Genomic DNA, 144,179 nt, shown 5'->3' with positions numbered 1-144,179 from the left:
CATACAAGAGGAAAAAATTGGTCGAGAAAGATCAATCGTCAAAATATTGGTTAGAAACCATATCCCTTGTGGCCATGCCACGTCTATTTGTGTTTTCTCTGAAAATTTCTTCTGGAAAGTCATTAAAAGGCATGGCAATATCGTCATCAATGGGGCATCCTCTTTTGGTGGCAATATTATGCAAGACACAGCAAACTATTTTTTCTGTAGAATACTGCATTGCACCGCCAGATCTGTCCAGACATCGGAACCTCATTTTCAACAATCCTAAAGTCCTTTCAATGACACCCCTTGTGCTCTTGTGTGCTTCATTAAAACGAATATGTTTCCGGAGTTGGGGGTTATTATAGGGTGTCAGAAGCCATTCATAGCAAGGGTAACCGGCATCCCCTGTAATTAAAAAAAAAAATATTGATGTAAGTCATTCCAAAAAGACAAAATAATTTTTATTAGTTATTGAGGCTAGCGTCAAATTAGTATAAATTTATAGTAACAAATAAAAAATTTAATTATATAATGTGTTTTTTTTAAATTTATTTATATATCCTTTGTTGAAAAAATAGCAATGCACATGTGTGAGCCAATCACACAAGGCCTCTAGGTGCAGCAACCAATCGGCAGCTACTGAGCATATATCTAGATATGATTTTCAGCAAGTGATATAAAAAGAATAAAAAGTCAATTTGAAAGTCGTTTAAAATTACATGCTCTTTAAAAATCCTTAAATTTTTTTTTTTTAGTTCAATTCAAGCTTACCTAATAACCATCCCTCTGGCATTTCCCCATTCTCCAATTTTTGGTACAGTCCAGTCTGCCGCAGGATATAAGCGTCATGGCAGGAGCCAGGGTAATTTGATCTCACGCTGATTATTCTCATTTTGAGGTCACAAACCATCTGTACATTCAAGGAATGGCAGGACTTTCGGTTGCGGTAAATCTCCTCCCGTAACCGTGGCAGTCGAACTGCAATATGGGTACAGTCTATTGCCCCAAGAACATTTGGCATTCCAGCCACACTGTAGAATTGCGACTTTATCGATTGCCACTCTTCTGTGGTAGATGGTAGACAAACATATTCGGGGAATATATGCATGAGTGCATCGATAACTTTGGAAAGATGATGAGAAAAGGCAGGCTGACTGAAACCAATGATGACGCTGGACACTGCCTGAAATGATCCGGTGGCAAAAAAGTGCAAGGCAGCAAGAAACTTGAGTATTCCGGGAATGGCCCTTGAACGAGCCGTCACAGGCTCTAGAAAATGTGCTATTTGAGCATATAAAGACAATATTGAATGTCGATCCAGACGGAACCTTTGAATAACCTCTCGATCGGAAAGGGCATCTAAAGGAACCCGAGGAAGGAATACCCGCTGTACTCGTAATCGCCTTCTTCGAACCGGATTTGGGGCATCAGGTTGACGAATTTGCCTTCTACCCCTCATTTGCATCAGACGAATAATATAAAGTTAAAGAAGTGTCTCCATAATGGCTAACAGGATCAAAAGTGAGTAACCATTCAATTGTACACCTCTTTTAAATCAGTTGTAGGCGTTGATCTGATAGACCCTATTGTTTATTATGGTGCTCGCCACCTATTAGCTGGCGAGGGATTTTTAACGAGGTAGGTGCGGATAAATTCACGAGCGTATAAATAGACAGTTTAGTAATTACTGTTTTGTGCGAGATTTATGTTGAGCGAGTATTTTCTAGCTACAAAAAAGACAAGAATTCAAGATTTGCGGGCAAGTTCGCTCGACGTTTGTTAATATAAGGTTTTCAATGGATTCGTGGGATAGTACATACGTTTATTGATCCGCACGCAGAAATTTAGACGGAAATAGTGACGAAGACCTCGCAGACAGCTTAGTACGTGGAGCCCCTAGATAGGAAATCTTGGGTGTTAGAAAAAAAAAGCTACCAAAGTAAATTAGCATAGAGATACATACAGATGCATTGCTAAAGATGTATTTGTATGTATATAGATATGTTTAACTATGTATTTACTGTAAATATTTCACATTCCAATGTTCAGCACATAGCAGAATATGTTCTGTGTATTTTTAAATAGATATTACTATATATATATCTGTATATATCTATACCTATATATAATCATCTATATCTATAGGTATACATATATATTTGTTTTAAAAAAAAAATCAGCTATATGTAGAAATATTTAATTATGAATAAATAGAACATATTCCTGTTATGTTAAAAACATTAGAATGTCAAAAAGGCTATAGTGTTTGCGTGATAGAGTGGGTGTTTTTTTCCACTTTTTTTCCCATTGACTTCTATGGGGGAATGCGAAAACAGGATTGCAATTTTTAAATTTCGACTTTAAGCAAGATTTTGGTTACCACTGGCAAAAACACGGTTTAATTTAAAAGAAAAACAAGATAATTAAGCAGCGCTACATTACATTCAGAGAGTCCTTTCCAACACAATGTAATCCTTCAAATAGTCGATGAAAAGACTGAATCGAGCCAAATGGTTGCAGCTGAACAATAGTTTGTGAGTTCCTCCTCCACGAACGGGTAAACGGAAAACTATAGAAAGAGAAGAAAAGAGAGCACAATCTCGATTCAAGGTAGACTTTATTAAAAACACAACAGCATGCTAGTAGTAATACACTTACTAGACGTAGGATAAAAACAAGTCCATAACATAAGTCCCAGGATATTCAGAGAGGGTCCCTATCTGGACGGTCAGCGACCGTGCTCTAAGCCTGCCGAACTGTTCCATATGAAACTCCTGGCTTTCGGCACATCTGTACACACTGACGTCATGCCATATTCCTTTCTTTAAAAATCAGTCCTGGGACAAAATCAGGAGTACCCAGGATTGGTAAATACTGTGAGACCCGAAAATTATAACTAATTGTGGAGCAAAATTTCTGCCAGGCTGCTATTATGTTAGAAAAGGTAGACAGACTGCAGATATTACTTGGTAGACTCACAAAAGGGCAGTGTAAAAAATCCTTCTAATGAAATGGATTTATTAAAACTTCCTCTAAATCAAAAAGCCAGTCAATACCCAATTTAACCATTGCAATCCAATTGTAATACCTAATACTAGGCAGGGAAAACCTACCATATTTCTTCAGCTGTATAAGCCTATCTAAATTGATACGTGACTACTTCTTGACCCATGGGAAAGAAGAAAATGTTTTATTAAATCTATCAATATCCCTTTTTAAGATAAACAGAGGTAAATTTTGTAGCAAAAACAACAGTCGTGGGAAAAAAAAATATTTAGAAGATAGGGATAGAAAAAATAAAGACAATCTACAGTGGGGCAAAAAAGTATTTAGTCAGCCACCAATTGTGCAAGTTCTCCCACTTAAGAAGATGAGAGAGTCCTGTAATTTTCATCATAGGTATACCTTAACTATGAGAGACAAAATGTGGAAACAAATCCAGACAATCACATTGTCTGATTTGGAAATAATTTATTTGCATATTATGGTGGAAAATAAGTATTTGGTCACCTTGAAACAAGCAAGATTTCTGGCTTCTTTAAGAGGCTTCTTTAAGAGGCTCCTCTGTTCTCCACTCATTACCTGTATTAATGGCACCTGTTTGAACTTGTTATCAGTATAAAAGACACCTGTCCACAACCTTAAACAGTCACACTCCAAACTCTACTATGGTGAAGATCAAAGAGCTGTCGAAGGACCCCAGAAACAAAATTGTAGACCTGCATCAGGCTGGGAAGACTGAATCTGCAATAGGCAAACAGCTTGCTGTGAAGAAATCAACTGTGGGAGCAATAATTAGACAATGGAAGACATACAAGACCACTGATAATCTCCCTCGATCTGGGGTTCCACACAAGATCTCACCCCGTGGGGTCAAAATGATCACAAGAACGGTGAGCAAACATCCCAGAACCACACAAGGGGACCTAGTGAATGACCTGCAGAGAGCTGGGACCAACGTAACAAAGGCTACCATAAGTATCACACTACGCCGTCAGGGACTCAGATTCTGCAGTGCCAGGCGTGTCCCTCTGCTTAAGACAGTACATGTCCAGGCCCATCTGAAGTACGCTAGAGAGCATTTGGATGATCCAGAAGCAGATTGGGAGAATGTCATATGGTCAGATGAAACCATAGTAGAACTGTTTGGTAGAAACACAACTCGTCGTGTTTGGAGGAGAGAGAATGCAACCAAAGAACACCATACCTACTGTGAAGCATGGGGGTGGCAACATCATGCTTTGGGGCGGTTAATCTGCAAAGGGCCATAAACAAACACACAAGCAGTGCGCTCTATCATGTCCTCACCGCATATGGACAGCACTTCCGGTATTCGGCACACAGGAGAGTGGGGATGACATCACAGTCATATGAACCAGTAGGGAACAAAAGCGTATCCGTCCTATACGCTAGACAAGTAGAGAATCCAATGCAAAAAATAGTAGTTCCAATGCCGGTTAAAAGTAGAAAGTTCCTTTATTGTAATGCACATTAAAAACACCAACGAGCACAGTACAGTTTAACTGAAGCACAGCACAAACTGACCAGGACTCAGATAAAATACTGTACTGTGCTCGTTGGTGTTTTTAATCTGCAAAGGGAACAGGACGACTGATCCGTGTACATGAAAGAATGAATGGGGAAATGTATCGTGAGATTTTGAGTGCAAACCTCCTTCCATCAGCAAGGGCATTGAAGATGAAACGTGGCTGGGTCTTTCAGCATGACAATGATCCCAAACACATAACCCGGGCAACGAAGGAGTGGCTTCGTAAGAAGCATTTCAAGGTCCTGGAGTGGGCTAGCCAGTCTCCAGATCTCAACCCCATAGAAAACCTTTGGAGGGAGTTGACAGTCTGTGTTGCCCAGTGACAGCCCCAAAACATCACTTCTCTAGAGGAGATCTGCATGCAGGAATGGGCCAACATACCAGCAACAGTGTGTTACAACCTTGTGAAGACTTACAGAAAACGTTTGACCTCTGTCATTGCCAACAAAGAATATATAATATTGAGATGAACTTTTGATATTGACCAAATACTTATTTTCCACCATAATTTGCAAATAAATTCTTTCCATATCAGACAATGTGACTATCTGGATTTGTTTCCACATTTTGTCTCTCATAGTTGAGGTATACCTATGATGAAATTTACAGGCCTCTCTCATCTTCTTAAGTGGGAGAACTTGCACAATTGGTGGCTGACTAAATACATGTTTGCCCCACTGTATTTAGCTCATTAGGAAATTTAGCAAAAAATTCCTCATAACTAAGTTTAAACCAATCTCTGGGATTCCTACCAATCTTAATTCCCAAATATTTAATGTAGTTACCTACCTTAAATGGATGTAAAGAATAATGGGCTGAATTATCAAGCTCCGAATGAAGCTTGATGCACCTGTTTCCGCGTGAGCCTTCAGGCTCCCCGGAAACAGAAGTTTTAAAGCAGTGGTCTAAAGACCGCTGCTCAATAACTTGTCTGCCTTCTCTGAGGCAGCAGACATAAAACAACCAGATTGAATACGATCTGGGTGATTGACACCTCTTGCTAGCGGCCGATTGGCCACAAATCTGTAGGGGGCGGTATTGCACAAGCAGTTCACAAGAACTGCTTGTGCAATGATAAATGCAGACAGTCCATTATCACAGCGCCCTCCCACACAACTCTGTTAGAAGTTCCTGACTGGATAATAGTTGCAAGCAGAAAGTAAATGCTCAGCGTTTTGGAGTGACTTAAAAATTGACTATTTCTGCTTAAAAAGGCAAGAAAATATGATGTTTATTACATGTTTGTTAAAAAATGATTTTACTTTTCAAAACAGTGGAGAATAAAGAATATTTAGCCAACAGAACCAGGCTATTTTATTAGTGCCCTTTAATATAATGAGATCATTTTCCATTAACCAGTAGTTGTAATCTGGGTTTATTATATACTAATTTAATAAAATTAACCAGATTACCAGAAAAGCCAACATTTTACAGGGAAGAGAGCAAATGGTCTCAGATAATTGAATAAAACTCTTTCTCAGCATCTATCGTCTGTGAATGCTTATCTTGATTTTGTATTTTTTTGTAATAGTAATCCACTGTGAAATGTACTTTTCTCATATGCACACTGGGTTTCTTCCGGGCATAAATCCCGCCTGGTCCTATGTAATAATACCCCTATCATTTGTTTAAGTCTTTACGCAATGACAGACATAAGAATTTTATAGTCATAATTCTCTCGTGATATTGGCCTGTATGAACCCGATTCTTCTGGATTTTTCTCTTTTTTATAAATTAAAGTTACAATTTATTCTGTAATAGAAGGGCACTGCATTTTATTCTCTTTAAAATAATAGTAAAATAGTTTAGCTAAGGTAGGCATTGTCTCAACTTGTAGCATTTTATAGAATTCTGCCAATAGACCTTCGGCCCATAAGCCTTATTATTTTTCATTCATTTTATGACACACTCAATTTCTTCCCCTGTAATTTCATGATTAATTTGTTGTCAGATCTCATTAAAAAATGTAGGGAGATTTATTTTCTGACAGAATCTATATTTCTGTTGCTTATTAATTGGCTCATTGGAATATATCTTTTGATATTAGAATCTCTTAGGACATTGTATATATTTTTAATTTTTTTTATTTGTCATTTTCTAGGTGTGATGGGTTTCTTTTTTTTTTATAAAAGAGGTTTATAATATTTAAAATCAAATACAATATTGAAAAACAAAAATTCAAGGAGACAATCAGTACTACAAAATCAAAACATTTGTACTAAATACAATACTCTGTTTGACAGTATACAATATAAACTTGAATTAGGAGAGAGTAGGCACACTGCAATGGTTCGTGATGAAACAAGAATAATCCAACAAATGGTAATTATCTTCATCAGGACCTATTAATGCACATAAACGCTATCCTTGCTCCCCCCTACCTCAACGTAGAAATACGGAAGAATACCTTCAAGGCTGATCTGTGTAGATGCGAAGAGGACACCAAGGCTCTTAAATTTCTCTGCCCGACTATGTCTGTATCCTCCGCCGGCCGAGATCCACTAGGCAGCTGATTCAGCTTGTCCCCGGCACACGCACTCCACATGCGTCTCCGAAATCCAGAAGTGAGGCTCCACTGACGTCCGCAATGACGTATGTGCGGGGGGGGGGAGACCAAAAAAGGAAGCAAGGTACCTGGGCTGACTGGAAAAGGCCCGACCAGGCGGGCACAGCGGTTCCGGAGCTGGTAGCAGCACAAGAAAAAGAGGAGATGTGGAGCCGCTGTTGAGTAAAACCAATTCTTTATTTAGAAATATTTAAAATTTGGGAGGCATCCCAAAGCATGTGTAGGCAACGCACAGCTGCTGTGTGTTGCCTACACATGCTTTGGGATGCCTCCCAAATTTTAAATATTTCTAAATAAAGAATTGGTTTTACTCAACATCGGCCCCACATCTTCTCTTTTCCCAGTATACAATATAAAACATAAAATATATTAGTACATATCTCTTGGGTTACAGCATGAAATAAACCTCAATTTTTCATTTTACCACAAAAAATAAAGACAAAAAAAGAAAGGAAGAGGGGGGTTTCCTCTAACCGATCTCCTATTTAGAACATGCCTTACCCTCACCATCCACTTCTATCTGTTTAGCTTAAATTATATTCTCCTCTGAGGATAGCGTCTTGTAGGTAAACTGTATTTATAAAAGGAGAGCTTATTTGATTCTGAATAACTGGTAGGTGGATTTTTATATAATCTTCCCATTTTTTGAAGAACTTAGGGATCTCTGTATTTAAATTACTTTGGGTATCATATTGTTCTGTTATCATTTTGCTCTTAACTGTTTCTATGAATTTCTTAAAACTTGGAGGTTTCACAAACTTCCAGCTGGAGAAAATAACATTATCTCCACATAAAAGGATAAAGTTAAGGAATTTTATATTTGGTAACTCTTTACTTTTTTCTTTTAAGAAAATTATATCTGGTATATCAATCAGAACATTATGTTTCAAGATTTTTGCGAGCCAATGCTTGACCATTCCCCAGAATTTCTTGACTTTCTGGCATGTTCCTATACAATGTACAATATTAGCGTCTGGGAAATTACATCTATAACATGCAACCGATCTTGCCTGATTCCATTTTGTGAGTTTATCTGGGGTAATATATACAAAATTAATTAATTTCAAATGTGACTCTCTTCATGAGGATAATAATGTAGCTTTATGTACTCTTTGACAACTCTTATTAAGGAAATCATTCTCCACTGATTGGACAACTTTTTTCCATTTTTTGATATTGTCAATTCCTTCTATATTTAATAATAATTTGTACCAATATGAGATAGAAAAGTTACCAGCTTTAAAAAGATTTAACCCTGTTTCAATATCTTTCCACTGTTCTGGAAGAGATTTTGATCTAATAGAGGCACAGTAGTGTCTACCCGACAAATAAGCAAAGCAAACTCTTGTTATCAATATTAAATTCTTGTTTAATTTGTTCAAAGGTTTTAGTTAAATCCCAGTTGTTCCCAAATAATTGTGCTGCATATTCTAGCCTATTTCCTTTCCAGTGCCTGAAAACATATGATTTTACCCTTTCTGGAAAATCTGGATTGCTACTTAATGGAAGAAATTTAGAGCAGTAAGGAGAAAACTTCTAAAGATTTACAAACCCTTTGCCAGGCAATGATGGGATTTTTATATACTATAATTTTTTGAATATAGTCTTGAAGTTTATTTGGTTGTATATGGATTAATGCTTTTATTGCAAACGTGGACAAAATACATTCTTCTATTCTCTTCAGGGTAAAATGATCCATCTCTACTATACAGTCATAAAAATAGTAGCAGTCCACAGCACTAGATTAAAAGTATCCTTTATTTGCACATAAATGTAACAAGTTAGTGATGTGTCAGGGCCTCCCCCTTAATCATACATGTTAAACAAACATTTCTCACTGCCTTTTATGGGTAAATAGGCGCCAAAATCATCATTTTACAAGCTTCATCCGCCATCTATTGGTCAATATATGTAACTACAGCCCTTTTTATGTTACACAGTTTAGTAGTCAAGTAGCAGCTACCTAGGTAGCTATAATAGCTATAGGTGTTTTAATATAATTTTTTATAAATCTTTGGTCTATTATCTAGCAGTTTCTTAGTTACCCCTACACTTAAAAACAACATTAAATATATACATAATATCATGTTCAGATAAATACAGATTTAAATAAGTAAACATCATTTTCGTCATTATACATCATTTTCGTCATTATCAATACAGCATTTTGTTAGAAAAATACAAATAAATCATAATCTTAATTTATCCCCTTGGGTCTAAGGGTTTCCAATTTATGTATCCATTTCATCTCCTTTTGTTGCAGCAATTTTTCCCTGTCCATACCATTTATCTGTGGTCCTACATGATCTATTTCTTGCCACCTTAATTGGCTGATTTGGTGTTCCTTTTCTATAAAGTGTGTTGAAAGTGGGGCTTCTAGATTATTACATTTTATGTTAGACAAATGTTGACTTAATCTGTCCTTTATTTTTCGAGTATTTTCCACTAAATAGATTAGTGAATAATCCCTGTTAATAATTTATAGTCTGTATTGAGCAATGACATAGGGTGATATGGTCCCAAAATTTCAGAATTTTTATTCTTTTTACAGATTAGTGTAATATATGATTTTGTATATTCCTGCAATATTTTTTCACTTTTGATATAGGAATTAAACAATTCAAGCAATGGAATGCTAATTTGATCCATCAAAATGTTGTAATATTCTGCTGGCAGGCCATCTGGGCCAGCTGCTTTGTTAAGAATAGCTTTTTTATTGCTTTATTCACTTCGTCTAATTCGATTGGTTTATTTTGATTTTTCAACTTATCTGGATCTACTTGAGTTAGGGGACATTTATCCCAGAATATTTTTTTATTTTGTACATCTTTAAATATATTTTGGTAATAATCTACAAATTATGCTGCAATTTGTGCATTTTTTGTATGCCTTACTCCCTTATTTACAATTGCCTCTATTATATAGGAACCCCGTGCCTGTTTAACCATATTTGCTAGATGTTTACCTATTTTACTTACAAATCTATGGAATTTAACACTAGCCCTGAGCGCATCTTGAGTCACTGACATACATATATTTCCCAGATTTCTTTCAAAGGTTATAATAGGTATGAATTATGCGCATTTCGGAGTTGGTTAGCTAATTGTGTATTTTGTACATTAGTCTTTTTTTCCATTTGATTAAAAAAGCTTTGATTTCCCCTCTTAGCACTGCCTTCAATGCTTCCCAATATATTCCAGGATCCATGATTACATTTTCATTGAAGGTTTTATATTGTTGCTAAGCATTAATTAAACAATTTTTAAATTTAATATTTGCCACAAGATATTTCAGGAAAAAAAGGAAGTGAATTGAACCGTTGTCTGTCTTAGAGGGATGCCCAAAGTTATTGGAGCGTGATCTAATATTATAATTAGGTTGATTCCAGTTTTTAGGTCTAGACCAAGCATTCTCTAATTTACCAGAAACATGTAAATCCTAGAGAAAGTCTTATATGTTTTTGATTCACAGGTGTATTCTCGTACATCTGGATTATGAATTCTCCAAATATCTTTTAAATTCAGACATAAACTGATTTTTCCTTAAGATTTTAATACCCCTATAATGATTTCCATGCATCTTTTTATTCTTATCCAATCTATCTATTGGCAGTTGTGCTATTAAGTTAAAATCTCCACAGACTATTAATTGGCTATCTGTATGCTATCAGTCCAGTTTTTATTATGCTAGAACATATGCCTGTTATTTCTTTACACAAAGAATTGAGTCGTATGAGAAGTCTTAAAATATAAGGATACGTATTCATCAAACTAAATATATCTTATATATCTTATATTTTTTCTGTATTAGGTTAGAATGTCTATCTTGTCTTGATAGTTTAGAAGTTTTACTATTACTGGTCTATTTTGGTTTGCTGCTGCAACATTATGTATCTGTCCGATTCTGTGGGCTCTTTCCTACACTATTGTGTGATTGTTTTTTGGCATGACTAGTATCATAAGTAGCTTTTCTGATATGAAGTTGCAGAGGTTTGAGGATTCAATGGATTCAGGGATACAGGTATTCCCTGCTCATACAGAGGGTTAGGGACTGGAGCCCTGCTGTAAAGTGAAAACCACCTTATTATTTAAATAATAGAAACCTATCAGCCAATTGGAATTCGAGGGACGCCATCTTGGATGACGTCACTTAAAGGAACCTTCATTCGTCGGGTAGTCGTCGGTGAAGAAGGATGTTCCACGCTGGAGGTCTTGAAGATAGAGCCGCTCCTCGTCGGATGGATGAAGATAGAAGATGCCGCTTGGATGAAGATGTCTGCCGGTCCGGATGTCCTCTTCTGCCCGGATAGGATGAAGACTTCTGCCGGTCTGGATGTCATCTTCTGCCCCATTGGATGAAGACTTCGTCCCGGCTGGGTGAAGATGACTCAAGGTAGGGAGATCTTCAGGGGGGTAGTGTTAGGTTTATTTAAGGGGGGTTTGGGTGGGTTAGAGTAGGGGTATGTGGGTGGTGGGTTTTAATGTTGTGGGGTGGGGTTGTATTTTTTTTTACAGGCAAAAGAGCTGATTACTTTGGGGCATGCCCCGCAAAAAGCCCTTTTAAGGGTTGGTAAAAGAGCTGATTACTTTGTAATGTAGAATAGGGTAGGGACTTTTATTATTTTTTTTTATTTATTTTATTAGGGGGCTTAGATTAGATATAATTATTTTAAAATTCTTGTAATATTTTTTTATTTTCTGTAATTTAGTGTTTGTTTTTTGTAATTTAGCTTAGTTTATTTAATTGTATTTATTTGTAGTTATTGGCTAGTAATTTATTTAATTAATTTAATAATAGTGTAGTGTTAGGTTTAATTGTAACTTAGGTTAGGATTTATTTTACAGGTAATTGTGTATTTCTTTTAGCTAGGTAGTTATTAAATAGTTAATAACTATTTAATAACTATTGTACTTAGTTAAAATAAATACAAAGTTGCCTGTAAAATAAATATAAATCCTAAAATAGCTACAATGTAATTATTAATTTATTTACAGTTAAGTATTTCGTTTTAAATTGGAATAATTTATTTAATGATAGTGTAGTGTTAGGTTTATTTGTAACTTAGGTTAGTTTTTATTTTACAGGTAAATTTGTCTTTATGTTATCTAGGTAGCTATTAAATAGTTAATAACTATTTAATAGCTATTGTACCTAGTTAAAATACATTTAAATTTGCCTGTAAAATAAAAATAAATCCTAAAATAGCTACAATATAATTATTAGTTATATTGTAGCTATATTAGGGTTTATTTTATAGTTAAGTATTTAGTTTTAAATAGGATTAATTTAGTTAATAAGAGTAATTTTTATTTAAATTTATTAAAATAATATTTAAGTTAGGGGGGTGTTAGGGTTAGTGTTAGACTTAGGTTTAGGGGTTAATTAGTTTAATATAGATGGCGGCGGTATAGGGGGCAGGATAGGGGTTAATAAATTTATTATAGGTGGCGACGGTGTAGTGGGGGCAGATTAGGAATTAATAAGTTTAATATAGGTGGCGGCGGGTCTGGGAGTGGCGGTTTAGGGGTTAACATATTTATTATAGTTGCGGCGGGGTCCAGGAGTGGTGGTTTAGGGGTTAATAAGTTTATTAGAGTGGCGGTGGGCTCCGGGAGCAGTGGTTTAGGGATTAATAAATTTATTAGAGTGGCGGTGGGCTCAGGGAGCGGCGGTTTAGGGGTTAACATGTTTAATATAGGTGGCGGCGGTGTAGGGGGGGCAGATTACGGGTTAATAGGTATAATGTAGGTGGCGGCGGGGTCCAGGAGCGGCGGTTTAGAGGTTAATATATTTATTATAGTTGCGGCGGGGTCCGGGAGCGGCGGTTTAGGGGGTAATAACTTTATTTAGGTGGCGGCGGTGTAGGGGGGGCAGATTAGGGGTGTTTAGACTCGGGGTACATGTTAGGGTGTTAGGTGCAGACATCTCCCATAGGAATCAATGGGATATCGGGCAGCAGCAAACATGAAATTTCGCTATGGTCAGACTCCCATTGATTCCTAGGGGATCCGCCACCTCCAGGGTGGCAGATTGAAAACCAGGTACGCTGGGCCGGAAAAGTGCTGAGCGTACCTGCTAGTCATTTGATAACTTCCAAAAGTAGTCAGATTGTGCCGAACTTGCGTTCAGAACATCTGGAGTGACGTAAGAATCGATCTGTGTCGGACTGAGTCCGGCAGATTGTAGTTTACGTCACAAAATTCTACTTTTGCCGGTGTGTAGGGATGATAACTTAGGCGAATCAGCCTCACCACAAATACGCTGCAGAATTCCAGTGTATTTGAGGTTGATGGCTTGATAACTAGAGGCCATTAAGTTGTTGTTTTTTTTCCATATACTGTCCACACAAGAGTATAGGGACTCTATTCTATAAAAAACATATCAATTATTATAAACACAAAGAGAGGAAAAATGAACAGCAAGCAATTATTTGGTTAATCACTAATTCAGAGCAGTTCATATTTCCAAGGACTCTCAGCACCTTAATATAGCTATCAATCTACACCTATCTAGGTAGATAATGCAATTCTTTCTTCTTTTCTTTTTCTTTCCCCTTCCCTCTCTTCCCTCTTTTCTTTTTTTATTTATCTAATGAAAAAATAGCTAAAATGCATATACATGAGACTTATTAAGGTGCAGAAATCCCCACTGCTTCTCAAGAGGCACAGTTGATATGTCCCAACTATAATAGCAGAAAAGGGTAAGACTGTCTTCACTGGGTTGTGAAAAAAAATTCAGAAGAGACTTGGCTTGAAACAACAACTCTTTTTCCCCCCTTCTTTTCTTTTTTATATAGGTTATGCCTGTTTTATGGATTATCTTCACCCCCCTTCCATACAACCCAGATTGCCTTAGCCCTTGTCCATTCTTAAATTAAGATGTATATACGTGTCTTCTTCACTACGGTGTTAAATAGCGCAGACTATACTTATGGAATTTTCTTCCCTGTAGAGAAGTGAAGCAGGCTATGGCAGGGACTTACACTATGTGACCTCGGAGTGCTGATTGACGCTGGACTAGCTTTTAAACAGCAGATTTCATCCATAATAAAATCTGCCTACTTTCATCTGAAAAACATAGCCAGGATACAACACCTAATGCCACCGGTTGATATGCCAACATTAATCCATGCATTTGTATCCTCTATGCTAGATTACTGCAATGCACTTTACCTGGGCCTCCCAAAAAAAGAACTCCATCACCTTCAGACAGTACAAAACTCAGCAGCCAGACTATTGACCAATCAAACTCACTGCTGCCACATAACACTTGTTCTCCACTCCCTGCATTGGCTTCCAATTAAATGGCGAACATATTTTAAAATTGGCCTACTGACCTTCAAAGCCTTAAACAAACAAGGCCCACAGTACCTGAAAGAGCCCCTGACACCCTACATCCCATCCCATTCACTTAGGTCAGCCAACACATCCCTCCTCTCAGTGCCAAGAATAAGGACATACCCATGCTACAGAGCATTCGGCCATGCTGCCCCTACTTTCTGGAACTCTTTAGCCTGTGCAATCAGAGAGGCACCGTCCTTACAAACTTTTTAAAAAAAGCTAAAGACCCACCTCTTCCATCAGGCATTCAGTCCGCTTATCTGACCCTCAGAAACTCCTAACTTTTATGTCTTATGTTGGTATATTTGTAAAGTGCTTTGAGTCTCACAGGGAGAAAAGCGCTATATAAATCGCAAATTATTATTATTATATATATTATTAATCTGACCAGAAAACTTTGTAGATAAGGCAAAGTCCTTCACATTTCTTTTTACATTTGGAGTGTAATATGACAGACTGGGGCAGGAACTTCTCATTCCATCATTTAGACAAGGCAGTTTATATTTATAAGAAGTTTCTTCACTGGGGCATGATGGAGCAGACTAGGGCAGGAAGTTGCACTATGTGATTAGTCCAGTCACAAAATCTTGTAAATATAGGCAAATTCTATCAAATGTCTTCACCCCCCTTAGCCAAGCATCTTATCATTTATACAATGTAGATTGTATCTTTAAAATTTTCTTCACTGCAGTATAATAAGACAAGCTGGGGCTGGGCTCACTTTAAACTTTATATACAGACAAATAGTCCATTACATTCTTCACCCCCCTCAGCCAATCAGTCTGTTATTTAGACAGTGCAGTTTATACTTGTAAGAATTTTCTTCACTGGGGCATAATGAAGCAGACTGGGGCAGGGACTTACACTATGTGATTAGTCCAGTCACAGAGACTTGAAAATATAGGCAGAGTCTATCACATTTCTTCCCCTTCCCCCCCCCCCCCTTAGCCAAGCATCCTATTATTTAAACAGCGCAGATTGTGTTTGCAAGATTTTCTTCACATTGACATGGTGAAAAAAATTGGGGCCGGGACTGTGTATTTAACCTTGTATATAGACACAGAATCCATCAATTTTTTTCCCATCCCCCCTCAGCTGTGTGTAGTACAAATGATACTTGTAAGATTTTCTTCATTGAGGCATACTTAGACAGGCTGGGGTAGGGACTTACACTGTGGGTTAAACAGGTCACAAAACCTTGTATATATAGTCAACGTCCATCACACTTCTTCACCCACCCCCCCTCAGCCCGGCATCCCAGTCTTGCCCACTTTGAAACTGAGCTGTTTATCTAGCTATTACCCTTCTAACTGCTTTACATGGCAACAGTCTATATTATACATAGGCCAGACCCAGCAGTGTGCAAAGATAGCAAATAAAAAAAAAAAAATTCAAAGTAAAAAAGAAAAAAAATGTTTGTGGCCAATAGACAAAAAAGGCCTGATGCAGATTTACCGGTCAGGCTGTGTAAACGGTCTGTAAAAATACCTCAGTCCTGATGAGGGCAATCTTCGGTCCTAATCTTCGGTCCTCAGATAGAGACAACTTGCCCCTACCGAGAGGTAGTGGCGTTGATGCACAGTAGCATGCATATTTAATATTTTCCACATTAACAGACAATATCAAATTGTTATTTTTTCTAATATTAATAATACGAGCTAGATGCCTAGATGACGTCCCCTGAAAACCCTGAAAAAAAGGCCTATATTTAAAGTCTTCTGTCGACCATTTTTGTTTCATAAAGGATTCCCTTTCAAATTTAGCATTACTGTATTTGATCCAATTTACTGAACATTTATTCTGAACATATTTTGGACTTGCCAACTGAATTTCTCTAGCTTTATTTGTCTTTTGGATCTTAATTAGATTAGTTTTTATCTTTCCCCTAAGAACCACTTTTGCTGCTTGCCAGAACATTTTAATCTTATATACATAATAAATATTAAGGTTATAATAATATTTCCATCTCTCCACTAACCACTTATTAAACAGTGCATTGTTAATCATCTAGTAAAGTAGAAAGTGTTATATTCCTGTCTGTAATATATTTTTCTCTGCCCCTTTAACTTCCACTATTCCTCTGCCCATTTAACCTGGATTCATCTTACCTTTTGCTCACCACTTTTCCGATCAATAAATAGCAGCTACACCATTTCACATTGCTTGGTTATTGACTAGCTTTCTGACACACCTTCCGGATCTCTCTGAGTCTCTGTGATTGTGGATCCTTTCTGCAAGCTTTGGATGCCCCTCCATGCTGGAAGTATCTCAGTGCAAGTACTACTTGTTCTCTAACATGTTTGTGCAACGCTAAAGGTAATATGGTTACTTGTTTTACTCCAGATTGTGTCTTTCTCATTTGCCTCTGCTCACAGCTAATCAGCTGTTTGTCTCCTGTATGCGCTCAATGTGTACACCTACTTAAACCACTGGTACAATTTACAGAAGTTCTATTAAAAAAGAATTAATTGCTGACTGTTTGCAACCATAACCTATACTTGCTATATTATAATACAACCTTTGTAACCTCTCTGCTGTGCAGCTGCTATAAAAATAAGTATTCACCTGTCTCCTAGCAAGCTGTTACTCGATCCTGCAATATTACTATTCACCACCTGGGGCATTAATCCTACTCTGTCAATACTTAACCTTTCCTCTTTGGTGTATATATATATATATATATATATATATATATATATATATATATATATATATATATATATATATATATATATATATATATAGACTGTATATATTCTAATTCATTTTGTGCATAACATGTTAAGTTGTTTTTGCTTTATTTCACCTTTGATGTATCCTAATTCAGCGAAGGTTTATATAGAAGGTATTTACAACTATATATTCCTTTCTCTAAATTTCCGCTTACAAAAACCACATATATACATAAATACATGTTATATGAAAAGAATCTCAGCAGTTGTGTTCCATAACCCTAATTTGAAGTTAAAGAATGACAGTTTTAACTTAAAGATATTTATCCCATTATCTGATAATAAGATCTCTGAGATATATGAATCAACATCTAGCTCTTGATTAACATGAAAAGCTACGCAAATCAGGATGTTGGATACGATATGTATCCTTAAGTCTTAAAGTTTTAAAGAACTCTCTGAATTTTTTAAAGAAAAGACAAACCCTTTTTATTAATCTCTACTTGCAAATATCAAAAATGATTTGATGGATCCAATTCCTGCTTAATTATATTATATACAAGTTTTTTAGTTTGGAGGGGGTGGCAATAACTTCCGCGAGCCAACCAGCCTCCAATTTATGAATTTCTTGTTCTTTCAAATGAAGCTCTCTCTCTCTCTCTCTCTTTCTCTCCCTCTCTCTCTCCCTCTCTCTCTCCCTCTCTCTCTCTCTCTCTCTCTCCTTGCCCAGTCCTCGCGCTGCTGTACCTGCAGGGATGCGCGTCTGATCAGCTGTGCTCTTTCACTTGCCCGGTCCTCGCGCTGCTGCTTTCACTTGCAGGGGTGCGCGTGCGATCAGCGGTGCTCTTTCACTTGCCCGGTCCTCGCGCTGCTGTTTTCACTTGCAGGGGTGCGCGTGCGAGGTCGGGTGGGTGCGCGTGCGATCAGCTGTGCGCTTTCTAAGGCCAAGTGTTTGTCTGTACTGCGCATGACGGCTTCAGACAAACACTTGCCTTTTATAATATAGGATGTAAAAAGGAACTAAGGGGTAATAGTTAATTAAAGTATGCACCTTTGCGTAGTCATGTAGTAATGACAAAAAAAGGTAATTAATAAGAGTTAATTAGACATCACAGCAAGTAGGGGGACCAGATGAAAGGGTGCAATTAATAATATAGCCCATATAGCCCTTGACAAAGTTAGATACAGACTTTCATCAATAGTATATAAAAAAAAAATGTAAAAATGCTAAGTCGTGGGTAAGGCGAGATATTCAAAAACATAACATTTGTAAGGTCATGTAGCAGATAACAACAGAGAAGTCCAGAAGTAGAGCACCTAGGACTCAAAAAAGGAAGGCTACGATTCTGTGTATAAGGGCATGTCGTAGCATCTAACTAGTGTAGCGTCAATAAATACTAACTCCCTCAATCTGTCAAGCGTAAAGATATGTGTTAAAGTGAGGAAGTTATGTGTTAAAGTGTCGTCTAGATCATTAAATTTACTCAAACATAAGAAGAATACTCTTTAGGGGCCATCATATGTGGGGACATATATATATTAACAGTTAAATAACAAATATATTGAAAAGCTTTGATGATATGAGGCTATAATATTCAAACAGAATAAGAGCTGAAATAACATAGCATAACATAAAGCCTGCGGGTAGCTATTTGTAGTTACTGTATAAAAACTCATTATGAACAGCTCTACTGGTAGGTGAAGGGGTATAATATCTAAGGTAGAATGGGAGTCTAGGAGGAACACACAAGGAATACAAATTTCACATTTAGTATGAGCTCTATATCCTTGAAAAACCCAGCAAACCAGTAGGCACGTGAGGAACTGTGGAATGTATGGGCTAGTTAAACCATTGATTATATTCTGATCTATATGACAAACTGTAATGTTTGAACTAAGTGGGGACTGAATACTTTCAGCTGACTCTGAATCATCAGCAAATGCTCCGCCTCTCCATACAACTCTCGGATCAAGCTTATGGCCATCATTAACAGCATACTAGTAGGAGGGGGCATCATGAGGGGCTTAGTAGAAGTAAGCACAAAATGCATGGAAAGCTAAAATTCAAAAGTAAGTGGAGAAGACATCGGTAGGCTGTAGGTATCACCTAGCTTAGTCTAAGTGTTATAGTCTTCCGATCTCAGTGCCCAGAGGAGTCTTAGGTTCAGTCAATTGAAGGGTGGCTTAGGGATCACTTTCTACTACTTCTACTCTGTGATGCAAGTTAGGAGAAGTAGCGGTATGGAGAAGGAGTAAGCACTTCCACCCAGGGAGGAGATATTCAAGCTGGTGGGTGCTGAGTGGTTTAATAACTGAGGGAGTCAGTAGGAGTGTAGGCACAGACCAGAGGGTTGTATGGTATGTAGTAGTTACACAGTCAGCTGTACATGCAGACAAACAATAACACTCGCCTCCCGGATCAAATGAGCCATTCAACTGTCCCGTAAAAGCTTGTAAGGTATCTTGTCTGGGAGACCCATGTTTCTTATAGTGCTGCATATAATATGCGCCAAAGTCATTGTGGGCTATCATGGGTACAGGGTTTGACAATGGATCCTGCAAAATGACTTCCAATAGTTGTCCAGTAGTGATGTCACAAACCTAAAATTTTGGGTTCGCGAACGGTGAACGCGAACCTCCGCAAAAGTTCGCGAACCGGGCGAACCGCCATAGACTTCAATAGGCAGGCGAATTTTAAAACCCACAGGGACTCTTTCTGGCCACAATAGTGATGGAAAAGTTGTTTCAAGGGGACTAACACCTGGACTGTGGCATGCCGCAGGGGGATCCATGGCAAAACTGTAATTAAGAAACACCTCAATAATCTAAAAATGAAAAACCTGATCAAATCCCAGCAATGATGTTGAAGCTCAGTGCGCCGGCAATTGCTAAGCCTGTCACAACCCTTATTAACGAATCCTTGGTGTCTGGATACATACCCAAACTCTGGAAAACTGCAAGAGCAGTGCCTATTCATAAAAGTGGGGAGTTAACCTTGAGTTTTAACTATCGCCCTATATCATTGCTCCCAGTATTGTCAAAAATCTTAGAAAGATGCGTCCATACGCAATTATGCAAGTATTATCAACTTTCTAACTATCTGACCCCTGATCAATCAGGTTTTAGACCGAATCACTCCACTACAACTGCCCTCCTAAAAGTTTGCAACGACATCCAAACTGGCATGGAACAAGGAGACCTAACTGGAGCTATTTTCCTTGATTTTGCTAAGGCTTTTGACACAGTGGACTATGACATACTACTTCTCAAACTAAAAAACTCTGGTATTGCTGATCAACCGTTAACCTGGTTTAAATCATATGTATCGGATCGATCACAATATGTCTCTGTTTCTAACAGTGACTCCCTCCCTCTCCCAGTCCTGTGTGGTGTTCCCCAAGGTTCCATTCTCGGCCCCCTACTATTCACATTATTTATAAATGATTTGCCTAATGTTTGCAAATCCTCAACTGTACACATGTACGCAGATGACACGGTAATCTATGCAAACAAATCTGATCTGCCGCAGCTTGAAGCAGTGCTCCATGACCAGTTCACAGAGGTCGAAAAGTGGATCTTGAAAAACAAACTCTTCCTAAACACTGACAAAACTGTCACAATGATCTTTGGAATGGGACCTAAATTACAAAAATTACAAAATTCCCATCTTCGCATCAAAACAAAATCCAATTGCACGCTGACCGCAGTCCACTCTTTTAAATACTTAGGTATGTTGTTAGACCCCAATCTATCTTTTGGACTCCACATAGAAAAACTTGCCTCTAAACTTTATCCAAAACTAGGTTCCCTGTACAGAAACAAATCCTGCCTCAGCCCTACAGTAAAGGAAAAGATTGTACAGCAAATGCTGATACCTATCTTGGATTATGGGGACATAGTATATGCACCTGCTCCGCAAACTCACCTTAATAAACTAAATACATTGTATAACTCGTTCTACCACTTTGTGCTGCAATGTAACTACAGGACCCACCATTGTGACATGCTAAAAGAACTAAACCTGCTGTCGCTGGAATCCAGACGCACCCTCCATCTTTCCTGCCTTGTCTTTAAGAGCCTTTCTGGGAAGCTCCCACCCTACCTGAGCAGAATGCTCTCCGCTGCTATTCTCACCTCCTATAACCTCCGATCCAATAACAGCACATTATTTAGCTTGCCTCAATACAAAAAGAAAGCAGCTCGATCCTCCTTTTCCTACAGAGCGCCACAATTATGGAATGACCTCCCTCACACTTTAAAAACTTCCCCAAACCTGGGGGGCGTGTCGAAGCAGTGACCAAGATGGCTGCTTCTTTTTAAAGGCTGACAACAGGAGCAGATAAAACCGCTATTTACTGCTCTAAAAACGTACAATTTGAGGAACTTTTCAAAATATTTTACAGCTCAAGATTGACTGAACAGGAAAAGCTACCTTTCTATACAGATTTCAGCCCGGAAGATCTAAATTGATGTGGTGCGTAGCGGAGGCTTGCTTGCGGCCTGAGCCCTCATCTAGCCCTCCCCATTATCCTGCAGATACAGGACGAACAGCTGTATAGGCTGCATACTTCCCAACCCCAATAACCAATACGTGTTATTTTCCCTTCCCTGTGATGTACAAAATGCAACTTGCAGAAAAATCCCTGGTGATTACTTTGGACAAGTGGCTGTCGGATCGTCTTGACCTCATGGTGACACAACTGAAATTAGCATGGGGAAATACAGATACAACTGAGGAGTGTGACTGCCTACAGAGAAACCCTATGCAGCCTCAAGTGGCGATGAATCCCAATGAATATGTGCCTCTGGCGGCAATAAACCCACCCGCTTTGGTCGACAACACACTTTCGCAGGAAGCCGCTGGTGAAGCGGTTGCGACTGAGGGCAGTCTGAGACCTTTGGTGAGACAGAGTGAAATTATGTATGACCAGTCTGGTGGAGAATCGCTATCTACTGTCCTTACTGTAGAGGCCATGGGTGAGAGCAGAGTGGGGGAAATGCTATCAGAGTCGCAGCACTTATTCACAGCCTTCATATCAGAAATCTGTGCTGTGCAGCAGTGTGAAAGTAGCCTGCCTGAGACGCATATATCACAACCTACAGCAGTCCACAGGGCTGGAGTGGGGTAAGGCTGCAAACTTTATTTGTCCCGGAATGCTCCTCAAAATCCTTCTAAGGAGACTTTCTAATATGCTGTTCTTCAATGTGGAACTGTTTATGACGACTTGGTGGTCTGAAGTTCACAGACGAGTTCAAGCTCTAAAGCCGCAGAACTTTTCTATCTATATTCAGCATTTTACCGTTTGTTCTATACAAAGTCACTTGCTTTGTCCTGTCTAGAGAAGTACTGCTACCTTTATGTTTGATAAGTTGATTTGCACCAGCTCATTTGGATTGTGCATATAGGAATGTTTATCTAAAGATAGCACTATAACCTGCCCATAAGCATAAAACACTAGATTTGGTCTAAACATATATTAGCTACCTGACACAACACTGTTCATTAGCACTCATCCTTTGGTATAATGTACATTCATTTGTTTACCTCAGGCAGTTTCGGTTTATATGTTTGCATAGTGCAGGAGGTTTTATACTCTTACTAGTCCTGATTAGAGTAGTTTAATATATGTGTATGAACAGCTTGATAACCTTGCCCAATAATGTATGTTTCACTATGTTTGTTTAGGAGAGCTTTACTGACATATACTCCTGCTTACATTAGCATTACTTAAGTAATGAGTAATAAGTAATGAGTAATAAGTAGTCTAGACTGAGCTACTAAGTTCCATAGCTTTATAACAAGCACATTAACTAGAACAGAAACTTCTCAATCTGTAATAGATATGCTTGCTATGCAGTATTTAACTTGGAGGAGTGATGGTGACCTGAAGAGAGCTGTGCTGTGCAATTTTCTTTTATTCTTTTTACTCCTATTTCTCTTACTAGATGGTAATACAGATGTGCTAATTGTTCATAAGTACATTTTGTGGCCCATTAGATCAGTCAGTAAAGTGGAACTTTGCTTGGTATAAATATTCCTAGCCCTAAATTCCATAATGTGAGGTTTCATACTGTATATATTTTCAAGTAAGAGTTATGTAATTTTATTTTTGAAATACTCTATGCAATGATCTATACTCTCATTACTTATGACATATAATATTGTTGTATATATTGCTGTTCTTCTTGAATATAATTTCATGTGACACAGTTCGTCATAAGATATTAACTTAATTTCAAGGTCCAAAAGTGACTGTATGTAACTTTAGAGCTCCTCTTCCTATTCATTTAAAGTACATAGGCCCATGAGTGGCCTGCAGGACTTGTTGAGGAGCTTTCATTTCTTACAAAAAAATAGAAAATGAGGTTCCCATATGCATATTCAGTGTTTTGTCCAAAAGTACTGTACTGTCTTTCTAATTATACGCTGTCATACACATGGTAATTCAATTCTTTCTATATGAATGTAAAAGCTAAATAACTATTACTGTACCCAATGTATATATGCTACTGAACGTTTGTTTATTGTTTGCTATCTACATAACCTCAATAAAAATCTTATAATAAAAAAAAAAAAAAACTTCCCCAAACCTAAAATCCTTTAAGAGATCCCTCTATACATATCTCAAAGCAGAATGCTTCTGTCATGGTTGATTAAATATTTCGTACCTGCTCTATGTTAAATGTTTGCATATATTGTGTATTATTATTGTTTTTGTATTTTATTGTACCCTATTGTATCAATGCAATGTTTTGTGGTCCCAGGACATACTTGAAAACGAGAGAAATCTCAATGTATCCTTCCTGGTAAAATATTTTATAAATAACTAAATAACTGGAGTAAGGATTGTGCAAAGATCCTCACCACATATCTATCTGCCCAAAATCATGTACTCAAGCTGCAGAGTGGCAATAAAAGATTATATTTCGGTTGTGTGTTGGTTCGGAAAACCGAATATATGACTATTCTAGGCTGGCAGTGGATAGCTCTATGAATAATTATTAGATTAGGTTGTCAGCCTACGGAGCTATAGTATTTTACATCCGCCATGACTGCCTCTTAGCGACGCCCCCCTTAGATCAGATTTGTAATTAATTTAAACACTATCAATACAATTGTATGGTCTTCATGACCATGTTTTCATTCTAGATTAATTAATTTACCCATTCATTTTAAGTGAGATATTAACCTATTATTTTAAAGGCAGTGTTCAAGTTTTAAGTATTTCACTGCAGATCAGGGGCTCAATCATCATATTATCGTAATTCTAAAATTTATTTGAAATCTAACTTTTTAGAGTTTATTGAGGTATGGACATGATAGGCTTCATTAATGTATTATCAGGTAATAACAAATCCCATGCTAGTCACTGTAGCCTGAGTGATAGACAGTAAGGAAATACCAGCAAATTCAAATTTTCCTTTTGTTAAAATTCCATTGGATCAATGAATAACACAAGAAGACATATTCTTAGCAGGGAGCCCAGTAGGTGAGGTTCAAGTATGTCATATAAACTAAAAACTGTCAAAAGGAATTGCTTGGCATATTGGCAGCTATGATGAAATATTCAGTTTTTAAGTAGAAGATACAAAGTTCTCATAACTCGAGGCTAAGAACCTAATGAAAATATTTAGCTTTTGGTATAAAGTAGACAGCCTGAAGCATTAAAGCCTTACCTTGAATTTCCTAGCAATGATCAAAACTGCTTATTTTTCAGTAAATTTCAGCAGAAACTAGTGTGTAGTTAACTCACTATAAGTTTTTAGATTTATTTTATTAAAATATCATAATTATATCTACAGTACTTAACTAAAAAAGCCATAGCATAGTGAATTAACTTTTTGAGATTTTGAGGTTAAAATAATTAACTATTTTGTAATGAATAAAAAAGAGAATCTTTAGATTAACCAACTTGTTTATTTCTACAACTTGACCTCAATATTGGGAATAAATATAAGTTTTAACCATAAGAAAATTGTCCAAAAAAAAAAAGTTGCAGTATAGTTTTAAAAACAAAATGTTATCTTCCACCTCCAATACTAATAGTTTAATTATTTAATCAATATATGTGAGTGAGCGTGCACGTGTTTGTGCGAGTGTGCGCATGCGTAAATTTTTTCTCAGGAATAAGATTGCTAAGAACCCTTCTTGTAGTGACCAAAAGGAGGATGAAAATTTAAAATAAAGATCAAGGAAGACAATAAGGATCTTGTGTTTTCAGAAGTATTCTTATATCTTATCGGTTCGTAGGTGCTAAGTGTACATTAACTGGGGAAGTTTTGGGATGGGGTGGAGTTGTGATGAGAGAGTCATGTAGGTAAAATGCTTTGAGTCTCCCGACAGTTAGGGTTAATTGTTGCAGAAATCTAGACTGTATAAGGTTAATTTCAGTGGGGTTCTGAGCTGTAAAGGAATAGGATTCATTAAAAAGTATGGGCAATATAGGGTATTTTAATTGGGTATCTGCCTTCATTATGGTTAATTGCTTTGGTGTCCTGGATCAGCTGGTGGTCTGACGAATCAAAGGATCTCCAAACTATAAACTACTTTGACAAGTAAAAATGGCAAGGTAATCTAAGATAAGTATGTGGATTGTTACAAAAAGAAATTTCATAGTGAAGTAAATGAAGTCCAATGACAGTGTTTAGTACTAGTTTTAAAGTGTTAACAGTGATGCAGTTTTAAACTGCATTTGGGAGTGAAAAACAGTATTTTAGTTGTGTTTTGCCAACCTCACAAATATGACCAAATTTAAATAACATGAAAGGGACAACAAAGTCAAAATTAAACCTTTCTAGATTCAGATAAAATGTACAGTGCTTCTATTATAAAATTTGCAGATTTCCCTTGATAGTTTTGGCTGAAACTTAGCTCCATAAGAACAGACAGAAGTATGCTTAGGAGTGTGTATGTGTTTTGAGGAATATGTGTATCACATTGTTCCAAACATTGTTGCAAACTCAGGTGGCCTATAATTCTCTAATCAAATGCACACTCCTGTCGCTGTATAGCTGTGCTCTCATGGAAATGTGAAAAAGGATACTGAGAAAATTAGAATACAATTGTAATGTAAAAAGTTGTATGCTTTACCATCATTAAATCATCATTTATCATTAAAGTTTAAAGGGACATGAAACCAGTTTTATTGTGATTCAGATACGATTTTAAAAAAGATTTAATTTTGTTTGTTCCTATGGTATGCTTTGTTGAAGAGCCTAGGCAGGAAGTGTACACATGTCTGCAGCCATAAAGCTCTTCAGATAATTGCATGCTCTTGAGCTTACCTGCCCACTTTTTAACAAAGGACACCAAAAAAGCAAAAACAATTCAATGACAGAAGTAAAGTAAAAACTTTTTTTGAAATTGTATGCCCTATCTGAATAATGAAAAAAAAAATGTGTTCCGTGTCCCTTTAATTTTGATTTGCATTGCATTTTAATAGTAAATCCAGATAGCAATGTGTAATGCAAAGAAAATGAATGTTCTTATATTTCTTACTATTCTATCCTTGCTCAGTAAAGCTACTCAATATATGTAGGCTGCAGACAATGTTCTAAATGTAGCATACACAGAAATCATAATAGAAATAAGAATAAATGAGCAAAAGACACAAAAGCATACAACTGCTGATGCATTTTATTTAACTTTCATTCATGACTATGTCTATATACAGTATATATATGCAGCTAATTTATTTTTCAAGCCATTGATTTATATTGGTATGATGACCTCTTGTATTTATTGTGTTTTCAAAGCCATTTTACAGGCCATGTCATATACAAGAAAAAATATACGGTTACATTTATAATTCCCCTGCCTCACTCATTATGTAAATGTAATGGAATAATAGGCAGTACTTGGAAAATAGAACTACCGTGGGCTATATTTCTCAAATGAGAAATCTGAAAGTAAGAGGAGGAATAATTGGACAATTTTAAATATCTTAACTTCAGGGCCAAATCTAAAAGTAATTTGCATGAACAACTCTGAAATCTCTTATTATATGCAACATCTAGTTTAACCTGAAATACCTGAATTTTGAAAAGAAGGGGTTACAAATATGTATGATAATTCAATTTAAATGATGTGCACTTTATTAATTTTATTTGCTACTCATCTTTCGTCATGTTTCTATACATCTGAAACAACGTTCCTTCTCATTTTTTGTATCTGGGCAGCATTATAAACAGAGTTTAAATTTGTGTACCCATGAGTCAATTTAAAAAAAAAACAATTAACAAATAATATCAAAGAAAATTGTATGCAGTGAATATATATAGTAAAAATTTATGTTTTATAAATCATTATGGGCAAGATTACAAGTGGAGCACTATTTAACACTCCCACTTGGGGGTTAGCTTTGCTAGAAGTAAGATTTTTGCATGCGTCGTATTACAAGTTAAAAGTAAACTATTGATACTTACATGCTAAGCTGACTAGCCTGAAAAGTCACACTTACAATATCGGGTGTGTGATAATCTATTCCTCCATAGAAGTTAAGGGAGCAAAAAAGTGGGAATAAACCCCCTACTCACGCGCAAACCCAATCAAATATTCTCACATGCTCTTACCCTTTCTGTTGTGCAGTGACCCATCCCTCCACTCCCTTCAAAACATATTTTCTGTAGTGTAGGATGCTTCTAAATGGGAAGTAAAAGTCCCACCTTAGACAGTCGAGACTGAAGTTGGTGGCAGAAGGCATCTGTGTTCATATGGTAAGGGAGCACTGATCATACTCCCTTTACCATATGCAGCAAGATTGCTGATATAGACAGTGACAAAGACAGGGGGCCCTACAATGTGATTTCTTGGAGGGGGATTGCTACACTACAAAAAAATACATTTATGTAAACTGGGTACTGGTAGGCAGCTACCAGTACCTAATATGGTGGAAACCATTGGGTGGGGAAGGGTTAGAGAGCTGATTAGGGAATTGAAAGGGTAAGGGATCCTACATTGCAGAACAAAAAAAAAATATTAAAATAAAAAAGCCATCGCCATCATCCACAAACACACCATCCAAGTCGCAACCAGCTCAGATGACCACTCACCAGGCCTAGAACACCTACACTTTAAGATCCAGGTCAACCCCAACACCACCCTTTGTGGAACCCTCATCTACAGACCTCACAGACCTCATCCCACTTTCTGCGACTCCATCACCGACCACATCGCACCCAATGCCCTCGCCTCAACGGACTACATCCTCCTTGGTGACCTCAGCTTCCATCTTGATAACCACAACGATCACAACACCTCCACCCTCTTGGAAAACCTCTGAACCATCAGACTGAAGCAACTCGTAAACTACCCAACCCACGCAGCCGGCCACACCCTCAACCAGATTTTTCCCTCAGGCAACCCCATCTCAGTCAATAACATCACCGAACTCCTCTGAACTGACCACCACTGCATACACTTCTCCTTCAAAAAACCCACTGAACACCTCCGACAGTACCACCTGCCCCGCAGAAACTGGAACAACATCACCCAAGACCAACTACACCGCACCCTAAACAAATCCTCCCCACCTACCTCCACAGACGCCAACTCCTTCGCCCGCAACCTCCACCTCTTGATTACAGACTGCTCCAACACCCTCGCCCCCCTCAAAAAAATGTGCAGCCGCCAAACCACCAACAAGGCCAGCTGGTTCACCCCGGGCCCTTCAGGACTCCAAACACCACTACAAACGATTGGGGAAGAACCTTTAAGGAAGCAATCACCACCCATCACCACCTCATAAAAAATGCCAAAAAAACAGCCATCTAAGACAGAATCAACTCTAACGCACACAACAGCAAGGAGTTGTTCTCAGTCATCAAGGAATTCTCTAAACCCAACAGCGACACCACCAACATCCCACCCACTCAGGACCTCTGCAATACCCTCACTGCACACTTCCACCGCAAGATACTCAACATATATGACAGTTTCACACCTCATAACTCAACCTTGACCACCCACTCCCCTACACCCAATGACACCCCTCCCAAATTCGCCCCCACACCACACACGGACTATCTGGAGCCCTCTCACCACAGAGGACACCCTCAGAATCAGGAAATCCATCCACTCCGGCAAACCCTCGGACCCATGCCCTCATCACATATTCAAGAAAAAAGGAACACCATCGCCCCTGAACTCCGCCGCACCATCAACTGCTCCTTTAAAACCAGTACCTGCACAGATGTCTGGAAGCACGCGGAACTGAAACCCCTGCTGAAGAAACCCTTGGCAGACCCCACGGACCTGAATAACTACCGCCCTATCTCTCTACTCCCCTTCCCGGCCAAAGTTATAGAGAAGTCCATCAACTCGCAACTTATTGACCACATTGAGGCCAACCACACCCTGGACCACTGACATTCCGGTTTCAAAAGCAACCACAGCACCGAGACTGCCCTCCTTGCCGCCACAGACGACATCCGTGCCATGATCGACTGAGGAGAAACTGCCGCCCTCATCCTCCTAGACCTCTCAGCAGCCTTCAACACTGTCGACCACAACACCCTCCGCACCCAATTACATGAAACCGGCATCTGCAGCAAAGCCCTGGAATGGATCACCTTCTTCCTCAGGGGCAGGACCCAGAAAGTCAGACTCCCATCTTTCTCCTTCAAACCCACACCAGTCAACTGTAGTGTACCGCAAGGCTCTTTGCTGAGCCCCACCATCTTCAACATCTACATGGCCCCTCTTGCAGCCATCATCTGACACCACAACCTCAACATTGTCTCCTACAATGACAACACCCAGTCTCACTCAATCATCTAACTCACCCGAGATCCCTCCACCACCAAAAAAGAACATCCACAAAGGCCTGACAGCAGTCGCTGCCTGGATGAATGACAACCGGCTCATACTGAAAACAGACAAAACTGAAGTCCTCCTCCTCGGACCCAATAAATCTGCATGGGATGACTCCTGGTGGCCCACAGCCCTTGGTCACTCTTCAACCCCAACTGACCATGCACAAAATCTAGGCTTCATCCTGGACTCCTCACTCTCCATGAACTGACAAATCAATGCCATCACCTGAACATGCTTCCACATCCTCCACCTTCTACGAAAAATCTTCAAGTGGATCCCTACTGAAACCAGGAAAACAGTCACCCACGCCCTTGTCAGCAGCTGATTGGACTATGGCAACAAACTCTACGCCGGCTCCACCATCAAACTCCAAAATAGACTCCAACATATCCAGAATGCCTCAGCCAGACTCATCCTTGACATTCATCTCCAATGCCACATCACCGAACACCTAAGGAACCTTCACTGGCTCCCCATCAACAAGAGAATCACCTTCAAGCTCCTTACCCACATGTTCAAAGCCCTACACAACATCGGACCCGAATACTTCAACCACCGCGTAAATTTCTACACCCCCACCAGACAACTCCGATCGGCAGGCCAAGCACTCACAGTCACCCCCTGCATCAGCAAATCCACAGCAGGCAGAAGATTCTTCTCCCACATGGCATCAAAGACATGGAACACTTTCCCACTGCACCTCAGACAATCCACCTCCCTTACAAAGTTCAGAAAGGACCTCAAAACCTGGCTCTTCGACTGAACGCCCATCCCCTCCCCCCCCATCTGCTTTCCCTTAGCGCCTTGAGACCCTCACGGGTGATTAGTTTGTGCTCTATAAGTACCCAATAGATAGATAGATAGATAGATAGATTGGTTAGAGCTTAGACTATAGCATCTGTTTGTCCTACATGTGATGGTACAGCTCTGTTCAGTTATTTATTACATGAGAAGATGGGAAGTGAAGAGACATACTGACCGCAACGTTACCCACTCATGTATTCCCCTAATAAAACTCCTACCTGCGGAATACTGCTACTTACTGCAATAAACACCTGATTAACTCACCATGTGCAATGCCCCAAAACCAATTAGCAACAATCTACTTAATTACCTCTGCTACAACCTCCCTAATTATTGACCTCCTTATCTGTTAAACATGTCTTAATTTATATGCCAGTACACACACAATTCAGTAAAACCCTGCTATTACATTCTAACCATCCTCTATCTTACCACTCAAACACAATACAGGTACAAACCCTGATCTTACTCTATCCATCCTCTATCTCATCACACAAACACAATACAGGTACAAACCCTCATATTACACTTTATCCATCCTCTATTTTACCACCCAAACACAATACAGGTACAAACCCTCATATTACACTCTATCCATCCTCTATCTCACCACCCAAACACAATACAGGTACAAACCTTCATATTACACTCTAGCCATCCTATGGCCCCTATTTATCAAGGTCTGTCGGACCTGATCCGACACTGCGGATCAGGTCCGACAGACCTCGCTGAATACGACGAGCAATACGCTTGCTGTATTCATGCAGACCATTAATTGTCATGGCAACAGGTATACAAACATAGCGGGATCGCAGTGGGAGATAAAGAAAACATCAATATCATCACCTAAAAACCTATGCACCGATGCGACCATATCACTGTCTATATGTTTGTACACACCGGTACCAACTCAACCAACTGCAAGTAAGACACCTACTAGCCTAGTAATTGCAGTGCTAACACCAAGTATTACAAATATCATACAAATGTACAAAATATATACATGACCCCTGTGTAACAACCCCACTCAGGGTAAACATTTGTATAATAGTGAACATATGCTCTAAACATAGCACTCTCAGTGTGTGTCAAAATGCCGCATACAGGCCCTGAGTTGTCATGGCAATGGGTTTACAAACATACCGGGACCGCAATGGGAAGATAAAGAAAACATCGATATCATCACCTGTAAACATATACACTAATGCGATCCTCACTCTGTATGTTTGTACATACCGGTGCCAGCTCAATCAACTGCGAGTATGTCAAGTGTCTAGATAAGCTATGATGTATTATAAGCCAGAAATAACTCACTAAAAATATATATTTCCTCCAAGTGTCATTCTGGTGTTCGAGTGAATGTGAGGGTGAACAGTACTAACATGTGTACAAGACCTAGCGGTGTGAATATTGCCCCCACTGTGTCTATAAAATTTCAATCATATAATGATATTGCAGAAGACCAGTTGTCATGGCAACGTATATAGAAGTATAGTGAAGCCGGTAAATACCTCACCAGCTATAATCAAGTGAATAAAAAAATGTTTTTTTATACAAAAGTATACTGTTACAGGGTTAACATATTACCCAGTTACCCTTATCATGAACATAAAAACTACCTAAACATAAGAAACATTATATTAGTGTCTATAATGTATACAGTATAGACAAGGACTGTATTGTTATTTCACATACACCTAAATTTGCCAACAAAAAAACTGCAGTGTTTCATCACACTTTGCCAAAGTTACTAATTAGAGTGTAGACAACTCCTTTCATTATGACGGACTCCCCTTGATTTGTGAAGTCCCTGGTGTGCCTGAGCACACATAATTGAACAGACCACTGAGATAATTGTCCTCTTTGGGTTTCAGCAGTGGTAAAATGTTCAATTCCTGAGAACTCCTTCTTGGTTATTCTGATTGGTATTGTCCTTCAGAGGCCCGTTCTGACAATACTCTCATTAAACCTGTGTTTGTCCTGTAGTGAATAGGCCGGTCACATGTATATTGTGTGGGTAACCATTCTAATGACCCCGGATCTCCACAAATACCCTGAGAATGCAAAAGAGCTCGTGCTGTGTGACCAGACCGGACAGGACAGCAAAAATGGAGCCCGTACCGACAGCTCGTAACACAGAGTCTTGGTAGATCAAAAGATGTACCCCAAGTATGTAATACATATTTAGACCGCACTACATGAGGACTTTAAAGTCAGGTGTCGTATTGAGACACACTGGTTGGATCTTCCCCAAACGGTACATCTATTGTGCCTCCTGTTGTAAGAGTATTTTGTTCCGGTCCCCACCACTATCCAGTGGGGGGACATGATCAATTAGTGTATATCTAATTGATGAGACCAGATCTTTCTTTAGCGCACAATGTCTTGCTATGGGTTGATCAGAGTCTCAAGACTTCAGTGCCAACCTGATGGCATATCTGTGATTGGCCATTCTCTCCCTCAGTGTGCCTGGCGTCTTGCCCACATAGTATCGAGAACAAGGACACACCAAGAGGTATATAACAAATGTAGTTGTACAAGTTATTGAATGTCTAATGACATACTGTCTGTTGGTGTGTGGATGATGGAATGATTTTGTGCTAATAAGCCTGTTGCAAGTGGTGCAGCCTAAGCAGCGGTATGATCCCTTGATGTTCATATGGGTCCAAGGTCAATAACTGGCTTTAGGGTCCTGACTAATAAGTCCCATAGATTTGTACCCCTTCTGTAGCCTACCATTGGTGTCATATTTCTACTGAAGTGCAACTTAGGGTAACTGGTCACTATGGGCCAATGTGTCCGAAGAGCCTGGCCCGCGTTTTTGGTAGGCCGTGATGAGTTTTTCTTTTGACATATCTCTTTTTTTTTTACAAGAAATTCCGCCTGCGTGTATTGTGACACTTCTCCAATCATCTCCTTAATTAGATGTGTCTTGTAACCCCTTTGGGAAAACTTCTCACCCATCTCAGTCAACTATGAGACTCCTCGAGCATTATCTGAGTTATTTCAGATAGTCCTAATAAATTGCGACTTTACAATACCCTTGAGTAATGCTGGGGGATGACAGCTGTCGGCACGTACAAGGGAAATACTATATGTCGGTTTATGGTAAAGTGTAAATCCTAGACCCTGAGCTGTCTTGTGTACATCTTGAACCTGACGGTAGTATCAGTGCTGTTAAATGTATTAAACCAAACATGGAGATCATCCAGGCCCCCTCGCCATATCAAAAATATATTATCTATGTACCTACGATAAAATACAATAGATGTATCACTTTTATCCCAATGGGTACTATTGGAAGGGAGAACCCGGAATTTAGAAAAAAGTGGTGTTATATTTTAAATAAGTGCTCATTAGATTTAATTCTGCTAGTCATAGAAGAGGTTTCATCTATTCTGGTTAAAGTTAAAATTGAAATACAACAGTTTGAGACATCACATAGCAGTTTACTGACCAACGATCAGCAAGAAAACTGGATGGCTAAAATTAAAACCCAGATTGAGAAATATAAGAATGAGCTGATAGTGTTCAAAAATAGAAAATTGGAAACTGTAAATTCTGAATACACACAGGGCAAGGTATACAAATGGCTCACAGGTACTAGGGAAACACAGCCCAGAAGGAGACAATGTGACAGGCGTGTACGTTTTGACACAGTAGATACCAGTGGGGCGGAGTGCACAGACACAGAAAGGCAACACAGTACTAGAACATACGCCTCACCTGGGACAATAGACACATTTGACCAATATGATACACACTCCACTCCTAGGCATTTTTTAGGGGTGACCACATGGTCACGAGGAGGGGGAGGCACTCCACACCCCACATCAGGCGAGCGAGGGCCCAGACACAGACCCCTAAGGAGGGGACAACAGAGGATGCAGTAATTAATTTAAGTTCTCATGTTCTTTCAGTCTGTGAACACAAATTACTTAACAAGGGTTTGTCCTTTGTTCCCAGTACTACTGTAAAAGAATTTGAACAAAAGTTGGATGTTCACAAGCTCAATAGAACATTGAAAATTTGTGAGTTTTTTCAGAACTCAAATACAGATTATTCTAAGACATCTGTGGAACGCAACTGCAATATTCAAAGTACGTTTGAACCTACTAATTGCAGTACTAGTACCAAAACCTTCATAAGATTGGTGTCTCAGGACTTAGACTATGAGAGGAAAAACACACAATGGAAAAATAATCTAACTGTTGATGAGAGGAAAGCTATTACAACATTACAGAATGATCCATCTATAGTAGTAAGGCCAGCAGACAATTGCGGGGCTATTGTCCTCCTTGATTACTGTGACTATAGGGAGGATATTGTCTCCCAACTCTCTGATACATCCACTTATATTCCACTACCTTCAGATCCTACATCCAACTATAAGAAACAGCTTGAAGCCCTTATTTCTATGGGCTTTGAGCAAGGGTTTGTTACTGAACACATTAAGAGATTTTGTACTACACCTTGTCCTAGAATTCCAATACTCTATACAATTCCTAAGGTCCACAAGAGCCTAGAGCAACCCCCGGGACGCCCTATAGTGTCCGCGGTACAATAGCTGCTTCAACCTGTGGCACAGTATGTCGATTTGCTACTCCAACCGGTGGTCAGAGACACTCGCTCCTACATTTTGGACACTGGTGAGTTCATTCGATTGCAGGGGGCTGTTCAGATCCAACAGGGTGACATTCTTGTCACCCTGGATGTGAACAGCCTCTATACAATCATACCACACAAAGAGGGTTTGGAGGCTGTAAGGGAACATCTCATTAACAACCCATTGTATCAGGGTCCCCCCATAGAATTTCTGCTGTTGTTAATGGAATTTTGTCTCCATAAAAACTACTTCAGGTTTGAAGACTCATTTTATTTGCAAGTAGCAGGTGCCACCATGGGATCATCCATGGCCCCCTCATATGCGAACATTTTTATGTTGCAATTCGAAAATATGTACCCATGGGATAAAAGTGATACATCTATTGTATTTTATCGTAGGTACATAGATTATATCTTTTTGATATGGCAAGGGGGCCTGGAATCTCCATGTTTGGTTTAATACATTTAACAACACTGATACTGCCTTCAGGTTCAAGATTACGGCAGATGAACAAGCCATCAACTTTTTTGACCTTGATGTACATAAGACAGCTCAGGGTCTAGGATTTAAACTTTACCATAAACCGACAGATTGGAATTCCCTTTTACGCGCTGATAGCTGTCATCCCCCAGCATTACTCAAGGGTATTGTAAAGTCGCAATTTATTAGGACTATCCGAAATAACTCAGATAATGCTCGAGGAGTCTCACAGTTGACTGAGATGGGTGAGAAGTTTTCCCAAAGGGGTTACAAGACACATCTAATTAAGGAGATGATTGGAGAAGTGTCACAATACACGCAGGCGGAACTTCTTGTCAAAAAACCGAGAGATATGTCAAAAGAAAAACTCATCTTGGCCACTACCTTTTCACCGCCTACCAAAAACGTGGGCCAGGCTCTTCGGACACATTGGCCCATAGTGACCAGTGGCCTAAGTTGACTTCAGTAGAAATATGACACCAATGGTAGGCTACAGAAGGGGTACAAATCTACGTACTTATTAGCCAGGACAGACCCTAAAGCCAGTTATCAACCTCGGACCCATGTGAACATCAAAGGATCATAGCACTGCTTAGACTGCACCACTTGCAACGGGCTTATTAGCACAAAATCATTCCATCATCCACACAAAAACAGACAGTATGTCATTAGACATTCAATAACTTGTACAACTACATTTGTTATATACCTCTTGGTGTGTCCTTGTTCTCAATACTATGTGGGCAAGACGTCAGGCACACTGAGGGAGAGAATGGCCAATCACAGATATGCCATCAGGTTGGCACTGAAGTCTGGAGACTCTGATCAACCCATAGTAAGACATTGTGCGCTAAAGAAACACCCGGTCTCATCAATTACATATACACTAATTGATCATGTCCCCCCGCTGGATAGGGGTGGGGACCAGAACAAAATACTCTTACAGCGGGAGGCACAATGGATGTACCATTTGGGGACGATCCAACCAGCGGGTCTCAATACGACACCTGACATTAAAGTCCTCATGTAGTGCGGTCTAAATATGTATTACATACTTGGGGTACATCTTTTGATCTACCAAGACTCTGTGTTACGAGCTGTCAGTACGGGCTCCATTTTTGCTGTCCTGTCTGGTCTGGTCACACAGCATGAGCTGTTGGGAATCTTTTGCATTCTCATGGTATTTGTGGAAGTCCGGTGGGTCATTAGAATGGTTACCCACACAATATACATCTGACCGGCCTATTCACTACAGGACAAACACAGGTTTAATGAGAGTATTGTCAGAACAGCCTCTGAAGGACATTACCAATCAGAATAACCAGGAAGGAGTTCTCAGGAATTGAACATTTTACCACTGCTGAAACCCAAAAAGGATAATCATCTCAGTGGTCTGTTCAACTATGTGTGCTCAGGCACACCAGGGACTTCACAAATCAAGGGGAGTCTGTCATAATAAAAGGAGTTGTCTACACTCTAATTAGTAACTTTGGCAAAGTGTGATGAAACACTGCAGTTTTTTTGTTGGCAAATTTAGGCGTATGTGAAATAACAATACAGTCCTTGTCTATACTGTATACATTATAGACACTAATATAATGTTTCTTATGTTTAGGTAGTTTTTATGTTCATGATAAGGGTAACTGGGGAATAAGTTAACCCTGTAACAGTATACTTTTGTATAAAAAAAACATTTTTTATTCACTTGATTATAGCTGGTGAGGTATTTACCGGCTTCACTATACTTCTATATATGTTGCCATGACAACTGGTCTTCTGCAATATCATTATATGATTGAATGTTTATAGACACAGTGGGGGTAATATTCACACCGCTAGGTCTTGTACACATGTTAGTACTGTTCACCCTCACATTCACTCACACACCAGAATTACACTTGGAGGAAATATATATTTTTAGTGAGTTATTTCTGGCTTGTAATACATCGTAGCTTATCGTAGCAGTTGATTGAGCTGGCACCGGTATGTACAAACATACAGACAGAGTGAGGATCGCATTAGTGTATATGTTTACAGGTGATGATATTGATGCTTTCTTTATCTTCCCATTACGGTCCCGGTATGTTTGTAAACCCCTTGCTATGACAACTCAGGGCCTGTATGCAGCATTTTGACACACACTGAGAGTGCTATGTTTTGAGCATATGTTCACTATGATACAAACGTTTACCCTGAGTGGGGTTGTTACACAGGGGTCATGTATGTATTTTGTACATTTGTATGATATTTGTAATACTTGGTGTTAGCACTGCAATTACTAGGCTAGTAGGTGTCTTACTTGCAATTGGTTGAGTTGGTACTGTTGTGTACAAACATATAGACAGTGAGAGGGTCGCATCGGTGCATAGGTTTTTAGGTGACGATATTGATGTTTTCTTTATCTCCCACTGCGATCCCGCTATGTTTGTATACCTGTTGCCATGACAACTCATGGTCTGCATGCGGCATCTAGATACACATTGTGAATGTCTTGTTTTGAATATATATATATTCTTTGTCCACTAAGACACAAGTAATTATCCTGCATTAGGTTGTTAGACAGGAGTTATGTTTGTATTTTGTACACTTGTATGATATTGATAGTATTACGATATAATTTTTCACTCACGGAAGTGACACACACAGCACTTCTGGTTTGTTTGATCTGTGGAACGCAAGCAGCGTTCCAGATCGGAGCTTTTGGCGCCACAGCTTAATTTAGGTATGGTTTGAATTGCACATTTAACACTATATAAGTTTGGTTATGTTCACTTTGTATTTATGCTGACGAAGGGGACTTGATCCTCGAAAACGTTCCACAAATAAAGTAAATCTTTATTTTACTAAAAGACCTGAGAGTGCATCTTTTTCAGTTCCTGTATTTTGCACCTGTGGTTTCCCAGGCAGATGTCCTTGTGTGGGAAGAAGTTGGTGCTTGGATGTTTATATATATATATATATATATATATGTGTGTGTGTATATACAATATATATATATATATATATATATATATATATATAATATCATTGTTATGTGGCACAACCACTGTTTGATTTGGTATGTAGCACTACTACTGTCTGATTTGCTATGAAGCACTACCACTGTCTGATATGCTATGCAGCACTACCACTGTCTGATTTTTTATTCATCACAACCGTTGTCTGATCTACTATGCAGCACTATCACTGTCTGATTTGCTATGCAGCTCAACCACTGTGTGATTTGATATGCAGCACTATCACTGTCTGATTTGCTATGCTGCACTACCACAGTCTGATTTGCTTTTTCTGCACTACCACTGTTTGATTTGCTATGCTGCACTACCACTGATTGAACCAAAATAGGCCAGCTTCTAAGCTTACTTTTTTGCTTTTTAAATACAGATACCAAGAGAATGAAGTAAAATTGATAATTGAGTAAATTAGAAAGTTGCTTAAAATGCCATGCTCTAAAAAATGTCGGTTTTATATCCCTTTAACTAGCAATGGGATGGTATGTAATCAGGGGGGGGGGGGGGTAGCAGTAAAATGTATCCTTGCCTGTGTGGTAAAAAATCCCAGCACCGGCCCTGGATAGATATAATTGCTTGACTTAAATGGGTCAACTTTTAATGGGATTAATGTAAGCTACTGGAGCTTTTTTTGTAACCTCATGTACTATGTTACTTTGTTTACAATGGCTCAAGAAAGTGAAATATCAAGGGCTAGGTTATGGCTGGCTCACTAACTGTTGCACACAAGTGACTGGATTTTGGATTTTTTAGACGCTTCACGGTCCGCCAAATATTGAACAAAACAACGGAATTGAGGTAAATTAGTTACATTGTAATGAGTTTTAATACTGAAAACCTACCACTCTATTTAGATACTATCCATTCGCTATTCATCAGTGACTCCTATTGTGAGTGATTCTTTCTCCCAGTGGGTATATGATCTGTGACTTTTTAAACTTCCGAGATTTTAAGAGATAATATTATTTTATTCTATTTTATATGGGAGATGTCCCTTATCAACTGAAGAGTGTTTTGGTATATTGTTCATTTATGTGTTAAATATAACTGCTATATTTTATATTTTCAGGATTTCATTTTTCATTTTTTTCACATCTGACAGTTGAGTCATAATAAATCAATACAATTTAATTTTAAAGTAATTGTAAACAGAATAATAACATATTTTGATGTGTCCACAATTTAGCTGATTGGTGCAAATTGTTCAAGAAAAACAGAGAATTAACGAAAACTCACAAATTTCATGTTAGCAAGTGTGCAACCTGTATGGGCACACACATGAGGGTACACGTTGTTGCGAGTGGTCGTGTTTTTTGCTATTTTCTACAAATCACAAAATCCGCAGGCAACAGGAAGTGTATATATGTATGTATATATATATATATATATATATATATATATATATATATATATATATATATAACCATATAGTAAAAGGGCACTTTCAGGGTTTGTTTAGAAGATGAATAGTTTTTTTATTTAGTAGAATCAATAAAGCATAGTCGATGTTTCGGCCCTCAGTTGGGCCTTCATCAAGACAAATATAATCTGAAAAACAGACACAAAGAAATGCTAGAAATAGTATGTTATACAATAATAAAACAGAAAAACAAAAAAGTGAAAAAACAACCTTTCTAACCACTACCAATCAAGATAAAAAAATAACTAAACAGTCAAATACAGGAATCAACAATAATCCAACAAAGGTTAACCAAAGAACAACCAAGAATGAGTAAAGTACGAAATGTAAACCAATGTGCTACTAAAAGATGGCAAAAGTGATATAATAAGAACCACATAGGCAGTATGACCAAACAGTCACAAATTGGCAATTTGTCAGTACACAAAAGCGATAATATGTACTCATATCAGCACATCAATTACAGCCACTAAACCCGATACCAGAATAATAGAATATTCAAGAAACGCTGACACTAAAACAGGCAGGCAGACCACAAGAGATAATGTTAAATGGACAACAACAAGGAGTAAATTCAATACCCTAAACACGCACCTTAAAGTCAACACAGTAAATATAAAGTAAATGAAAAATGTGCAAGACGCCAATAGTCCCCATAGACAAAAAGAACGCCATCAGTAACAAATACACAAGCCGAGGTATACAGATCATGCAGTTAAAAACAAAAAGAGACTTATAGAAGCAGAAACCCACGTAGCCCGTGACCGTGTGAGATACACTTATATTAAACATCAAGGATTACCAGCGGCTAACCGCCTGTGTCACAGATTATTAGTAGCGTGTGTATCACTAATGAAACAACAAAGCAGCAAGCTCCACAATGTAAAGGGATGGTCCCTGTTAACGTGTGAAGGCTGGCCGTAGCAAACAAAGTGGGAGCAATACACGGATAATACTTTAAAAATATATACCTGTAAGCTGCCGAACAGCAGCGTTCTCAGATCCAAGTCAAACGTGTGACGCTAGCCATGTAGAACACACCTTAAAAAGAGGGAGTCATGGAGCCAACCGGTCCATGATAGACTGAGCATAGCTAACGCCTTGCGTTGTTATGACAACCCCACAGCTGATTACAAAGTAAACAGAGATACAGAAAACACTAGCCCGGCAATAATATGGGAAACAATAGCCCGGCAAGAGGAGTGTGGGAACGCACAATCGCCCATAGTACACGCTCAACCTTATAGGATATCAAAAATCAGATAGTGATGAACATATCACGCCGCAACACAAAGTGGTTATTCAAATCAGATGACAAGTGCAAAAAGTATGACAGTGCAATACACAAAGCCAAAACCCACTAAATGGCAATATAAACCACATAGGTAACATGATCAAATAATCACAAATAGGCAATATGTCAATATCCAACAGCGATAACTAAGAGGGAGCAATACATAGAATGTACGTGTAAACAGATATACCTGTAAACTGCCGAACAGCAGCGTTATCGAGTCCAAGACAGGCGTGTGACGCTAGCCATATAAAACACGCCTTATAGATAGAGTCATGGAGCCAGCTGGTCCATGATAGGCAGAGCTTAATCAACACCTGCGTTGTTATGACAATCCCACAGCTGATAATAAAGTGAACAGAGATACGGGAAACACTAGCCCCGCAATGGTATGGGAAACACTAGCCCAGTCACTAAGTGGTTAGCCAAATCAAATGGCAGGCACAGTAGTGTGACAATGTAATACATCAAACAAAAACCCACTACATAGTGGATGGTCTAAGGACAGAGCGAATGACACAAGAGAAAGGCTACCTCAAAGTCACCAATACCCATAATCAAAAATGACACCAACATGCTCAGGACAAATAGCGCAAAATAAATAATATAAGCATAAGAACAGAGTAAATAACAGAACAAAGGACCTGAAAAGCTAAATAACATCAAAAGAATACAGAAAAGTCCAAATGGGCATTAAGCCCATGTGAGCTCAGGGTGGTCAATCGGTAGATCCATTTGGATTCACATTTTAACAGTTCTTGATTGTGATCACCACCTCTTCTCAGAGGTACTACGGTGTCAATCAGCATAGCCCTGTGAGTTGCAATGGGATGTTTCTGCTCCAGAAATTGCCTAGCCACAGGTTGGTCAGCCTGGTTATCTTTAAAGGCAGCTCTTATGGTACTTTTGTGGTTGGACAGTCTCTCCCTGAAGGTGGTGCTGGTCTTCCCAATGTAATAGAGGCCACAGGGGCAAGATAAAAAATATACAACATATTGGGATGTGCACGTGAGCCTGTGCCTGATCATGTACATTTTTGGGGAACCCAGGTGATGAAATCTTTGACCAGTAATCAGAGAGCTGCAAGTAACGCAGCTGCCACACTTGTGTTTTTAGCAAGCCAGGTTCTGTTCTTGCGCCATTGGTCTGTTTTCATAAGCAGTGTCTTCAGGCTGGAGCCACTCCGATGGACCACTCTGGGTGGGGTGAACAATTTTCAAATGGAAGAGTCTGATCTTGATTGATGAGATGCCAATTATCCCTAATGATATCAACAACCTGTTTGGTGGCTGGTGTGTAGCTGGTAATAAAATTGATGGATGTGTTAGTCTCTACCTGGGCAACCTTGGGTTTTCTCTGCAAGAGTGAGGATTGTTGGTAGCAACTGACTTCTTTCACAATGTCTGATAACATCTTGGAGCTGTAACCACATTCAAGAAACTTTTTTCCTCATGGACTCAACCTGGATGTCTCTCTGCTCTTGTTCTGAATTGTTACGTATGACTCTCATAAATTGGGACTTGATAATACCTCGTTTCAATTGCATGGGGTGATAGCTGCTGTTGAGGAGAAGGGTGTTTCGATCAGTAGGATTAGAATAGAGGGTCATTCTCAAGAAACAACCCTGGTCAGCTTCACATTTGTATATGCATAAGTCCAAGAAATTGATTTTTTGAGTGTCACATTCGCTTTTAAGGACAATGGATTCCACAGCCATGTTCAAATGATGTATCCAAGATGTCAATTCAGTTTGTGTGCCCCCCCCATATGACCAACAAATCATCAATATACCTGCGATATAGAAGTACATGGGGATTTCTCTCCTTGAAAATATACAATCCCTCAAACCAGGCCATGAATAAGTTGGCATATGAGGGGGCCATACTGGAACCCATTGCAGTCCCTATCAGTTGAAGGTAGAATGTATCCTCAAAACAGAAATAGTTGTGTTGTAAGCAGAGTAAGAGCCAATCAAAGTGGACTTCGATGGGTGGACCATCGTAGGTATTACTCGCAATTAGGGCTTGTCTGGTGGTCTCAATCCCCAACTGATGGGGAATTACAGGTTGCTGATATCATTAGGGATAACTGGCATCTTATCAATCAAGATCGGACTCTTCCGTTTGAAAATTGTTCACCCCCCAGAGTGGTCCATCGGAGTGGCTCCAGCCTGAAGACACTGCTTATGAAAACAGACCAATGGCGCAGGAACAGAACCTGGCTTGCTAAAACCAAAACTGGTTGTTACAAGTGTGGAAGCTGCGTTACTTGCAGCTCCCTGATTACTGGTCAAAGATTTCATCACACGGGTTCCACAAAAATGTACACAATCAGGCACAGGCTCACGTGCACATCCTAATATGTTGTATATTTTTTATCTTGCCCCTGTGGCCTCTATTACATTGGGAAGACCAGCACCACCTTCAGGGAGATGCTGGCCAACCACAAAAGTGCCATAAGAGCTGCCTTTAAAGATAACCAGGCTGACCAACCTGTGGCTAGGCATTTTCTGGAGCAGAAACATCCCATTGCAACTCTCCGGGCTATGCTGATTGACACCGTAGTACCTCTGAGAAGAGGTGGTGACCACAATCAAGAACTGTTAAAATATGAATCCAAATTGATCTACCGATTGAACACCCTGAGCCCACATGGGCTTAATGCCCATTTGGACTTTTCTGTATTCTTTGAGCTTATTTAACTTTTATAAGTCCTTTGTTCTGTTATTTACTCTGTTCTTATGCTTATATTATTTATTTTGCACTATTTGTCCTGAGCATGTTGGTGTCATTTTTGATTATGGGTATTAGTGACTTTGAGGTAGCCTTTCTCTTGTGTCATTCGCTCTGTCCTTACACCATCCACTATGTAGTTCATTTTTGTTTGATGTATTGCATTGTCACACTACTGTGCCTGCCATTTGATTTGGCTAACCACTTAGTGATGCGGCATGCTTTATTTAGTTTTTCCTATTTTTGGTATCTGATAGGGTTGAGCGTGCACTATTGGCGACTGTGCGCTCTCTCACCCCACTGGCTGGGCTAGTGTTTCTCATACCATTGCGGGGCTAGTGTTTCCCGTATCTCTGTTCACTTTATTATCAGCTGTGGGATTGTCATAACAACGCAGGTGATGATTAAGCTCTGCCTATCATGGACCGGGTGGCTCCATGACTCCCTCTATTTAAGGCGTGTTTTATATGGCTAGCGTCATATGCCTGTCTTGGACTCGAGAATGCTGCTGTTCGGCAGTTTACAGGTATATCTGTTTACACGTACTTTCTATGTATTGCTCCCTCTTAGTTAGCCACGGCCCACTTTCGCATGTTACCAGGGTCTCTCCCTTTATATTGTGGTACTTGCTGCTTCGTGGCATTACTAAGCACATACACGCTACTAGCAAGTTTTGACTTAGGCGGGTTGCCACTGGCAACACTTGGTGTTTAGTATATTTATATCTCACATGGTCTCGTGCTACATGGGTTCTTGTTTTTATAAAGTCTCATTTTGTTTGTATCTGCATAATCAGCATACCTCGGCTTGAGTATTTGTTATCGCTGGCGTTCTAATTCATTTTTGCCAATGGGGACTATTGGTGTCTTGCAAGTTTTTCATTTACGGTATATTTACTGTGTTGTCTCTAAGGTGCATGTTTAGGGTATTTAATTTACCCCTTGTTGTTGAGCATTGTACATTATTTCTTGTGGTCTGCCTGCCCCTTTTAGTGTCAGCGCTCCTTGAATATTTTATCATACTGGTATCATGTATAGAGGCTTTAATCGATTTGCCGATATTAGTACATATCATCGCTGTTGGATATTGACATATTGCCTATTTGTGATTATTTGGTCATGTTACCTATGTGGTTTATATTGCCATTTAGTGGGTTTTGGCTTTGTGTATTGCACTGTTATACTTTTTGCGCTTGTCATCTGATTTGAATAACCACTTTGTGTTGCCACGTGATATGTTCATTACTATCTGATTTTTGATATCCTATAAGGTTGAGCGTGTACTATGGGCGATTGTGCGTTCCCCCACCCCTCTTGCCAGGTTATTGTTTCCCATATTATTGCCGGGCTAGTGTTTTCTGTATCTCTGTTCACTTTGTAATCAGCTGTGGGGTTGTCATAACAACGCAAGGCGTTGGCTATATATATATATATATATACTGTGGAAAAACTAATCCTCCCTCCTGGGTCAGCCACCTGGATGCAGCATTGAGATGAATAGAAGCAAGGATGATGCACTCTCAGGCTTTTCACAAATAAGTGTCAAATTTATTAGCTGATGTTTCAGATCTACATAAGAACTTTCATCACATCAAACAGTGCAAAGTATACAAACACAGGCACCTGTGACCCCCCCCCCAGGAGTGGATTATTCCAGGTGGGTGGGGTTGGGGAACATTGATAAGACCCCGTACTGGAAGTGAGGTCACAGATGCCCTTTCCGGAGCAGCACGGTAGGAGGTGTGTGGTGCACTTACTTACCTGGAGATGGAGGTCTTGCTGCAGGAGTTGCTTTCGGCGGCGAGGAGGAATGGCGAAGGATGGATCCAGCAGCAGTTGTCAATGGCTGGGGAGGAAGCAACAGCAGGTCCGGTGGTGGAGGCGGCAGTCGGGAGCGGAGAATGGCCGGCCAGGAGGTCGAGGCCACCGGAACGCTTGAGCCCGGAGGTCGGCAGGAGGAGATCCGGTCGGGAGAGGAGCCAGCCAGCAGGTCCACAGGAACGGCGAGGTCGGAGAGCGGCAGAGGTCGGCGGACTGGAGTGGGGGCCGAGGCCCGGCCGAGGATGGCGCCAGGGTCTGACGTCATCACGGTACGTCAACAGGTGGAGCCAGGGACATCGAGAGGCCACAGCAGAGCGGGACGGACCGGGAGAAGCGCTCGGGAGTCAGATAAGCAGCTGAGCTATCGATGATTGGGGGCCCGGCAAAAGTAGTGGTATAGGTTAGGGCAGGTAGAGATGGGAGAGAAGGCAGGCAGAGATAGGGCCTGGGAGGAGGAGAAATATACGGAGGAGCGATTCGGGGTCTTTATTACAGGGGTCCGGGTGCTTCAGATAGGCAGGGTCAGGCTAAGGGGTCCCAGTTGGGTGCTGGAATAGCAGGAAGGAGGGTAGTGCTGACGTGGGGGGGTAGCTGGGCAGGGGATATGGCCTGGTGTAATGATCCTAGGGGCAGGTATTGGAGCAGACACAGCCGCACGTGACATAGTAGAAACATCTTGGCCCGTTGGCATGGGGTTCCTAGGTTGGAGTTCCCTAAAAAAAAATAAAAAAGTAAATAATAATAAAGAAAGGGAGAGAATATATATTATGAATAATGGGATTGAGGAGGGGCTGGTTGGGGTTTGTGAAAAGACAAGTTTAATGATTTTTTGTGTTGTAGGAGTGGCTGGGGGAGAGCGGAGGGGCGAGGAGGCTCTGGACGCCCCTGGAGGAGACATTCCAGTGCAGCAGAACCGGTTTACGGAGCCACTGCTCGAGCTCAACGCCAGCGATGACTTTGGAGATGAAGAAGAGGATCCCTTGGAAGGCATTTCAGCAAGACTGGGAACGGCGAGTCAGGTAGGAGATCTGTCCTCCTTGGCGCAGATCTTACAGTTATTGTCTCCTCAATGGAGTGTAGGGGGGCAGGGAACAGGGCCTCAAAGGGGGGGGGGCAGGGGGTAGGGGGTTTCGGAAGGGAGAGAGGTTACTGCTATGTCTACGTTGCAGGCGCCAGTAGCAGGAGGTAGGACCGGGAGAAGGGACACGCAGCCGGACAGGACGGCAACCTCAGGAGGACGCAGGAGGTCTAGGTCACCATGGAGGAGGACAAGGGGAGGAGCATCACCGGCATCACCCACCTGGGCTCGGGTGGACAGGAGCCGCGACCGGAGCAGGTACGGCAGAGGGAGATTGCCTGCCAGAAGGGAAGAGGTACGGAGGAGGCTGGACATTAGCAGAGGAAGGGAAGAAGAAGACAGGGGCAGAGGCCACAGGGAAGAAGCGAGGCAGTATGCGAGGAGGGACCAGGGACGGTGCAGCAGCCAGCAGGTGAGATGGCTGGTGGGGCACCCGGTGTGAATGGGGCTGTGACTGGTGAGAGGGAAGCGATGGTTGCGGGTTTGAGGACTTTGCTAGCGATGTTAGAAAAGCCGGGGGGAAGGACCTCTGTGGCGGCGGCGTGGGCCACGCCAGGGCCTAGCCCGGCGGTGGGCGGGACGCAAGCAAATGCGGCGAGCGCGGAAGCTCTGTCAGGAAGCGGGGCGAGGTGGTTCGAGTTATGGAAGGGGCCCTCAGGAGACCATGTCTCTGTTCGGTAGGCCCGTTGGGGATTCACTTAACCAGTGAATTGAGAGAAAAGATCGGTAAAGGGGAATTTATAGAGATCTTCTCCCTGTTACCCCTAGAACATGTTCTAGAGATAAAGGAGGATGAAAAAGAAAAGGGTAAAAAGGAGGAGGAGGAGCGAAAGAAACGGTGGCGCAAGTTGCCAAAGACTTTCGGGAACTGGTCGCGTGCCTTCTGCATTTTGGCCAGTGTCATATGCGAGAAGACACCAGATCAAGGGGCTTCTTTGTTTTGTTATTATGATGAAATTTCAAGTGCGTACAGGATGTATGGGGGAATGGTGTGGTGGCGATATGACGAGGGTTTCAGGCAACGGTTGGCGGTATGTCTGGAGATGAGGTGGGAAGACAGAGATATGGACATTTGGCTCGAGATGATGACCCCCTTGAGGGGTAGCTATTCCTTTCGGGGCTACGGGCAAACGGCCGGGAGCGGAGGCACTGGGGGAACTGGATCGGCACTCAGAAAGGGAGTGTGTTTTCAGTTCAACAATGGGCAATATAAGTTTGGGGCCTCGTGCAAATACAAGCACAAGTGTTCAGTTGCAGCGGTATACACCCCTTTGCCAAATGCTTCAAAAAGGGTAAGCAAGGGGCCCGGTCAGGGAACAAGGGTTCAGCAGGCGCAGACGCCGGTGAGAGTCTAAAAGATGATGCCATGATTAGAGGCGTACGCCCATAAGAGTGGGGGCACGCAGAGGATGCCGAGCTGCTCCTTACGGGTTTCAGCTCGGGCTTTATGATTCCGTATAAGAACAACATGCGGGGGGTTGCAGGTAATTTGAAGTCGGCTAGGGAACACCCGGAGGAGCTAAGAGAAAAAATTTTGAAAGAAGTTCGCTTGGGAAGAATGGCGGGTCCGTTTACGGACCCCCCATTGCCCAACTTAAGGGTGTCGCCACTGGGGTTGGTGCCCAAAAAGGTCCCAGGGCTATTCCGCATGATCCACCACCTATCATACCCAAAAGGGCTGTCGATCAATGATTGCATAGATCCAGAATTGGTATCAGTTAAATATTCGTCGTTTAACAAGGCTGTGGGGTTGGTGAGAATGGCGGGAAAGGGAGCTTTGATGGCAAAAGCGTATGTCTAATTGGCTTTTGCCTTCTCCCAGTGCATCCAAGATGTCATCATCTGTTGGGATGCATGATGGACGGAGCCTTTTTTGTGGACCTATGCCTCCCGATGGGATGTTCAATTTCATGCTCATATTTCGAGATGTTCAGTTCCTTCATGGAGTGGGTGGTGAAGCAGACGGCAGGTATTTCATGTGTGGTACATAGATGACTTCCTGTTCGTCGGTCCGGCTGGTTCGATGGAATGTGAATGGTTGGTCCAGGCATTTGGTCAGGTGATGAGGGATTTTGGAATACTAGTGGCAGCAGATAAATCGTAGGGTCCCAGGACGTCACTGAATTTTTTAGGATTCCATTAGGATGGAGTGCAGGTTACCGGAGGACAAGGTGGCTGACCTTAGAATGGTGATCGGCAGGATGTTGGGGAGAAAGAAGTTTACCCTCAGGGATATTCAGTCGTTATTGGGAAAACTGAACTTTGCCTGCAGGATAATTCCCATTGGCCGAATATTTTGCAGACGTTTGTCATTACTGACAACGGGGGTTTCCGACCCAAGACACCATGTTAGGTTGTTGATGGAGGTCAGAGAAGATTTGAAGGTGTGGCAAACTTTCCTAGAGGAGTTCAATGGGAAAGTGATAATGCGGAAGTGGGCTGGTCGGACGACCAGCTGTGCTTATTCACGGATACTGCAGGGGCCCACGGTTTTGGGGCATATTTGAATGGCCAATGGTGTGTGAGCAGATGGCCCAAAGTATGGACCGAGTGGGGTTTGATCAAGAACTTAACTTTCTTGGAATTATTCCCGTTGGTAGGGGCTTTGAGGATTTGGCTGGAGCAATTGGGCAACAAAAGGGTATGTTTTCATTCAGACAACAAGGATGTGGTATGGGCGATCAACCGCTTGACGGCAAACTCGCCAGCAGTGATACGACTCCTGAGAGTGTTTGTATTGGAGTGTCTGAGATGCAACATATCTTTCAGGGCAGTGCATGTCCTGGGGCGGTTAAACGTTGTTGCTTATGCTTTGTCACGATTTCAGTGGGACAGGTTCCGAGAAGTGCCCCCGGAGGCGGAGCAGGAAGGAATCACACTGAGGCGTCTAATTTTGGGTTGGAGGCGACGGTGATTAGGAGGATTGGAAGATGGAGATCTGAGAGGTTCAGAGGGTATGTGAGGCCGGGTTTGGAGGGGGGGGGGGACTTATGACATTTTAATTTGTTTGGCAGATCCTGGGAGGTGTTGGATCGTAGGACACTCCTACGTGTACTGGGCGAGGAAGGCGGCAGCAGTGAAGCCAGATGGGATCCAGCTGGGTTTTAGCAGGGATCAGCTTATCCTCCAATGGTTTGTGATTCGTGGCATGAAATGGGCACAAGTTGTGGGTACGGTGGTTGATCATGCCAGGCTTTTCTCCCCTCCGAAGGTGTTAGTTTTGCACTCAGGAGGGAACGATTTGGGCTGTATGCCACAGAAGGATTTAATTGAGGACATAAAAAGAAGTTTAAATAGGCTGGTTAATCTGTTTCTGGGTATGGTTCTGGTCTGGTCAGAGATTGAGAGTAGGGTGATATGGAGATCTGCGTGGGATGTAAAAAAAATTAGAGGCTTCCAGGCGAAAGATCAATAGAACTATAACTGGGTATGTAAGGGGCCTAGGAGGGGTTGGCTTACGCCACGTAGAGTTTGAAGGAGAGTCGGGTAAATGTTTTTATCTTAAGGATGGTGTGCACCTCAATGAATTGGGGTTGCATTTATTTAATTTCACTCTTCGGGAAGGGATCGAAAAGGCCTTAGCTTTAGGTGGCGGTACTCGCTAGTGCTTGCTAGTTTCTGTTGAGGCTTATGCCTAATGGAATATGGTTGGCAGTTATGGAGGTGTAAGCAAATGAAAGTGAGGGACGCCCAGCCCTGGAAGGGGTGGGGGCGTATGAGAAAATAAGACCAAGCACTGAGGTGGATTGTAAATGATGTAAAAGTTAAGTTCAAATGTTAATTTATTTTGTTTGTTTAATAAATAAGCTGCAGCCTTTTCTCTCCCAATCAGGTGTTGTGTATTTATTGATCAAGGAACAAGTAGTGGGAAAATGTGGGGGTCACAGGAAGTGGGGTCACAGGAAGTAGCTACTGAGATCACTTCCGGTTTCAAGAAAATAATAATATATATGTAAATTTCTTTATCTTTCACTGCACACTTGTGAAAATAAGTTGTTAAGGGCTGTTCCCAGCATATAAGCATTAAACAAAAATAAAACATACAACCCTTATGCTGTTTCCAAAAACGGGTTACCATGGTAACCAGGATACATAAACAATCATGTTCATATGTTAATAGTGATAACAAAATGTAATCCTTACATCCCATTCTATAATACAGCATCCTAAACTATAATTCCTATATACTATTAGTGTAATAACTCCCTTAATACAGACTAATAAGTTGCATACCTCCTTGTGCATGTCAATACCAAGTGACATATTTAAAGAAACAGGCATATAGTTTCACCCCTTTAAATGATATTGCCTAATTTAACCTCTTAAGGACATATGACGGAATTTTTCCGTCATAAAACAATTGAGCAAACTGAAAGCTGTGTCCTTAAAGGGTTAAATTGATATGACAGCAATATCTAAGTATGCCAATCAGAATGATTTTACATCTTGGATAAAGATTAACTTGTATTAACTCAATACATGCAGCATTCAATGCACAATCCAACATGAGCAACATGTCTTTCCTCTATGATTATGGGTTGCTCCTCCATTGCAGACCCATAATGTATACCTCCCAGATTACAACCACTGTGACTATCTCTGATAGTAGGGTGACAAATATTGTAGTGGATTATGTGGGCCATCAAGGTGCCCTGCTGACAGATCCCCTCCACCAAAGCAGTGCCCCCCCTGGAATGTTATGTGTGATGGGAGACTCCCCAGAAGCCTCCAACACACTCATGTCAGATAGCTCCACCCCACTCCTATGGCACCCCTGGTATGTAACAGATTATATCAGCCACTTGAAATCTGATACTGAATTTTATCCTCCTGTGACAATAGTTCCCAGATGATAAATCCATTTTGCTTCTGTGATCAGTAGAGGTTTGTCCCTGTTACCACCTCTATCCAATTTCAGAACGTGGTCAATCAAATTATATCATCTGGAGGACACAGAGCGCCTGTTTTCGGCACATTGACGTGCCACTGGTTGGTCGGAATGACCCTTCTCCAAGGCTTCTCTTATAGCTAGCCTATGATTGGCCATCCATTCCCTTAGTGTGCCCTTCGTCTTGCCCAGGTAGAGTTTTGAACAAAGACAAACCAATAGGTAAATCACATGTGTGGTAGTACACATTATTGAATGTCAAATGGTGTATACTTTGTTCGTGTGGGGATGATGAAATCTTTTGGTTGATATCAGTCCATTACAAGTTACACAGTCTGTGCATTTATAACTGCCCTTCACATTAACCCCTGTCTGATCCAGATAACACTGACCAATAGATCCCGGAGGTTAGTACCTCTTATGAAGCCCACCATCGGTGTGTACTGTTTTGAGAATCTAAGTTTCGGATCCAAAACCAGGATCGGCCAATGTTTCCTGAGAATTTTGCCAGTATTGGCTGTCTCTAGACCAAATGTAGTGGCCATATTCATTCTCTTGGCATCCTTTCCTTCCCTTTGTTAGTAATCAACTCATCTTGAGTATATTTCTGAACAATGTCCAGTACTGGATCAATGATCCTCTGTTTATATTCCCTTTGAAGGAACTTATCCCCCATTTATTTTAACTGATAGACCCCTACAGCATGGTTAGTATTGTTATGATTTGTCCTAACCATTTGAGGTTTTACAATCCCTCTCAACAAAGCGGGTGGATGGCAACTATCTACCTGCAACAGTGATTTGTGGTCTGTAGATTTTTTTAAAAAGTGTAGTGCCAATCCTATTTCCATCCCTAAAAATGTTAAGGTCTAGAAAATTAATACTCTCAAAGTCGTGTGTAATTTTAAAACGTACAGTTGTGTCTGTCTGGTTAAGGTTTTCAAACCACATCTTCAAGCTATCCAGACCACCCCGCCAGATGAGGAAGATGTCATCTATGTATCTGAGATAAAATACCAAAGATGACATCTCCCCCATCCAGATAAATCTGTCTTCAAAGTCAGACATAAAAATATTGGCATAGGGAGGCGGAGCGAGCGGTCGACCATGATGGCCGCAACACACTAAAGCTCTCACAACAGACCGGGTGTTTAGAATGAATACACAATACCATTCAACTAATTGGATCAATAAAGGTCACAGGTGAATGTACTATATCGCCCGGATCACACTGATACCACGGAAGGCGGATCTTGGTGACAGAGAACGGAGTTTAGTGATCACGGCGGTATTAAAGGCCTGCAGATTGTGGCACATTTAAAAAGGTGACCCAAAGCTTCTGTCTTACCGCATGTCTTACTTTACTAACCATCAAGGGTGACTTGGTAGATTGGCGGTTGTGGAGGAGAGTCACTTCCCTGTGGCGACCACTGTGTAAGGCGGAGTTCTTTGTGACACTTCGGAGGGTCGGGGCTCCGCTCCGGAGTGTTAGTGACGCACTTCGTGGACCATCCACCATTATTGGTAAGCAGCGCAAGGAAACATATACTGTTGTATACTAGCTACAGAAGCATAAATATATTTATGACCAGACATATACGCAGGGACAACAACATGGCCAGAATAATGTGATGGGACATCTCTGCTTGTTTTATAATGCTCTTACTTTACATCTTGTAACAGAACTGAGGATTTAATATGCAGGGAAAGCTCATTCACAACATTATATGCTAAGCACAAACATTACCCCGCTGACCTCAAAAGATCTTTTTTTGTGAAGGACTGTGACGCAGCATCACCTAATGATTATCTGCTAGCTTTTGGGACGGGTGATATGCTTTACTAATAGAGGCCAGCTGATAGCGGTGTACTACAAACTGGAATCCTTTAACTATTTCCTGTACAAAGATGAATGTGGATAAATATTATGTACAGGCTATTTAAATGTAGACAACCAGTGTATTACAGGGCTGACATGGCTATGCGCAGAATAGATGCCTGAAGTAATCTATAATTGTTCCGGATATATGAACAGCATTTTAGACAGTCCCTAGCTCAAATGTTTTGCAACTGTTTTCATTGAAAATAAGCTCCTTAAATTACCCTTTGAGGTTGTCTGCCCATAACTAGACATACTCACACTGCTTTCAATATAAAAGGAGGACAACCCTATCTTATTTGGCTATTGAGTCTACTAGGCACATTTAATATCCTCTGGGATCCTCTGGGATACTGCATCTAACCCTGCTCCCCTCCCATTTCCCACTGGACCTGGTGCCAGTGGGTCATATCCTCCTACCCTTCTCCGTGATCGCTCTGTGAGAGCTAAATTCCCCTGGGAGTGGGGCTTCCATACTCAGGACCACAGGCTAGAGTTTGCGTAAATGGCACGATTTCTCAATCTTTCTCTATAACCAATGGTACCCACCAGGGTTGCCCACTGTCGCCATTACAGTTTGCCATCGTTATCAAAATTTTAGCTATTAAAATTAGAGAAAATAAAGATATAATTGGCTTACAATATAATCATATACACCAAAAATGTCTGCTGTTCGCGGAGTACATCATTTTTACTCTTCAATCACCTTCCTCGACTATACCAGCTGTAACACAGACTCTTGAAGCTTACGGACAAGTTTCTGACTTCTCCATTAACATGGAGAAATCTGGGATAATGCTAATGAATACACTCTAACATGATATTGACTTCATAAAGCATCACACTGCATTTCAGATAGCAGAGAAGATTAAATACCTTGGCTTAACGATTACACATGATTTCCAAGACCAATTCCAAGCCAATTATATCACTCTCCAGAGATCTGCGAAGGCTTCACTGGAGGGGTGGAACAAGCAGGGACACCTGTTGTGGATGGGAAGGATAAACACAGTGAAAATGATGCTGGTCCCAAGATACTTGTTTCTCTTCCGAACATTGCCGATGGCCTTGCCTAGTGCGTATCTAAGAACCCAGCAGAAACTGTTTAATTCATTCAAATGGTCTTACAAGAAACCTAGGGTGTTACAACATACATTATACTTACATAAGGCAGATGGAGGACTAAGTGCTCCAAACCTTGCAAATTACTACAAAGATGTTCATTTAGCTAGAGTGATCTCCTGGTCCCATGCCCAGGTGGCCGATTTGTGGATAAAAATTGAAAGCTCTCTCCTGAAGGTTAATTGCATGAGAGACATAGCTTGGCTACCTAAAAATCATAGACCGCCTCTGGCATATCAAAACAAATACATCAAGGCTTCTCTAGAGGTGTGGGACCGGGCGATTGCAGACAATATGGGACTCTCATCTTCAATTTCGCCCCTCACCCCCCCTACTGGGCAACCAGATTTTTTTTCAGAATTTTCCATTTGAACCTAAGATCAATATAGAACACTTAAGCAATTTACCTATCTATTTACTTTTGGACTCAGATAAAATCAAAGACAGAACAGCATTAAATGACGAGTTAGGCCCACCCTTCCAGCAGTGGTTTTCATACTTGCAGATACGACATGCACTCTATAAACACACATAAAAGTAACATCATTAGACCGCTTACGACCTTTGAACGGATATGTGTAAATCCAGAGATTAAAAAAGCGCAGCTTTCCATAGAATATAAATTGCTTAGAGGGTCATTTCCAACACAAAGGCCTATAACTAAGTGGAACTTGGAACTCACAGAAGAAATTGGGGTGGAGGATTGGAAGCTCTGCTTCAAAATGACGCATTCAGCTTCCACCTCCTTAATAATTTCAGAAATGAATTATAAAATAATAGCTCGGTGGTATTTGACACCGCAATGCCTCAGACACATATACCCCACGGCCTCTTCAGCTTGCTGGAGGCGCTGTGGGGGGATAGGAACTATACCGCATATTTGGTGGGAATGTCCCCTGGTGTCCAGCTTTTGGACGCAGGTGGAACATAGCATTAACAAGATAGTGGGCACGAACATAACCCTTAACCATAAGATTATCCTACTTAATATTCACCCACCGATATATTGTGCATACCGCACAAAATTATTTCAATTGATGCTCATATCCGCAAAAAGACTTATACCAAGACTTTGGAAAACTCTGTTGGTTCCCACCCATACACAGTGGATATATGAAGTAGAACACATACTAAAACTTGAGAGACATTACTATCACTATACGGGGAAACACAACTTCATCACGGATGTGCTTTTCATCTGGGAGCAGGGTATTGCCAATCTAGATCAGACTATACTTAGACGAATATAAATTACATAATAGGCGCTCACATGAAATAAATTTATTTCCTAGACTAGCGGCTTGCCTTTCTTTTAGAGGAGTAATATCAGACGTCTAATAACAGTGAAGTAGATGAGACTAACAGCAGAATTATATCAAACCACTTTTCCTTCGTCCCTTTCCATCCTACTTAGTCTTTCTCTTTTCTTTTTAATATTAAGTTGTAAATGCTAGACAATCTACCTGGGAACTAATTACTGATTAAAATGTTGATTTTTTTTTTCTTTTTTTCTTAGGATAAATTTATCTTTCTTACATATGTAATCCTTCATTATATGTAAGATTTCAGACGATGATTATGTTAATGTTTCCTTTGAATGATTGGATGTAAAATTTTGAATATAAAACCCAATAAAAATGATTTACTCAAAAAAAAAATATATATTGGCATAGGCTAGGGCCATATTTGACCCTATTGCCGTTCCTGCCATTTGTAGATAAAAATCTGTCTCAAAACAAAAATAATTCTGATGAAGACAAAAATCAATAAGTGATAGCAAGTACTCAACCGGAGGTCCCTCATACAATGTATCCAACAAAAGATGCTTTTTGACGGCCAACAGTCCCACACCATGAGGAATAATAGTGTACAGACTGTTGACGTCTAAGGTAACAAGAATGTCATCCTCTTGAATCCTTACATCACATAGTAAGTTGATCAGCTGATTAGTGTCAAGCAAAAAAGAACAAATTTGTTTTACTATGAGTTGGAGAAGGAAGTCAATATATCGTACCACAGGCTGTGAAAGCAAATCTACCACAGACACAATGGGACACCCCGGGGGTTTATCAAGGTTCTTGTGATTCTTTGGACTGGTGTAAAGTACAGGGATTCTAGGATACTGTGTAGTGCAATAATCAAAGATCTGTTCTTGTATAGACCCTTGTTCATATTCAAAGGACAACAATGAGTCCAATTTTTTCTTAAAAGGTACTGTTGGTTTTATATGTGGTGTGGTCAGAAAGTTGCTGCAATATGACCTCCCTGTAGTCCTTATAGTCCAATAGGACTATGGCCCCACCCTTATCGGAGGGCCTAAGGACTATGGAGGTATCCATTTGCAGTGACTTAATGGTTCCACATTCCTCATTTGTCAGATTTTGTTTCCATTTTCTTGGGTAATGAGCCTAGTGTAATTTTTTTTCTTTATCTGAGTTTTTTATTGAGGTACATGAACAGCATACAATCTAGATCATTTTAACACATTTTGAACATAAGTTACCTTTTATACATATGACAATAATACATAGATATCGAAATAGCATATCAATACCCCTTCTTCCCCATGTCCATTCAATAAGAAAATTCTATGTTCAAACCTCCAGCTCACAAATTATATACATAAACAAAGTACAATGATCATAATAACATGTTACCACATTTTCCTATATTTAAACATATTAAACTTTTCATATTGTCAACATCCTGAAAAGCTTATAAACCTTATATAGTGATAAACAAAGTATGGTAAGAAGATCAATATGTTAACAAGCATGTTGTAGTATGTAGGAAATAAAATGATGACTGTAGTACTTCATTATAATAATACTCTGCCTAATAGGCTGATACTTTCAACTAGGTTACTAAGAGTATTAGACCACTGTCTAATTTGGGAAATATTGTACTAGAGTGGAAAGTATATAATATTAATCTAATGTAAATCTTATGGCAACCCCAATCAATACACGGGCCACTCTTGGGCCCTTAAAATAAAGAAATACAGAATATCTGGGATTAAGGACGAGGAGGATCAGGAACAAATTAAAAATTAAGGATTAGCTCTTTAAATATTGAGATATAATTCTTCCCCTAGATCATCTATAACTTGCAAGGGTACTTTTTGCTATATTGCAAGTAATTATGTGGTGAGGCCTAATTTGGATACTAATTGAGGCTTTCTTATGAACAAACGCTAGGTATGGTTTAATGTGAGGGATGTAATGCAATCATATAGATGACATCCACTCAGGTATATCTGTTATAAATATCAAGATGGAAGCACATTTTCCAAATGTATACCACATATATTCTCTACATACTGGATTTAGATTTATACTGGGCTAATAAAGCAAGTTTTGCACATCCAAACAGTGTTAGCTATGTACTTAACATCCAAACCCAACTGAGTGGTGATAGCTTGAGCAAAAAAACATAACTGGCACACAAAAATATTCCATACAGTAGGCTATCTTAACACACTTGACTTTATAAATAGTAGGTGCACTTAACTTGACAAGCCCACCTACTTATATCCTATCTGCAATTTCTGTCCCACCATGCTTAAAACTGAAGAAGATGTCACTACAATCACCCCATGTAATCCCATACAGCAAAACATAGAGTTCACACTCTGAATCTAAAAAAATCCGCCCCAGAACAATACAGGAGAGAATTCTAAAGACATAAACCTGCAACTGTGGAAATTAGTGAGAACCTATATGATGTGGTATTTTTGCAGTTATCAGGTTTTGTCTCTATAATAAGTCCAGAGTACTGACTTTACCGGAGATGCAGCAAAGGGTCCACAAGGCTGCAAAAAAACTTAACCTACTCCCGTTCTGCCCAAAACAGAGTGTTCCCCTTTTCTTGCTGCTAGTAGAGAGACATGATCCAGCAATACAATATGAGCTCTGGTTGATCTCCGGTTTAGGGCATTCCCAGCACAAACATATTGGCTCCGAGCAGCGAGAATCTGAATCTATAGGTCCACCATCTCGGCCAAAAAATCCCTCACATCTCCAGGGCCACCATGCAAGCTTTGGTTTTGCTGAAACCACGTGGCCCTCTCATACCTCCCAGGGAGACCGGCCGCATCCCCCGCGATTGGAAGAGAGGGCCCTGAGTTAAACTCTGCCTCCTCCTGCATGTCTCCTGTGCAGCAATCTGACGTTAGAGGAGTTGCTGCTAGATTCTCGATCAGCTGGAATTAATCTCCATAGCATCTAGGAACCGCCACTTCTGTCCCACAGGACAAGCTATCTGTGTCCCGTGGATTCTGCAGGGTTGATATAAGATCATCATATCTGGACTGTATTTGTAGTTCCAAGTCAACAAGTAAACATAGAATTGAATCATAGTCTTCCTCCATGGTTTTGAGAGCGTATTTTAGTTGCTAGATGTTTGTTGCAGATGAATACTGCTTTACTCGGTTACAGAGGGAATCGAGGGGGAGAAACTGCATATGTGAATGGCGGACGCTGCCTGCAGACTCACCCAGTATGGATTCTGCTTGTTGTATCTCATAAATAATTATATCGAACTGCTCCTTGACTTCTCCTTAGTAGATATGTGAGACTGTGAGTCAAAGTAATATATTTGGGAGAAGATACTTATGAAAATGTAATTTCTATTAGAGGAGCTTTCTGAATTTGCTTCTGCTTAAACACGCCGCCCCCCTAGTGTACATTTTTATACTCAGGCTACATTTGGTTGGTTCAAAAGAACTAGCTTTCTTAAAAATTCTGGGTATAGTCTGTGTGTTATATTATACCTACAGAATCACTACAAAATTTAAGACCAGGTAAATGGTGATCTCTGTATGCAAATATAATCAATGGTATATATTTATGAGATCATTTTCGAATTGAAAACAACTCAAAATCTAATTTCAAATAAGATATTTGCGTAAGATATCAGAAGGCATCACAAACCTGTATATTCAATTCATAATATATGTTATAGATAATACAGTTCTCTCTATTTTCAATTCCATATGTACAATAACGGTGCTAGCAACTGTCATTTATCAATATTATTGTTACCCATAATTGAACAAGTAGAGATCTATTCTGTAACAAGTGAACTACATTCATTATCTTTGACATATTTATTTAAAGAAACAGTAGCAGTACAGGATATCAGAAGGCACTACAAGCCTGTATATTCAATTCATGAATATATGTTACAGATAACACATTTTGTCTCTCTTTCAATTTTATATATAATACAATAGTGACAGTTATTACCTTTCACCGATATTATTGTCATCAATAATTCAACAAACAGAGATTTATTCTGTCATAAATGAACCACATTTATCTACTTTAAATTATTCAAGTAATGAAACAGTAACAGCCTCGTAGTGATACTATTCACTTTTCAAGTTGATCTATTTGGTCATCTGATACTCATTCGACCCTCTAGGTGATTATACTGCCACATACCAGTTAATATTTTGAATCTATAAAGTGTAGCACCAATAGTTCTGAGTGTGTGTTTTTAATTCATTGTTTTCCTTATTTTAATATATAAATTCTATTGAAAGTTAAATTTTATATTATTCATTCCCATCTTCTTATATTTGGTTCAAAATTTAAAAATTATTACATGTTGTGATCACATTCATCTGTAAACTTCCTGAGTGCTATATGTGTATGCTTGGATAGGAGGTTTCTCTACCCCCTTGAATTTTTCGCAAAATATACTCAAGATGAGTTGATTACTAAACAGAGGGAAGAAAAAGAGGCAAAGAGAATGATTATGGCCACTACATTTGGTCCAGGGACAGCCAATACTGGCAAAATTCTCAGGAAACATTGGCCGATCCTGGTTTCGGATCCTAAACTTAGATTCTTGAAACAGTACACACTGATGGTAGGCTTCAAAAGAGGTACTAACCTCCAAGATCTATTGTTCAAGACGGATCCCAAACAGTGTTATCTGGATCAGACAGGGGTTAATGTGAAGGCCAGCTATAAATGCACAGGCTGTGTAACTTGTATTGGACTGATATCAACCAAAATATTTCATCATCCCCGCACAAACAAAGTATACACCATTCGACATTCAATAATGTGTACTACCACACGTGGTTTACCTATTGGTTTGTCCTTATTCACAATTCTACGTGGGCAAGACGAAGGGTCATTTCAACCAACCGGTGGCACGTCATTGTGCCGAAAATAGGCACTCTGTGTCCTCCATAAGATATACTTTGGATGACCACATTCTGAAATTGGATAGAGGTGGCAACAGAGACAAACTTCTACTGATCACGGAAGCAAAATGGATGTATTGTCTGGGAACTATTGTCCCGGGAGGATTAAATTCAGTACCAGATTTCAAGTGGCTGATATAATCTGTTACATACCAGGGTTGCGGTAGGAGTGGGGTGGAGCTATCTGACATGAGTGTGTTGGAGGCTTCTGGGGAGACTCCCTTCACACATAACATGCCAAGGGGGTCACTGCTTTGGCAGAGGGGATCTGTCAGCAGGGCACCTTAATGGCCCACATAATCCACTACAATATTTGTCACCCTTCTATCAGAGATAGCCACAGTGGTTGTAATCTGGGAGGTATACATTATGGGTCTGCAATGGATCATAGAGGAAAGACATGTTGCTCATGTTGGATTGTGCAATGAATGCTGCATGTATTAATGAGTATTAATTAAATTGTATTAATTATGTATTAATGAGTTAATATGAGTTAATCTTTATCCAAGATGTAAAATTATTCTGATTGGCATACTTAGATATACAGAGTCTATTATCCATCTTTATATTTTGTTTCTTAAATTTTTATCTTATTGACACTGTTATTATTGCTGTTTATCAATTTAAATTAGGCAATATCATTTAAAGGGATGTAACAATATGCCTGTTTCTTTAAATATGTCACTTGGTATTGACATGCACAAAGGAGTATGTAACTTATTAGTCTGTATTAATGGAGTTATTACACTAATAGTATATAGGAATTATAGTTTAGGATGATGTATTATAGAATGGGATGTAAGGATTACATTTTGTTATCACTATTAACATATGAACATGATTGTTTATGTATACTGGTTACCATGGTAACCCATTTTTTGCAAAAAAAAAGCATAAGGGCTGTATGTTTTATTTTTGTTTAATGCTTATATGCTGGGAACAGCCCTTAACAACTTATTTTCACAAGTGTGCCGTGAAAGATAAAGAAATTTACATATATATTATTATTTTCTTGAAACCGGAAGTGATCTCAGTAGCTACTTCCTGTTCACTGTGGTATTGGAACACATTGATGTGTTCCACTGCAATGTTTGGCACATTTTTGGAAGGAAAGGGAGGTATGTTTGTGCTTTAACACTTATTTGTGACACTATATATTGTGCTGTGTTTGTATACTTTGCACTGTTTGATCTGATGAAAGGTTTTATGTAGATCTGAAACGTCATCTAATAAATGTGACACTATTTTGTGAAAAGTTTGAGAGTGCATCATCTTTGCTTATATATATATATATATACACACACACAGGATTATGACATTTTCATAACTCCTGTCTTTTAACACGCAACTATAGGTGTTAGTATTTTTTTTAGTTTGCACTCTCTATTGTCTTCTATAGGGAGTTAGCACAGTTTCTGATCATTTGTAAACGCAGGTCAAGTTTCGCTTGTGTGCAAACTTTTTACTTTGAACGAGTAATATGCTCTCTACCCGACATGCGAAAAAAGACTCCATCTTGAGAAGTTTATGCTCGGGCTGGAGCACTAAATTGCGCTTCACTCGTAATCTAACCCCAAATTGGTTAAAAAAGTATAGAGATCAATAATGTTATGTATATTCTACATGTAGTACAAAGGCACCTATTGAAGTTTATTTTGTGTAGTTTTGAAAGCTCTGTATATCACCTGTAAGGAATTTTTGGAATAACGAGGAAAATATAACTTTATTGTATTTGAATCCAAGGAAATAGTAAAACAAAATGTGAGGCTATAAGTTTCAGGGGTTGAAGTCTCAAAATAGGGCTCCATTGTCAATATCACAAATGTGTAGCTTAAATGTCACTGAGACTTGTAGCATTTGGTTACCCTTTACTCTACTCCTACATATAATAAATAGCATGCTTCTAGAGAAATCCCAACATTTCAAAGGACCAGTGAAATCTATTCTTATTATTGTCATTTTGCATACATCAATCTGAATGAATACAATTTATCCAGAACTTGTTTAATAAGGTCACAATGCCTATAACAATAATAAATTGTTAGACCTTTGGCCTTACCACATCAAAATAAATGTAATCTAAAGGCCAGATTCAGCATTTAGTGTATGGATATTAAAACATAATAAAACACACAGTGTGATGTGATTTATAGATATTGCCTACTGGGTATTGTTAGATTACAATTTACCTTCAATCAGATTTTTCAAAGATCTTTTCTGTTTTGACACTTAATATCATAACACCCATAACAGTAATCTAATGTTTTAATATGACTCAGACAATGAATAGAAGCATAGCTGTAGTTTTGAGTTATTACATGTGGCAAAAAAAATATTTTCCCTAAAATTGTAAACCAATCTGAATATTAAAGTAGCGCCGCCTTGTAAAATGCAACTGATTTCCCCATCTTTTCATGAATCCATGTAAATACATTGCTTTCAGAAAAAATATTTGTTTCCATGCTAGCTGACAAAAAAAATGTATCTTGTACTATGTTCTTTGCTGCTCAGCGTGCAACATAAAATATCAGCTCTCAGTATTGCATAGCTCTATGAGAAACTATCATTATTTTATGATTTATTAAAATATGTTTATCAATACACTGTGTATTAAAAATACTGTCACTGGGGGGGGCGTGCCTAAGCAGCGGCCATGATAGGTTGCATACTCTAAGCCTCTAAAAAGTGATCAACTATATTAAAGACAAATCGCCTGATCTACTCAGCACTAATTAACATAGAGATCATTATTTTAACAGCTTCCTAAAGCCCTGCTGATCAGATTCATACCAGAATCGTTACATCCAAGATCTCCTAGTGCTGAAATCCGTCGATGAGACATCAGATTGCGGCCTGCCTCACTTACCAATGGACCCCCCCTGAGCTCGGGGTTAAATAAAAACTCAACATGACCACTCTTAACAGGGAGGACTTCTACGCTATGCTAAATAGTCTCCTTGCTGGCTTCGAGAAACAAATGCAGCACAGCTTCAGTGTTCTAACCTCGATGCTTAGGGGGAGTTCAAGTGAGGATCCATCGTTGAATTCTACTACGTTGAAACCTGCTGTCCCTATTGCGGCCCAGATCCGAGTTGCTATAGAGGCATCCCACCCTTTGCTAGCATCTACGGCTTACTATACCTCTGACACTGTAACCCTAGAAAGGGAGAACCCCACGGCCACTATCTCAGAGGGCGGAGTGTCAATATTGGTCGACCATCAACTCACTGAGCCAGATCTTTGCGATATGCAGTACCCTGCCACATAAGTTCCAGAGCATAATTTCAGATCAGCTGAGGAGGAACTATCAGCGGAGATTCATTGGGAGGATGCGGCCAGTCTCCGAGCGGACTATCTGAAGGATCATGATTCCTGGCTCTCTCCTATCCCTCCCCGACACCGGAATACACAGAAGCCTAAGATGGCCCATCCCTTCACAGCAGCATTGGCCCGATCAGCCGCTATCATCCTAACTCCCGGCATACTAAGATACATACCACAGTTGACAGTGTCCTCACAGCAGCCCACCACAACCTCCCATGAGGGCGGATCCTCAGCCTATTCACTTTGACCCCTTGAACCCAAGCACCATCTTTCTCAAGGGACAGCATGCTCCTCTCTCCAGACACCACACACAACGAAACTCCACTGCGGGGTAATGGTACCCACTCAACTTAACAATCTTCACAGAAGCGGTGTGGGTTAATGGGAGAGGTGCTCAAGAACCTAAGATAGATCGAATCATATCCCTTTATCAGGGCCATTGTTTTAAAAAGTGCAACTGTTATGCTTGGTTTATATCAGAGAGTTGTATTCATACTGTTGTCCCCTATTTCCTTGTTTTCTCCCCCTATTGTTCATATATTGTTGATTCATATATACTCCACAGGGGGGCTCCCCTTCTCACATAAGGATACAGTTTATTGTACTACCCTATGTTTATCATACAGGGTTAACTCACTAGAATGTTTTTATATACTTCCCAGGATACATTTGGCTTTGCACTCTTGCTGCCTGCTTAACACCACTCAAGCTTATAGCGATAGGCCGCTCTGATGTTCAGCCATTATAAAACAGATACCTACAACTTTTACACATATGTGGATCTATTAAATAGCAAGATATCTCTGCCAGCACATTCCCTTCCTATTGAGACAAGATAATTGTTCCATATACTATAAATCCCTTCCCAAAATCCGAGCAGCTCTTGCCTGCTGATTGACCCTACCCCTGAAGCAATATACTAAAAAATGAGGTTCCTGAGCCAACTAACACCTGTTACCACTTAGTCATAAGTAAGGTATGGCATCTCAAGCTATTGCTTATTCCACACTTAAATAATAGACCACTGTAACCTTCCACTTATCACACTGATATATATCCACTGACCCCGACAAAGAAGAGGCTTATAGGCGACTTCCATCTAGATCATTGTCCTTGATGTTCATATACAAGGACATAGGACATTATACCTTTATTTCAGCCTCAACCACTTTTCTGATGTATTGATATTATTTTGCCACCTACCGCATATGTTTTAGTCACATAGTCGGTTATCCAAATATATGTTATCATGTATATCCTGAAAATGTCACCCGGAATTTACCATGTACTCTGGATATTAGGTCTTTTTGTGTTAATATACAATGTTGTACAGTACACCTTACTAAACCTCAATAAAAAATTAATTTAAAAATAAATAAATAAATACTGTCACTGCTTGTTTTATATACTGTTTACAGTCTATTAAAAAAAACAGCGCTGATAGATTCTGTGTGTGCTAAGAGAGAAGGGGTGTCATAGCTGTGGGTGCTCTCTGACAGCTAGCCAAAACTGAAGCAAGCAAGAGAGAGACACATAGAGTTGAATTAAAAACTGCAGTGAGAAGCAGTTGATTAGTTCCGAACTGAAAGCAGATTGCAAACTACAGTAGATTGCCATAGTCTATTCTTTTTTATTAAAAACCTAAATGCAAAAAAAAAAACTTGAACAGGGACTTTAAAGGGACAGTCTAGTCCAAAACAAACTTTCATTATTTAGATAGGGCATGCAATTTTAAACAATATTCTAATTTACTTCTATCACCAATTTCGGTTTGTTCTCTTGGTATTCTTAGTTGAAAGCTAAATCTAGGAGGTTCATAAGCTAATTTCTAAGCCCTTACAGGCCGCCTCTTAGCTCAGGGCATTTTGACAGTATTTCACCACTAGAGGATGTTAGTTCATGTGTTTCATATACATAACACTGTGTTCACGCACGTGGAGTTCATATGAGCCAGCACTAATTGGCTACAATGCAAGTCTGTCAAAAGAACTTAAAGGGCCATAATACTCAAATGTTTAAACACTTGCTAGTGATGCAGCATAGCTGTAAAAAGCTGACTAGAAAATATCACCTGAACATCTCTATGTAAAAAAGAAAGATATTTTACCTCAAAAGTTTCTCAGTAGCCACCTCCCATTGTAAAGGATTTCTAAGCAGCATTTTTGTGTGTCTGTCCTGGCACAGCTGAAAGGATGATCCTTCTGCACTCTCATATTATTTCTCTATTCAGATTAGGGAAGTTTACAATGAAATCTCATGAGAGTTAAGTCAAATCTCATGAGATCACAGTAAAAGAGTTCATGACCTCAGCACTGCTGATGCTGATTGGCTGCTGTTCATTTCATTTCTTTTTTTATTTTTGTTTTACCTGCAGCTGAGTATAACTTTTTACACAGAACTAACTCTGGTGAGCTGAGGAGATTGTGAGGTAAAATATCTTCCTTTTTTACATAGAGATGCTCAGGTGATATTTTCCTGTCAGCTTTTTACAGTTATACTGCATCAATTTCAAGTGATTTAGCATATGAGTATTATGTCCCTTTAAATAAGGGTGCAGTTTGCAGAGGCTTAGATGCAACATAATCACAGAGGTAAAAGAAAACAAAAAATCCTATTCTAAAAATATCCTATCCTTATTTTTTGTAAGGTTTTAGGTTAGGGGTCTTGGGGAAAGCTGTTAATTAGTGTAGGGGCAGGCTGAGTTGGGGGGTTGTGGCAGTTAAGGGATTAATAGGTTAGGGGATTTAGGAGATTTCTTGAGGTGGGGGTTGTGGCGGTTTATGGGTTAATAGGTTAGGAAGTTTATTGTGCTGGGCTATTGGGGGTTTAGGGGTTAATAGGTTAGGTTTTTTGTGGTGGGGTTGTGGTGGTTTAGGGGTTAATAGTTTAAGAAGTTTATTGCTGTGGGCTATTAGCAGATTAGGGGTTAATAGGTTAGGGTTAATTTGCGGTGGTGGCTTATGTCAGTTTACGGGTGCATAGGTAAATTTATTAGGCTTGGTGCTATATATTTAAAAGAGATGCTTTACTTAACTTCACCAATTTCAGTGCCAATGCTTCTTGGAATATTCCACCAGCGTTGCCACCCATTGCAATGTATAACTGAAATATAAATGCAATGATAAATTACAAAATACAATAAATAATGATAAACAAATGTGATCAAAGAATGTATGAAACTATAAAAAGTCCCAAAAGTGATGTCCTTGATATATTCTTTTTTTTTTTTGTCCCTCCCCGAGAATCAGAAAGAAAAGAGAAAACACACACAATAGTCTAATTATCGGCTAGATTACGGGTTTTGCGTTAAGCTGAAAAAGCAGCGCTAACAGGTCCTAACTCTGCTTTTTCACTACCACTGCTATTACGAGTCTTGCAGGTTTAGGGGCACTGCACACTTCTTTGGCCTTACTGCAAAAGGACTTACGTAAACTTCGTAAACCCTTTTTTCTATGGGACTTCCATAGCACTGGTATTACGAGTATGTCCTGGGAGGCTAAAAAGTGAACGGTACAGCCTCTACCTGCAAGATCCGTAACGCATTCTAAAGTCAGTAGTTATGAGTTTTACACTACAACGCCGTAGCATAAAACTCATAACTAAAGTGCTAAAAAGTACACTAACACCCATAAACTACCTATTAACCCCTAAACCGAGGCCTTCCTGCATCGCAAACACTATAATAAAAATTTTTAACCCCTAATCTGCTGATCCGGACATCGCAGCCACTAGAATAAACATATTAACCCCTAAACCGCCGCACTCCCGCCTCGCAAACACTAGTTAAATATTATTAACCCCTAATCTGATGCCCCTAACATCGCCGCCACCTACATTATTCTTATTAACCCCTAATCTGCCGCCCCCAATGTCGCCGCAACTTACCTACACTTATTAACCCCTAATCTGCCGCCCCCAATGTAGCCGACACTATAATAAACATATTAACCCCTAAACCACTGCACTCCCGCCTCGCAAACACTATTTAAATATTATTAACCCCTAATCTGCCGTCCCTAACATCTCCGCCACCTACCTACATTTATAAACCCCTAATCTGCCGCCCCCAACGTCGTCGCCACTATACTAAATCTATTAACCCCTAAACCTAAGTCTAACCCTAACACCCCCTAACAAATATAAATACAATAAATCTAAATAAATATTAATATTATTACCTAAATAATTCCCATTTGGATGGGCATTGCCCTTAAAAGGACATTTAGCTCTACGAAGCCGGGAGAAGTCTTCATCCAAGCCAGGCAAAGTGGTCCTCTAGACGGGCAGAAGTCTTCATCCAGAGGGCATCTTCTATCTTCATCCATCCGACACGGAGGTTAGGGATTTGGGCTGCAATAGAGCTAAATGCCCTTTTAAGGGCAATGCCCATCCAAATGCCCTTTTCAGGGCAATGGCTTAGGCTTTTTAGTTAGTATTTTATTTGGGGGGTTGGTTGTGTGGGTGGTGGGCTTTTACTGTTGGTGGGGTTGTTTGTATTTTTTTTTACAGGTAAAAGAGCTGATTACTTTGGGGCAATGCCCTGCAAAAGGCCCTTTTAAGGGCTATTGATAGTTTAGTTTAGGCTAGGTTTTTTTTTATTTTGGGGGTATTTTGATAGGGCTATTATATTAGGTGTAATTAGTTTAAAGATCTGTAATTTGTTTTTTATTTTCTGTAATTTAGTGTTTTTTTTATAATTTAGCTAATTTAATTTAATTTATTTAATTGTTTTTAATTTAGTTAATGTATTTAATTGTAGTGTAGTGTTAGGTGTTATTGTAACTTAGGTTAGGTTTTTATTTTACAGGTACTTTTGTATTTACTTTAGCTAGGTAGTTATTAAATGGTTAATAACTATTTAGTAACTATTCTACCTAGTTAAAATAAATACAAACTTACCTGTAAAATAAAAATAAACCCTAAGATAGCTACAATGTAACTATTAGTTATATTGTAGCTAGCTTAGGGTTTATTTTACAGGTAAGTATTTAGTTTTAAATAGGAATTATTTAGGTAATAATATTAATATTTATTTAGATTTATTGTAATTATATTATATATAGTGGCGGCGACGTTGGGGACGGCAGATTACGAGTTAATAAATGTAGGTAGGTGGCGGCGATGTTAGGGACGGCAGATTAGGGATTAATAATATTTAAATAGTGTTTGTGAGGTGGGAGTGCGGCAGTTTTGGGGTTAATATATTTATTATAGTGGTGGCGATGTTGGGGGTGGCAGATTAGGGGTTAATAAGTATAATGTAGGTGTTGGCGATGTCGGGGGCAGCAGATTAGGAGATAATAAGTGTAAGATTAGGGGTGTTTTGACTCGGGGTTCATGTTAGAGTGTAAGAATTTCGTTTCCCCAAAGTTATCAATGGGGCTGCGTTACTGAGTTTTATGCTGCTTTTTTGCAGGTGTTAGACTTTTTCTCAGCCGGCTCTCCCCGTTGATTCCTATGGGGAAATTGTGCACGAGCACGTACGACCAGCTCACCGCTGACTTAAGCAGTGCTGGTATTGGAGTGCGGTATGGAGCTAAATTTTGCTCAATGCTCTCTTCTTTCCTTATAACGCCGGGTTTTTAAAAACCCGTAATACCAGCGCTGCAGGTGAGCGGTGAGAAAAAACAGCTTGTTAGCACCGCATAGCTCCTAACGCAAAACTCGTAATCTGGCCGATTGTTATGATTTAGTGTGCCTTATGATTACCGTCTCATACCTAGCCTCATCTGGATGGATATTATTCAGTGCCCATACACCATATGCAGGTTTAAAATGTAATTAAAACATAATATAAAATTACATATGAGTAAAATAAAAGCATAAAATCATGTATAATGGACTGCATAAACCTGATGTCCAATTTATCTGGATTTCCAGAACACAAATATCCCACTGTAACTTAAAATCTGTTCAGCAAACAGCTGTATTATGGCTGCTTAACTGTTGTGCAGCTTTTTCAAGGATGTTTAGTCTTATTCATTTACGCATATTTATCTGCATCCAGGACATTACGCCACTTCCAGTTGAATGACTTCAGGAATTGCCGTTATTGCCTGGCGTCCTTGGTTGCCATAGTGACCAATGCATCACGTCCCATGAATAGTTATGTCTCATGTTGTCCTAGTAACAATGTCTCATACAGTTACTGACAACTTCCAGAATAACATATATCTGCAATCATCTCATTAGGGTAGTTTAGATATTTAAGGCGGTATAACAAGCAAAAAAGTTATAACCTTATATTTATATATGTATATCTATAAAAAATAAAATCTCTTAATCATAAAAGCAGAACAAAATATATACAAATCGATTGTAGAAAAGATTAGCTGATAGAGGTCAATTTCAAAGAGACCAATTATAGAAATATATTGTAATGAAGTCTTAAGGGATATTAACATATCCATAATCCAATATTAAAACACTAATATATATATATATATATATATATATATATATATATATATATATATATTCATATATATATATATATATATATATATATATATATATATATATTTTTTTTTCCTAATTGAGACCATTTGGAATCAATGTAAAACCCCAATGCCCAAAATATTGGGACAGTATGGAAAATGCAAAAAAACTAACAAAAAGAGTCACTTGAAAATTCAATTCACCTTGCACTATATTGAAAACACATTCGGCTAGATTACGAGTTGTGCGTTAGGCTTAAAAAGCAGCGTTAGCCGGTCCTAATGCTGCTTTTTAACGCCTGCTGGTATTACGAGTCTTGCAGGTACGTTTCAAAGCACACACTGGTTCTTAGTCATGACTAAGAACCAGTGTGTGGTTTGAAACGTTGTTGCTTTTTTCTTTATGGACCCTGTAAAAAGAAAATAAAGGTCTTTTAATGATTACTTGGAGGCTGGAAACCTACTTTCTTATTGGAATTCCTTTAAATGACGTCATCCAAGATGGCATCCCTTCAATTCCGATTGGCTGATAGAATTCTATCAGCCAATCTGAATTAAGGTAGAAAAAATCCTATTGGCTGATGCAATCAGCCAATAGGATTGAAGTTCAATCCTATTGGCTGATCCAATCAGCCAATAGGATTGAGCTGGCAGTCTATTGGCTGTTCCAATCAGCCAATAGAATGCCAGCTCAATCTTATTGGCTGATTGCATCAGCCAATAGGATTTTTTCTACCTTAATTCCTATTGGCTGAATTCTATCAGCCAATCGGAATTGAAGGGACACCATCTTGGATGACGTCATTTAAAGGAAGATTCATTCAGTGTTAGCTGTCGTCAGAAGAGGATGTTCCACGTTGGATGTCTTGAAGATGGACCCGATCCACGCCGGATGGATGAAGATAGAAGATGCCATCTGGATGAAGACTTCTGCCTGTCTGGAGGACCACTTCGCCCCGCTTGGATGAAGACTTCTCCTGGTAAGGTGATCTTGAAGGGGTTAGTGTTAGGTTTTTTTAAGGGGGTATTGGATGGGTTTTAGAGTAGGGTTGGTTGTTTGGGTGGTGGGTTTTATTGTTGGGCGGTGATTTGTAATTTTTTTACAGGTAAAAGAGCTGATTACTTTGGGGCAATGCCCCGCAAAAGGCCCTTTTAAGGGCTATTTGTAATTTAGTGTAGAGTAGGGCTTTTTTATTTTGGGGTGGCTTTTTATTTTGTTAGGGGGATTAGATTAGTTGTAATTAGTTTAAAAATCTTGTAATTGGTTTATTATTTTCTGTAATTAGGTGTTTGGGTTTTTTTGTATTTTAGCTAATTTTATTTAATTGTATTTAATTTTATTTAATTTAGGGAATTAATTTAATTATAGTGTAGTGTTAGGTGTTAGTGTAACTTAGGTTAGGTTTTATTTTACAGGTATCTTTGTATTTATTTTAGTTAGGTAGATATTAAATAGTTAATAACTATTTAGTAACTATTCTACCTAGTTAAAATAAATACAAACTTGCCTGTAAAATAAAAATAAACCCTAAGATAGATACAATGTAACTATTAGTTATATTGTAGCTATCTTAAGGTTTATTTTTCAGGTAAGTATTTAGTTTTAAATAGGAATAATTTAGTTAATGATAGGAATATTTATTTTGATTTCTTTTAATTATATTTAAGTTAGGGGGTGTTAGGTTTAGGGTTAGACTTAGGTTTAGGGGTTAATAACTTTAATATAGTGGCGGCGATGTTGGGGCGGCAGATTAGGGGTTAATAAATGTAGGTAGGTGGCGGCGATGTTAGGGCCAACAGATTAGGGGTTAATAATATTTAACTAATGTTTGCGATGCGGGAGTGCGGCGGCTTAGGGGTTAATATGTTTATTATAGCGGCGGCGACATTGGGGGTGGCATATTAGGGGTTAATAAGTGTAGGTAGGTGGCTGCGACATTGGGGGCGGCAGAGTATGGGTTAAGAAATATAATGTAGGTGTCTGCAATGTTGGGGGCAGCAGATTAGGGGTTCATAAGTATAATGTAGGTGGCGGCGGTGTGCGGAGCGTCCGATTAGGGGTTAATAATATAATGTAGGTGTCGGCGATGTCGGGGGCGGCAGATTAGGGGTTAATAAGTGTAAGATTAGGGGTGTTTAGACTCGGGGTTCATGTTAGGGTGTTAGGTGTAAATATAAAATGTATTTCCCCATAGGAATCAATGGGGCTGCGTTAAGGAGTTTTACGCTGCTTTTTTGCAGGTGTTAGACTTTTTTTCAGCCGGCTCTCCCTGTTGATTCCTATGGGAAAATCGTGCACAAGCATGTTACACCAGCTCACTGCTAACGTAAGCAGCGCTGGTATTGGAGTGCGGTAATGAGCAAAATTTTGCTCAACGCTCACTTCTAGTATTTTAACGACGGGTTTCTGAAAACTCTTAATACCAGCACTGCAGGTAAGTGAGCGGTGAGACAAAACTGCTCGTTAGCACCGCACAGCCTCTAACGCAAAACTCTAATGAAGGGGACTATCTAAGTACAGATATGGCCGGGTATGGAGTTATAAGGAAATGACAGGCTGGTCACGGACTTGTGACCAGATAGGGCATTGGATCTACCTATGATATTCCTATATACTAATATCTAGGTCCTGTCTCTCTCTGTCCTATTTATATATTGGGAACTTAACATCAGTCTGTGAATTAAGGGTCCCCTGGGTCTATTAACATTAGTATTAGTACTCTCTTCTAGGGAGGCCTACCCATGCATCTAGAGGGCAATTTTTTCATCACACTTAGCTTAACAAATATAGGATCCCCTGATTGTGTTGTTTGATCGGGGTGCTGAATTATATTATTTTATCTATGTGATATTTTGAAAATCTGTGAAGTTATGTTTTACTATTTTGTTTTATTTAGGATATTTTAGGATACTCTGTTTTAGATATGGAGAATGTTACATTGACCCCAATAAAACCCCACTACAGGGTGTGACGCTATTTGGTCTTTTATATACTTCCTGTATTATTTTAATATTGCATGAATGTATGTTTTAGATATACCTGTCTTTTTATTTACTGACATTTTTTGTATTTGATCCAGTTTGGGGGCCGTCCCTTTACGCACCTTATTGCCTGACATTGGATGAGTTTAATTAATCATCTGGTTCCACCTGAAAGAGGTGTGTACTGAGACTGCCCTTTGATTGGACAGTGTAGGGTATTTAATGAGTAACAAGTGTTTTATGATTACAGTGTATAATTTAGAATCTAGGGAGCGCCTCAAAGTGGGCTGGGATATATATGCACATAAAACGTTGATAAGATTTATGAGAAAATGCACAGGTTTATTCGTACAAACACGATAAAAACAGTAAAAAATGTAAAAAATATATGAAATTGCAATCAGATTGAGTTGAAATTACTCAACTTATTAGATGTATATCCCCTTATACATTAACTTATATGGTATCAGACAGGGTGGTGATACACAAGTGTAAAAGAGTAAAAAATATAAAAAGAAGTCATTCATGGATCCATGAGTACGATAAAAAATATGAATAAAACCATATAGCAGGTACAGAAATGCAATCTTCAAAAACTAAAACACTAAAAGCATACAATACAATATAGTTAATGATTCCTAAATATAATAATTGTGTAAACAGTGTGTAGTGTCTCCTATGTGTATTAGACAATCCCTGATATCAGGGTAAATAGTTCCAAGTTCCTTGGGGGCAATTCTGCCCTATGGTGAGTCGATCCTAGGGGTGATAGCTGTGAAGGTGTCCAAGAAGTCTGACTTAGTGGAGGGTGATGTAAAAGATAAAAAATGTGGAAAAAACAAATAGAAAAATGATATCCTAGTGCTGTGATCAATAGCAATTAAACTCAAATCCAAAAAAAAGGTGATAAAAGCAAGTAAAAAGTTAGAAAAAAGTTAAAGAATATTCGTTCTAGTGTCCTAAATCCAAAATCCAAAAAATATAATAAAAATCCAAATAAAAAACGAATAAGATTCCCAGTGTACCTGTGGAATATAAAACAAAAACAAATAGTGCAATAACGTTTAGGAAATTCTTAGTACAAATGAAATGAGGCTTACCATCAATAGCCAACGCGTTTCGGCCCTTCCTTGGGCCTTTTTCAAGACTGTTGTCTTATTTTTACACACCTTATTCTGTGTTATTGTGGTATTACCACTATATCTCACCACGTTATCCCTGGAGTTTGTTTACCCGAGCGGCATTTCCAGTAAGACACCTCTGTGCCTGATTTGGAGAATTCGGCATCTATACTGGATGAGCCCCTGTGATGAAAGCAGTGACGGAGTGACGCTCCAGCGTGTCTGTCGGGCGACTCACACCAGTCCCGACTTGCTGTATCCGGCACTTCATCTTGTGCCGCTCCGTTTGTGAGTAGATTCTTCTTTGGGGAAAGGTTTTATTCCTGTGATCCAGAATATATCCATACGTTACTGTTTTATGGTGGCGCCTCTCTTGTCTCTCTGTTATCTGCAGGATTCTATACTATTTCTGAACAAAGAAAATCCCAAAGAAGCATTTACAACCATTTATGCCATAATTGCACAAGATGTTTGTAAATAATGTCAGTGAGAATCCTAAAGTTTCTGAAAAGTTAACAATTTATTTATTTTATCGCATTTGGCAGTGAAATAGTAGCATGAAATGTACCAAAATTAGCCTAGCTCAATTCTTTGGGTTGTCTACTAAAAATGTTCTGGATGCAGATAAATATGCAGAAACAAATGTCTAAACATCCTTGAAAAAGCCTCACAACAGTGGTGAAATACCTGTTGGATTGTTTGGGACTAACACCCTGGTATGTACCAAGAATTTAGAGGACAATTGAATCATTTTAAGACTGTAGTTAAACGGGCATAATACAGCTGTGAGCTGAACCAATTTGAAATTACAGTGGGATATTTGTGTTCTGGAAATCCATAAAAATTGGACAGCAGGTGTATACAGTCCCTTATATATGCTTTTATGTTTTTATTTTATGTAATTTTATATTACATTTTAATAAATTTTTAAACTTGCATATGGTGTATGGGCACTAAATAATATCCATTTATAGGAGGCTATGCATGAGCCGGTAATCATAAGGCAAGTGGTGCTTTGTTACATGTAAGTATGGATTAGACAGTAATTTTTTAAGTTAAATCATTATTACAATATTAGACTATTGTGTGTGTTCCTTGTGTCTCTCATTACAGTGATCTGCTTTCCTGCTTGTGTATGCCATCTTTAAAAACTAAGCCACTAACAATAATAGCTAAGTTTTGCCTAATTAACTAGTTTAGTTATATAACTAATATATTTTTATGAAAATATATTTATTATTGAATCTTTTACGGTGAGTAATTTCATCCTTTTTTTTTTATTCATGATCCCATATTAATTTTATTTTTTGCTGACCCAATACATTTTTATTTCAAATGCATTTATTTCTGAATCTATTTTCCTTCGGGAAAGCTATATTCTTTTGACACAAAACACACAACAGAGAGTCAGAAGTAAAACTAGCTGAATTAGTACATGAGTAAGGGCTTTAGTTATATTAGTCACTCACGCAGATGAGCAGTCATGCCACATCAAGGCTTTAACGATGTAACTAGCCATTCATACCATTTTAATAACTTTATTTTTATTATCAATAGGCAAACAAGTATCATGACTATCACCTCCTCTCATGCTAGACTGCAGGACTTCTGTCGTGCAGCACCTACCCTCTGGAACACTCTCCCTCATGCTGTCAGGTTTGCCCTAATCTTTCTTCCTTTAAATGCTCTCCGAAGACTTTTGTGTTTAGAGAAGCCTACCACCCAACTCAATAATATTTCTCTTACCTAACAACATTTCCATCCTCTAACTCAGTATTAACACCATTCTCAATCTTGCAGTCCTCACCTCCCGTTTCTCAGCCTCCTACCCTTCTAGATTGTAAGTTCCCACGGGAATAGGGCCCTCAATTCCTCCTGTATGTGTTTGTAAATTTTGTCCTGTGTAATTGAAGTTTTATATTGTTTTATTTAAATGAACTGTATCCATGGACAGCGCTGCGGAATATGATGGCGCTTCATAAATAAAGTATAATAATAATAATAATAATAATGACCAACATGCTGGATCATAGAGGTTCACTTCGCAGCAGTGCAAACAATGGTATAAGAGCCGAGGTCCTAAGTCATAGTCCACAGTTGGTAATTAGTCTATCAATTTTCACCCTCTAATGAGGGCAGCTTGTCTTCATGTTGTCTATTGAAAAAAAATATATATATTTTTAACTTTTTATCAAACATTCAACATTTAAAGCACCCTGTAGCCACTTATGAGCACCGGGATGGAAGATATACAAATAACAAAAACATCATTCACATTAATAAACTTATCTATCTATTGCTGTAGTTTCTCGCTACGCCGTTAAAGCACATAGTGGGTTGGTCACAAGATATTATAAAATTTCTAGTGGCTGTCACATAGATCTTTTGCGACCTCTCAAGTACTTGTTCCATCAGACCAGACATCCATTCACCTCTAAGATTCGCTTCCATCATGTAGATGGTGTTTTTAAAGGGATAAAGGATTTGTTTTTGGGTTGGGCGATCTAGGGATTTTAAAAAGAGGCTCCACTTACCAATGAAGCGTGCCACTCTTGTGTTGACATCAAATAAGGTGTCATATTGTTCACGTAGCATTTTTGTCAGGATCGCTTGTTTAAAGAACTTGATGGATGGCGCTTCTCAATGAAGCCATTTGTGGAAGATACATTTTCTGGCTACAATTATACAATTGACAAAGAACCTCTTGTCCTGTCCTATAACCGTTAAATGGTCCAGAAATATAATCTGTGTGAGTGTGAGGGTGAAAGGCCTAGATTATATTTTGGAAAGCCAGAAAGATACTTGGCTCCAGTATCTACGAAGTTTGGGGCAGTACCAAGTATAGTGTACGAAATCTGGGTCTGGGTAAGAGCATTTGCCACAAACATTAGAGAAATATTTTCTCCATTTACTTAATCTACTTGGGGTCAGATAGTCCTGATACAAAACACATATCTAAGACTCTCTAAGATCAGCTGCGAGAGTCACAGACCATGTGAGATTTAAGCTATCGTAAATAAGTTTGGTGGGGGGTGTGTTATGTAGTCTCCTACTCCAAACCTCCACACGTTTGGACTGTACTGTAGGGATTTTGGCCTGTATCAGTGTACTATAGATGGGGGATATGGCAAAGTTACGTAGTTGAAACTGTGTAACCGTCCGGGCCAAGGGCGACCTATTCCAGAACGTCTCACAGCTTTGCAAGATATGGTTAATGTAGTGCCGATTTTGAAAGTAGGCAAATCTTCCAGTGTATGGGATTAAGTATGCTCTGCAAATGTTATCAAAGGGTAGAACTGACTTAGTGGTGGTGTCTAGCAATTTACCTATGTTATCCACAGTAGTAGTTGGTAGTTCAGATAAAGTGGCGTGAGGTAGAAAGGAGGGGGACACCTGAATCAGCGAGGCCCCCTCCAGGTCAGCGCTGGAGAAGTGTTGGGTGTTCAGTTTCCAATCTAGTGCAAACTTTGCCAGGGAAGCCCAATTATAGTAAAGAAGGTTTGAAGGCCTAGTCCTACCTTTAAGTATGGGAGATATAGCTTGTGTATGCTTATCCTAGGTCTACCCCCATTCCATAGAAAGGTGCAAAATATATTATTAAGAAGTGATATGTCTCTCCGTCGTAATAGAAGGGGAAGCATTTTCATTGGGTATAGGAGCTTTGGTAGGACCATCATTTTGATAATATGTACTCTACCCATTAAGGAGAGCGGCAGGTTCTGCCAGGAAGTCAGATCCGTTCTAATTTGGTGGATAATAGGAGTTATGTTTTGTTGGTACCATTGCTGCGGGTTAATAGAAATGTCAATTCCTAGGTAGGTTAAGTGGGTTTCAGCTGTGCGAAAAGGATATAACTGTGCAGCGTCTTGTGTTTTAAGGTTCAACCATAGGATCTCTGACTTTGAGATATTTATCTTGTAACCCGAGAAGTTTCCAAATAGTTGAATTGCATCTAGAATTAATGGGACATAGGTCCATGGGTCTGATATAAAAAGCAGCATATCGTCCGCGTAAAGGGCAATTTGAAGTTTATGGGAATTCAAGTTAATGCCGGGGAAAACCGTTTGTGAGTAAATCGCTAACGGTTCCAGCACCAAATTAAATATGAATGGGGAACGTGGGAATTCTTGACGGATACCTCTCTGGAGGTAGACTGGGGAGGAATAGAGGTTATTAATCAGTAAATAAGCTACAGGGTTGGAGTAAATGTTTCTGAGAAACGAGACAAAGTGACCTGATATCCGAAGCCTTCCATGGAGTGAAAAAGATGGGCCCATCCCACTCTATTGAAGGCCTTTTCTGCATCTAGTGACAGCAGAAAGGCCTCCAGAAGGGCACGGCTCGTTCCATCTTGCTTCACCAGCCAGTAGTGAGTTACTGCATGCAGTACTTTTTGAATGTTGGCCACTGAAGACTGATTGGCAGTGAAACCCATTTGATCCGGGTGCAAGACATCAGGAAGGATATGCTTTAGTCGATTGGCCAGGAGTTTAGTCAATAGTTTATAATCAATGTTTAAAAGGGATATGGGTCTGCATGACTCAGGGATAGTGGGGTCTCTACCTAATTTATGTATAACTGTGATATTAGCTGCAGAGAAATCGGCAGACGGGGCATATTGTTGTGTAAAGTAGTGATCAAACAATGTGGTTAGTGTTGAGGAGACTTGATCAGATAGAAGCCTATAATATATATATATATATATATATATATATATATGGGTTTTCCCAAGAGCAAGTGATTTAATCATTTGGAGAACCTCTTCTTGGGAGATTGGGGTGTTTAAGCTGTTAATTTGGTCGGCTGTTATCTTGGGGAGAGTGATTCTATCCCAGGACCCAGAATTCTCTTTGCGCATTTTCTTGGACTGGCTGCAATTTATATAGGTTAGTGTAGTAGTTTGCAAACTCTGATACTAAATTGAGTGAATAATTTGTTAATTGGCCTTTGCTTTTGATAACTGGGACCCCTTTATTCGCTTGCTTGATTTTAACTAGGGAAGCTAAAAACCTTCCAAATCTGTTACCATGTCTCAAAAAGTGCCCCTGTCTTCTATTTTCCTGACATATTGTGTTTTGCAACAGAAAAGTGTCTCTCTCCCTCTTCGCTGCAAAGTAAGAACATCTATTAGTTGGGGTGGGTTCTTGGCAGTATTGAGTATAAGTTGTGTCAGTTGTATGTTATAGTGTTCCTCCTTACTGTTATAAAGGTGTTTCTGTTTAGATAAATATGCAATTATATCCCCTCTAAGGACCGCCATGACTGCTTCCCAGAATACTGTTGTTGTGTTTATGTGCAATCTATTATTCGTCACAAAGTCGTCCCATTGTCTCGTTAGATACATGTTAAAGTCAGGATATTTTATAAGGTGAGTTGGGAAGCGAAATACGCGTTTGTTAGTTGGTTGAGGAGATTGTAAAAGAGTCAAAGAGATAGGGGCATGATCTGAAATGGTAATATTATTAATCTTAGCTTCTGTAATCAGTAGCTCCAGGGAACTAGAAGCAAGGAAAATTTCAATCCAAGATAACGTGTCATGTGCCCAAGAGGCACAAGTGTATTCCCTGCCTGTGGGGTTGCTTTGTCGCCATATATCATGCACTCCCAGTTATAAAGTGTGCCAAACACCTTAAGGGGGAATACCATCATGTCTCTCCTAGTTTTGACCGGGGCAGAACTAGTCGGTCTCTAAATCTATCTAAGACTGGATTGGGCGTTAAATTAAAGTCCCTAGCTATGACAAATTTGGTGTCAAAAAATTTAGCCAGGGAGGCAGTGAGTGTGCACCAAAATGTAGGTGCTCTTTGGTTAGGGCCATAAACATTGCACAAAGTGTACCAGTCACCTTGCCACTTTAGCTTAACAATAATAAATCTCCCTTCGGGGTCTACTATTTGTTCACCTATTTGGTACTCAAATCCTTATGGATAAGGATAACTACCCCTCTAATGGAGTTGTTATAGGGAGCACTAAGGACTTCTGAGATCCATCTAACTTTAAGTTTGTCGTGTTCAAGGGTATTAAGGGGAGACTCCTGTAGAAGCATGATATGGGCTTGGGATTTCTTTAGATGTGCTAGGATAATTTTCCTTTTAATGGGGGAGTTAATCCCTCCCACATTCCAGGACAAGATCTTTACCACCATCTAAGGTTCTGAGGGAGTGGATTTAGACAACAAGGCAAACAGCATTCATGTGCCATCACAAAGGAGTATGGAAAAATAATCGTTCTGAAGCCTTTCCCTAATGTCGAAACTACAGCCTAAAACCAAATGCAGCATCAAATACAATAACCAGAACAAAAAAACCCCATCAAAACAGTAAAGAGTACATAGTCATCACAACACAGTGTAATACAATACCAGTCCATATTGCAATCTGTTTGTGTCCACATTCAAAGTTCTTCTTTTGAGGATCCGTATCCTGACCAATGGTCAGATAAGGTCAGTACTCTGGTGAGCTAGGCCAGGAGAGTCTCTCTGGGGTGGAGAAGACTGAGCAGATCCTGTGTGAGTCAAAGAACTTAAATCCTTGTGAGGTGCAGAGTTTTAGGCGGGCTGGGAACAGCAGGATAGCTTGACGCTTTTCTTTATGCAGAGTGCTGCACAGAGGGGCAAAGCCTTTGCGTTTCTTTGCGACTTCTGAAGAGTAATCTTGGAAGAGATAGAGCCTTTTATCATCATAAAGCAGCATCTGAGTTTTCCTGTATGCTCTGAGTAGGTGAATTTTTAATTGAAAATTTAAATATTTTATCATCACTCCCGCTACCGGTCTGTCACCTCCAATCCGATGTGCTCTTTCTACTTTCAGTAGTATATACTCAGCCGATACCTTTAACAAACTGGGAAGTGAGTGTTCCGTCTGTGGGACGGACCATTTCCAGTAGCCCCACCAATCTAACATTGTTCCTGCAGGAGGGGTTCTCTAGATTATCGACTTTATGGTGGAGATATAGATTCTGCTGTGTTAGATGTTTAATCTGGGTTGCTGAATAATTATGGTTGTACTCCAGATCAGAAATTCACTGTTCTGCACCAGCTAGCCTAGAATTAAAGTGCTTCACCTCAGTTGTCAAGTTATCCATGCCCTTCTGTAGGTTATCCAGTTTAGATAGCAGTAGGGAGTTGATTTGTTGCTCCCCAGCCAGAGGCCCACCGTCTGCATGGGGGGTGTCAAGATCGTGGGTGAAACAGCTGGTGTAGGGTCTGGAGGTTGTTTTGCTTTCTTATCCTGTTCAGCTTTACTTCTATTGGACATTTTTAAAGTAGTTAAGTACTTGTCCATACAACCTCACAGTCTATGGGCAACGCCAGTGGGGGCCAGCAGTTCTGTCCAGTCAGGGAGTTGAGACAAATTACAAAGTATGCAGTCTTTAGAGACCTTTTTAAGGTTGTGGGGCTGTCGAAGTTAACACCTTTATGGGAAAAAAACACTCCTTGTTCATAAGATCTATCCCACTGCTACAAAAACAGGGGCTGCAGCTAGGTATTTTCGAAACAAATGTCTCTGCCCAGAGATAGAGTTATAAAGGCTACTTTTGCAGTTTTGTGTTGTTGTTGACTCAGAGGTTATTTTATTAGCGCTGTAAGAAGGTAGCTGTGTTTTCTCTCTTTTTCCCCTGTTTTAAACAAATATGCCTCACCACTGTGTTGCTCAGAAGAGTTTAGACTGTGCTGTGTATATGGTGTGGTGTTATTGATACACTGCAGCACACGTTGGCAATGTATTAGGTTAGGTCTTGTATGCCACGTGGCCAAGTTCTGGACCACTTCAATATATTTATTGCCTTATATGGTTTCCTACAGGGTGCTCTCTCTTCTGCGGTGTCTTAATGCAACTGAGCACCGTACCCTCCCAGTACCCTGTGAGTGTGCACACTTACTGTGTCTGTGCAGTCAATAGCGACAAGATGGCGGCCTCCCGTTGCTTAGCCTGAGAGGGTATTGCCGTGTCGCATCGGTGCTTACTCCAATCCTCCTTCTTGGTGTCCGCTCAGGGTAAGAATGAGTGAGCGATACTTTAGGGCTTTAGCAAATGTTAGACACCTTCTGTCTGTCGCAGCTGCAACTTACTTTGGTTGCTTGCAAAGCGAGTGCCTCTCGGTGGGGGAGCCGATGTTACTAGCTCCTTGCTCGTGTGTGTCCGGACAGGACAGTGATCCCTCCTGTCAAGGAAATATAGCTGTTTGGGCAAATTTGTGGGCAGTTTTGGGGGTTTTGGAGCCACAAGGACGGTGCTCCTTTCCCCTGTGACCGCTCTCTGTGCTCGCCCACCAGAAGTCTCCGCCATTCATACCATTTTAATATCACCATTCATTCACTCCTTTCTTGTCTTCATTCACACACCTTTCACAACCCCAATTGTATATCTTTCATAACTCTTCATATTTTTACATACAAACCTTTTTATGTTTCATACACCTATTCAACCTTTCTTCACCCAGTTTCTTTATTCACACACCTTTTATATTTGCATTAATTCACACAGAGATTCAGCAACACACATGTACCATTAATTCTCATAATACACTAACAGACAAAGATATAATTCATTTTCTCATCCTTTACATCTACACACATCAGATGGACAGGTAGGGTAGGAAAAACATATTAGAAAAGGTAGAATAGAGAGACATTAGTGGGATAAGGAGGGATAAATGAAATAAGATGGATCAATAGGATAAGAAAGAGATAAGATTAGCAGGGTTTGCATTTTTCTTTTCTTTTTAAACTTCACAACCCTTACATTAACTTAGATCACATTTGTACAAATGCACAAGCGTTTACTAATAATTAGTTACAAAATACAGTTTTAAACCAGGTGGAAGGGTGATATTTAATGATGTAATCTTGTGCATTTATTATATTGTGTGCTGTCACAAAATATATATACTGTATACTGAAACACTGACATTTTGTATTTGGGTGCTTCAAAAACAAAGCAAGTAATTTGAATAGAAACACTGATGCTATTATCTTTTTTTCTGACATGATTGGAGTTACTCATAAAATGAGTACTGGATCTTGACTTTTATTAGACCCTACGAAGGTACTGCCAGAGTAGGGCTGCCAGTATTATTGGCATTTTCCCTAAAAAGCATGGCACCAGTGGAGGAGCCATAGCAACAGCAGGATAAGAGCAGAAATCAGGTGACAAATTCATCTAGTATTAGTATCAATACCTAGCAGCACTAACACAGTTAGAACAAGTGCGGCCTATTGTGTGAGTCCAGAACTGGCTGTAAACTTGAAATCATAAATCAGAAGAACGAGGCAGTGCTATTTCAGTGAGATAGGCTTTCACTATTTTAGTTGAGCTCCTCTGGCTTTATGGTGTATTTGTCAGCTTGAACAAAGAACTTAGGACCAGAGGCCTTTGGCCTCTGGTCCTAAGTTCTTTGTTCAAGCTGAACTTAATTCTTTAGGTCTCAAGCTGCTTAATTCTTTAGGTCTCATTATGTCCATGGAGATGTGATAAGATAAGGATAAGATAGTTGTGTTGAGTTACTGCAGCTGCTGCAAGGAGTTTCCTCTGAGAGTAAAGCTTCTGCACTTCTCTCTTAACATGATCACTTTCCTATAAAGCTTCTCCCTAAGAAATGGCAGATCTTACCATACTACTTACCCTTGGTTCACAGAGTATATCTGGCATCTATCAAAGCAAGCTACTCCTTCAACTTGATCATGGGTTTGGCAATGTTATCATAGGGCATGTCATTGGTCATCAAGGAAGCTGTTAATTGGAATTACCTAGCTTACCCTAGGTTTCAGTGGCATCCCCCAATAACTTGAGGGCTGTCACTGCCTGCCTTATTGTCATCCATTCCTCTTTACCCAGAGGGCATGTTACCCCAATATTCTGCTCAAAAGACAAAGGGCTAGATTACATGTAGAGAGCAATATATTGCTTTCATAAAAGCGATATTAGCGCTCCACTTTGTAATACCAGCGCACGATAATGTGAGCTAGTATTACAAGCTAGCCACAATGCTCTCACAAGAGTGTGCTTTCATAGGCTCCTATGGGAGCCTCGTTCTGATGCCGTCAGATGCCATTAGAACTTCAGCGGCAGCAAAGTGGGTAAGTCGCACAGCAATGGCAGCAAACACATTTATATGTACTGTATATGCTGATATACATATATATTTATGTATTAATATGTGTATATACATATATATTTACAGGGAACACACAATGTAAAGGCACTTTTCAGTGTTGTTTTTTTTTTCTTACACTCCACTCCCACCAACTTTAACCCCAAAATTCTGCCTAGTGCAAAATTTTAATAAAAAATAAAGATGCTGCAATCTTTATTTTTTAATAAGCTACACTAGACAGTATTTTGGGGCCATTTGGGGCAGATTTATAAAATTAGCAAGCGATCTGATCTCTGGTTAATTTTATAAGCGCTCATTGCTACCGCAAGCTTGTGGTAGCAATAACCAGCCACTTGTAATTGCTGGTTAATTATCTCACTCCCACAAAGGGGCAAATTTGCCCCTTTGTGTGAGCGTGATAATTTAGTGCTCCACTTGTAATCTAGCCCATAGAATGTAGTTCTATCTATTTATCTATCTATTGGGTGAAGCGCGGCTATTCACCCGTAAGGGTCTCAAGGCGCTGAGGGTTGCAGTTCAGTCGAAGAGCCAGGTCTTGAGGTCCTTTCTGAACTTAGTTAGGGCGGTAGCTTGTCTAAGGTGCAGCGGGAGGGTGTTCCAAGTCTTGGCAGCCAGGTGAGAGAAGGATCTGCCTCCCACTGTGGTTTTCCTGATGCGGGGGATGACAGCGAGGGCTTGGTCGGCCGATCGAAGTTGTCTGGCAGGGGTGTAGAAGGTAACGCGGTGGTTCAAGTATTCGGGACCGATGTTGTGGAGGGCCTTGAATGCGTGGGTGAGAAGCTTGAAGGTTATTCTTTTGTTGATGGGGAGCCAGTGCAGGTCCCGCAGGTATTTGGTGATGTGGTATTGACGAGGGATGTCAAGTATTAGTCTGGCCGAGGAGTTCTGGATGCGCTGTAGTCTCTTTTGGAGCTTGATGGTGGTGCCGGCGTAGAGTGCGTTACCATAGTCCAGTCAGCTGCTTACGAGGGCGTGAGTGACTTCCTGGTCTCAGTTGGGATCCATTTGAAGATCTTTCGCAGCAGGTGAAGTGTGTGGAAGCATGCAGAAGAGATGGCGTTGATTTGCCGGTCCGTGGAGAGCGATGAGTCCAGGATGACGCCTAGATTTCGTGCATGGTCGGTGGGGGTTGGAGGGTGTCCGAGGGCTGTGGGCCACCAGGAGTTATTCCATGTGGATGTGGTGGGACCGAGGAGGAGGACTTCGGTCTGGTCTTTGTTCAGCTTTAGGCAGTTGTAGTTCATCCAGGTGGCAACTGCTGTCAGCCCTTTGTGGACGTTTCTCTTGGCGGTGGTGGGGTCACTGGTGAGTGAGATGATTAGCTGGGTGTCGTTGGCGTAGGAGACGATGTTGAGGTCGTGTCGTTGGGCGATGGCGGAGAGAGGGGCCATGTAGATGTTCAATCGGGTGGGGCTCAGAGAAGAGCCTTGGGGTACACCGCAGCTGATTTCTGTGGGCTTGGAGGTGAAGGGTGGGAGTCTAACTTTCTGGGTTCTGCCGGTGAGGAAGGAGGTGATCCATTCCAGGGCTTTGTCGCGTATGCCGGCATCGTGTAGTCGGTTGCGGAGGGTGAGGTGGGAGACAGTGTCAAATGCTGCTGAGAGGTCTGGGAGAATGAGGGCGGTGGTCTGTATGATGTTTAATGATCAATTCCAACATCTCCAAAGTGGGGTTTCTCTATATCACCTCATGTTGACAAAGTGTGCACTGGAGCACACCTGCGCTCTATTTTCTTTCTCTCTGGCATCTGGCTAGACTTAACACTGGGGCAGAATTGTCAAGCAATCTTAAATGGACATGAAACCTAATATTTTTCTTTCATGATTCAGATAAAGAATATAATTTCAATCAACTTTCTAATTTACTTCTATTATCTAATTTTCTTCATTCTCTTGATATCCTTTGTTAAAGAAAAAGCAATGCACATGGGTAAACCAATAACATGAGGCAAATATGTGCAGCCGCCAATCAGCACCTTTTAAGCCTGCCTAGGTATGCTTTTCAGCAAATTATACAAAAAAATGAAACAAATACATTTGGAATGTTGTTTGAATCATGATTGGAAAAAAATGAGTTTCATGTCCCTTTAAGACACTGCCCAAAGGTTTTCCCCATCCTGTCAAGGCCTTTAAAAAGTGCCCCTTAACACAATATAGAGAATGTGCATACAGAAACAAATTGTCCATTTATAAGTGCTTCTACCATGATGGTAGCTCCTTTGGGCTTCCAATATATGAGCTGAACTATGCTTCTTATCTATAACAATAATCACAAAAGTAACAATTGCCACAAAAGTAACAATAACCTCAAAAGTATTAGACCAGGGTGGAGCAGTTGATGTAGCATATCTAGATTTCAGCAAAGCATTTGACACAACGTTCCACACAACAAACTAATTCACAAACTGTATCTTCTTGGTCTAGACTCAAAAAGTGTGAAGTGTGTAGAATGCTGGCTTAAGGATAGAAAACAGTGTGTCTTAATGAATGGAGTACATTCAGCAGAGGGGGCTGTTACTAGTGGTGTTCCACAGAGGTCAGTTCTAGGGCATTGTTGAACATATTTAGCGATATAAACAAAGGACTACAGGGGAAAGTATGCCTGCAGATGATACAAAAAAATGTTTTAGATTAGATGTTCAAGAGGGGGGTGTAGACAAAATGAGAAGTGATATACAACAATAGAGGTTTAGACAAAAGACTGGGATCTAAAGTTTTTTTTTTTTTTAATATTTTTTATTCAAGGCTCATTTAAAGGCATACAACATTGTAAAAATAAATTCACATTAGTCAAGATATCAATTTTACAAGCAGTGTGAACAATAAGATTAAGGGATAAAGAGTACAAAGCTAATAGAATGTGAACATTATATACATGAAAATGCCAATTACTTAGAAACCTTCTATAGGATGCAGAAGGCCGCTCTTGGGCCATCAGGAGATTAAAGGTAAAAGAAGGTTATTTTACACTAAGGAGACCGCTTATGGGTCTCATATGATGAACCTCAGTTTTATAAAATATTAAACTAGGCATAACAAACTCTTAGGGATTATAACAGGAGAAAAACATACAAACAGGACAAGATTTAATCCCTGTTAACTGTTAGTAAAGACTATTTAACTCGGTTTGCAGGTAGCAATGAGAGTTGTAAAAGTGCGGCATAGGCAAGAGAAGCCACCTATTTAACCCTCCTAAGCTAGGAGGTATATTATTAAGGGAGGGAAGGAGGTTATGAGTAACTATGGAAGGTAGCATCTACAGGAAAGGTGTAGATCAGACCTACACCAGGCATACATTACGAGGCAAGGTCGCACAGACCAACAAAGTTGCGAGTATATCAACAGATCATGGGATGTAAAACAAATACAATACAATAACAATAGCAATAAACAAGGTAAACAGAGGGTCAAACATTTCCTTTAAAAAAAAACATGATAAGCTATCGCATCCTAGTCTGAGACAAAGAAGCTATAATAAAACAAAGTATACGCTGAGACTGCTTAGTATAGTGAACCCTAAGGTTTTAAGGATGTACCAAGAATAGGGGTCTATGCACCTCCATTTTGATGGTATAGATAGAGGGACTGTATAAAGAGGCGCCAATGTAGGTCCAGCATGCATTTAGTCATTAGAACTGCTTAATTTGTTGGTCACATAAAAGGCGCAGAAATTATCTCTGGGTGCGCACAACTATGCGGGATTGCAGGTGGCTCTGGCCGTAGTTAGACTAGTGGGGTCGGATATAAATATAATAAGGCCACAGAATATAAATATAATACAACTGGGCATAGACTAATTGGTATTAAGGCTCAGGCATGCAATCTGCAAACAAAGTGTTGCTGAGTAGGTATTGAGATAAGTGCAAAATTGCCACAGAAGCATGGGCCCTATGCCCTGCAGCAAAGAAACATAAGGTGGAGTAGTTAGTTTAGAATCTGATGTGACTAATATGTGTGTAAATCAGATGAACTCAGAGCAATTTTCTTAGTCAATCAGAATATCACTAAGGGCTACAGCTATGATACTACCACCCCTTAACATATAAGTTGACTTTTTAATCAGTATTTTGGCGACAACAAGTAAGGTACCTACAATAATGTACAGAGCAGACCCTAATAGAACTCCCCACTATACATCTATTGATCTAGCAGATGCAATCCAACCTAATAGCTCGGTGTAGGACCCTTATGAAATACATTCCACTTCAGTATGCGTCTAGTGAAACTGCAGATATGTTCTTACTATGCAGCTCAGCTTAGTAGGCTTATAAAGTACAGTAATATTACTAATATGTACCTTAGAAACTGTGTAATTATACTATTTGAGCAAGCTAAAAAAATTAAACTTTAATTCAAAAGAGGAAACAGTCCACCCAATTCAAGATATACATCACATTTGAGGGTTATAGTTCTCCCATTATGTGCTCCTTGATCAAATAGGATGCGACAGCAAACACCCGGTTTAACCCACTCATGTCTGATTTAAGGAGTCAGTGTCCAGATAGGGTCCTCCAAAAGTGGGTATAGAAAGGTATTTTTGCATTATCCGATTCCTCTTCTGAGGCTCTGAGAGACACACTGAGCTTGATTTATAGGTCCCAATAGTGGCTGCCGTACTACTACATTAGTTAAGTTCCGACGGACCCAGCATAGTCGTACCTCATAGGTTTTAAGTGTGTCCAGCCTGAGGTTGTCATCCCGGGACAAACTGCAAAACTCGGAGGAGCTCCGGTAAAAGAGCTGGCAGCCAGGGGCCAAGCGCGGCCCCTGCGTCCTTACCTCCTCTTCAATTTGTTGAAATGTGTCAGCCTGTCATGTTGCTCCCACATCGTGAGACTCGGCTCCGATCCTCAAGCCCCAACCGGTGCCCAGGATACTAATCCTCATAGCCTCCGTCGCGTCGCGCTGCAACAAGATGTGTCCCAATCCTGATGTCAAAGATGGCGGCTGCTGGGGATCCAATATGCCTTCTGCGGTGTCACATTCCTTCTCGCAAGTATGAAGGGTAGATGGAGGGGCAGCATGATTAGTGATAGATGTAAAAGCCTCTTCCACTTCATCTAGAAGAACATCGTGATGATGTTGTAGCATGTCCATTATCTGCCTCAACAAAACCGCGGCCATATTTTTCAGATGCACACCATAAGTCCGTGAATGCTAAAAAGCATGAGCTGCATAAAATAGGGAAAGCATCGAGTGTTACAAAGTTCCCCAAAGGAAATATAAAACCAGATCACTTTGTAGGTCTCCAAAAGAGGTTCAAGATGGGAAAATCGTATATGAAATTCTTTAGAGTTATTAGATATATCAGGAGCTTTGAGAATGTGCGTCCTGTCTCTGTGATAGTTGGCTCCTCCCCCCGGGATCTAAAGTTTAACACAGCAAAGTGTAAAATTATGCATTTAGGAAAGAAAAATCCAATTGTTAATTACAAACTCAATGACACTTTACTGACTGTCACAAATGAGGAACGGGACTTGGGAATTATTATTTCAGATTATTTAAAATTTAGTAAACAATGTGATACTGCAGTGAGTAAGGCCAGCAGAATGCTTGGATGTTTTGGTGTATTTGCAGCAGAAATAGTAAGGTTCTTATGTCACTTTAGTTAGGCTTCCTCTTGAGTATTGTGTGCAGTTCTGGAGGCCACATATTCAGAAGTGTATGAACTTGAATTTGTGCAAAAGAGGGCTACTATAATGGTACATGGTATAAAAAATAAAATGTACCAGGAGAGGCTCAATTACCTAATTATGTATAGCTTAGAGGAGCGAAGGGAAAGAGGTGATATGAAAGCAAATTTCAAGTAAAGCTGAGGTTGTGAGTATTTTTACATTAAAAGAAAAATTCAAGAACAAAGGGTCATGATCTCAAGCTGAAGGGTAGTATATTCAGGATGTGGATTAAGTATATAGAGGCGCTGGTCTTGAATCTCGTATGTATTATGGTGCACACTGAAGAAAGAAACTTGACTTGTGATTTGCAGGAGTTAACAACAAAATAATGTGCAGTATACTCACTCCGAAAATTTCAGAGTTCAGCTTCTTCATAAGGATCTATATCCTGATTTTCCCATAATATGCTTTGGTATCTGTAGACAATGGAAATTACACTGCAGGTGATTGTATCTTTAAATTGATATAAAGTGCAGTATACTCACTCCGAGTAATTCGGAATCCGGCTCCTCAAAAGTGGTTGGTAACTTTAGAATACTTCCAAGAAAGGCAGCAAAAATACTTGTTATAACAAACAAATATTTATTTAAAACATATTAAAAGGCTCTTTTTAGCTTACCTCTACGTGTTTCAACGACTAAATCGTCTTTTTCAAGAGCAATAAAAAACAATTGGAAGCACTTCCAATTGTTTTTTATTGTTTTTTATTGCTCTTGAAAAAGACGATTTAGTCGTTGAAACGCGTAGAGCTAAGCTAAAAAGAGCCTTTTAATATGTTTTAAATAAATATTTGTTTGTTATAACAAGTATTTTTGCTGCCTTTCTTGGAAGTATTCTAAAGTTACCAACCACTTTTGAGGAGCCGGATTCCGAATTACTCGGAGTTAGTATACTGCACTTTATATCAATTTAAAGATACAATCACCTGCAGTGTAATTTCCATTGTCTACAGATACCAAAGCATATTATGGGAAAATCAGGATATAGATCCTTATGAAGAAGCTGAACTCTGAAATTTTCGGAGTGAGTATACTGCACATTATTTTGTTGTTAACTCCTGCAAATCACAAGTCAAGTTTCTTTCTTCAGTGTGCACCATAATACATACGAGATTCAAGACCAGCGCCTCTATATACTTAATCCACATTTTACTCACAGTCCTGTTGGGAGAGACTGTTAGAAGGCTGCGGTCACCTAAGAGGGGAGTATTGTGCTCTATTCTAGTCATTCTGTACATTGTGTTGTTAACATCTAACATATTTGTATAGTTTTTGTAATTATCTAGTATATTCAGGAGCAAGTTTATACTTTTAGGTAATATCAGGCAGACTTGCTGGGCCTATGGCTCTTATCTGCTGTCAATATCTATATTTCTATTTTAGTGGCAATGCTGCTGCTAGCACTAGTGCTGCTATTTTTACCTGGGTCACCAATCACTAGCTAGCTACAATTAATGTTTTGCTGCTCCTCAGTATATCTAGATATGTTTTTCAACAATGGATACCATGAAAATTAAAGGGACATGAAACCCACGTTTTTTCTTTCATGATTTAGAAAGAGAATGCAATTTTAAACATCTTTCTAATTTACTTCTATTATCTAATTTGTTTTATTCTCTTGATATTCTTTGCTGAAAAGCATATATAGATATGCTCAGTAGCTGCTGATTGGTTGCTGCAAATAGAAGCTTCATGTGATTGGCTCACCCATGTGCATTGCTTTTTCTTCAAATAAGGATATCTAAAGAATGAAGCAAAATAAATAATAGAAGTAAATTGTAATGTTGTTTAAATTTGTATGTTCTATCTGAATCATGAAAGAACGTTTTTGGGTTTAGTGGCCCTTTAAGTACATTTGAAATTAGAAGTAAATTGAAAATTTAAAAAAAAAAATTGCATGCTCTGTCTGAATCATGAAAATTCAATTTTCATATCCCTTTAAGAACACTAAAGTAGAGCAAACTATTTTTTACACACATACTTCAAAACTCAAATAAATAATTTTGTTTAGCATGGATGCTTAACTAGACCTAATTATAGTTAACTAACATTGCTTGATCATTAAAATAATTCAAATAAATTATGAACCTACATTGATGTTGAGACTGAATTTCTCCATAGAAAATGCCATCTATGTCATTTATGTAATAATATGCTAATAAAAGTAATTAACTGTTGAAACTTAACTACAAATATATGGAAAAGCCTTTAAAAACTTCAGAATTTTAAGAGAGAATTTAATTAAACAAGCATAAAACAGAATGTATAATAAAAATGTATAGAGTTGATTAAACTGATGTTTTAATGCTGATGTAAAACCCAATTTAAATTTTTATTTGATCCAATTGAATATGGGCCAGAAACTGGAGATGTGCTTTATTTTTGTCACGAAAGCACATTTGTGACAAAGATCAGATATTAATTTTAGTTTTAACAAAACAAACATGAATGAATGCACCAAAGAAAATTAAAGAAAACGAAAAAATACTGAGCAAAATCATCAGTATTCATTTTTTTCCTTTAATTTTTTTTTAGGGGTTAATACTTTATTTTAATACGGTCTGGAGAGGGCACTAACCCGATCCAGGTCTGGGGAACCGAGAGCGTTAAGTCTGCTGTTAGTGTAGCCCAGGCGCATTAAGGTAAGTATTAACCTCCCAAAAATAAAGGGAACGAATTAACGCTGATGATTTTCATCAGTATTTTTTCATTTTCTTTGCTGTATTAATTTAGATATTTGACTTGTTAAAATGATAAGTTACGTATTCCAGCTACAGGTGAACTTTTCACCTGTAGCTTTAAACATTTACATTAGTTTTAACAAAAACTACTGTATTTAACTAAAATTCAGTATTTGTTTTGTTTTAAACTAAACGAATACCGAATAGTGCAGATAACGAAAGCAAATTTACCCGAATATTCAGTACAAAAATTTCAGACAAACTGAAATTTTCTTGGCTGCACAAATCTACCAGAAACTACATACTCATATTATTCTTCCTAGGTACATTGGCTGCAAGACATGGTAAATGGTTGCCAATCATTTTTAGGTCATGTGACATTAAAAGAATTTAAAATTTGAGAAATGTTCTTATATTATAAACATAGATATAAATATCTCTGGTGTGAATAGCAAGATAATTCAGGATGTTAAAATTTGCTTATGTAGCATTCTGAATATTTAAAATTCTGTACATACCTTACCCTGATATTGGTCGTTGCTTCTGGGAAATTATGTTAGCTGTGAAATCAGGGGGAATAGGCCTAAAATATAATTTCTGCCCTTTCAATAATGAGTCGTTTAGAGTATTCCCAAAACGGCCTTTTCAGTCCTTTATATCATTTAAACTTATTTATATCTGTGGCCCTTTTAAATTAAGTGGCTCAAATAAGTCTTAGAAATTCATTACACAAAACAACCAAACTAGATGAGTTAATTAAATGGCAATATCTTGTTAGTTGAACTACATAATGTTACAGCATCTCTCTAACCTACAATAAGCAACTAGAGAAAAATGAATAAAATGTGCTAACACTGCAGATTTTTTTTTCTGTACAATCCATATTTTAACAGATAAGAGGTATTGATGCAAACACAGATTAATCGTTATTTGATATTTAAAACTTAAAATTAATTTTCCATTTGACCCTCTAGTGTGGTTGCTTAAAGTGAAAGCACATTTTAAGAAACTGTATTAATGCTATAGATTTTCATAGTATCATACTATGTAGTCGCTAACTTTTTTTAAAATATTCGGCCTTATTATTAAAAATATTTATGTTTGATCAATCTTTTAGGTTCCTCCGGCCCCCGCTCGTTTCTTGGTTTTCTAATTTTACACGTAAGAGCGGACCCACCCGCTCTATACATGGTCATCTGTGCTTGCGCAAATATCTGCTCTCTTCTGTGATACATATGAAACATTGAACCACTTGATTAATTGTTTAGTATTGTAGCAGAGATCTTATTGGCTTTTGACTTGCTTTGACTTTCATTGAATACTTACTGTTTCCTATTGATGATAAATAGTAACTAGCTACGATCGCATGTGCCGATGCAGCTACTTCGTTATCTAGGTTTACATGTTCAGTTGAATGAGCATGCGTGTCTCATGAACACGCTTCAATACAGGGAGTAAATTCACTAAGAGACACATGCACATTTGAATGTGCGGGGCGTAGATTGAAGCATTTCAGACGCCACTGGGGGACCAATCAGTTAGGTATATCAATATTCATCATCACACAACTAAAATAGTGTTGTGGCTTGCAAGGTAAATTACTATGCTAAACATAGATTATTCAAATTGATGAATTAAACTCAACTTAATATGAGATGTATTTTAAGATATGGAGAGGTTGTGGACAGTTGACTTTAACTTCAACAAACTTTTCAATATTAAAAAATACCAGATTTGTTGTTCCAGATAATGCGTAGACTTGTGCATTAGTTTTGTTATGAATAGAAATGTGTAGATAAAATATGGATAATAATTTAATTTTGCTTAAATGAATATCCAAATGAATGCACTAACTAATTTAAAGAATAACAAATATAAATCATTAGCAAAAACCAAATCAGTTGCAAAAACAATGCACACGTTATGGCTTTTTCGTATTTGGGATTGCACAGCTATTACAAATTGAGAAGTAATTTATTTTGCGTGCGCAAATCTAAACAGCCAAATTGTGTGCGTGTTCATGTATTCCCCATAGATGTCAATGGAGAAGACACATAGAAAAAAAAAACACACATAAAAACCCTAATATGTTCTGCAAAGCCCATTACGTATTCTCCTTGAAAAGTATACATGAAAATGCGAATATTTCATATTGCGAAAATGTTTTCATAACAGAATATGTTTTATTTATTTGTAAATAAATATTTCTCTATAAATATGTGTAGATTTTTGGACAGATATATATATATATATATATATATATTTATAGAGAGATATGTGCATGAATATATATATATATATATATATATATATATATATATACTGTAGATATCTCGAGATCTATATGTGAATATCACATTGAAAATCCCTCTGAGATATTGTTTTTTTTTTAAATACAATTTTTTATTGAGGTTTTCATACATTGACAAAGAAAATAAGAATACAGGATATTGTTAGACCATGACATTGCCTTGTTTCACAAATAACTGTGTATAAATAATTACTTGCAAGTCAAATATACAAATTGAGAGATGATAAGTAATAATGAACAACCAAGCGTCTATAATAAGATAAAATACACACAAATTAAACCTCATTTTTCTTAAAGATTATAGAATTGATGTAACTACGGCATTGGACACCCATTTATCAAGCTCCGAATGGAGCTTGAGGGCCCGTGTTTCCTGCGAGATTTGCCAGAAACAGCAGTTATGAAGCAGCGGTCTAAAGACCTAAAGACCAAAAAAAAGTTGGTGGCGGATAAGGAGGTAATCTAGACTTTTTTGACCTAAGCGACTTCTCTTCTCAGTGACAATACCTCCTGCTGCACTGAAGGTCCTTTCTGACAGGACACTTGAAGCGGGGCAGGCCAGATGTTCTATCGCAAACTGGGATAGCTCAGGCCACAGGTCAAGCCTGCACACCCAGTAGTCAAGGGGTTCATCTTTCCTCAGAGTGTCGATATCTGCAGTTAAGGCGAGGTAGTCTGCTACTTGTCGGTCGAGTCGTTCTCTGAGGGTGGACCCCGAAGGGCTGTGGCGATGCGTAGGACTTAAAAAGCTCCACATGTCCTCCATCAACAACACGTCTGTTAAGCGTCCTGTCCTTGCCGGCGTGGTCGCGGGAGGAGGAGGATTACTTTCACCTCTTCCCCTGTTAGATTCCCGTTGTGCTGTGATATCACCCTTATACGCTGTGTAAAGCATACTTTTAATTTATTTTGGAACTGCTGCATCCTTTCCGACTTGCGGTAATTCGGTAACATTTCAGGCACTTTATGCTTATACCGGGGGTCTAGTAGCGTAGACACCCAGTACAGGTCGTTCTCCTTCAGCCTTTTTATACGAGGGTCCCTCAACAGGCACGTCAGCATGAAAGACCCCATTTGCACAAGGTTGGATGCCGAGCTACTCATGTCCCGTTCCTTATCTCACTGAAGGTATGTTCTTCCCCCCAGCCACGTACAACACCAGAGGTACCAGATAGATGACAACGAGCACCCTGGGATGCCTGTTGTGGTTGGTCTTCCTCCTCCTCCTCAAAGCCACATTCCTCCTCTGACTCCTCTTCCTCACAATCCTCTTCCAGCGTTGCGGCAGGTCCAGCAAGCGATGCTGATAAGGCTATTTCTGGTGGTGATGGTGACCACAACTCTTCCTCTTCACGCTCATCTACGGCCTGATCCAACACTCTTTGCAGGGCACGCTCCAGGAAGAAAACAAATGGTATGATGTCGCTGATGGTGCCTTCGGTGTGACTGACTAGGTTTGTCACCTCCTCAAAAGGATGCATGAGCCTACAGGCACTGCGCATGAGCGTCCAGTAACTTGGCAAAAAAAATCCCAGCTCTGCAGAGGCTGTCCTAGCACACTGGTCATACAAATAGTCATTAACAGCTTTTTTTTGTTGGAGCAGGCGGTCAAACATTAGGAGTGTTGAATTCCAACATGTCGGGCTGTCGCAAATCAAGCGTTTCACTGTCATGTTGTTTCGTCGCTGGATATCTGAAAAGTGCGCCATGGCCGTGTAGGAATGCCTGAAATGGCCACACACCTTCCTGGCCTGCTTCAGGACGTCCTGTAAGCCTGGGTACTTATGCACAAAGCATTGTACGATCAGATTACACACATGTGCCATGCACGGCACATGTGTTAACTTGCCCAAATTCAATGCCGCCAACAAATTTCTTCCGTTGTCACAAACCACTTTGCCAATCTCCAGTTGGTGCAGAGTCAACCACTGATCCACCTGTGCGTTCAGGGCGGACAGGAGTGCTGGTCCGGTGGGACTCTCTGCTTTCAGGCAAGTCAACACCAAGACGGCGTGACACTGCCGTATCCTGGATGTGGAATAGTACCTGGGGAGCTGGGGGGGGGGTGCCGTTGATGTGGAGCAAGAGGCAGCAGCAGAAGAGGACTCAGCCGAGGAGGTTATGGAAGAGGATGGAGTAGGAGGAGTAGAGGAGGTAGCAGCAGGCACTGAAACGCACACGTGTGAAGGAAACTGACTGCTATTATTTCACAGTCAAAAAAAAGTTGTTTTTTTTTAAATGTACACTACTGTTACACCAGATATGAGTTCCACTGGTGTGACACTGTACCCTGGCAGGCACTGAAACGCACATGTGTGAAGGAAACTGAGTGCTATTATTTCACAGTCAAAAAAGTGTTTTTTTTTTTAAATGTACACTACTGTTACACCAGATATGAGTTGCACTGGTGTGACACTGTGCCCTGGCAGGCACTGAAACGCACACGTGTGAAGGAAACTGACTGCTATTATTTCACAGTCAAAAAATTGTTGTTTTTTTAAATGTACACTACTGTTAGACCAGATATGAGTTGCACTGGTGTGAAACTGTGCCCTGGCAGGCACTGAAACGCACACGTGTGAAGGAAACTGACTGCTATTATTTCACAGTCAAAAAAGTGTTGTTTTTTTTTTAAATGTACACTACTGTTACAACAGATATGAATGGTGGCACTGGGCAAGTGGGCACAGTATACGCTGTGAGCCTGACACACGCTGGCAGGCAGGCAACTGCAATTAGATTACACGGGAAGAAAAAAAAAAAAAGCAGACTGATGTTCTAGCCCTAAAAAGGGCTTTTTGGGGTGCTGTCCTTACAGCAGAGATCAGATGAGTCCTTCAGGACTGTAGTGGACACTGAATACACTAGCCTAGCTATCGATTTCCCTATTAAATCAGCAGCAGCTAAACTGTCCCTCCTCTCACTAAGAATGCAGCTTCCGAATGAATCTAAAATGGATGCTGTCCAGGAGGTGGGATGGTCTAGGAGGGAGGGTATGCTCCTGATTGGCTGGAATGTGTCTGCTGACTTTGAGGTACAGGGTCAAAGTTTACTCAATGATGACGAATAGGGGGCGGACCAAACATCTCATATGTTCGCCCGCCGTGGCGAACATGAACAAGCTATGTTCGCCGGGAACTATTCACCAGCGAACTATTCGGGACATCACTACTTATGATGTTTATGTTCCGCAGAGATTAGCTATGTCAAAGGATTGTGCTAGTCTACCCCAGTAGGGCTTAAGGATATACCAGGCAATAAGATAGATAAGATTAACAATATAATAATATAAAAATATTTTACCAAAAATTGAGTGATTATCAGTATCAGTTCCCCCAGTGGTTCCATCAGTCAAAAAACTCAACCATATTGAGAAGTATAGTGGAAAACTTAGGTCACAAAGTCTACCGCATAGTATTCCTGTTTGTATATACAAAGCTATATTATGGTTACTGGGTAGCTAGAGACATCTGAATAATTAATACTGCTAATAGACAAGATAGGCTTAGTGATATTCTGAACCTTAGCTATTAGGTAAATAAAACCTGACTATATAACTTTTATAGGGAAGTACAAACTACATTATTTTAATTGAGGTTAGCTAAAAGTTCCAAGAATCTAATATTAGCATCAGGTCTTCATCATTATGCAGAATAGGATCAGTCATATGACCAATTCACTAAGTAGTCACCTTTTAGAAAGCTGACAGAAAATTAGGATATTACTGATATATTGCAGGCAGCTGACCACTTCGTAATGCGATGTGATGTCGACTAGAGTTAATGGAGCTAGTTTGCAGACTAGTATATACAATTCTTAGGGCTAGCTTAATATAGGACTGTAGGTAAAGTACTTTAGTAAATAAGACATTTGAGTATGGAGTTGGTATGTCATTGTATGTATAGCAGCAGGATATCTATATACCAACTGCATAAGCAAAATTGAGGGACCTTAAAGCGTTATCTAATGCTTTCATGTTGCACCTCAGTCAGGCAAAATATACAGTATATTATTCAAGGAGAGCTTAGTGTCTATTTGCCTGTGCTTACTTAGAGTGGTAAGTATAACTAGGTGGTACATGGTCTAACATTTGAGAGCACCTAGTAAGTTGGACAAACGAAATACATGTGCAGTCACGTTTGTGGCTCAGTGATATAAAGCCCATACTAAAAAAAAAAAAAAGGGATGGAAAGGTATATTAAATATGTTCGGGGGGAGGCATCCATCTAACCGTTGATCTAAATGATTAGAAATAAAGAGTAGTGGAATAGATCAGGGGCCTTATGTAGGTGGTGGGACAGTTTGTCTTTTTCTAGCTCCCTCCTGAGTTAGAAAGTAGCCTGTAAGTTGGTTTAGACTTAACAATAAAGTCTGATTTTACTTGCATAACATTTGCGGTGGCTTATTCCTTGCAACAAGGTACATTCTTTCCCGTTGCTAGGTGGTTAAGTAGATTGATATATAGCGTACAAACAATCCTTATCACAGATTATGTGTTAGCTGTAGGCCCAATAATGGAATAGAGTGGGCTAATCTTATTACTGTTCCTAGGGTTTAACTGCTATGGATACAGTAAAGTTACAACCAGTCAGTGTTGCATTAAAAGTAACTATACTCCATAGTCTCGGCCGCTGGCAAGGAGGTCTAGTACCTTGAATATGGTCTGTATTAGTTAAATGAAAAGGCTTAAACCCTAATCTGAAGTTTCTATCAGATAACAGACTAATAGAATATCACAAACATGTGCCACATGCTTGGATCAACAACCACATAATAAAATAGGGCCAGTAAAAATTCTCTAAATCATGGATTTATATCAGTAAACATGCATGGGGCTCAAAAATATAACAAACAATATTGGTGACGCAATGGAAAAATATCTAAGGAAAAATAGAACACAAAAAAAAAACAATAAACCCCTCATTGGGAAATATAGCAGGAGTTCACTATACCCATTATCAGAACATGTCCATAATGTCAGCCTATGCCCTCCTTTAGTAACTGAGAGCTACAATTAATAGGGCTTGCGATGTAGATAGTAGTGATATTCGACCTGCATCTGATGGTAATGGTAGTGCTCAGTAAGCCCAAGTGAGGGGACTTTTTCTCTGGCATGGGTTTGTCAAAACCAGAGTTGCTTGAGAAGCGCTTGTGGATCTGCAATAAGTGTTCCATCGTGTTACCCATGGTTAGTGGGGCTGGTGGTTGCAATCCCCAAATCCAGATTCCCATCTTAGCCACAGTCTCATATTCTCTACGAGCCGGTAACTTACTTGCAATGCTCAATTCCATCATCAGACCTTCCTATCTGCCATCCGTGAGCTCTATTGTGGCATATAGAGACTCTCCTGGGTTAGCCTTTTCTGCTGTGTGACAATGCTGAGAGCCGCTTAAGAGAATGGAGACCGCGGATCTGTGTAGCCAAAACTGAGGTTCAGCAGGTGAGTGGGGTATAGCTGGAAGCTTCTCTGTACTTCCTGGCTTTTCAGATGGGGTGCCGCAAACATCTCTTGCGAAGTCCCGTTCATCTGCAAGCACTGCATGGAGCTTGAGGAAATGATCATCAAGTTTGGCTTCCATTTTCTGTAAGAGTATAAGAGCTGCCGCCTCCATTTTGAATCTGACTTTTATCAGCCGCTATTTGACTGGTTTTCAGCGTATTAAGATCCTGTTATCTATATTCCAGCTCATATGTTATTAAATGTTGTTATGATAGCTAGCTTTGTCATTTGATTAAGCCTACTTTACCCGGCAAACCGGGGGGGGGGGGGGGTTGAGGTGGATGTTACAGGGCCACTGCCTCACCTTGTCAACTGCCCGGATTAGCACTCCTGGATGTGTGATTCACTCAAAATCGATAGCCATTGATGTAGTATAGTTAAATAGTGCAATATCAATATGGCTGAGTCGAAAGTTTGTGGTAGATGTTTAGATAATCGGCGGATTATCCATCAGCTATCAGGAGCCTCTGTTTTTGTGACAAGTCATGGCCGTCATCTGGACACGCCCCGGGATATAGTTTAATGTGCCTAAGATTGTAATGTAAAATCTTTTCATTATCTCCATAGTTAAACATATCACTATACATATAAATCCATGTTTCTCTATATATGTGTATTTATGTCAATGTAAAATCCCTGTGTCAGCTTTTTTTTCTAACACCCGAGATCTTATATCTTTGAGCCCTTATAAATTTTGTGTGCAATACTTTTTAAAAATATTTTTTATGAGACAGTGTTAATAGGAATGTAACTGTTCTTTGTAATGTTTTTTTGAATTGTTTTGTGAAACTTTTATTTTGCACAAAACTGTTAACTACAGCTCTTCTAGCGCAGAAAGTATTGTTGCGTAAAAACGTGTAATAGCTGCGCAATGGAAAGTGACTGCGAAAAGACCACATTGCGCGGAAAACTCATAACGTGCTATTTGTAATCTTGCCCTAAATTAGGTGTATATTTACCTATAGTGCGCGGGGGGGGGGGACATGCAAATGATCTTATTCTTCATTAACTTCAGGGTTGTGCTAATAGGAATGTTAGAGTAGCGGATCACAGAACCTGCACTAAAGGATCTTCTCCTTTAGCTCAGATTTGATCTTCTTCACAGAGTCCAGGGTTGGATTAGAGAAGGTCCTTTAGCGCAGGCTCTGTGATCCGATGCACTAATATTCCTATTAAAGATGCTCACATTTTAGTAAATCGATTTACAGCTACACCTGGGGTTTGTAGCAATGTGATGTTGCTTATTCAAAAGCAAATTAATCATTAATTTTCAGGGCAATGGGGAGCTTAGGTTTATTTAGATAGGGTTTTATTTGGGGGGGTTGGTTGTGTGGGTCACTGGGTTTTACTGTTGGGGGGCGTGTTTGTATTTTTTTACAAGTAAAAGAGCTGATTTCTTTGGGGCAATGCCCCGCAAAAGGCCCTTTTAAGGGCCATTGGCAGTTTAGTGTAGGCTAGGTTTTTTTTATTTATTTTTTTATTTTGATAGGGCTATTAGATTAGGAGTAATTTGTTTTTATTTTGGATAATTTATTTTTTTATTTTGTGCAAATTAGTGTTTATTTTTTTGTAATTTAGATAAATGTTTTTTGTTAATTTAATTTATTTAATTTTATTGTAATGTTAGGTTTAGTGTGAGGCAGGTTAGGTTGTATTTTACAGGTAAATTCATATTTATTTTAACTAGGTATCTAGTAAATAGTTAATAACTATTTACTAACTAGTCTAGCTAGTTAAAATAAAGTCAAACTTACCTGTGAAATAAAAATAAAACCTAAGATAGCTACAATGTAACTATTAGTTATATTGTAGCTAACTTAGGGTTTATTTTCAGGTATTTAGTTTTAAATAGGAATTATTTAGTTATTAATAGAAAGTTTTATTTAGAATTATTTTAATTATATTAAAGTTAGGGGGGGTTAGGGTTAGGGCTAGGTCTAGGGGTATTATAGTGTCGGAGTGGGCGGACGGCAGATTAGGGGTTAATTATATTTAAATAGTGTTTTTGATGCGGGAGGGCGGTGGTTTAGGGGTTAATAATTCTATTATAGTGGCGACGATGTCAGGGAGCAGTGGAATAGGGGTTAATACATTTTTTAAGTGGCGGCGATGTCCGGAGCGGCAGATTAGGGGTTAAGAATTTTATTTTAGTGTTTGCGATGCAGGAGGGCCTCATTTTAGGGGTTAATAGGTAGTTTATCGGTGTTAGTGTACTTTTTAACACTTTAGTTATGAGGTTTATGTTACAGCTTTGTAACGTAAAACTCATAACTACTGACTTTAGATGGCGGTACGGATCTTGTCGGTATAGGCTGTACCGCTCACTTTTTGGCCTCCCCGCAAAACTCGTAATGCGCTGTCGAAGTCCCATTAAAAAGGACCTTTTTTAAAAGTGTGGTACTGACGTTGCGTGACGGCCAAAAAGGTGTGGGGCACAGCTATTCTGACAAGACTTGTAATAGCAGTGGTAGGGAAAAAGCATCATTATGGGCCATCACAATGCTTTTTCACTCATAACGCAAAACTTGTAATCTGGCTGTAAGATAATAAAGTTTTTGGATCTGCACTATCTACCCTTAAACACCATTACCTCACCTCAATAACCCCTACACTATTAACCCCATAAACTAAGCTAAAAAATTACCTGAAAAGGGCATAAGTGATTTTAGCTCTTTTGCTAACCTCCTCCCCACAAAAAAACTATACTAAACCTACCCCCCCCCCCTTAAAATAAAATACTCAACATTTTGTACTCACCATCTTGAATCTGGCTCCTTTAGGGGGCAGCGGTGGTCTTTTTCTTTTCTTCCACACAATTTATCTTCATGCTTCAACACACTAAAGTTTAAAGGTCCCCCCTATGTAGGGGTGCAATTTCATTTTTAGTGGATGATTTTTTAATTTGTTTCAAATCAGCTAATAGAAAGGTTTTCATTCTATTGGCTGATTTCAATTAGAATTCAAGAATCAGCCAGTAGAAATACAAAAGCACCCCTTTATAAGGGGAAACCATGCATTTCAGTGTGCTATGGTGACAGCATGAAAAAAAAGAAGAGGATCGGATGGAAGAAAAGAAGAGGACAGCAATAGAGAACCAACTCCTTGGATGAAGACTGGGGTTGTCACATTCTTTGTTCAGAGAGGGATTGCCTGGGATTTCAGGGTTGGACTGGCCTTGATAGGCAAGATCAGACTCTTATACTAGAGGAAATTTTCCTGTGAAAAGCATTATTGGGCTAAAAGAAGCTTCACCCAGGTGGTAAATCCCCATAGAACAAGCTAACAAGTTATTGAGCTGGTGTTCATTCTTGAGAGTGTGCTTCTCCTTCTGTATGTATTTAGTCTCCCTTACAGGAAAAGGGGAAACCTTGCTCAATGTGCTTAGAGGAATATGGCTGCACCTCACTGACGAAGCCCAGTGAAGGTTGAAATGACCACCTGGGGTTGCCACGGTCCTTCTTCAGAGAGGGATTGCCTTGGATTTTAGAATGGACTGGCCTTGTAAAGGGGGATCAGACTAATATACTTCAGGAAAGTTATTTTCTGTGAAAACATTATTGGTTTAAAAATAAAACTGTACCCAAGTGGTAAATTGCCATAGATCAAGCAAACAAGTTATTGAGCTGGTGTTCGTTTCTGAGAGTGAGTTTCTCCTTCTGTATGTTTACATAGGTATAGATATATATTTAAATATATATATATATAAAAGAAAAAGAAAATGTTCTTCTCTGTGAAAAGCATTGTAATTGGAAATATTCATAACTACCTTTGGGTTGGTGCTATAGGTCTAATGCTGCCCGACTAGTGCAAAAATCTTAATTCTAGTGGAGTTAGTGCTCTAGCAGAAGCACAAAATACTGCTCCACTTGTAATCTGTCCTGCAATGGGCTAAAAATATTAGACCATGTTATTATTGACTATTGCTAGTATTTGTGCATGACTGGCAATCACTGGTTGTGTTTAGCTCACAATAAGTAACGCATTAGTCTAAAACTGAATTTTACTATGTGTTTATCCCCAGCTCTAGCACATTAGTACATTTTATTATTGGTCTTTTATTTGCTTTTAAGTGACTAAACTTTGTCACCAAAACATCCATTTTTTTTATATAAGATATGTGCACTAGATATTATAACTACAATGGACATAAAGGACTTTGTGTGATGTGGAGGGCAGTTATAAGAACAGTTTTATAAAAATCCAATTTGTTACTTATCTAAGACCACAGTATAACCATAAATGTGAAGAAAACCTAGAAGTGTTTGTAAAACTAAGAAATCCATAGATAAAGAGCATGGGTGCCCTAAAAAGTTGCACTTGTATGAAGAAGGTCAATAACACAGGACAGGAATTTAGATAAAAACGGCAGCACTCTTTACAGTATGGAAGGAGAGAAAGTCCTGAAACAGAAAGAAAGACTCTGGTCTCACACACCTCCTGTTGTGGATTGGTGATTGGTGTTTGCACCTAGGATGCATTGGGGCTTCCTCCTCCGGATTGGCAAGTAACCTCCATGTGACCGGCTCCGTGTCTTGGAAGTGAGTCTGTTGGGCGACTTCTGAGGTCCTGACCCGCTGTGTTTGGCACTTTTTCTGTGCCTTCTCCTGTGTGAGTAGCCACCTGCTTGGGTTTGTTTTTGTCCTCTGTGCAGATGATACTGCTCTATGTGGCTCCTCTCTCACTGTTTCTACAGGACTTTCTCTCCTTCCATACTCTAAAGAGTGCTGCCGTTTTTATCTAAATTTTAGCTATTTGTGAATTTATTTCACTTTACCTTTGTACATGTTTCCTTATCATGTAGTTAAACTAAGACATGTTTTTAGTTTTGCCAGTCCTTAGAAGAATACAAATTCATTACATATTTATTGAGAAATAAAAAATATTCTAAAACTATAATTTTCTTAGAATTTAGAAATCAAGAATTCTCTTTGTGAATTTTATAGCAATCAAATTCAACAGTCATAAATTAATATGCAAATCTAAAACAGATAAGGAAAACTATAACCAGCTGCATTTATTTAAAAATATCAAATGAGTGGCTTGGTTCTCACTCCAAGGACCAGCACTGATTCTAACACGTCAATTTATCAAACTAAGAATGACCCTTTTTACTAGACTTTTGTGTCACAACAGGTACAAACATGCATCATCACATTTATAAAACATTATTTTCTATTGAAAATATTCATTGTTTCTCTAGGTGCTTACAAGTACATTTGTCAGCTCACATGCGATCATAATTGTTTCAATACTGAAAATGGGAACTCCATTTTAAATGTTTAATCTCTGTCAGCAAACACTATAGCATATGAAATGCACCTGAATTTTGGCAGCATGTAACCCTCTTTTCATTCATATAAGCAAATAGATGCAGTGGACTGGTTGCACATCACATGACCTTGGCAGTACTTTCAGAACAAAATGGAGGCATTCCCCAAAGCATGGAATGCATTCTCAGAGTAAACTGGTGTACATTAAAGGGACCATCAAGTCAAAAAAAAAAAAAAAAAAACATGTTTCAAATGTAATTTTAAACAATTTTCCAATTTACTTTTATCACCAATTTTGCTTTGTTCTCTTGGTATTCTTAGTTGAAAGCTAAATCTAGGAGGTTCATATGCTAATTTCTTAGACCTTGAAGGCCACCTCTAATCTAAATGCATTTTGATAGTTTTTCACTACTAGAGCGCATTAGTTCACGTGTTTCATATAGATAACATTGAGCTCATCCACATGAATTTACAGAGACAGCTCTGTTTGGCTAAAATGCAAGTCAGTCAAAAGAACTGAAATAAGGGGGCAGTCTTCTAAAGCTTAGATACAAGGTAATTACAGAGTTAAAATGTGTATAATTATAACTGTGTTGGTTATGCAAAACTGGGGAATTGGTAATTAAGGGATTATCTATCTTTTAAAACAACAAAAATTCTGGTGTTGACTATCCCTTTAAGTGACAATAGCAGCTAATTCCAGAACATACTGGCTGCAAACCTCACTAGGTACTTACTACAGATATAAAAACAGCAACAGAGACTAGATGGCACTCTCACATATAAGAAACTGCAAATACTAAAAGAATAAGATAGAGGATTAGTTTCAGGGAACGGGATGTAAATTGAGCTTTGTATGTATTTTGTAAAGAGTTCAGATCAACTAGGTACTAGGAAAGGATCTTGTTAAGTGTACTGAGCATGTACAAAATGTAAAATATTAAAACATATATGTGAATAGCCTGAATATTCCTTGTGAAACAGGCAAAAATTAGATTTTAATAAGTAACATCTTGAAATAAATAATTATTTAAACAATGTGAAAAGTTAGAAAAAAGATTTTTTTTTTTAAATTTGAAAACACCACAAATAGACACCCATGCAGGAAATCTAGATATGTTCAATATAACAAGCATCAAATTCCTGAACCATAGAAAAGACACAAAAAGTTTAATTTTGTTAATAACTTAGATGCCACAATAACTTAAAACTGGCATATTTTGAATGGCACATCAGTATAAAATAATAGCACATATAGAAGAAATATTTGCAAGTGGTCTCTCTCTCAAGCATAAGTGATATTATATCATTGAGCTAGTGCCTTACTTTCAAACTAGGTCTGCCTTTTGCTTGTTCAGTGCGTCTGAGGCTAAAGTCCTTGTGTGTGTGACACTGCAATCTAAACTAAAGACAGTGCCCTTGATTTCAAATTGAAAAACAGGATTTAAAATACTGGCAAGTCAGAAAAGTGAGCAAAATCATATAATTTTTAAATAGGTTAAATGCCAGAAAGAAATCCAAACAAGCAAGACTAAAACATGAGTTGAGCTTTTTTTTAAATGCTGACGTAAATTATTCTTTTTTCTTTTTTTTTTGGTAAATAGCTAATTAAGGACATTAGAGCTATGAAGTATGATTATAGTTACAATCCTGCCATTATCAGTGGATTGTGCAAAGTCAAATTCAAGCTGCAAAATATTTCAGTCCAGACACACTGTAACCCAGTTACTATATTAGCAACATCTATCACTTTCTGGGCCAACTGCTACAACATATTAGTATCTGTATCCTATATCTGTCACTATTAAATGCAACATTATGCACATGCAAATTCCTTTCCTAGGCACTGACTTGACCTGCTGAATAGATCTTACACTGGCCTAGAGGTAGCCTAAATTCTGTTAATGATATTATCTAAATGGAGACCCATCCTACTTTAATGAACATAAAATATGAGGTGATCTTACCATTACTAAACATATTGATTGACCTGGTCCCTCAAGGTAACCCCTTTGCCATCCCCTCCACACATACACTGGGCAATATTTATCAAGCTGCATATGCATCTTTGAAATGCCTTCGGTGCAAGCATGAGCGAGTCTGCAGCTGATAGATAAGAAGTAGCGGTAGTTAAGAAGCAGGCTAGCGGTCCTTATCCATACACCAGCTCTTAGATTAAAATCTTTTTAGGAAGAAAAGAATAGCTAGTGCAAAGAACGGCCTTATTCTGATGAAAAATAACTAGAAGAAAAAGAAGCTTCCAGGATAAAGCTCGAGGTCTAAACCATGCATTAGATCAAAAGGAGGAATTTGAAGAACCCTCAAAACAAGATTAAGATTCCAAGGAAGAGAAACTGATCAGAGCCATAACAAAGGTCTGAAAGTCTGTAATTTTAGCAATTTTCTTATGACACAAAACAGAAAGTGCTAAAATCTGACCCTTTAGTGAACTGGCTGATAAACTTTTATCTTAGTCTTCCTGCAGGAACTCAATAACTCAACAGTAACCTTTGTGAGACTACCGTACAAAAAAGGTTTCCCAAACTTTATGATAAATACGTCTGGTAGCAGGCATCCTAGCCTCAATCAGTGTATCAATAAACTTGTCAAAAAAACCTCTTTTGGATAGAATTAAACCTTCAATCACCATGCTGTCAAACCCAGAGTTTTGAGATCTTGATTAAAAAAAGTGACTTGAGAGATAATTTCTTAGAGAAAGCCTTCAAGGTGGGTGTAAGGACATCTGCACTAGATCTGTAAACCAAATCCTGTGAGGCTTTGTCAGAGTAATCAGAATTGTTGAGGCTTGTTCTTACTTGATTTTGGCTATCACTCTGAATAGCAACACAAACAAAGGAAAAATGTAAATCAGCTTGAACAACCAAGGGACCACTAAGACATCTATAACACTCGCCCAAGGGCACAATAGGGCACAATATCGATCGGCACAATAATGAGGCAGTTTTTGATTCAAGAAAGAAGCCATGAGCTCTATCTTACCAGACCCCAATGCCAAACTGATGATGCGGGACATTTTCCTCTTCTCTAAGGAACTGCAAGTTCCTCTCTGATGATTGACATTACCCACTGCCGTGACAAATGTCTGACTGGAATCTCAAAAAAGATTTTGTCTGAGCTCAGGCCAACTATGGAGAGACCAGAAGATTGCACGTTCCTGAATATTTATTTGTTACCTCATCTCCTGAGGAGAACAAACTCACAGCGCTCTCTGAGATCCCCAGACTGCACCACATCTTTATAGACTGGCCTCTGTGCAGATTACAATCCACACTGATTGAAGAAAGGAGGCTCCCTGAACCAAGGACCAGTGAGCCACCAAGTCAAATAATGTCTTGTATTGTGATCTAACAAAATTGTCTGAGAAATTCCCTCATGGCCACTATTCCATTTATGCAGCATCTGCAATTGGAGGTCTTGAAGATGAAATCTGGTAAATGGAATTGCATTTGAGGCAGCCACCACAAGATCCACAACTTCCATGCACTGAACAATTTAAGAGAATGGATTCAGCTACAGAAGAGCACAGGTTTGTTGCAGCTTGACAAAAACATAATAATACAAAAAGTCACAGAATTGATTATGAACACCAGAAAAGACACACAGGACTAAGGTGTTAATGAACTTTTTGCAAGATTTATTTTTCAACCGTGACTCTGAAACAACTGAAGAATAATATAAGTTTGAGACACAGCCAGATGATATGAAGGAGCCTGTCATCAAAGTAAGTAACTATAGAAATTCCTTGAGCTTGAACTGCAGATAAAAGAGCACTGAGTACTTTTGCAAACACTATGTGAGCTTTATCCAAACTAAAAGGAAGGGCGACAAACTGAGAATTCTTGTCTAGAAAAGCAATTCTCAGGAACTTGAAATGATCCTGTGTATTGGTATAAATATCTTTTAAGTCTTTTGTAGACTTAAACTGACCCTGCTGCATTAAAGGAAGTAAATTGTGAATTGTCTCCATCTTAAAAGTAGGAATTTTCAGGAATTTGTTCTATATTTTGAGATCCAAAATAAGCAGAAAAGTACCTTCTTTCTTTGGTACTATGAGATTTGAATAAAACCCTGTGTTTTATTCTAAAGTTGAGACTGGAGCAATCACTCCCATTAATTCCAGTTTTCTCACACGCCAAGAAAACTTAAAGAACTTAAAGAATCTCAAGACAGAAAGAATCTTCCTTGAGGACGCCTTGAACAAAAAATTATTTGACACCCCTGAGAAATGAATTGTTTTATCCAGGGATTCTGAACAGATCTCTTCCAAGACTCTTGAAAGAGACTCAATCTGCCCCCACCAGAGACTGATCTAGTATGGGGGCTGTACATTCATGCAGTCTTGGGATATGCGTTAGACTTCTTGGAGCGTTTGTTTTTTGGACCAAGAAGAGTTAGACTTCCTGGAGGATATGGAATAGCCAGGGGGAATCTTTCTGAGTCTTAGATTGTCAAAAGGTAAAAAAATGCCCAGCAGATCTAAGCTTAGTATTAGATATTTTTTTGGGGGCAGAAACACTCCCTTAACCCCATTGACTGTGGCAATAATCGCATCCAGTCCAGGTCCAAACATAGTTTTAGATTGAAAAGTGAGAGAATTCTGCACTTAGAAACTATATCAGCACTTCAAGACTTATGCCACAAAGAATCGACTGGCTAAAACAGCTAATATAACATTCTTAGCATTAATGCAAATCATGGGAATATTCCCACATGTGATGACTTGTGGACTCCCACCATCTGATGAAAGAAAATAACTAAACTTTTAAGGGAAAATAAAATATATTTTGTCTTTGTTGCATCTAAAAAAAAGGACATTTTAAAATGTGTCAGTTCTTTATTAAATAAATATTTTATATAAGTTTAAGTAGTGATCTTTCATATATTGGAAATACATTTGTTAAAGGGACATTAAACACTAGATAAATGCTAGATAGAATCATACATTCAAAGAAAAGACTAGTCTGAAAAGAACATGTAGATGTATTTTTTAAAGGTTCATTAGCTGTTTAAATATTGTCAAAATAAGTGTAAAGTTTTAGTGTCTATAAAACAATGGAAAATGCCATGTTGTAACTTAGGTTACCTTCTCTGCTGTGGCCAATTAGTGACATTTATAAATAGGTCACTAGAGGGGGAAGCCAATGGCTGTGTGGAATATAAAAAAGTTCTATACTCCCATTTTTAACAGGAACTGAAAAGCTCACAATTTCAGAATGGAATTACAGGAAAAGGAGACAAAATAAAAATTAAAGTATATTGCAGAGTTTTTCTTTATATATATATATATATATATATATATATATATATATACAATCTATCATTTTATATTACCATCACAAAGTGTTTAATGTCCCTTTAAGTTATAGGCGCTTTTTATTTTATTTTTTGATTATTTAAAAAGTAAAAATATTTTTTTCCAAAAAGTTGTTTTATGTGTGTTGTATATTAATATGTTATAAGATGCCACCCCTGCTATCGCTGACCCCTGCATATTATTCTATAGCATATAGAACGCCTGCATACCATGCAATTATGATCTTTTACATGTAGGAGTATCAGTATTGTTTCAATTGTTTCTGGTTTGGGGGGGGTTGCTGGTGTCCCAGCTCCATATTGATTCGGAATACAGAATTAATATCAATGACCATTCGATCATAGTTGTTTTTAGTTGCTGGTCCATCAATCATTAATTGGTTAATTTATTGACCCCCTCAGAATAAAAGAATGCTTAATTTGCATATAAGGCCAATTAAAAGTTAAGTATAAAAAAATATAAAAAAAACCTTGTGTAATGCATTTTCACTCTTGTATTCAATTTTTCTTTTTTAACTCTTAGAAAAGTAAAAATGTAATTATATGATGATGTTTCAAAGCTGTGAAAAATGTTGCAGCACTTTACAGACTAGCATATAATTACTGGAATTATCCCTGCAGAAGATATGAGTTCAAGTTCCCTGGACAAAGCATTTATATTACATGCTCATTATAATTTTGCCAAATAGAGAATAGACTTCAAGGGGAGGTAAGCAGAAACGGATTCAGAGAGGTGACAAAATATGAAAACTAAGTATAAAGCTAACAAAAATAAATAAATAAAAAAATAATACTGAGCTGCATTTAATTCTCTTTTTATTTTACATGGCATAATTTTAGAGAAATAAAAGTAGATTTGTTGAATATTTTGACAACTAAATGGTTGGAATATGTTGATGTAATTTTCTTATTTTTATCCGAGCATTAAACTAGATGCAGATTTTTTTTTTCATAACTCACTGAGCTTCAAAATATAATGGTGGCTTCCTTGATTTAAATTTGCAAGGCTGACTATCAGTTCTGCTTGATTGATCTGAGAGTTAATTACACTTTAATTTAAGATATCTATATTTTCAGTAGAACCAATGATATTAACTTTCAAGATAACGCCGTAGCAATCTCGATCATGTATGCACACTAACTAGAAACCATAACCGCATTACGCTATTCAGAGTTAGAAAACTTTTGTTAATGCCCAAATTGGAGATCTCACTCAACCATTAAAAGCTGGAAATTTTCTTTGATTTTGTTATTTGATTAATGGAAACTTAAAACTATATACAGCCACCCTAACTTTTGTTTTATGGTAACATGTGGAAGAGGAACAGGGACAATATACACTAGTTTTGCAGTTTGGCATGAAAGAGCAGCATTTAAAGGGACAGTCAAGTCCAAAAAAATGCCTTGAATTAAATAGGTCATGTAACTTTCCAATTTACTTTTATCACCAATTTTGCTTTATTGTCTTGGTATTCTTACTTGAAAGCTAAACCTAGGTAGGTTCATATGCTAATTTCTTAGACCTTGAAGGCCGCCTCTAATCTAAATGCATTTTGACAGTTTGTCACCACTAGTGGGCTTTAGTTCATGTGTGTCATATAGATTGAGCTCACACACGCAAAGGAACCTAGGAGTCAGCACTGATTGGCTAAAATGCAAGTCTGTCAAAAGAACAGAAATAAGCAGTTTGCAGAGGCATAGATACAAGGCAATTACAGAGGTAAAACGTGTATTAGTATAACTGTTGGTTATGCAAAACTGGGGAATGGGCAAAAAAAGGATTATCTATCTTTATAAACAACAACAATTTTGGTGTTAACTGTCCCTTTAAGTAAACTGAAATGCTGCATGTTTACCTGTAAAAAGCTGTTTAAATTTATATTGAAACTTACACTGCCATATTGACACAGCTGTACTGGTGGGGAAGGGACTAGCTCCTGAAAGCTTGACAGGAAAAAATGGTTTAATTAGAAGAGCAGGATGTTTTAACAAAAACACAAAAAAATAATAAAACAAAAAATAAATATATATATATATATATATATATATATATATATATATATATATATATATATATATATAAAGAAGTGTTTAGACAGCGCTCTCAAGTAGAAGATGTAATCACAGCAAGCCAGAGGAATATAGAAAACTGTTTAACAAACAAAGAGACAAGAAAGCATCATAGTGAAAAAGGATCACCACTTTTGTTACGAAATTGTGAGATTATTAGTGCTCAGCTGGTGAATCGTCATCAGTTTGGTATATAATATGCTCTGTTGGGATATATATCCCCACTGTGTTAAAGATTAAGTACTCAGTCTCAAGTTCAGAACCAATAAAGCTACACTTGTACTAGTTTGTATAGTTAAAAAACAATTTATTATGTCTTTAAAAAACAAAGTTTCAGTTTCACTAGAATTTCCAAATGGACCGAGTCATTAAAATTCCAGAGTGATTAAACTCCAAAAAGGAATGACACAGCAATGTGCCTAGTAATGGCCAGTCCAGCCTCCACAACACTCATATGTTCATATGATAAACTGTTCGAAGTAAACAACACACTGTTATTGAAGTATACTATACATATGTGTACATTTATTCGTTTGGAGAAATCCAGTGTATGTAGTCTCTTATAGAGAAAGATTCAGGCAGTTCTGTTTAGGAAAAAACAAACAGCTCCGGTGTGCTCCTGGACTGCAAAACTGGATGTGACATCACTCACTGCGTGGCTCCGCCCTTACGAGTTTTATATATATATATATATATATATAATACTTTTTGTAATCTTCTCTTTCATACAGAGCCCCAGAGGTGTTACACAAGATTTTTTTTATAAATCTTGAGCACATTTTGCTATATCGTGAGCATGATTTATAATTAATTATAATCATGCTATTCCACCTTAAAGGGACATAATACTCATATGCTAAATCACTTGAAACTGATGCAGTATAACTGTAAAAAGCTGACAGGAAAATATCACCTGAGCATCTCTATGTAAAAAAGGAAGATATTTTACCTCACAATTTCCTCAGCTCAGCAGAGTAAGTTCTGTGTATAAGCTATATCGTGAGCATGATTTATAATTAATTATAATCATGCTATTCCACCTTAAAGGGACATAATACTCATATGCTAAATCACTTGAAACTGATGCAGTATAACTGTAAAAAGCTGACAGGAAAATATCACCTGAGCATCTCTATGTAAAAAAGGAAGATATTTTACCTCACAATTTCCTCAACAGCAGAGTAAGTTCTGTGTAAAAAGATATACAGGTGGCCCTCGTTTTACAACGGTTCAATTTACACCGTTTCAGAATAACAACCTTTTTTCCAGTCATGTAACTGCTATTGAAAAGCATTGAGAAGCAGTGCATTTATTAAAATAGCCAGTAGGTGGAGCTGTCCGCTTGTGTTGCAGCAAAGCCAAGCAAGCTGAAATTAATCAGTTTAACCAGACCTGAGCTATCGAGCAGATTTCAAAGGAACAAGATCTTCCTGTCTATAAATCAGTCCAGATTGGAATGCATAGAAAGAACTGTTTGCTGAAAAATGCAAGTGAAGTCTGTGTTGTGTGATTATTTTATTAGGTTTGTAATGCTGTTTAGCAAATGTTTTTGTTCATTTAACTTAGTCTAAATATATATTCTGTGTTGTGTGATTATTTTATTAGGTTTATAATGCTGTTTAGCATTTAAAGTCTTCATTTCAAAGCTTTAAAAATAATGTATTAGGTGTTACTTATGACAATTTTGAGAGGGGCCTGGAACCTATCTCCCTTACTTCCCATTGACTTACATTATAAACTGGGCTTCAATTTACAACGGTTTGGATTTACAACCATTCCTTCTGGAACCTAACCCCGGCGTAAACTGAGGGCTACTTGTACTCAGCTGCAGCCCAGAGCAGGTAAAAAAAAAAAAAATGAAGAAATGAACAGCAGCCAATCAGCATCAGCAGTGCTGATGTCATGAACTCTTTTACTGTAACCTCATGAGATTTGACTTAACTCTCATGAGATTTCATTGTAAACTTCCTTACACTGAATAGGGAAATAACATGAGAGTGCATGAGGCTCATCCCTTCGGCTGTCCCGGGACAGACATACTGATATGCTGCTTAGAAGTTTTTTACAATGGGATGTGTAGGGTTGCCACCCGTCCCTTAAAATACAGAACACTTATAAGTTACACATGCTGCAGGGTGTGCAGGGAGGAATATGAATAGTGCTGTCCAGAAACACAATACATGTTCCTCCCTGCACACCCTGCAGCATGTGTAACTCATAAGTGTCCAGGAAAACATGGCTGAGGTGGCAACCCTAGGGATGTGGCTACTGAGAAACTTTTGAGGTAAAATATCTTTCTTTTTTACATAGGGTTGTTCAGGTGATATTTTCTAGTCAGATTTTTACAGCTATACTGCATCACTTTCAAGTGTTTAAACATTTGGGTATTATGGCCCTTTAAGCCTTAATCCTCCCACTTACAGATCAGGCTCACCAGCTAATATTAATATTAGAAGTTAATTAGTTAAAGGGACACTGAACCCAATTTTTTTCTTCATGATTCAGATAGAGCATGCGATTTTAAGCAACTTTCTAATTTACTCCTACTTTCAATTTTTCTTCATTCTCTTGGTATCTTTATTTGAAAAGCAAGAATGTAAGATGCCAGGCCCATTTTTGGTGAACATCCTTGCTGATTGGACAGCAACAATAAACAAGTGCTGTCCAGTGTACTGAACCAAACATTGTCTGGCTCCTTAGCTTAGATGCCTTCTTTTTCAAATAAAGATAGCAAGAGAACGAAGAAAAATTGATAATAGGAGTAAATTAGAAAGTTGCTTAAAATTACATGCTCTATATGAATCACGAAATAAAAAATTTGGGTTCAGCGTCCCTTTAATTATTCAGATTAAAAACTGGTTTCTCAACACAAAATAGTTGTGCTCTCAGTAAAAAATTATGAATTGTATAATTTCAAATATATATTTTTCTGTCACTTCTTTATAAAATATTGTCACATTCTTCTGTCTTTTTTTAAGCAGGCAATTTGTTTTTTATTAATACTATGGAAACATCTAATTTGATTCCACTACCTAAAGAAACAAATGGCAGTGAGAACTGTATACATTACATACTTCCTGTGTTATTGTACACGCAATGCTGTACATTGCAGAGGTTATCCAAAATATAGGGATTGGATCCCAAAGCAGTATAGCTATAAAATATGTTGTTTACATTGAGATATCTGTCTGAGTACAGTGTAAAGTTTAAAGGGCCAGTTTATTTCAAATGTTTTATTGTGTAAAAAGATAGATAATGCCTTTACTACCCATTCCCCAGCTTTGCACAAACAACATAGTTATATTAATATAATTTATAAGAACTAAAATTAATAGCATTTTATAAAATTTTCACAGCAAGACAAAAGCTAGTTAATTTGTACCATATAGATCAGGGTTCTTCAAACCACAGGTCAGGACCCATTACTGGGTCACAACACCATGTGTACTGGGTTGTGACTTGTGTGTGTGTTGTAGGAGTGTGTGTGGTGTATTGTATGAGATTGTGTGTGTGCTGTGCGTGTGTTGTGTATGAGAGTGTGTGGGGTTTGTGTTGTATGAGTGTGTGTGTGGTGTGTGTGTGTTATATGAGAGTGTGTGTGGTATGTGTGTTGTATGAGTGTGTGTGTGTGTGTGTGTGTGTGGTATGCGTGTAATATGAAAGTGTGTGTGTGTTATATGAGAGAGTGTGTGTTATATGAAAGTGTGTGTTGTAAGAGAGTGTATGGGGTGAGTGTGTGTTATATGAAAGTGTGTGTGTTGTATGAGAGTGTGTGTGGTATGTGTGTTACATGAAAATGTGTGTTGTATGAGAGTGTTTTAGTGTGTGTTGTATGATTGTGTGTGTGTTGTATGAGTGTGTGGTGTGTCTGTTGTATAAGAGTGTGTGTGTTATTACGTTTTACGCTTTCAAATTTCAGGAATAAAGCATGCTCATATTTTAGTATCTGCCAAAAATTGCAGCTATCATGTTGTTTATTTCTTAAGAAATTGTCAGACCACTGGGTCTTTGGGGAAAAAGTTTGAAGAAACCTGATAAAGATAACACTGAGCTGACTCTCGTTGAATCGTGAGTGATCACTGATTGGTTAAATTCAAGTATGCACACACCTCTGAGATAAGGGGATTGGTGCAAAGCCTTAGATACAAGGTAATCCAAGATTATTTAGCATTGTATTGTGAAAGTATAACTATGCTTTGTGAGCATTGCAATACTAAATGTACTGTTTGTCACATAACATAATGCTAACAATGGGCTTTTAGAAATCCATGTGACTGAAGCTGAAGTGCGCAGTTACTTACAAAAAAGAAATTATTCACTGGCAGTATGTGGGTAATTGGAAGATCACGCTATGGGGACATGACGGCATGATTTGTTTGTATGAGTGGAATCAGTGCTGCGGTTATGGTCTCCATTGATTTGGGAGTCCAATTCCATTGCAGTTTATATTAATGAATCATTTCTTATACCCTAGTTTAATTTCTGGCAGAGTGGACTGGTGATATAATTAGTATTGACCTATTTTGGATACCAGTTTTTTAATTAATCACTATAAATTGTTAGGTTTTATTATTTGAGGAAGATAGTGTGCCAAATCTCTCATTCCCTATCTCGTTCCTCCTTATCCCTTTTTCTTCTATATTTCCTTTTATCTGTTGAATTTGTGCACAGTTACTTTTCAGTTTGTGCTGATCCTCACTGACACATAGGGCTCAATTTATCAATCAATGGGTGGACAGGGGCGTACATATTCCCCCCTGTCCGCCCCAACTCTCCTCTGGTGGGCAGCAATTTGCTGCCAGAATTTAACATTGCACACGAGCGCTATTTTGCGCTCGCCTGCAATCCTGCTACCTACACACACACAGCCAATCTCTTGTGAGAAGCTGCAGTCATAGGGAGGAGAAGGGCTTCATAAATTGAGCCTGTAGGGATGTCCAGTTCATGAATGATGCAGTAGAATTACATAAATAACAAGTGCATAATAAAAAGACAAGGCAAAACACCTACTCTGAATTTCAAATTAGCAGTAGATTTTTTTCTGACAAATTAATTTTTTCTCTCATATTCCAGCCCCCTGTATCATGTAACAGACATCAGCCAATCACAGACTAGTATACGTTTACCATCTGAGCTGACTCTCGTTGAATCGTGAGTGATCACCGATTGGCTAAATTCAAGTATGCATACACCTCTGAGATAAGGTGGATTGATGCAAAGCCTTAGATACAAGGTAATCACATATTATTTAGCATTGTATTGTGAAAGGAAACTATGCTTTAATTGCAATACTAAATGTACTGTTTGTCACATAACATAATGCTAACATTGGGCTTTTAGAAATCCATGTGACTGAAGCTGAAGTGCGCAGTTACTTACAAAAAAGAAATTATTCACTGGCAGTATGTGGGTAATTGGAAGATCACGCTATGGGGACATGACGGCATGATTTGTTTGTATGAGTGGAATCAGTGCTGCGGTTATGGTCTCCATTGATTTGGGAGTCCAATTCCATTGCAGTTTATGTTAATGTATCATTTCTTATACCCTAGTTTAATTTCTGGCAGAGTGGGCTGGTGATATAATTAGTATTGACCTATTTTGGATACCAGTTTTCTAATTAATCACTATAAATTGTTAGGTTTTATTATCTGAGGAAGATAGTGTGCCAAATCTCTCATTCCCTATCTCGTTCCTCCTTATCCCTTTTTCTTCTATATTTCCTTTTATCTGTTGAATTTGTGCACAGTTACTTATCAGTTTGTGCTGATCCTCACTGACACATAGGGCTCAATTTATCAATCAATGGGTGGTCAGGGGCATACTTATTCCCCCCCTGTCTGCCCCAACTCTCCTCTGGTGGGCAGCAATCTGCTGCCCAAATTTAACATTGCACACAAGCGCTATTTCGCGCTCACCTGCAATCCCGCTACCTACACACACACAGCCAATCTCTTGTGAGAAGCTGCAGTCATAGGGAGGAGAAGGGCTTCATAAATCGAGCCTGTAGTGATCTCCAGTTTATGAACAATGCAGTAGAGTTACATAATTAACAAGTGCATAATAAAAAGACAAGACAAAAACACTTACTCTGAATTTCAAATTAGCAGTAGATTTTTTTCTGACAAATTACATTTTTCTCTCATATTCCAGCCACCTGTATCATGTAACAGACATCAGCCAATCACAGACTAGTATACGTTTACCATGTGAGCTTGTGCACATGCTCAGTAGGATCTTGTTCCCCAGAAAGTGTGAATATAAAAAGACTGTGCACAATTTGATAATGGAAGTAAATTGGAAAGTGTCTTAAAACTGCTGCTCTGTCTGAATCATAACTCCTTTGCAATGAAACACTCAGATAACAGTACACTGATTCAAATATAAGGTCACAGCAGTTCTCAATAGACCCCTGCCTTACCCCTAACTGCACCTTACATTATCCCTTACTGTCGCTTACTATAAATACTCCTCACCATAACTTAACCCTAAGGACCCCTGTTAACCCTAACTGCCCCTAAATTAACCCCATTAATATTGCTGTGGAGCTCTGGGATAATAGTTTTTGTGTTAATGTAAATTTATTATAATATCTATTAGGTAAATAAAGCCGGTATCACTTCCCTGTGTATGATCATGGATAACCAGTCTTTTGTAAGATATACAACTATTAGGCAAATACAACAGTACAACATGCAGCATACTCTGTTCTATGTACTGTGTTGGAACCCACCCAATATATGCAGCATACTCTGTTCTATGCACCCTGTTGTATGTATTTGCCTTGATTTTTCATATACAACAAAAGACTGATTATTAATATGATATGGGTAAGAAATAGATGTAACGCTGCATAGTGTGTCAGCACGAGTCGGACAGTGATTCAGGAGTCAGGAATCGGATTGGTGGAGCATCCGTAATAGGAGAATCTGCAGCTCGTCCCTCATGGATAACGTGCCCAACAAGTGAACTTATTAATTGGTTCATGAACTTGTTCAGTTAACCCCTTAATGACCGAGGACGTGCAGGGTACGTCCTCAAAAAAAAAGGCAGTTAACGCCAGAGGACGTACCCTGCACGTCCTCGGTGTGGAAAGCAGCTGGAAGCGATCCTGCTCGCTTCCAGCTGCTTTCCGGTTATTGCAGTGATGCCTCGATATGGAGGCATCCTGAAATAACCATACATGGCCATCCGATGCAGAGAGAGCCACTCTGTGGCCCTCTCTGCACCGGACATCGATGGCCGGTATCGTTGGTGGGTGGGAGCCGACTTGGGAGGCTGGTGGGCGGCCATCGGTGTATCCTGTGTCATCAAGGGGGGCGGGATCGGAGGCGGGACTGTTAGGGGGTGCGCGCGGGCACGGTGGTTGGCGGGCGGGCGCGTGCACGGGGTGGGAGCGGGTGGGAACCGCTACACTACGGTAAATATTGTTAAGAAAAAATGCCCTAATCTTGTTTGTGCAAAAGCACAAAAAGAGATTGTGGAAGGGTGGGGGGGGAAGCTACACTACAGAAAATGTTAATAAAAATAAAAAAAAAAAAGTCATGTTTTCTTCTAAACTGGGTACTGGCAGACAGCTGCCAGTACTCAAGATGGCGCAGATTAAGTTAGAGTGGGAGGTTTATAGAGCTGTTTGGGGGAGATCAGTGAGGTTGGGGGCTAAGGGGGGGGGGATAGTAAACAGCAGCATATGTAAATATGCTTTTTAAAAACACAATAAAACAATAAATATAGCTTTTATTTTAGTACTGGCAGACTTTCTGCCAGTACTTAAGATGGCGGGGACAATTGTGGGGTGGGGGAGGGAAGAGAGCTGTTTGGGAGGGATCAGGGGGTCTGATGTTTCAGGTGGGAGGCTGAGCTCTACACTAAATGTGATATTAACCCTGCAAGCTCCCTACAAGCTACCTAATTAACCCCTTCACTGCTAGCCATAATACACGTGTGATGCGCAGTGGCATTTAGAGGCCTTCTAAATACCAAAAAGCAATGCCAAAGCCATATATGTCTGCTATTTCTGAACAAAGGGGATCCCAGAGAAGCATTTACAACCATTTGTGCCATAATTGCACAAGCTGTTTGTAAATGATTTCAGTGAGAAACCAAAAATTGTGAAAAATTTAACGTTTTTTTTAATTTGATCGCATTTGGCGGTGAAATGGTGGCATGAAATATACCAAAATGGGCCTAGATCAATACTTGGGGTTGTCTACTACACTACACTAAAGCTAAAATTACCCCAAAAAGCTCCCTACATGCTCCCTAATTAACCCCTTCACTGCTGGGCATAATACACGTGTGGTGCGCAGTGGCATTTAGTGACATTCTAATTACCAAAAAGCAACACCAAAGCCATATAAGTCTGCTATTTCTGAACAAAGGGGACCCCAGAGAAGAATTTACAACCATTTGTGTCATAATTGCACAAGCTGTTTGTAAATAATTTCAGTGAGAATCCTAAAGTTTGTGAAAAAAATTGTGAAAAAGTGAACAATTTTTTTTTTATTTGATCGTATTTGGCGGTGAAATGGTGGCATGAAATATACCAAAATTGGCCTAGATCAATACTTTGGGTTGTCTACTAAAAAAAAATATATACATGTCAATGGATATTCAGAGATTCCTGAAAGATATCAGTGTTCTAATGTAACTAGCGCTAATTTTGAAAACAAAAATGGTTTGGAAATAGCAAAGGGCTATTTGTATTTATGGCCCTATAACTTGCAAAAAAAGCAAAGAACATGTAAACATTGGGTATTTCTAAACTCAGGATAAAATTTAGAAACTATTTAGCATGGGTGTTTTTTGGTGATTGTAGATGCGTAACAGATTTTGGGGGTCAAAGTTAGAAAAAGTGTATTTTTTTTCAATTTTTCCTCATATTTTATAATTTTTTTTATAGTAAATTATAAGATATGATGAAAATAATGGTATCTTTAGAAAGTCCATTTAATGGCGAGAAAAACGGTATATAATATGTGTGGGTACAGTAAATGAGTAAGAGGAAAATTACAGCTAAACACAAACACCGCAAAAATAGCCTTGGTCCCAAACGGACAGAAAATGGAAAAGTGCTGTGGTCATTAAGGGGTTAAACAAACCTTCCGAAATGAATTGATTCATCAAGATGAAGACTTCCCATCTCTACTAACACACTGAACTGTGAACTGAAAGTACTAGTAGCTGGTGGGCCGGAGCTCCTCCTGTAGATAGGTCATCAAAACATGACTAGCTAGGGGAGTAGTAGACTGATCTGTAAGGGGGATAATTCATGCTTAAAGGGACAGTACACATCAATTTTCATATAACTGCATGTAATACACACTACTACAAAGAAGAATATGCACAGATACTGATCTAAAAATCCAGTATAAAACCTTTAAAAAAAGTAGAAGCTCCTAATTTAGCACTGTTGAGGAATAGCTGGAACACCCAGTGAAAGGGGCTGGGTGCAGATACCCCCCCCCTTCCCTGCATATGAAAAGACAGATTAGGCAAACAGGAGCCAGCAGTGGTCTGTAAACGCACGTATACATCTAACACTTTGGGGCTTGAGTAGGAGTCTGAAACCTGCACAATGTTATTAAAAAATAAGCAAAATATATAGACTGTATGGACTGTATATATAGATAATCTGCAAAACATTTATGCAAGGAAAAATCTAGTTTATAATATAGATATAAAATCTAGTTTATATATAGACTGTGGACTGTATATACAGATAATCTGCAAAACATTTATGCAAGGAAAAATCTAGTTTATAATGTCCCTTTAAGGTGGAATAGCATTATTATAACTATTTATAAATCGTGTACAAGATTTGGCTAAATCGTGAGCACAATTTAGCAAAATGTGCGCACGGTTTAGCAAAATGGGCTCACAATTTAGCAAAGTGTGCGCTTGATTTATAAAAAAAACTTGTGTGACACCTCGGGGGTTCCGTACTTTCAGATGATACAAAGAAAACATTTCACTAAATATTCATTTAAACTATGGCTATACTGCCACACAGCCATAATTCAAGTACTGTTGTGTTTTCCTAATACCCTTTTTAATTTAAGACCAAGGGGCATATCTATCAAGCTCCGTATGGAGCTTGAAGCCCCGTGTTTCTGGCGAGCCTGCAGGCTTGCCAGAAACACCAGTCTAAACACCGGTCTAAAGATCGCTGCTCCATAACCTGTCCGCCTGCTCTGAAGAGGCGGACAGACATTGCCGCAATTCAACCCGATTGAATATGATCAGGTTGATTGACACCCCCCTGCTAGCTGCCGCGAATCTGCAGGGGGTGGCGTTGCACCAGCAGTTCACAAGAGCTGCTGGTGCAATGATGAATGCGGAGAGTGTATGGCTCTCCGCATTCAGCGAGGTCTGTCGGACATGATCCGCAATGTCGAATCATGTCCGACAGGCCTTTCATAAATAGGCCCCCAAATGGTACTATAACCTTGGTAGAAAATGATCCCCTTTATACCAAGACACCTGCAATGACAAAATTAAATAACATACGGCCAGATTACGAGTTTTGCGTTATGAGCAGCTTGATACTAACTTGCAAGTTATTTCCACCGCTCACCTTTAATAGCGCTGCTATTACAGGTTTGCAAAAACCCGGCGTTAGCAGGCAATATGGCAGCGTTGAGCTCCATACCGCACACAAATACCAGCACTGCTTTGAGCTGGTTTTACATGCTCGTGCATGATTTCCCCATAGACATCAATGTGGAGAGCCGGCTAAAAAAAAGCCTAACACCTGCAATAAAAGAGCATAAAGCTCCGTAATATAGCCCTATTGATTCCTATGGGGAAAGAAAAGTTATGTTTACATCTAACACCCTAACATAAACCCTGAGTTTAAACACCCCTAATCTGCCGCCCCCGACATTGCGACACCTACATTACACTTATTAACCCCTAATTTGCTGCCCCGACATCGATGACACCTACATTACACTTATTAACCCCTAATCTGCTGCCCCAACATCACTGACACCTACAGTACACTTATTAACCCCTAATCTGCCGCCCCAACGTCACCACCGCCACTATACTAAAGTTATTAACCCCTAAACTTCTGGCCTCCCACATCACTAACACTAAATAAATATATTAACCCCTAAACCTAACCCTGTCTAACCTTAACCCTAACTTTAATATAATTAAAATAAATCTAAATAAAACTTACTATCATTGCTTAACTAATTCCTATTTAAAACTAAATACTTACCTATAAAATAAACCCTAAGCTAGCTACAATATAACTAATAGTTACTTTGTAGCTAGCTTAGATTTTATTTTTATTTCACAGGTAAGTTTGTATTTATTTTAACTAGGTAGACTTGTTAATAAATAGTTATTAACTATTTACTAACTACCTAGCTAAAATAAATACAAATTTACATGTAAAATAAAACCTAACCTGAGTTACACTAACACCTAACATTACACTAAAATTAAATAAATGACATTAATTAAATACAATTAACTAAATTACAAAAAAATTAAACACTAAATTACACAAAATAAAAAAGAAATGATCAAATATTTAAACTAATTACACCTAATCTAATAGCCATATCAAAATAAAAAGCCCCCCCCAAATAAAAAAACCCTAGCCTAAACTAAACTGCCAATAGCACTTAAAAGGACTTTTTGCGGGGCATTGCCCCAAAGAAATCAGCTCTTTTACCTGTAAAAAAAAAAAAAAAAAAAAAAAGATTATCTATATTTTTAAACAATAACAATTCTGGAGTAGACTTTCCCTTTAACATCCCTTGACAGTTTACATTGACCTGATTATCTCACTTTGTGCTTATCTTGTCCATGGTTTACATTTGCATCTCGCATTCAAATGGAAAGCGCTATATGATATTTAGTACTGCACCTAACTCACGTTTCTCACTACTAGATGTTAATGCACAAAGAGCAAGCAAATAGTATGAGAGTATAGGCAAAACCAAATCCTTTTGTACAGTATATACAGTAAACATCAGTGCATATATAAAAAATGTACACTTTTGCAATCCGAACCCATCTTGAGAATTGTTAAACAATCTGAAAGCGATCTGATAGAAGACAAGAGGGGCACCTCATGTGTATATCAGTATGTCAGACAATAAGAATAATGATAAAAAGCCAAGTGGGTACTCACATTTGGCCCGAGTACACTTATGTACTGGTAGGTGCAGGCTGGTAACTCAGGTGTACCAGCTAACCCTTTCCAGTATGACGAAGTGATCCAACTTTAACAAAATAGCACAGTGGTACAATTAAGTGGCTGCTCTCCTCCTCACAGAATAATCCAGAGCTAAATATAAGATAAGAGACAAGAGGGGCGCCTCATGTGTACATCAGTATATCAAACAATATAGAAGCATAAAACAGCCAAATGGGTACTCACATTTGGCCCAAGTACACTTATGTACTGGTAGGTGGCTGCAGGTAGCTTAAGGTGTACCAGCTAACCCTCTCCAGAGGTAGATAAATCAGTGCAGGGGGATCCTGTCATGTTCACTGCTGCTGGATAGTCAGTAGCAGTGGGTGTAACTGCTGTAGAAGGTAATCAACCAAAGCATGTATAAAACAAGTTTAGTTTATTAAAAAAAAACAAAAAACATTTACAGGCAATGGTTACAATGCAATGCATTTCTTAACCCTAGCATGGGCTGTTTCATCAGGCATAGTGGACCTTCTAACTGACAATTTATATAAACTAAGCTTGAACCAATAGTAATCTAGGATACACCCCTAATGGGCGTTTCTAAGTGCATAAGTTATTGATTAATTAATCAACAGCAGTCAAATAATGAAAACATAAATGTAAAACAATACATACTATCTTAGTTATCTAAACATAGTCAACCTAATAACGACAATATATAAAACTGTTTGGCATAAAATAGTAATAAAATTTGGATATTAATTTCTGCACTCTAATAGTATATTTTCCTCTAACGAGATGCAGTATCAGGTGATTAAATGGTGCATAAGACAAAATGTGTCTCTATATATACGTAACCCTAAAAACAGTTCATATTTAAAACACCAACAGCTAGATTTAGAGTTCTGTGGCCAAAGGGGTGCGTTAGCTACGCGTGCTTTTTTCCCCCCGCACCTTTTAAATACCGCTGGTATTTAGAGTTCACAGAAGGGCTGCGTTAGGCTCCAAAAATGGAGCGTATAGCATAATTTACCGCAACTGCAACTCTCAATACCAGCGGTGCTTACAGCCGCGGCCAGCTTCAAAACGTGCTCGTGCACGATTCCCCCATAGGAACACCTGCAAAAAAGAAGCGTTCAGCTCCTAACGCAGCCCCATTGTTTCCTATGGGGAAACACTTCCTATGTCTGCACCTAACACCCTAACATGTGCCCCGAGTCTAAACACCCCTAACCTTACACTTATTAACCCCTAATCTGCCACCCCCACTATCGCTGACCCCTGCATATTATTTTTAACCCCTAACCTGCCGCTCCGTACACCGCCGCAACCTACGTTATCCCTATGTACCCCTAATTTGCTGCCCCTAACACCGCCGACCCCTATATTATATTTATTAACCCCTAATCTGCCGCCCCCAACGTCGCCGCTACCTACCTACAATTATTAACCCCTAATCTGCCGACTGGACCTCACCGCTACTCTAATAAATGTATTAACCCCCTAAAGCTAAGTCTAACCCTAACCCTAACACCCCCCTAAGTTAAATATAATTTTTATCTAACGAAATAAAATTATTCCTATTTAAAGCTAAATACTTACCTGTAAAATAAACCCTAATATAGCTACAATATAAATAATAATTATATTGTAGCTATTTTAGGATTAATATTTATTTTACAGGCAACTTTGTATTTATTTTTACCAGGTACAATAGCTATTAAATAGTTAATAACTATTTAATAGCTACCTAGTTAAAATAATTACAAAATTACCTGTAAAATAAATCCTAACCTAAGTTACAATTAAACCTAACACTACACTATCAATAAATAAATTAAATACAAATACCTACAAATAAATACACTAACTAAAGTACAAAAAATAAAAAAGAACTAAGTTACAAAAAATAAAAAAAATAATTTACAAACATTATAAAAATATTACAACAATTTTAAGCTAATTACACCTACTCTAAGCCCCCTAATAAAATAACAAAGCCCCCCAAAATATAAAAATGCCCTACCCTATTCTAAAATAAAAATTGAAAAGCTCTTTTACCTTACCATCCCTTAAAAAGGCCTTTTGCGGGGATGCCCCAAAGAATTCTGCTCTTTTGCCTGTAAAAAAAACATACAATACCCCACCAACATTACAACCCACCACCCACATACCCCTAATCTAGCCCAAACACCCCTTAAATAAACCTAACACTTAGCCCCTGAAGATCTCCCTACCTTGTCTTCACCACACCAGGTATCACCGATCCGTCCAGAAGAGGGTCCAAAGTCTTCATCCTATCCGGGCAATGTCTTCATCCAAGCGGGGGCTGAAGAGGTCCATCATCCTGCTGAAGTCTTCATCCAAGCGGGGGCTGAAGAGGTCCATCATCCGGCTGAAGTCTTCATCCAAGCGGGGGCTGAAGAGGTCCATCATCCGGCTGAAATCTTCTATCAAGCAGCATCTTCAATCTTCTTTCTTCCGGCTCCATCTTCATCCCGCCGACCTGGAACATCCTTCCTCCACGACGAACTCCCGAAGAATGACGGTTCCTTTAAGGGACGTCATCCAAGATGGCGTCCCTCGAATTCCGATTGGCTGATAGGATTCTATCAGCCAATCGGAATTAAGGTAGGAATAATCTGATTGGCTGATGGAACTCTTCATAGTAATGCACATTTAGGGCCATGTGAAAATTTCTTGCCCCCTCCGTGCCCCCCCTCTCCTTCATCTGTTGGAGTCGCTTCTGCACATGGCACACTAGATCTTACAGCTGCTGGAGCCTGGAGGAATTAGTCGATGCCGATCAGACTGAGAAGGAGCAGCTCAACAAACACCCACTGGCCTACAGCTAATGTCACTACGGACACTACCCCTGGAAACATACTTAAACGACCAGTAAACACAATAGATTTGTATAATCAACAAATGCAAGATAACAAGACAATACAATAGCATTTACTCTGAATTTCAAATAAGTAGTAGATTCTTTTCTAACACATTTCAAAGTTATGTATATTTCCACTCCCCTGTACCATGTGATAGCAATCAGCCAATCACAAATGCATATACGTATAGTCTGAGTTCTTGCACATGTTCAGTAGGAGCTGGTGACCAAAAAAGTGTAAATATAAAAGACTGTGCACATTTTTTTTTTAATGAAAGTAAATTGGAAAGTTGTTTAAAATTACATGCTGTTTCTGAATCATGAAAATTTAATAAAACCTGAGTGTCCCTTTAACTTTGAAAGTTTCTAGGACTGTCTGATTCTTTGATATGCATGGCCTGTCATAAATGTATGTATTATAAAAATGGTTTGGTAGCCTGTCGTGCTTTTCCTTGCAAAGCTGCACATAACTCTCAGTTGTAGATGTGTTTGTTTTTATGTGATGGGGACTGAATGGTTCTCTCCAAAATTGTCAATCACTGGCAATGATTAAAGATATATGGATCCTGCTTGGATGGACTCAGGTTCTGGTTGAGAGATTTAAATAGGGCTTCTTAGGAAGGTTAGTTATTTACTTTGTGTAGTTTTTTTGTTTGCATACACATTGCTAAGTTATAGAAATTAGTAGAGTTTGCAGTGGCTAATACATTTAGGAATTACTGAGATACCATTACTGCTGTCATACACCATAAAACTACTCTACTTCATTATAAAGAAATTGTACTATATATATATATATATATATATATATATATATATATATATATATATATATATATATATATATATATATATATATATATATATATATGTATATTGTACTGTTAATATATATGTGTCTATGTATGTGTGTGTATATATATATATATATATATATATATTTTATATTAAACTAACAGCACCAAAGATATTATTACTCTACAGGTTCTCTTGTTCCTGCCTTTTTCTTACTTTATAGGCAGAAAAAAGGTGCACGGAGATTGTGATAATTTTAGTATAACTTTTATAAAGATGGGAAATAATAAAGAGTGAGATATAGATAAAGAAACTAGAAATAAGAAAAAGTCAATCCTATCCAGCACTAGAACAATTCCTGCTAATCAAATATTTCACAAACTTTAAGATTAGGGTTAGACTATAGATAGACAGATCTATACATTTCTAACAAATATATACAATGTTTCCAAAATGTGCTTATACCATATTTATTTGCCAACCAATTTTCCTAATTAAAGGCAATAACGTAACATATATCCTATATCTATATATACAAATGAGGATCAATAACACCATACTATAATGGTTAATAATTTGAGTCCCAATATAATTAGTTCCTTTCAGGAACTGGGGATCCCCAGAGCTGATTATAGATGTTTCTGTTTCCACTTTAAGAATGCTTAAACTTGATACTTTGTAACAGTTCACTCTTATGTAATTCCTTTTAACAATTTTTTGGCTTAATTCCAACCAATTTACAACTCACAGTTGTGGGATTCCTTATAGACAAATATACGGCTGTCAGCAAACAAAACTTATAATCGATACAGTTCCTTTTTTGTGTGCTTAAAATGGTTTCAGAGAGAAGGTCATATAACACATTTAACCAATACTTGTTTGATCTTTTCACCGTGCAGTCCTACGCCTAAAACGCTTACTCAGATATTACTCACTCAGTAGGTCCGATGACCTTCTCCCCTTCACTATGCGAATCACCATTAAACTGAAAGTTCTTCACAGGTGTTTTTCCAGCGACCTGTATACGCGCCAAGCGTGGAGTGTGTTTGTTGCTCCTGCAAATCTCCGCCTCCTTTCACGGTTCTGTATACCGCTTTTCAAATGTCACCTCTATTGGAAAAAATAATCCTCAATGATATAGGATACTTTCACAGTCGCATCTCTCTTGCAGCAACCTGTGTGCACGCCAAGCTATGTGCGTTTCACCCTCTGTGGCTAAGGGCTTCTTCCGGCAAATCTTTTCATGATGTCATCAAGATAGTAGATTTTTATTTGTTTTCGTAACTCCTCCTGTTACCTTTAATTACTTTTTTCAGCCAGGTGAAATCTAATGCTTGTATACTCGGTTGCTTAGCTTTCATTCCACTTTCCAAACTGCTTTTATTTTCTAACAGAGCAAAAACAAGACTTTCAAATATATAAAGAATATATATATTATGTTTGCAAATATTATTGTTTCAATACAATTCCGTTTTTTGCTTTTTATCTCAAACTTTTGACTAAGGAGATTCTCTTAAAGGGATACATACAAAATGCAGAAAATTTGTATTATGGAACAGAGAGTAAAGATAAGGCAATTTCTATATTAACTTTCTCAAGAAAGCACAAAGAAGATAATCACATTACATTTTATTTGTTATTTAATCATTTAGGAATGGGGCATAATTAATTTCTTCATTTAACCCTTTTGGGTTTAGAGATTGTAAATTATATATCCATTTACATTCTTGTTGCAATAAAATTTTATCCAAATCCCCTCCTCTTCCTTGCAAATCAATTTTTTCCAATCCTCTGAATTTTAACTCATTTTTATTGCTTTTGTGGTAATACAAAAAATGTCTTGCTATACTACTTGTTTTAAATAAAAAAAATTTGATGTCTCTTTTGTGTTCCTTTATTCTTTCACGTAACTCTCTGTATGTTTTTCCTACATAGTACATCTGGCAACTACAGGTTAACATATAAACTACTCCTTCAGATCTGCATTTTATGTGCCCCTTTATATGTCTTGTTTTACCTAATTTATCAATGAAACTTTCTCCTACCAGTAGATTTTTACAGACTGAACATTTTTTGCATTTAAAATTCCCATCTTTTTGTGTTAACATATTTAACCAATTTGATTCATGTTTGGAATAATGACTTGACACTAGTTTATCTTTCAGGCTCGTTGCCCTTCTTGCTGTTAATTTAGGTCTTGTCCCTACTAATTTTTCTAATACAGGGTCAATTGTTAGTACATGCCAATGTGTACCAAGGATTGATTGTATCTCTTCCCATCTATTGTTATATTTAGTTACAAATCTCAATTGATTATCGTCATCTTTAAACTGTTTATTATATAAAAGGGTTTCTCTATTTATATTTAGGGCCCTATTATAAGCTCTATTCAAAGTTCCCTGTGTATAGCCCCTTTCTTTAAATCTTTCTTGGAGATCTCTTGCTTCGATTTTAAATTGTGCGATATCTGTACAATTCCTTTTATGTCTTAAATATTGTCCCTGTGGAATGTTTTTGAGAAGATATGAGGTATGGTGGCTTTCTGCTCTTAATAGAGTATTGCCTGCTGTTTTTTTCCAATGTGTAGCAGTAACTAGTTTGTTTCCCGTTTTCATTATTTTGAGGTCTAGGAAGGACACTTCTGTGTTGCTATATTCATATGTGAATTTTAAATTATATCTATTTTGGTTCAATTTTTCCATGAATTTTTGCAATTCCACACTAGAGCCCTCCCAGAACATCAAAATATCATCAATGAATCTTATCCAAAGGCTGTATAGACTATTTTCCAAACTATATACTTCTTGCATTTCCCAAGACCCCAGAAAAAGGCATGCATAAGTTGGGGCACAACATGTCCCCATTGCAGTTCCAAGTATCTGCTCATAAATTCTTTTATTAAACATAAAATAATTATGTTTTAACAGAAATTCTAATAGCTTTATTACAAATTTAGTGTGCGATTGATATTTTGAACCTCTTTGTTCCAAGAATTTTTCCATTGCTTTTATGCCTTTTTCATGGGGTATTGAGGAGTACAACGCCTCTACGTCAATAGTAACCAGTAAAGTTTTACAATCCATTGATAATCCATCTAGTCTTTTTAGCACATCTACAGAGTCTTGGACATATGAAGGAAGGTATGTTAAAAAAGGTCTTAGGCAATAATCAATATATTGAGATATTTTTTCAGTTAGAGATCCAATGCCCAAAATTATTGGTCTTCCAGGGACTGGAACTCTCTCCTTATGTTATTTTGATATAGTATAAAATGTCGGAATTTTGGGGTATTTAACTGTCAAGAATTCTTTTTCTTTTTTTTATTTATTAATCTGTTTTCATATGCCTCTTTTATGATATTTACTAATTCATTCTGGTAATCCATTGTTGGATCTTTTTAAAGGGACACTGAACCCAATTTTTTTCTTTCATGATTCAGATAGAGCATGCAATTTTAAGCAACTTTCTAATTTATTCCTATTATCAATTTTTCTTCGTTCTCTTGCTATCTTTATTTTAAAAAGAAGACATCTAAGTTTTTTTTTTATTCAGAACTCTGGACAGCACTTTTTTATTGGTGGATGAGTTTATCCACCAATCAGCAAAAACAACCCAGGTTGATCACCAAAAATGGGCCGGCATCTAAACTTACTTTCTTGCATTTCAAATAAAGATACCAAGAGAATGAAGAAAATTTGATAATAGGAGTAAATTAGAAAGTTGCTTAAAATGTCATGCTCTATCTGAATCACGAAAGAAAAATTTTGGGTACAGTGTCCCTTTAAGATGTTTGTACTGTGTTATATCTGATACTTGTCTGTGGCATTCCCTTTCATAGTCTATTGTTTCCATTACTACTACGCTTCCTCCCTTTATCAGAATTTTTAATAGTTATGTCTTTATTTAATCTAAGTTCTTTTAAAGCTTTTATTTGTTGTTCTGTCAGATTGTCCTCTGATTTTATTTCAACATCTATTGATTCTATATCTTTTTCTACTAATTTTACAAAATTAAAAATACTAGGGAATGTAGTTAAAGGGACATGCCACCCACATTTTTTCTTTTATGATTTAGAAAGAGAATGCAATGTTAAACATCTTTCTAATTTACTTATATTATCTCATTTGTTTTATTCTCTTGATATTCTTTGATGAAAAGCATATCTAGATATGCTCACTAGCTGCTGATTGGTTGCTGCACATAGAAGCATCATGTGATTGGCTCACCATGTGCATTGCTTTTTCTTCAAATAAGGATATTTAAAAAATGAAGCAAAATAAATTATGGAAGTATATTAGAATGTTGTTTAAATTTCTATTCTCTATCTGAATCATGAAAGAAAGATTTTGGGTTTAGTGGCCCTTTAAGGATGGCATAAATGTAGATTTGTTTGCAAGGTTGCTATAGCCTATGTGTTGTTGCTCTGAGGGCTTTTCTCCCTCAGCCTCACTTTCTTCACTAAATTGTTCTAATAACAGTTTATCTTGCTTATCTAAGATTGTTACTTTGTTCTTATCATGATGAATTTTTCTTAGTGCTTGCAAAAAGATTCAAATCTTTAGTTACTATGAATTTGTCACATGTATTAATAGGTGCAAATTTCAACCCTTTTCCTAAGACCTCAATCTGTGAATCAGTCAAGTTTGCCTTTGATAAATTTACTACTCTTTTACTTTTAATTAAACCTATGGCTTTTCTTTCCTTTAATTTTTCAGTGGATATCTCTTGTTTCCTTGATTTGTAATCTTTGTGTTTCCACCCTCCCCTTCTTAGTCTTCTTGGTCTTTCTGTGTCACTCCTAAAATATATCTCATTCTTCCTCTTCTACGTAGATTTCTTTCTTTTCCCTCATTCCCTGATACTTCCGATTCTGAACTTGTATATAATATTGTATAATCATAAATTGTATTTTGTTTAGAATCATTCCAGTCTCTTTCAAATTTTCTTTTTTTACGAAATTTTATGGCTTCTTTAATTTTTCTAACCTCTGTTTTAATTACTATCATTAACTTCTCATAGTTATCATTATCTTTCCATTTATCTATATTAATTTTTGCATCTTCCAATTCAGTCTGTAACTTTTTAGTCTTAAATTATTTTCATCAAGCATTAATCTCATCCAATTTGACTAGCATTCACTTGCATAATTTTTCCATTTATTTTTAAAACCCTCTAAAAGTGGGTCATTTACATTTGTACCTGTTTTTTTTCCTAATCCTTAACCCTCTTGGTATCATTTTATTTTCTAAATATTTTGTCAAACTTGACACTTCCCATTTTAATTTCTGTTCTTTTAATATTTTTGCCTTATAAGTTTTGAATACATTATATATATTTGTTTCATCTAATATATTTTCTCCTGTATTTGTTTGATCTCATGATATAGAGAAAGTTTCATTTAAATCCCATTCAGTTGTATCTAATCCTGCCATTTTATTTGGAAAGTTTTGTTGTTTTGTGTCTATTCAATATTTAAGACATAAAGGGAATTGTACAGATATCGCACAATTTAAAATCGAAGCAAGAGATCTCCAAGAAAGATTTAAAGAAAGGGGCTATACACAGCGAACTTTGAATAGAGCTTATAATAGGGCCCTAAATATAAATAGAGAAACCCTTTTATATAAAAAACAGTTTAAAGATGACGATAATCAATTGAGATTTGTAACTAAATATAACAATAGATGGGAAGAGATACAATCAATCCTTGGTACACATTGGCATGTACTAACAATTGACCCTGTATTAGTAAAATTAGTAGGGACAAGACCTAAATTAACAGCAAGAAGGGCACCGAGCCTAAAAGATAAACTAATGTCAAGTCATTATTCCAAACATGAATCAAATTGGTTAAATATGTTAACACCAAAAGATGGGAATTTTAAATGCAAAAAATGTTCAGTCTGTAAAAATCTACTGGTAGGAGAAAGTTTCATTGATAAATTAGGTAAAACAAGACATATAAAGGGACACATAACATATAGATCTGAAGGAGTAGTTTATGGGGTGTAGTTATCAACGTGTCTACTTTTCCTGCCTTCGCCGGCCCAATACGCCCGCCTAAGCTCGCCTCACATCGCCGCCGCAGACCTGCAAAAATTCACCTAAGTTATCAAAAAAGCTGTCAAAAAGCCGCGCACCAAGTACAGGGCGATGAGCAGCAAACTGTGAGAGTCATCAGTCATCCGATCTCACTGCTCTTCGGCTTTTTTACAGCTTTCTTTCTAGCCTGTCACTAAGCAACCACACTAAACTACACTTTTCTACCCCCTATACCGGCACCCCCGTAGCCTCCTGCAACTAAATAAAGATACTAACCCCTAAACCGCCACTCCTAGACCCCGCCGCAACTCTTATAAATGTATTAACCCCTAAACCGCCGCTCCTAGACCCCGCCGCAACTCTTATAAATGTATTAACCCCTAAACCGCCGCTCCCGGACACCGCTGCCACCTACATTATACCTAGTAACCCCTATCCTGCCCCCCTATACCGTCGCCCTCTATAATAAAGTTATTAACCCCTATCCTGCCGATCCCGCACCTCGCTGCAACGAAATAAATAGTTTAACCCCTAAACCGCCACTCCCTGACCCCGCCGCAACCTATATTAAATTTATTAACCCCTATCCTGCCCCCCCTACACCGTCGCCACCTATAATAAATTTATTACCCCTATCCTGCCCCCCACTACACCGCCGCCACTGTAATAAAATTATTAACCCCTAAACCTAAGTCTAACACTAACCCTAACTTCCCCCTAACTTAAATATTAATTAAATAAATCTAAATAATATTTCTATTATGAACTAAATTAATCCTATTTAAAACTAAATACTTACCTTTAAAATAAACCCTAATATAGCTACAATATAAATAATAATTATATTGTAGCTATCTTAGGATTTATTTTTATTTTACAGGCAAATTTCAATTTATTTTAACTAGGTACAATAGCTATTAAATAGTTATTAACTATTTAATAGCTACCTAGCTAAAATAAAGAGAAATGTACCTGTAAAATAAAAACTAACCTAAGTTAAAATTACACCTAACACTACACTATACTTTAATAAATTATTCCTATTTAAAACTAAATACTTACCTGTAAAATAAACCCTAAGATAGCTACAAGGTAATTAATAATTACATTGTAGCTATTTTAGGAATTATATTTATTTTACAGGTAACTTTGTATTTATTTTAGCTAGTTAGAATAGTTATTAAATACTTATTAACTATTTAATAACTACCTAGCTAAAAGAAATACAAAATTACCTGTAAAATAAATCCTAACCTAAGTTACAATTAAACCTAACACTACACTATCATTAAATAAATTAAATTAATTAACTACAAATAACTACAATTAAATACAATTACATAAACTAACTAAAGTACAAAAAAAGCTAAGTTACAAAAAATAAAAAAAATAGGTTACAAACATGTAAAAAATATTACAACAATAAGCTACTTACACCTAATCTAAGCCCCTTAATAAAATAACAAACCCCCCCAAAATAAAAAATGCCCTACCCTATTCTAAATTAAAAAAGTTCAAAGCTCTTTTACCTTACCAGCCCTTAAAAGGGCCTTTTGTGGGGCATGCCCCAAAGAATTCAGCTCTTTTGCCTGTAAAAGAAAAATACAACCCCCCCAAAATTAAAACCCACCACCCACATACCCCTAATCTAACCCAAACCCCGCTTAAAATAACCTAACACTAATCCCCTGAAGATCATCCTACCTTGAGTCGTCTTCACTCAGCCGAGCAGCGATGGAACCGAAGAGGAGACCCGGAGCGGCAGAAGTTATCCTCCATGGGGCGCTGAAGAAATCTTCCATCCGACGAAGTGATCCTCCAGTCGGCGCTGAAGACGTCTTCCATCCGGGCGATGTCATCTTCCAAGAGGCGCTGAAGAAGTCTTCTATCCAGGCGATGTCATCTTCCAAGCGGGGTCTTCAATCTTCAATCTTCATCCCGCCGACACAGAACATCCTTCTTTACCGACGGACTACCGACGAATGAAGGCTCCTTTAATCTTGGAAGACGTCCCTTCAATTCCGATTGGCTGATAGGATTCTATCAGCCAATCGGAATTAAGGTAGGAAAAATCTGATTGGCTGATTGAATCAGCCAATCGGATTGAACTTGAATCTGATTGGCTGATTCAATCAGCCAATCAGATTTTTCCTACCTTAATTCCGATTGGCTGATAGAATCCTATCAGCCAATCGGAATTGAAGGGACGCCATCTTGGATGACGTCCATTAAAGGAGCCTTCATTCGTCGGTAGTCCGTCGGTAAAGAAGGATGTTCCGCGTCGGCAGGATGAAGATTGAAGATTGAAGACCCCGCTTGGAAGATGACATTGCCCGGATAGAAGACTTCTTCAGCGCCTCTTGGAAGATGACATCGCCTGGATGGAAGACGTCTTCAGCGCCGACTGGAGGATCACTTCATCGGATGGAAGATTTCTTCAGCGCCCCTTGGAGGATAACTTCTGCCACTCCGGGTCTCCTCTTCGGTTCCATCGCTGCTCGGCTGAGTGAAGACGACTCAAGGTAGGATGATCTTCAGGGGATTAGTGTTAGGTTATTTTAAGGAGGGTTTGGGTTAGATCAGGGGTATGTGGGTGGTGGGTTTTTATGTTGGGGGGGTTATTTTTCTTTTACAGGCAAAAGAGATGAATTCTTTGGGGCATGCCCCACAAAAGGCCCTTTTAAGGGCTGGTAAGGTAAAAGAGCTTTGAACTTTTTAAATTTAGAATAGGGTAGGACATTTTTTTATTTTGGGGGGGTTTGTTATTTTATTAGGGGGCTTAGATTAGGTGTAATTAGCTTAAAATTGTTGTAATATTTTTTAAATGTTTGTAACCTATTTTTTTATTTTTTGTAACTTAGCTTTTTTTTTTGTACTTTAGTTAGTTTATGTAATTGTATTTAATTGTAGTTATTTGTAGTTAATTTTTTTAATTTATTTAATGATAGTGTAGTGTTAGGTTTAATTGTAACTTAGGTTAGGATTTATTTTACAGGTAATTTTGTATTTCTTTTAGATAGGTAGTTATTAAATAGTTAATAACTATTTAATAACTATTCTAACTAGCTAAAATAAATACAAAGTTACCTGTAAAATAAATATAATTCCTAAAATAGCTACAATGTAATTATTAATTACATTGTAGCTATCTTAGGGTTTATTTTACAGGTAAGTATTTAGTTTTAAATAGGAATAATTTATTAAAGTATATTGTAGTGTTAGGTGTAATTTTAACTTAGGTTAGTTTTTATTTTACAGGTAAATTTCTCTTTATTTTAGCTAGGTAGCTATTAAATAGTTAATAACTATTTAATAGCTATTGTACCTAGTTAAAATAAATTGAAATTTGCCTGTAAAATAAAAATAAATCCTAAGATAGCTACAATATAATTTTTATTTATATTGTAGCTATATTAGGGTTTATTTTAAAGGTAAGTATTTAGTTTTAAATAGGATTAATTTAGTTCATAATAGAAATATTATTTAGATTTATTTAATTAATATTTAAGTTAGGGGGGTGTTAGGGTTAGGGTTAGACTTAGGTTTAGGGGTTAATAAATTTATTACAGTGGTGGCGGTGTAGTGGGGGGCAGGATAGGGGTTAATAAATGTATTATAGGTGGTGACGGCGTAGGGGGGGCAGATTAGGGGTTAATAAATTTAATATAGGTTGTGGCAGGGTCCGGGAGCGGTGGTTTAGGGGTTAAACTATTTATTTAGTTGCGGCGAAGGTGCGGAATAGGGAGGATAGGGGTTAATAAGTTTATTATAGAGGGCGGCAGTATAGGAGGGGCAGGATAGGAATTACTAGGTATAATGTAGGTGGCGGTGGGCTCCGGGAGCGGCGGTTTAGGGGTTAATACATTTATTATAGTTGCGGCGGGGTCAGGGAGCGGCGGTTTAGGGGTTAATATGTATAGAGTAGCTTGCGGTGGGCTCCGGGAGAGGCGGTTTAGGGGGTAATAACTTTATTTGGTTGTGGCGGTGTAAGGGGGACAGATTAGTGGTGTTTAGACTCGGGGTACATGTTAAGGTGTTAGGTGTAGACAGCTCCCATAGAAATCAATGGGATATCTGGCAGCAGCGAACTTGTACTTTCGCTATGGTCAGAGTCCCATTGATTCCTATGGGATCCGCCGCCTCCAGGGTGGCGGTTTGAAAACCAGGTACGCTGGGCGGGAAAAGGGCAGAGCGTACCTGCTAGTTTTTTAATAACTAGCAAAAGTAGTCAGATTGTGCCGCACTTGTGTGCGGAACATCTGGAGTGACGTAAGAATCGATCTGTGTCGGACTGAATCCGGCGGATCAAAGTTTACGTCACAAAATTCTACTTTTGCCGGTCTCTAGCCTTTGGTAACTAAGGCGAATCAGCCTCGCCACAAATACGCTGCGGAATTCCAGCGCATTTGAGGTTGACGGCTTGATAACTAGGCCCCTATATGTTAACCTGTTGTTGCCAGGTGTACTATGTAGGAAAAACGTACAGAGAGTTACGTGAAAGAATAAAGGAACACAAAAGAGACATCAAAAATAAATTATTTAAAACAAGTAGTATAGCAAGACTTTTTTGTATTACCACAAAAGCAATAAAAATGAGTTAAAATTCAGAGGATTGGAAAAAAATTGATTTGCAAGGAAGAGGAGGGGATTTGGATAAAATTTTATTGCAACAAGAATGTAAATGGATATATAATTTACCATCTCTAAACCCAAAAGGGTTAAATTAAGAAATTAATTATGCCCCATTCCTAAATGAATAAATAACAAATAAAAATGTAATGTGATTATCTTCTTTGTGCTTTCTTGCAAAAGTTAATATATAAATTGTCTTATCCTTACTCTCTGTTCCATAATACAAAGTTTCTGCATTTTGTATGTATCCCTTTAAGAGAATCTCCTTAGTCAAAATTAACCTATGTTTGAGATAAAAAGCAAAAAACGGAATTGTATTGAAACAATAATATTTGCAAATATAATATATATATATATATATATATATATATATATATATATATATATATATATATATTCTTTATATATTTGAAAGTCTTGTTTTGCTCTGTTAGAAAATAAAACAGTTTGGAAAGTGGAAGGAAAGCTAAGCAACCGAGTATGCAAGCATTAAATTTCACCTGGCTGAAAAAAGTAATTAAAGGTAACAGGAGGAGTTACGAAAACAAATAAAAATCTACTATCTTGATGACATCATGAAAAGATTTGCCGGAAGAAGCCCTTAGCCACAGAGGGTGAAACGCGCATAGCTTGGCGTGTACACAGGTCGCTGCAAGAGAGATGCGACTCTGAAAGTATCCTATATCATTGAGGATTATTTTTTCCAATAGAGACAAGCGGTATATCGAACCGCAAAAGGAGCAACAAACACACTCCACGCTTGGCGCGTATACAGGTCGCTGGAAAAAAACCTGTGAAGAACTTTCAGTTTAATGGAGATTTGCATAGTGAAGGGGAGAAGGTCATCGGACCTACTGAGTGAGTAATATCTGAGTAAGCGTTTTAGGCGGAGGACCGCACGGTCAAAAGATCAAACAAGTATTGGTTCAATGTGTTATATGACCTTCTCTCTGAAACCATTTTAAGCACACAAAAAAGGAACTGTATCGATTATAAGTGTTGTTTGCTGACAGCCGTATATTTGTCTAAAAGGAATCCCACAACTGTGAGTTGTAAATTGGATGGATTTAAGCCAAAAAATTGTTAAAAGGAAATGCATAAGAGTGAACTGTTACAAAGTATAAAGTTTAAAGGGACACTGTAGTCAGAAATGATATGCAAATAAAATCGTAGTATAGTTTTACAACTCCTATTTTCTAATGTACTTCATTTATTAAATATGTACCCTTTGGCCAATAATTTACTTTGAAATATCAACTGTTTCCCAACCTACTTGCATGTCAGCTGTTACTGATTACCAATCCGTGATGACAACTGCAGTTGTAAGATGGCGGTTTTTCTGAACTAATGCGCATGCGCGAGTTACTGCAGCGTCACAGGAAACGTCACCATCTGCAGTAGAATAAGGCAAGTAGAATCTATCAGCAGCAGTCGAGTGAGCTGCGCACATCACGTAAATACATAGCTTACGATCGCTTCCAGAATCGCACTAGAGGAAACGAGCAAACTATACTTAAAATGAAAACTAGCAGGTACGCTCAGCACTTTTCCGGCCCAGCGTACCTGGTTTTCAATCTGCCGCCCTGGAGGCAGCGGATCCCATAGGAATCAATGGGAGTCTGACCATAACGAAAGTTCAGGTTCGCTGCTGCTAGACATCCCATTGAATCCTATGGGAAATGTCTACACCTAACACCCTAACATGTACCCCGAGTCTAAACACCCCTAATCTGCCCCCCCCTACACCACCGCAACTAAATAAATGTATTACCCCCTAAACCGCCGCTCCAGGAGCCCACCGCCACTATAATAAATATGTTAACCCCTAAACCGCCACTCCCGGTCCCCGCCGCAACTATAATATATGTATGAACCCCTAAACCGCCGCTCCCAGACCCGGCCGCCACCTACATTATACCTAGTAACCCCTATCCTGCCCCCCCCATACTGCCGCTCCAGGAGCCCACCGCAAGCTACATTATACATATTAACCCCTAATCTGTCCCCCCCTACACCGTCGCCACCTATAATAAATTTATTAAGCCCTATCCTGCCCCCCCCTACACCGCCGCCACTGTAATAAAATTATTAACCCCTAAACCTAAGTCTAACCCTAACACCCCCCTAACTTAAATATTAATTAAATAAATCTAAGTAAATGTAACTCTTATTAACTAAATGAATCCTATTTAAAACTAAATACTTACCTTTAAAATAAACCCTAATATAGCTACAATATAAATAATAATAATATTGTAGCTATCTTAGGATTTATTTTTATTTTACAGGCAACTTTCAATTTATTTTAACTAGGTACAATAGCTATTAAATAGTTATTAACTATTTAATAGCTACCTAGCTAAAATAAAGAGAAATTTACCTATAAAATAAATCCTAACCTTACAATTACACCTAACACTACACTATACTTTAATAAATGAATCCTATTTAAAACTAAATACTTACCTGTAAAATAAACCCTATGATAGCTACAATGTAATTAATGTAAACTAAGTTACAATTAAACCTAACACTACACTATCATTAATTTAATTTAATTAAATTAATTACCTACAAATAACTACAATTAAATTCAATTAAATAAACTAACTATTCGTCGTTAGTCGTCGGGAAGAAGAGGATGGATCCGCGTAGGCTGCTCTGAAGATGGCTCCGCTCCACTCAGGATGGATGAATGAAGATTGAAGACGCCGCCTGGATGAAGACTTCTATCGGATGGAAGATTTCTTCAGCGCCGCCTGGATGATGACTTCTATCGGATGGAATATTTCTTCAGCGCCCCTTGGATGATGACTTCTGCCGCTCAGGATCTCTTCTTCGGTTCCATCAGGTGGTCGGCTGGCTGAACACGACTCAAGGTAGGATGATCTTCAGGGGGTAGTGTTAGGTTTATTTAAGGGGGGTTAGGGTTAGATTAGGGGTATGTGGGTGGTGGGTTTTAATGTTGGGGGGGTTGTATTTTTCTTTTACAGGCAAAAGAGCAGTTTTCTTTGGGGCATGCCCCGCAAAAGGCCCTTTTAAGGGCTGGTAAGGTAAAAGAGCTTTGAACTTTTTTAATGTAGAATAGGGTAGGGCATTTTTTTTATTTTGGGGGGCTTTGTTATTTTATTAGGGGGCTTAGATTAGGTGTAAGTAGCTTAAAATTGTTGTAATATTTGTTAAATGTTTGTAACTTATTTTTTTATTTTTTGTAACTTAGCTTTTTTTATTTTTTGTACTTTAGTTAGTTTATTTAATTGAATTTAACTGTAGTTATTTGTAGGTAATTAATTTAATTAATTTAATGATAGTGTAGTGTTAGGTTTAATTGTAACTTAGGTTAGGATTTATTTTACCGGTAATTTTGTATTTCTTTTAGCTAGGTAGTTATTACATAGTTAATAACTATTTAATAACTATTCTAACTAGCTAAAATAAATACAAAGTTACATGTAAAATAAATATAAATCCTAAGATAGCTACAATGTCATTCTTAATTATATTGTAGCTATCTTAGGGTTTATTTTACAGGTATTTAGTTTTAAATAGGATTAATTTATTAAAGTA

Source organism: Bombina bombina, chromosome 4, assembly GCF_027579735.1.
Source record: "Bombina bombina isolate aBomBom1 chromosome 4, aBomBom1.pri, whole genome shotgun sequence".
NCBI classification, from domain to species: Eukaryota; Metazoa; Chordata; class Amphibia; order Anura; family Bombinatoridae; genus Bombina; species Bombina bombina.
Note: the sequence above shows the minus strand (reverse complement) of the source record.